Source organism: Grus americana, chromosome 32 (assembly GCF_028858705.1).
Source record: "Grus americana isolate bGruAme1 chromosome 32, bGruAme1.mat, whole genome shotgun sequence".
In the NCBI taxonomy this organism is placed as follows: Eukaryota; Metazoa; Chordata; class Aves; order Gruiformes; family Gruidae; genus Grus; species Grus americana.
Window position 1 is genome coordinate 531,168 of NC_072883.1, and position 129,378 is coordinate 660,545.

The window sequence follows — 129,378 nt, forward strand, 5'->3', positions numbered from 1 at the left end:
TGAGAAAGGGGGGAGGAAGAGGAGAAGGAGAAGAAAGAGAAAGAGGAGGAGGAGGAGAAAGAGAAGAGAAAAAGACAAGAAGGAAAAAGAGGAGGAGGAGGAGAAAGAGAAGAGAAAGAGAAAGAAGAAGGAGGAGGAGAAGAAAGAAGGAGGAGGAGAAAGAAGGAGAAGAGAAAGAAAGGGAAAGAGAAAGAAGGAAGAGGAAGAGGAGGAGAAAGAGAGGAGGAGGAGGAGAAAGAAAGAAAAAGAAGAAGAAGGAAAAGGAGGAGAAGGAGTTATGCCATGGCCATTACTCACCATCTCCCATGGAGACACAGATGCCCAGACAGTTCCTGACCAAAATCCGGCCACCCCCCCACCCCAGCCCCCTCCTCTCCGCGTTACGGCTGAGCAGGACGGGACACGGCCAGGGACATCTCTGCGGCTGGGATGGGTTGGGGCGTCCACCTGGTTGCCTCCCCCCTCCCAATTTCTTGTGCACCCCCAAATCTATTCACTGTCAAATGAACAGGACACGAACCTGAAAGACATTTTGAGTAAAATCCACAATATTTCATAGAAACTTCAAAAAAAAAAAAAAGAGATTTCTTCTATTTACTATGGGGACATATACACATACACTTGGCTGTACGTGCGTGTATATATATGTATGCACGCACATACATAACGAAGGGACCATCCCGCGCGCTTGATTTTTATTGCAGGGTCCTGGCTGGATTTTTGCTTCCTCCAAACCTCCCAAAGTTGGGGGATTTTTGGCCAAAGTTTCTCCTGTTGGCAGCATCTCCTTCCTCACGGTAAAGTAGTCCCCGAGGCGACGGCGAGAGCGGCTCATCCTCCCTCCGCCGTCACGGTGCAGCATCCCACCGGGAAGCACGAGAACTTCAGCCTTGGTGAGCACCATCATTGAAGTTCATCTTCACAGTTTGTAATCAAGTAATAATTAACGGTACATGCTTTTAACGAAGAGAGCGGTGAACAGGGAGAGATAAACACATTAAGAGCAAACCGAATAAAAAACACCACGATGGTCACAGCTTGTAAAACATGACGTGAGATGCCAACCAACATCCCACCAAAATGTCGTACCAAGGCTGTCCAGCAGTTTGTTCAACCTTGGGTCTTGTTAACGACCTCGCTGGCTAACGAGGCTTTACGATCCCTTTGGATTCATGGGAGCACCCTGTTTTTGCCAGGAAGGCAGCATTTCTTGAACATCTCCTTTCCCTGGACCCACAAGTCCCCATGGAGATGCTGGGGCTCTTGGATTTGATGGTCCCATGTGCTGGGGTGAAGGAAGAGCCACGTTGTCCACGTACCCAAGGCACCTGCTGGTAACTCTCCTCCTCCTTTACACCTACGTGCAGGCACTCATGTTTAAAAGTAGAGAGGGGCTCACACGGCCCCTCACCCCCCAAAAAAAAACCCTTGGTGGGGCATTAGCATCCCCCAGACATCTCTGAATTTCCCCCTCCAAGATCACCAGGCTCATGGGATGAAACCAAAGGGGTGGAAGTCCCTACCTAGGGAGGCCACAACCCCCTAATTTCGTGTCACGTCACCCGCTGGAGAAGCTCCTTGGCCCACTGGCACCTCCTCCAGGTGGGTCCTCTGATGGAGAACACACTCGGCACCCACGCTGAATGACTTCCCGCAGATCAGGCACGCGTGGGAGTTCTCCTGCGTGTGGATCTGCTGGTGCGTGGCGAGGTGGGAGCTGGTCCGAAAGGTTTTCTGGCATTGCTGGCAGCTGTACGGCATCTCCCCGGTGTGGATGCGCTGGTGCAAGATGAGTTTTTGCTTCTGAGTAAAGGATTTCCCGCAATCAGAGCAGGAAAAGGGTTTTTCTCCAGTGTGGGTCCTCCGATGCCTGGAAAGGCTCGAGTTTTGGGTGAAGCATTCCCCGCACTCGGGACACTCGTACGGTCTCTCTCCCTTATGGATCCTATGGTGGGAGACGAGGTTGGAGAAGTCATTGAAGGTCTTTCCGCAATCCGGGCACTTGTAGGGTCGTTCTCCCGTGTGATTTCTCTGGTGGCGTCTCAGGCTGTTCCTCCAACAGAAGGTCTTCCCACACTCTGGGCATTTATGGGTCTTCTGCTTGGCACGGGCCATCGGCTTGCTTGTGGCTGTGTGGGTGTCCTTCATGCCACCCCCTTGTCTCATCGGTGTCTGCTCCTTCTTGTTCTCCAACTTCTCCTCCAGCACCTGGGGTGGTTGTCCCGGCTCCAGCTGGGTGCTCTCGGTGCCTGCTCGAGAAAGACAAAGCCATTGCACCAACAGGACCTCCATGACCAAGGATGGGTAATGTAAGTTGGGAAGACCCAGGAGGGGGTTTGGTGGAGGGTGGGTGAAGAGAGGCCTCCATGTCCACTAATGAACTTGGGAAGTGTTCTTGGAGACCATTTGCTATCACCAAGACTGACTCATGAGGAGTTTCTTCCAGTGCAGCTCCGTTAGTTGGAGGTCTCCAGTCCAACCTCCTGCTCAGACCAGGACTATCCATACTGACAGTTCAACCCAACCTGGGGACAGAGCAACTCCATCCCCAGGGACACCTCCCACCCCATCACTGCTGCCACGCTGGGAGCAGGAATCCCAACACGGCCCCACCACGTACTTCTCCAGGCCATCCCCACCCACAGCTCCACCAGGGCATGGGACATCTCACGCTAAGCCCCATCTGAGGACTCACCATCATGGAGGACTTGCTGATGCCTCATGAGGTGAGACCTCTTCCGGAAGGTCTTCTCGCAGTGCGAGCAGGCATACGGTCTCTCTCCCGTGTGGATGCGTTGGTGGGTGATGAGGTCCGAGCGCCAGGAGAAGCGTTTCCCGCATGTGGTACAGAGAAAGGGCTTCTCCTTGGTGTGTGTCCTCCAGTGACGCAGGAGGACCACGCTCTGCGTGAAGCTCTTCCCGCAATCCAGGCACTTGAAGGGCTTCTCTCCCGTGTGGATCCGTCGGTGACGTGTCAGGCTGCTGCCCCAGGTGAAGATCTTCTTGCAGTCCACACACTTGTACACCTTCCCTCTGGAGCTACTCCTTGGTTGGGTTGCATCTTCTTGAAGGTCTTCAGCATACGTCCCTTTGAAAGAGCATTTTCGGGGTTTTCTTGGTACTTGGCTACCTTGCTTATCATCCGGCTGATGTTGAACATCGTGGTCCATATCCACCTTGGGGCTCTGAGGCTCTTCTCTGGGTCCTTCCAGCATCATCCTGTGCTCTTCCATGGGCTGGGGCTCCTTCTTCTCACTGTCTGTCCCATCACCTGTTGGGAGACCAAAGCGGGTCATTTGTTGTGTGTTAAGGGATATTGAGAGCGGCCACCTCCTCCAGCAGCTCCAGTACCAGCCAGTATGGTGCTGCCCAGCTGCTGGAGACCTTCTAGCAAGACCTCCACCCACTCCAGTAGCTGCACTGGGATCCCAGCTCGCTCCAGTAGCTGACACCACAGAGCAGCGGTGCCAACACCCCCAGTCTGACTCCTGTAGATGACCCCAAACCCACTCAGACCCCCCCACAGCTAGCACCAGATCCAGAAATATTTAAGAAAAAGATTGAATAATGAAGACAGGACCAACTGCGATGACCAACGCATAGACCGACCCCCTTCTACTACACCACCAGCCCCTTTTAAACTCCTTTTTTTGTCTGCCCCCCCCTTTTCTCCTCCGCGTCCCCTCTTCCCCTGCTCATCACCTCCTCCGTACGCAGTTTTCCCTCCAGTGTTGCATCTTTATCCGCAAAGCTCTTGGTGGAACTTCAAAGTTCTACTGGTGAGTAGAAGACCACCCGTTAGCGCAACCAGCGAGGTTTGTTTCTGCTTAACCTCTTCGTTAACGCTAATTGGGCAGGTTTTATGTCCCTGCGTGCTCGTCTCCCTCCCTTTCCTTATCCTCCTTCTCACACTCAGCGTGGCCTTGCCCGTTAGCGCCAGTAATGAGGTTTGGTCTTATCGCCACCTCCCTTATCACGGTGTGGGGCGGGTTTGTCCCTGGATGTTCTTGTTGATGGCTTCTTGGTCCAGATACTCTTAAAGGAGACGCGTGTTGGGTGCCTGGGGGAACTGCAGGCAGAGGAGCCGTGGGAAGAGGGGGCAGCTATGGAAATTTGGGGAGCAGAAGGTCCTTACCCGGGGACGACACGCTCTCATGGCTCTTCTCTTGCATGATGTGGTCATGGGAAGAGCATCCGTCCACGCATCACCCCACAGCCAGGCAAGGCTGGTGAAGCTCCATCCCCTTGGGTGATGTTGAAGGTCCACACGGGAAGGCTTCAGAGCCCCCCCATGTTATTGGGGGGGGGGGGGGGATACCCGGCCTCCTCCGTGGTGTTATTTAGGGGACAACTGGAGGACGTGCAGGGAGATCCCAGCTCAAGGCAGCGACCGATGGGCACTGGTGCCCCCCCAAACTTGGGGGGTGCAGCATCGCTCTCAGCCCTGACGGGGACCAGGCACAAAGCAGTAAGGAGCCGTGCTGGGTCTGGGGGGGTCTTTGGTCCTGACCCCCTCCCCAGACCGCCCCATTACCTGTGGGGTGCTGCCCCGGACACCCCCATCCCTGGCCCCATGGACCCCCGTTACCTTCAGGGCTCTGCCCAGGACACCCCCCCCCCCATTACCTACAGGGTAATACCCGGGACCCCCCCCCGGTCCCTCTGGGCTCTGCCCGGGACCCCCCCGGTCCCTGCTGTCCGGGATCCCCGCCCCCCTCCCCCCCCCCCCGTTATCTGCGGTGCTCTGCCCGCGACCCCCCCACTACCCACGGGGCTCTGCCCGGGACCCCCCCGTATCCCGCAGCCGCTGCCCGGGCCCCCTCCCCCCGGTACCTGCGGGCGCTGCCGCCCTCCGCGGATCCACGGCGGGGACCGCTCCGGCCGGTCCCGGGGGTGCACGGTGGGGTATATCCCCCCCCCCACACCTCAGCCCCCCGCCCGCCCCCGGTCCCGCTGTCCCGGCCCCTTCCTGTGCCTCTGCACACCGAGCCGGGCTGCAACAAACCGGTGCTACCGGGGGAACCGGGATGGACCCCCCCGGGATACGGGGGATGCTCGGGGCAGCCGGGATGGACCCCCCCCCGTGATACCGGGGCAGCCAGGATGGAGCCCCCCACGCCTGACCTCTCTCCGTTACCCTCCTCCAAGGAAGAGCAGCCTCAAGGTTTAATGAGACAAAATAAATAATAATTAAAAAGAAAAAAAGAAAAAAAAATAAAAAAAGAGCCAAGCGCAAAGGGAGAAAATATCTTTTTCCATAAATAACCGAATTTGCCGATTCTCACCCACACACTGACCCTGAGAATTAAAATAAAAGGTTAAAAAGAAACAAGAAAAAGCTCCGGAGTTGATAAAAACCCCATGGAAACGCGATATTGCCGTGGTTTGGTTTGTTGTTTTGTTTAACGAAGGAAGGAACCGCGGCCATTTGGCCTCGCTCCTGGGTGGCCTTTGAGAAATGTGGATTTTTGGGTCGTCCCTGGGGGGGGGCTGGGGCTCTTGAGACGCAGCAAACGATGTTAAACGGATAACGAGAAGCTAATTCAGATGTCAGCAAAAAAAAAATCTATCTCGGTCCTAAGTTGGATGTCCCAACAAGGGACATGAGTCTCTGGACTATCCAAGGTTTATTTTGTTGCTGGAGGATGACGGGGTGAAAGAGAGGAAGATGAGGGCAGAACTTGACTGCCCGTTGCAACCTGAGCATGAGGTACGAGGCTGGAGACCCCAAAAGTTGCAGCCCACCATGGATGTCCACCTAAACCGGGTGAGTCGCCACCACCTTCTACTCCACGTGGTGTTTCTGGTGGGATCTCAGCTCCTTGTAGCTCTTCCTGCACACGGAGAACTTGTAGGGAGCCTCCTCCATGTGGGTCTCCTGATATTCGATGAGCATTGAGCTCATGGTGAAGCCCTTCCCGCAGTTGAGGCATCTATAGGGTTTCTCCCCAACGTAGTGCCTGATCACGTTGGAGCTTCTACCAAAGCTTTTCCTGAAGTCCTGGCCCATGGAGGGAGCTCCAAGCCTGACCTACTTTCCTCCTCCATCTCTGGAGGAGAAGACACCCTTTGGGAGCCGCTGCCTCCCTCCACTGGCTCAAGAAGAAGCTCTTGGAGGTCACCACAAAGGGTCCTCAGCTCTCCAATCCCTCAAGAAAAAAAAAAAAAAAACCCTCTCAGGTACAAAGCACCTTGCTGGGTTGGCCAAGGAGCCCACCCAAACCTGGAGGAGATGTTCGCTCCGCGCGGGTGCATCAGGACACCATCCCTCTTGGGTTTCATCCCTCTAAACTCGAGGATGGTGCCCTGATCCCCACCCCACGGTGGATAAAACCCCGATAAACCCCCCCCCCCCCATGGTGCGGTTTTGAGTGGTGACACGCTCGGAGGTTGACCTCATGACATCATCTCCTTGGGCATCGCCTTCTCCCTGGTCCAGCTTTGGACCACCCAACATCTCCTGAGGATGCTCCAGGCCACGGAGCTCTTCCTGCAGGAGGAAGACGTGCGGCGCAGGAGGAAGGATGCGCACCAAATCCCGGCTCCGTGACCTCGTTTAGGTGTTCACCAGCGGATGGAGCAGGGGGGGGGGCTTTCCCCCACCCCGTTCTGCTCATCCGCTTCAAAGGGAGACGGGCCGGATGGGTGCTGAGCACCACGCACGGGGTGCAGACGGATGGGTGCTGAGCACCGTGCATGGGGTGCAGCTGGAAGGGTGTTGGGCATTATGCACAGGGTGTAGATGGATGGGTGCTGAGCACCATGCACAGGGTGCAGACGGATGGGTGCTGAGCACCATGCGCAGGAACGCTGAGCACCATGCACGGCGTGCAGATGGATGGGTGCTGAGCAACCTGCACAGGGTGCAGACAGGTAGGTGCTGAGCACCCTGCGCCGGGTGCATCCAGATGGGTGCTGAGCACCACGCGCAGGAACGCTGAGGACCATGCACGGCGTGCAGTTGGGTAGGCGCTGAGCGCCCTGCAGAGAGATGCTGAGCATCACGCAGAGGGTGCAGCCGGATGGGTGCTGAGCATCATGCACGGAGTGCAGCCAGATGGGTGCTGAGCACCTTGCACCATGCAGAGGGTGCAGCCAGATGGGTGCTGAGCACCCCGCACAGGGATGCTGAACATCATGTACGGGGCGCAGCCGGATGGGTGCTGAGCACCCCGCGCAGGGTACAGCACCATGCGTGGGTGCCGCTGAGCACCGCACCACCAGCGGGGTGCTGGCGGAGGGGGGGGGGGGGGGCCGCATTCGGGGTCCCCCCCCGTGGCGCTGGCGCTGCGGGTGCTGGCGCTGGGATCACAGAGCCCCCCCCCGCGGCCCTGCGGGAGCTGCCTGCACCCTGCCTGCACCCTGCCTGCGCCCTGCCTGCGCCCTGCCTGCAGTACAGGCAGGGGGGGGGCGAGCCCGGAGTGCAGCGGATTATGGGGGGGCTGGCTGGGATCGGGGGGGGGGGGGGGGGATAATCCGGAATCCTGCAGGCAAAGGGGGGGGTGCTGGGCGGGCAGGATGTGCCCCCCCCCCCCGGATTAGCTGGGTGTGCACGGGTGTGTGCACGTGTGCAAGGTACCGGGGGGGTGGGGGGTGGGGGTAATCTGGGGGTGCGTGCAAGGGATTGAGGGGGGGGAGCAGGTAGGGGTGCTGCGTGGGTGGTGGGAGTGGGCGTGCGTGGGTGTGCACAAGCGTGTGAGGAGATGGGGGGGGGGGGTGCAAGTCCACGGGTGTCTGTAGCTCCGTGTGTGCGCAGGTGTGTGTGCGCGTGTAAAGGCGGGGGGGTGGTGTGGGTGGGTGTGTGCACGCACGGGGAGGCCGTGCGTGTGCAAGGAGCGTGGGTGGGTGCGGGTGGGTGTGCTTGGGTGTGCCAGGCCCCCCAGGTGATGGGGTCGGGGGGAGGGGCTGCAGCGGAGCTGGGGGTGTCTGGGGGTGCCCCCCCCAGGGAGCAGGAACCCCATGACACACGCGTGTGACACACACACGTGACCACACTCACACGTGGCCACACACACACACACACGCACACGGGTGACAGCACAACCCCAGCGCCCCCCCCCCCCAGACCCCACTGTCACCCCCCCAACACCCCCCTCCCCCCCAGCCCCCCGCCCCTCCCCCCCCCGCCCCTCCGCTCCCTCCCCGCTCGCGAGGCGGAGCCGGCCCCTCCCCCACCCCCCTCCCCCCCCCCCCCGCGCCCTCCCCCACCCACCTGGGTCCCTCCAGCGCCCATCCCCGTGGCACCGCGCCGCATCCCCCCCCCACCCCACCCCCCACCCGGGTCCCCATCCCCTGGACCATCCGTGGGGGCCCCCTACACCCCCACCCCACCCCCCGCGTCCGTCCGTGGGCCCCCCCCGGGTTTTTTCCCATCCCTCCATCACCGGGAGTTTCCCATCCTCCATCCGGAGCATCTTCATCTCCATCCTCCCCCCCCCCTCCCCAGCTCCGGGACCCCCCCCCGGACTCCGTGACACCCCCCCACGCTCCGTGACACCCCCTCGGACTCGTGTTCCCCCCCCCGCGACTCGCTGCCCCCTCCCCCTATTTCCGTTCCCCCCCCTCCCCCCCCGCGGACAAGCCCAGGCCAAGGTAAGACAACAGCCCCCCCTCCCCCCCAAAAAAAACCCCCAGGGGGTCCCCACTTTCCTGGGTGGGGTGGGCCACGCTGTGGGGTGGGGGTGGGGAAAGCTGGGGGGCAGGGAGGGGCACTGACCCCCCCTTTTTGTAGCCAGCAGAGGGTGGGGTTGACACCCCCCCCCCCGTTTTCACGCAGGGGTTGCACCCCAATAATTCCCCCCCCCCAAACCTGCACCCCCCCAGACCCCTCCCCCCATCCGGGGACCCCTGCCCCCCCCACCCTGGGAACCCCCCCTCACCCTGGGGCCCCCTCCCCCATCCTTGCCCCCCCCCCCCCCAATCCTGGGGTCCCCCTCCCCCATCTTTTGCCCTGGAAATTTGGGGTGCTGGGGGGGGGCACCCATCACCCCCCAGCTGGGCTCCCATGGGTGCCCCCCAGCCAGCAGTGCCGGGGGGGGGGGGTACATCGGGTTTGGGGGGGCCGGGGGGGCCCCACCTGCATCCTGCGAGCTCAGCAGTAACCAAGCAACTGCCTTAGCGCCTCTAATTAGCCCTGATTAGTGCCCGGGTTAATTACCCCGGGGCCTGGCTGTGCTGGAAGGGGGGGGGGACAGGACACGAGCTTGGGGTACACCCCCCCCCCCCAAATCACCCCCCCAGGCCAGGATCGGGCCCACCCCGTGCCGGCTGGGAAATTCTTTTTGATTTATTAATGTTATTAATTTATTAATTTAATTTTAATTTGAAACGAATCGACAATAAAGTTTTGGGGTTCTTTTTTTAATTAGAAATAAATTAAATATAAAATTGATCTGGGCTGCGGCTGAGTACGGCCCCGGGGGGGGGGGGGCAGGGGGGGCTGGTCGGGGTATTTGCACACTCACGTCCCGTCCCCCCCCCAAGATGTGAGTGTGCAAGCGGGGTGTAGGTTGCGCTGTGGGTGTGCAAACGGGGTGTAGTCTGCACCATGCGTGTGCAAGCGGGGCGTAGGTTGCGCTGTGGGTGTGCAAGCTGGGCGTAGTCTGCACCATGCGTGTGCAAGTGGGGCGTAGGTTGTGCCGTGGGTGTGCAAACGGGGCGTAGGTTGCATTTTGTGTGTGTAACTGGGGTGTAGTTTACATTGCACGTGCACGAGCAGGGCGTAGTTTGCACCGTGAGTGCGCGCATAAAAGGGGATAATGCGTGTGCATCTTGCACTGTGCGTGTGTAAGCGGGGTGTGCTTTTGCACTGGGAGCGTGCAAATAGGATGTAGGTTGTGCTGTGGGTGTGTAAGCGGGGTGTAGGTTGTGCTGTAGATGTGCAAACGGGGCGTAGGTTGTGTCTGTAAGGAAGTTGTAGTTTACACTGTGAGTGTGCGAGCGGGCTGTAGTTCACACAGCGCGTGTGCGAACGGCTGTAGCTCGCACCCTGTGCGGGCAAGCGGGCGTAACTAGCACTGTGAGCGTGTAAGTATGGTGTAGTTTGCGCTGTGAGTGTGTAAGCAGGGTGTAGTTTGCACTACGCGTGCATAGAAAGGGACAACGTTGTGCGTATTGTACTGTGTGTGTAAGCAGGGCGTAGGTTGCATTGCGGGTGTGCAAATGGGGTGTAGCTTGCACAGCGCACGTGTGAGCGGCTGTAGCTCGCTCCCTGTGCGTGCAAACCGCTGTAGCTTGCAGCGTAACTAGCCCTGCGAGTGTGTAAGCAGCGCGTCGTTTGCACTGAGTGTGTAAGCAGCGCGTCGTTTGCACTCTGTGCGTGCAAGCGGGGCGTGAGCACGCATAGAAGGGGCCGCCGCACGTGCATCTTTGCGCACGTGTAAGCGGGGCGTACGTCGCGCCACGCGTGCGTGCAAAGGGGCTGTAGTTTGCACCGTGCGCGTGCGAGCGGGGTACGGGTTGCACCGACGCCTATAGGAGAGGACTTGTAAGTACGTATAGGTAACAGCCGGCGTGCAGCGTGAGCCTTGTGGGGACGCCGCGCGTGCGCTCTATAGGGGACGCTGGGTGTGCGCACGTGGGGGTATATTCTATAGGGGATCGGCACGCGCGTGTGTGTGTGTACATCCACCTGGGGGTACTCTATAGGGGACGCCGGGCTTGTGTGCGCGCACGGCGAGGTGCGTTCTATAGGGAATGGCGTGTGCGTGCGCGTGTGCGTACGCGCAGTGTGGCGTGCTCTATAGGGGCTGCAGGGCACGTGGGGGATGAAATCTATAGGGTGTAATCTATAGGGGATGTACTCTATACAGGGGCTGCAGGGCACGTGGGGCGTACTCTATAGGGGAGGTACTCTATAGGGGATGCAGGACGTGGGGCATAACCTATGGAGGATGTAAACTATGGGGGATGACATCTATAGGGTGTAACCTATAGGGGATGTACTCTATAGGGGCTGCAGGGCATTGGGGTGTACTCTGTAGGGGGTGTAGCATATGTGGGGTGAGCTCTATAGGGGGTGAGCTCTATAGGGGATGTGCTCTATAGAGGGTGAGCTGTATAGGGGGTGAGCTGTATAGGGGGTGAGCTGTATAGGGGGTGAGTTCTATAGGGGGTGAGTTCTATAGGGGGTGAGTTCTATAGGGGGTGAGCTCTATAGGGGATGTGCTCTATAGGGGATGAGCTCTATAGGGGGTGAGCTCTATAGGGGATGTGCTCTATAGGGGGTGAGCCGTATAGGGGATGAGCCCTATAGGGGATGTGCTCTATAGGGGGTGAGCTCTATAGGGGATGTGCTCTATAGGGGATGAGCTCTATAGGGGGTGAGCTCTATAGGGGGTGAGCCCTATAGGGGGTGAGCCGTATAGGGGGTGAGCTGTATAGGGGATGTGCTGTATAGGGGATGTGCTGTATAGGGGGTGAGCTCTATAGGGGGTGAGCTCTATAGGGGATGAGCCCTATAGGGGGTGAGCTCTATAGGGGATGAGCTCTATAGGGGGTGAGCTCTATAGGGGGTGAGCTCTATAGGGGGTGAGCTCTATAGGGGGTGAGCTCTATAGGGGATGTGCTCTATAGGGGATGTGCTCTATAGGGGGTGAGCTCTATAGGGGGTGAGCCCTATAGGGGGTGAGCCCTATAGGGGATGTGCTGTATAGGGGGTGAGCTCTATAGGGGGTGAGCCCTATAGGGGGTGAGCTCTATAGGGGATGTGCTCTATAGGGGATGAGCTCTATAGGGGGTGAGCTCTATAGGGGATGAGCTCTATAGGGGGTGAGCTCTATAGGGGATGTGCTCTATAGGGGATGAGCCCTATAGGGGGTGAGCTCTATAGGGGATGTGCTCTATAGGGGATGAGCCCTATAGGGGGTGAGCCCTATAGGGGATGTGCTGTATAGGGGGTGAGCTCTATAGGGGGTGAGCCCTATAGGGGGTGAGCTCTATAGGGGATGTGCTCTATAGGGGATGAGCTCTATAGGGGGTGAGCTCTATAGGGGATGTGCTCTATAGGGGATGAGCCCTATAGGGGGTGAGCTCTATAGGGGATGTGCTCTATAGGGGGTGAGCTCTATAGGGGGTGAGCTCTATAGGGGATGTGCTCTATAGGGGATGAGCCCTATAGGGGGTGAGCCCTATAGGGGGTGAGCCCTATAGGGGATGAGCCCTATAGGGGGTGAGCCCTATAGGGGGTGAGCTCTATAGGGGGTGAGCTCTATAGGGGGTGAGCTCTATAGGGGATGCAGGGTGTGTGCACACCGGGAGCGTATTCCACAGGGCGTCCGCCCACGGATGGACAGATCCTGCCCCCCGGCAAGGCAAGGTTTGGGGCTGCCCATTGCAGGCAGGGAAGTGCAGGCAGGAGGCGGGGGGTCCCCCCCGTGTCCCCCCCATGTCCCCCCATAGGTGTGGGGTCCCCCCGTGTCCCCCCCATAAGTGTGGGGCTGTCACCGTCCCTATAGATGATGCTGCTGCTGCTGCTGCTGTCGGCGCTGAGCGCGGAGCCCAGCCGGGCGGCCGTCCACGTGAACCTCACCGAAGGTACGTGACACGCGCGCGTGCGAGCGCACGAGGACAGGCGTGTGACACGCGCGCCCCCCCCCCCCGCCGTGACCCCCACCCACCCACCCCCAAACCCCCCCCAGGCTGCCAGATCATCCACCCGCCGCGGGACGGGGGGATCCGGTACCGGGGCCTGACCCCCGAGGAGGTGCAGAGCGTTCGCTTCCTCCCCTTCGACTACGAGATCGAGTACGTCTGCCGGCCCGACCGCGAGATCGTGGGGCCCAAGGTGCGCAAGTGCCAACGCGACGGCACCTGGACCGCCATGGGCCACCCCAGCCGCTGCCGTGAGTGTCCCCGTCACCGTCGGCATCGCCGTCACCGTCGGCATTGCCGTCCCCATCCCCAACCATCGTCACCGTCACCGATCACCGTTACTGTCACCAGTCCCCATGACCATCCCCGTCATCAGCATCTCCATCACTATGGCCTTCACCATTACCACCATCATCAGCATCTCCATCACTGTTGCCACGACCTTCACCATCACCATCGCTTTCACCATCCCCATTACTATGACCATCACCAGCAGCAGCAGCATCTCCATCACCGTTGCCATGACCATCCCCATCCCATGCCATGACCATCACCATTGCCATCCCCATCCCATGCCCACGCCATGACCATCACCATTGCCATCCCCATCCCATGCCATGACCATCACCGTTGCCATGACCATCCCCATCCCATGCCCATGCCATGACCATCACCGTTGCCATGACCATCCCCATCCCATGCCATGACCATCACCGTTGCCATGACCATCCCCATCCCATGCCATGACCATCGCCATTGCCATGACCATCCCATGCCCATGCCATGACCATCACCGTTGCCATGACCATCCCCATCCCATGCCATGACCATCGCCATTGCCATGACCATCCCATGCCCACGCCATGACCATCACCGTTGCCATGACCATCCCATGCCCACGCCATGACCATCACCATTGCCATCCCCATCCCATGCCATGACCATCACTGTTGCCATGACCATCCCCATCCCACGCCATGACCATCGCCGTTGCCATGACCATCCCCATCCCATGCCCACGCCATGACCATCACCATTGCCATGACCTTCCCCATCCCATGCCCACGCCATGACCATCACCATTGCCATGACCTTCCCCATCCCATGCCCATGCCATGACCATCACCATTGCCATGACCATCCCCATCCCATGCCATGACCATCACCATTGCCATGACCATCCCCATCCCACGCCATGACCATCACCGTTGCCATGACCATCCCCATCCCATGCCATGACCATCACCGTTGCCATCCCCATCCCCATCATGATGGCCATTACCCTTCCATCACCTTTCCCACCACCACAAGGTCCCATGTTGGTAGGGGCCACCCTGGGAAGGGTGTGGAGTTGACCCCCCCAACCCTTGTGTGTCCCCCCCCACAGTGAGGACCTGCCCCAAAATGCACCTGAGCTTGGAGAACGGGCAGGCGGTGACGCGGGCGATGGAGCGGGTGCCGGTGGAGGGGACGTGGACCGAGTACAGCTGCAACCCCGGATTCCGGCTGGTGGGCAGCGCCCGCAGTAACTGCACCAAGCTGGGGCGCTGGAGCACCCCAAAACCCATCTGCGAGCGTGAGTGGGGTCCCCACGGGGTGGGGTGGGGGCATCTGGGGAGGGGGCGGAGGGGTTTTATGGGGTGTCTCTGGGGTTGGGGGGTTCCTGTTCAGGTCCCCGTGGGGTGGCTGAGGGGTTGAGGGGTCCCTGGGGTGGGGGATCAGATCTACATGGGGGTTCCTGGGCTTGGGGGGGGTCCCTGGGTGGGGGGGTCAGATCTACATGGGGGTTCCTGGGCTTGGGGGGGGTCCTTGGGTGGGGGGGTCAGATCTACATGGGGGTTCCTGGGCTTGGGGGGGGTCCTTGGGTGGGGGGGTCAGATCTACATGGGGGTTCCTGGGGTTGGGGGTCCCTGGGTGGGGGGGTCAGATCTACATGGGGGTTCCTGGGCTTGGGGGGGGTCCTTGGGTGGGGGGGTCAGATCTACATGGGGGTTCCTGGGGTTGGGGGTCCTTGGATGGGGGGCCAGGTTCCCATGGGGGGTTCCTGGGGTTGGGGGGTCCCTGAGTGCCAGCCCCAGCCCCCGTGGGGGGGATGTCTCTGTGTGACTCAGTTTCCCCCCCGCAGTGCGTCGCCCTCTCTCAGGTGAGTACGTCCCCGTGTGCCCCGCCCCCCCCCCGGGCCCGTCCTCAGCACCCCCCGCTGGGTGCGGGGCCGTGGGGGCACCCCGGGTCCCCCCAGCTCTGTCCTGAGGGGTGGGCACCCCCGGGACCCCCATCCACCCCACACGGCTTCACGGCACTGAAGCCTCCTTCCTCCACCCCCCATCGCCCCTCCTCCTCTTCCTCCCAGCCTTCCTCCACCCCCCATAGCCCCTCTTCCTCCTCCTCCTCCTCCCAGCCTTCCTCCACCCCCCATCGCCCCTCTTCCTCCTCCTCCTCCTCCTCCCAGCCTTCCTCCACCCCCCATAACCCCTCTTCCTCCTCCCAGCCTTCCTCCTCCCCCTCCTCCCAGCCTTCCTCCACCCCCCATCGCCCCCCCTGCTCCTCCTCCTCCCAGCCTTCCTCCTCCCACCCCTCCTCCCTCCTCCTCCTCCCTCTTCTCCCCCCCCATCCCTTCCTCTCCCTCCTCCTCCTCCTCCCAGCCTTCCCCCCCTCCCCCCGCCCCCGCTCTCCAGCCCTTCCCATTACCCCCCCACCCCCATCCCTCCCTCCCGCCGTGGGTGTCCCCCCCTCCGTGTCCCCCCCTCTCCGTGTCCCCCCCCCTCCAGCCCCCGCTCTCCAGCCCTTCCTCCCCAGCCCTCCATTTTCTGCTCCCCAGCCCTCCATATTTTCCCGTCTCCATCCCTCCGTATTCTCCGCCCCAAATCCCTCCGTCTTCTCCGCTCTCCAGCCCTCCCTCCTCTCCGCTCTCCATCTTTCCGCTCCCCATCCCTCTCTCTTCCCGTCTCCATCCCTCTGTTTTCCCCTCCCATCCCCTTATTTTCCATCCCTCTTATTTTCCCGTCCCCATCCCTCTATTTCCCATCCCCATCCCCTTATTTCCCATCCCGTTATTTTCCCATCCCCATCCCGTTATTTTCCCATCCCCATCCCTCTATTTCCCCTCCCCACCCCGTTATTATTTATTTCCCACCCCGTTATTTTTTCCCACCCCTCCATCTCCCCGCTCTCCATCCCTCTATTTCCCTCCCCGTCCCTCCTTCCCCTCCCTCGCCACGACTCCCCCTTTCCCCTCCCCACCTCGTCACCATTCCAACCTCACCTCCGGAGAAACCGCCGACATCACCCCCCCCACCCCCACCCCACCCCACCACCCCCCACCCCGCCATCGAACCCCTCTTACGCCATGGCCAACCGAATCCCCGGTATCCATACGTCTTGACCCTGGGAATGGCGCGTCCCCCGGTGTCGCCCAAGCCACCTCGTTGGCTTTTGGTGGTGCTCAGCATCTCGCTGGTGTCGCGCCCGTCGGTGGGTACAGGCAAGAAGGCGGTGCACGTCGGGGCGCTCTTCCCCATGAGCGGGGGGTGGCCGGGGGGCCAGGCCTGCCTGCCCGCCGTCCGTATGGCCCTGGAGGACATCAACAGTCGGAGGGACATCTTGCCCGATTATGAGTTGCGGCTCATCCATCACGATAGTAAAGTGAGAGAAGGATGGGGAGGGGGGGAATGGATGGGGTGGGGGGGGGGTGGGGATGTTGAGGGGTGGTGGGATGGGGTGGGGGGGCACCGAGGGGTGGTGGAATGGGGCAGGAGGTGGCAGGGATGGGGTGGTGGGACAGCGAGGGGTGGTGGAATGGGGCAGGAGGTGGCAGGGATGGGGTGGTGGGACAGCGAGGGGTGGTGGGATGGGGCAGGAGGTGACACGGATGGGGTGGTGGGACAGCGAGGGGTGGTGGGATGGGGCAGGAGGTGACACGGATGGGGTGGTGGGACACCAAGGGGTGGTGGGACGGGGTGGGGGGACACCGAGGGGTGGTGGGATGGGGCAGGGGAGGTGGGGTGACACGGATGGGGTAGCGAGATGGTGAGGGGTGACATGGATGGCGCAGAGGGACACCGAGGGGTGGTGGGATGGGGCGGGGGGACACCAAGAGGTGGTGGGGAAGGGGCAGGAGGAGGGTGATGGCACAGGGGGGTGGCGATGGTGCAGAGGGACAGCGAGGGGTGGCAGGAATGGGGAGGGGGACAGCAAGGGGGGCAGGGGATGGGGCAGAGGATATAGGGCAGGGATATAGGGCAGGGGGCAGGGATATAGGGCAGGGGCAGAGGGGTTGAGGCAAGGGGGGCACAAATATGTGGGGCAGGGGGGCACAGCTGAGGCCAGGCGGCACCGTGGGTATATAGGGCACCGGTGGGGGGCAGGGGATATGGGGGGGGGGGGGGCTGGTGACGCAGAGCGCGGCGCGGCACTGAGGTTTGGGGTTTGTGGGGCAGAGCTGTGGGGCACAGGGGGCATATCTGGGGGGGCACAGGTCCGGGTTGGGGTGTAGCATGTATCTGGGGGGGGGGGGGGAAGTTGGGGGGCAGAGGGAGATGGGGGGGGTTGGGAGGGGTTGTGGGGTGCTGGGAGGAGCACTGCATAGGGGTGAAGGTTATGGGGCCAGGGCAGGGGGTGTGGGGAGGATGAGGATGGCGGAGGCAGCGTGGGCAGCTCAAGGTGAAGGCAGGGGCAGGCAGGGGGTGGGCAGAGGCAGGGGTTCTTGGGGGGCAGGCGGGGGGGGGGACGACCCAGGCGTCCAGCCTTGGCGTGTGGGTGGGGGGACCTTGGCCCTGGCCTTGCCCCCCCTCCCCATGCCCCCCACCCATCCTGCCCCCCACCTCCTGGCCCGGCACCCTCCCACGTCCTTCCTGTGCCTGTTTGTCTGTCCCGTGCCTCCGTCTGGCCGTCCTCATCCTCCTTTCACCCTCTGCCCCCCCCCATCCATCACCCTCCCTCAGATCCCCCCAAAATCCCCCCCCTCACCCCACCCGCCTGTCCCGTACCCCACCGAGTGCCTGTACCCCCGTCTGTCCGTCCCCTACCCCCATGTCCATCTGTCCTGTCTGTCCCATTCCCCCTCTGCCCCCCCAACCCCCCCAAAACCCCTCCTCCACCCCCCCCCCCCACTGCCTGGTTGCCACGGCAACGGATGCTGCTGGGTCTGCCACTGGGTTGCCATGGTGACGGTGCCTGGCTCCATTTCCGGACCATTCGTGCCCTGAATTATTCATAGACCCCCAAGAAAGAGCAGGGCATGGGGGGGGGGGGGGGCACCCTCCTCCTCCTCCTCCTCCTCCCCCTCCCATCCCCCTCACCCTACACCCCCCATCCCGGACGCCTGGGTGCCCCTCGGGGGGGGTCTTTGGGCTGGAACTGGGAGGCAGCTGGTGGGTTACACTGGGAGGAGGTGGGCTTGGCGGGGGGGGGGGGGGGTGGGGGGTGTCCCAGGAGCCACTTCCCTCGTCCCCAACACCCCTGTCATCATCCCGTGTGTGTGTGTGTGTCCCCCCCCGCAGTGTGACCCCGGTCAGGCCACCAAGTACCTCTACGAGCTTCTCTACAACGATCCCATCAAGATCATCCTCATGCCCGGCTGTAGCAGCGTCTCCACGCTGGTGGCCGAGGCCGCCCGAATGTGGAACCTCATCGTGGTGAGGAACCAGCTCCTCGTCCCCAGGGGTGTCCCCAGGGACACGGGGGTCCTGGGGGAGGGTGACAGGGAGGGGGGGACGACACAGGAGCTGGGGGGCCCCCCCCTTTGCCCCTGCCCCCTGCCCCGAGCACGCAGGGGCACGTCGGGTTGAGACCAAGGCGGGGATGGAGGTGGCACGGCTGCGCTTGGAGAGCTGTTGCCTGTTGGGGTGTACCGGGATGGGGTGTTGAGGTTGGGCTGTGTCTCAGTGTCCGTGGGGTGGTGCGTGCCTGGAGGCAGCGGGGCGTGCGGTGAAACGCGTGTGTGTAAACGCATGGCATTGCTGCGCACGCGGCTGTAGCGACGGTTGTTGCTAGGGGTGCGGCTGTTGCTGCTGGTGCAGCTGTGTCCTGCCGTGGCTAGGGGCAAATATGGCTGTCGCTGCGTGGGCAACTGTTGCTACTTGTCCGGCTGTTGCTTTCAGGTTGTTGCTACTTGTGTGGTTGTTGCTCCATGTGCGGCTGTTGCTGCGCGGGTGGCTGTTGCTTTCAGGTAGTTACTATCTCAGCGGCCGTACTACATCCGTGGCTGTTGCTTTCAGGTTGTTGCTACACGTGCGGTCATTGCTGTGTGTGCGGTTGTTGCTTTCAGGTTGTTGCTACATGTGTGGTTGTTGCTACCTGTGCATTTTTACTACGCGTGGGGCTGTTGCTTTCAGGTTGTCGGTATGTGTGCGGTTGTCGCTACGCCTGTAGCTGTGTCTAGACAGTCGTTGACGCTCATGCAGCTGTTGTCAGGCACATGGGTGTCACGGTGTGTCCGGCTGTAGCTACGCGCGGGGCTATTGCTGGCGCGTCTGCGGCTGTACCCGCACCAGCTGTGATTCCTGCCATCAGCACCCGCCCAACCGCCCGCGGTCTTCTCGAGCAGTTGACGATGGGCTACGGGCAGCCGTAGCGCTGTCATGGGGGAAAACGCTGTTGGGTGCTGACACCCCCCCAACCTTACAGCTCTCCTACGGCTCCAGCTCCCCCGCCCTCTCCAACCGTCAGCGCTTCCCCACCTTCTTCCGCACCCACCCCTCGGCCACCCTGCACAACCCCACCCGCGTCCAGCTCTTCAAGAAGTGGGGCTGGACCAAGATCGCCACCATCCAACAGACCACGGAGGTCTTCACCTCGGTACGCACACCGGCAACCTCCCACCCCACCCCCACCCCGCCTGTTGCTTCCTCCCCTCCCCCCCACCCAAAAAACTCTGCCCCACAACCTCTCGCTCGCCCGTCCTGGACCTGATGACATCCAGGTCCAAGCTCGGTCCCCTCCCATGGTGCGTGATGCCAACCCAACCCCTGCTTGGTGCCCCCCCAACCCCGCCATCCTCCCCGGACTCACTCTGCACTCTCTTTCCCCTGCCCTGCCCCCCTTCCTGCCTGTACCTCCTGCCTGCTCCTTGCCCCTCCTGCCCGCCCGCCACCAGACCCTCGATGACCTGGACCAGCGGGTGAAGGAGGCCGGTTTGGAGATCACCTTCCGCCAAAGCTTCTTCTCCGACCCCGCCGCACCCGTGCGCAACCTCAAGGTGAGCCTACCTTGCCCGTGCCCAGGTCCTTGTCCCCACCGAGTCCTTCTCCCCCACGGCACCCACAACCATCGGAGCCATGTCCTGCACCCCAAAGGGAGGAGAGACACCCCAAGATGCCCAAGCATCCAGGTCAACATCTGGCCACCTTCGGCCAGGAGATGGGGAACAATGTCCATGACCTGGCCATGCAATGCCAAAGTTCTGGTCCTCCTCAGAACCCTTATGCAAATTTATGCAAATGAAGATGGGTGGGCTTGACCCTCTAGGAGCGAAGGGGAGCGGAAGTCGCACCCCAAGGTGACCTGTCTCCCTGCAGCGCCAGGACGCCCGTATCATTGTGGGGCTCTTCTACGAGACGGAGGCGCGTAAGGTCTTCTGCGAGGTGAGGGGTGTGGGTGGGCACTGTGGGGGGCATGCAGGAGGATGGGATTATGGGTGGTGTATAGTGGAGATGGGTGAGTGGACATCAGGGGGACGTGGGGCAGTTGGGGTGGGGAGATAGATGGTGGGATGGAGTGAAGGGTGGTGGGACGTGTGGTTGAGTAGGCAGAAAGACGTTGGGATGGATGAGTGGAAGTGTGGGTAGATGTGAGTGTGAGGATGGATGGATGGACGGACGGACGGATGGATGGATGGATGGACAGGCAGGTGGGATGGTGGGAAGGGAAATGGTTGAGTGGAGGCATGGGGTGAAGAGCGGATGGACAGAGGTCTGGGTGGATGGACAGGATGGGGAGAAGGGTGGTAGATGAGGGAAGGGTGACTGGAAGGGATGGGATAAAGATTGATGGACAGAGGGATGGTGGAAAGGATGGGGTGAAGGGTAAGGCCACTGTTCCTTGGCCCGCACAGGTCTACAAGGAGAAGCTGTACGGCAAGAAGTATGTCTGGTTCCTCATCGGCTGGTATGCTGACAACTGGTTCCGCATCAAGGATCCAGCCATCAACTGCACCGAGGCAGAGATGGCCGAGGCCGTGGAAGGACACGTCACCACCGAGATCGTCATGCTCAACCCTGAGAACACCCGCAGCATCTCCAACATGGTATGGGGAGGATGAGGGGACACGTGGCACCCTTGGAGGGTCCACTCCATCCCATGCACCGCCATGTAACCGCCATCTTTTTCCCCATCCCAGACATCCCAGGAGTTCATTGAGAAGCTGCAGAAAAGGCTGGGAAAGAACCCCGAGGAGACAGGCGGCTTTCAGGAGGCGCCGCTGGCCTATGATGCCATCTGGGCGCTGGCCCTGGCCCTCAACAAGACCTCAGCAGAGCTGGTCAAGAAGGGGTTGCGCCTGGAGGACTTTAACTACAACAACAAGAACATCACCGATGAGATCTACCGGGCCCTCAACTCCTCCGCCTTTGAGGGCGTCTCGGTGCGTTGCCCACACCTGAGCCCCTGCCAGCCCCCGGCCCCAGCATGTCCTCTTCTCCCCAACAAGGTCTCCCATGTCCCCAATTCCTTCAAGGCGGTGGTGAAGGTGCCTTGAAGGCATCCGTCCAGGGTGCCCCTGTGAGCTACCCCAAAACTCCCAGAGAAAACGTTCTCCCAACACCCCTCCACCTGACACCCATCTCCATCCCACCCCACAGGGACACGTTGTCTTTGACGCCAGTGGCTCCCGCATGGCCTGGACGCTCATTGAGCAACTGCAAGGTGAGTGAGCGCAGGCAGCAGCCATCTCAGGGTGACGCTGTCACCATGTTGCACACAGGGACCACCACCGAGCATCCCACAAAATACCCCTTCATGGCGTTGCGGCCATGTTGTCTGCACAACAACAGCAGACAACTACCCCAAGACGCACACCGCAACAAGCCCCACCACTGCACGACTTCTCAAGGGGTGGCAACACACATGGGACAACCCCCTTGGCCATGCATCCAAGAGGATGTGTGTCCACACCAACACACAACTGTTCTTGCACGTGACGGAGGGAGGTCCAGAGGCAGAGGAGGTTTAGGGGACAAGCAAGGAGCTTGGGACAAGAAAGTCATCAAGAGCAGTCAGCATGAATTCACCAAAGAGAAGTCATGCTTGACCAACTTGACCTCCTTCTACCGGCTTGGTAGACGAGGAGAGAGCAGTGGACATTGTCTACCTTGGCTTCAGGAAGGCTTTCAACACTCTTGTCTCCGAGAAGATCCTCGTAGAGAAGATGGTGAAATCTGGGCTGGATGAGCAGACAGTGGGGTGGACTGAAAACTGGCTGAATGGCTGGGTCCATGGGGTGGGGATCAGTGGCAGAAGGTGCAGTTGGAGGTTGGTCACCAGCAGTGCACCCCAGGGGTCAATACTGGGTCCAGTCCTGTTCAACATCTTCATCAACGATCTGGATGATGGAGCAGAGTACCTTCAGCCAGGTTGCTGATGGCACCAAACTGGGAGGAGCGGCTGAGATGCCAGAGGGTCGTGCTGCCATCCAGAAGGACCTTGACAGGCTGGAGAAGTGGGCTGAGAGGAACCTCATGAGATTCAACAAGGGGAAATGCCCCAGGAACAACTCCAGGCACTAGGACAGCTCGGGGTCAACCAGCTTTGTGTGTCCTGGGCTGCATCAGGATGAGTGCTGGCGCAAGTCAAGGAGGTGCTCCTTCCCCTCCCCTCGGCACTGGTGAAGTCACCGCTGAAGACTGGGGCCAGGACTGGGCTCCCCAGTACAAGAGGGCTACCGGAGAGTATCCAGAGAAGGTCCATGAAGATGATGAAGGGACTGGAGCACAGGAGGTTCCAGCTGAGCATCAGGAACCACTTTTTCACAGGGCAGGTGACCAAGCACTGGCAGAAGGTGCCCAGAGAGGTGGTGGGGTCTCCAACCTTGGAGACACCCAAACACTGCATGGACGTGGTCATGGCCAATGGGCTCTGGGTGGTCTTGCTTGAGCAGGGGGTTGGACCAGATGACCCCCAGAGGTCCCTTCCAACCCCCCAACTGGTCTGTGATCCTTTGGGGGTGTGCACAAACGCCGGAGGGGTGTCACGCCTCCATCCCTCCCACCTGACCCAACTCCGCTACCCTTTCAGGAGGTGTCTACAAGAAGATCGGCTACTACGATAGCACCAAGGACAACCTGTCATGGTACAACAACGACAAGTGGATTGGTGAGCAGCGCCACATGCAGGGTGTGAGCAGGGATGGGGTCCCTGCCATGGGGAAGGGTTGGGAAGACCACCCCCCACCATGCCCCCTAATTGTGCCACGGGCTCTGCAGGAGGTGCCCCCCCAGCTGACTACACCAAGGTCATCACCACCTTCCGATTCCTGTCCCAGAAGCTCTTCATCTCCGTCTCAGTGTTGGCCTCGTTGGGCATCCTCCTGGCCATCATCTGCCTGGCCTTCAACATCTACAATGGGCACGTCCGGTCAGTGATCCTCCCCGTTTTCCTGGTGTTTGGGGAAATATCACACCTTTAATTTTCCATAACTGCTAAAAAAAAAAAAAAATCTCAGCAGTGTGTGGTTAGCAACACCCAGAGGGAAAAAAAAAAGGGATGATATGCTCCGCTGTCCTCCTACAGAAGATGACGGTGACAAAATGTTGTTTTTAGTAGATGTCCCAGTTCCCTGTCTTGCTGTGTAGGAGCTTTGGGTGATGTCAAGGGTCTGGTTGTAGCTCGTGGTTTCCTCTTATCTCACCCATTTCTTGCATCCCATTGGGTTAGCTGAATGTCGTGCATCATGGTGGCCTGGTGACACCTTGTCTTCTCAACAACCCTCTCCCAGGTACATCCAGAACTCACAGCCGTACCTGAACAACATGACGGCTGTGGGCTGCACGCTGGCGCTTGCTGCTGTCTTCCCCCTGGGACTCGACGGTTACCACATCGGGCCGGGGCTTTTCCCTTTCGTCTGTCAGGTATGGTGGGGTGGGGTGTTGGGGGGGGTTACAGGCGGAGTGAGGACAACCAGGGGATGGGACAGCTGCAGGAGGAACAGTTGGAGATACAGGCAGGGGATGGACAGTTGGAGGAAGAACAGCTGGAGGTACAGTCAAAGATGGGAACAGCTGGAGATACAGGTAGGGCATCCATACAGCTGGAGGAGGAACAGCTGGAGATACAGCCAGGGGATGGGGACAGCCGGAGAAGGAACAGTTGGGGGTACAGCCAGGGGATGGGGACAGCCGGAGGGGATACAGTAGGGCATAGAGCTGGGGACTTCCAAACAGCTTTCCTCAAGGGAGGTCCAGGGGAGCGGGGGTACACTCCACGGGGGTGCAGCAGAGGTGGGTACAGCTGAATTGGGGAGGTACAACCATCTCTTCCCAACCCACGTACCCTCCCCAGGCTCGGCTGTGGCTCCTTGGGCTGGGGTTCAGCCTGGCATACGGCAGCATGTTCACCAAGATCTGGTGGGTCCACACCGTCTTCACAAAGAAGGAGGAGAAGAAGGAGAAGAGGAAGGTGAGCGGTGACCCAGTGGGGTGCAGGGAGGGATCGGGGAAGGGGGCACACAAGGTCTCGGTGACACTTTATTGTCCCCACACCCAGACCTTGGAGCCTTGGAAGCTGTATGCCACCGTGGGGTTGCTTGTGGGGCTGGACGTGGTCACGCTGATCATCTGGCAAATCGTGGACCCCTTGCACCGCACCATCGAGGTGGGGTACCACTTGGGGGGTGCTCCTGGTGTTGGGGGGATGCTGGGGTGGATGCTCTTGACATTTGGGGGGGGGGATGCTGCTGGGGGGATGGTCATGGTGTTGGGGTGCTGTTGAGGGGGTGCTCTCAACATTGGGGAGATGCTCACAGCATTGGGGTGCTTCTGGGGGGGTGCATTTGCAGTGTTGGGGTGCTCCCACCCCTCGTACCCTCACTCCCCCTATCTCCCACCCCGTCACCCCCAGGAGTTCACCAAGGAGGAGCCCAAGACGGACACGGACGTCTCCATCCTGCCCCAGCTGGAGCACTGCAGCTCCACCAAGATGAACACGTGGCTCGGTGGGCATGGGGGGGGTGCAGGGGGGGTGGGAGATGGGCAGGGCTGTGGGCATGGGCAGAACTGGGGGGCTACAGGCAAGGTTGGGGGTACAAGCAGGGTTGGGGGCACAGGAACAGTGTAGAGAACCACGGGGAGACCCAGGCACCCATGGGGGCTAGGTAGGGGTTTGACCACCCATGGTTCCCCCCACCCCAGGCCAGGTGGGGGGGTCCCTGTTTGACCACCCATGGTTCTCCCCCAGGGATATTTTACGGCTTCAAGGGGTTGCTGCTGCTGTTGGGCATCTTCTTGGCATACGAGACCAAGAGCGTGTCCACAGAGAAGATCAACGACCACCGGGCGGTGGGCATGGCCATCTACAATGTGGCGGTAAGCCGGGGTGGCTGTGCACCCCCCCCCCATCTTTACCCCGCATTCTATACAGTGACATCCCCAAAAATGTCCCCTTTGTCACCCCTGCAGGTCCTCTGCCTCATCACGGCACCCGTCACCATGATCCTCAGCAGCCAACAGGACGCGGCCTTCGCCTTCGCATCGTTGGCCGTCGTCTTCTCCTCCTACATCACTTTGGTCGTCCTCTTCGTCCCCAAGGTGCCGATGGGGTCCGGGTGTTTCTTCTGGGGTGGGGAGGAGCAGTTGTCCTACGGCCTCCCTTGTAGGGTCAAGGCGTTGCCTCTGCAGACGTGGAGGCTTCTTCTCCAGTAGGGTCACGGAGTTGGCAATGACAGTCGGCAGGGGACACGGGACAGTCGGGTGTGGGTGTTGCCTTGGGAAGGGACAGCTTTGACAACCAGGGACTGTTGCAGATGCGACGCCTCATCACCCGAGGCGAGTGGCAGTCGGAGCAGCAGGACACCATGAAGACAGGCTCGTCCACCAACAACAACGAGGAGGAGAAATCCCGACTGTTGGAGAAGGAGAACCGGGAGCTGGAGAAAATCATTGCCGAGGTGAGTGGTTTGGGGGTGGACGCTTCCAGGTTGTAGCTTCAGGGTTGTAGCTCCAAGGTGTTGCTACCCGTGCTAAGAGGGGTAGATCACCTTTGGGCACCAACACCCCAACGGGGCGGTGATACGGGGAGGGGGTGCACCACTGAAAAGGGTCAGTGAGCTGGTATCTGACACAGACACCCCAAATTTGTCACCCGGCAGAAGGAGGAACGTGTGTCGGAGCTCCGCCAGCAGCTCCAGGACCGCCAGCAGCTCCGGTCTCGCCGACGGTCGTCCAACCCTTCCCGCGAGGCTGACAACCATTTCTCCCCGGGGCTGAGCGCCGCCCCAGCCCCCCCGGCCCCCTTCTACCAGCCCAACCTCCCCCTGGTCCGCTGCCTGGTCTCGGAACAAGCCGACAAGCTTGGCCGGGGCAACTGCGACGGTAGCCGCGTCCATCTCCTCTACAAGTGACCCCCCCCATGAGGGGCGGGGCTAAAGGCCAAGGGGTGGAGCTAAGCAGGGTGGGGTCGGTGGGTGGGGCTAGGCAGGGAGGGCACCGCCTCTTTGCCTTATTATTGGGGGTTTTGGGGTTTTTTTTGGTTTTTTGGGGGTTTTTTTTTAATGCATCTCTTTGTCTTGCCCTGGGGAACCGGCTCTGGCCGGGTGTCTCCTCCCCTCGCTACCCCAGGGCTCTGGGTGTCACCCGCCCTCGACTGTTGTCAGGCGGAAAACTATGGGGTGGGGGGGAGAAGGGTGGTTCTTAATTTGGGGGGGGGGGGGGGCAGAGTGAGCAAGGGCTGAGTTAACAACATGGAACACACCCCCCCCCCCCCCCAGAGTCCCCTACAGTCGTCCCATCTCCCCTACAGCCGTCCCATCACCCTCTCCGCTCCAGTCGTAGCACACAGTCGGACAGTCCCGCTGACTTGTCCTTCTCCAACTTGTCCCTGCTACACGCACACGATGTCCCCTCCATTGCCCCACGCTGTTGCGCACAACCAGAGCTCGGCTCCCGGTGTAGCAAACCGCCTCCCTGTTAATCCCCTGTAACAGTGTTATTGTAGCCCGTGGTTGATACAGGTGACGTGGGGACGCAGGATCAGGCCCAGGGATGCAGGCGGTTGTATCGCAAGCAGCGATTGCTGTACTTTAATGTCAGGCTGTAGTGTACAACTGAGTCTAGTTAAGGCTAGTCAGACTGTAGTGCACAACTTGTATGTACAATCAAATCGTATTGCACATTGGGATCAGTTACTGTAATGCACGGTCCGGCTGTAGCTGACGGCTGGTTTGGGATCAGTTGTTGGTACAACCGAGTCCGGTTTTTATGCTGTATCGTCCGACTGTAGCTCACAACCGCCTGCGGTGAGGTGTGAGCACAGGCGGAGAGTCTGTGGCTTGGGCTGTATGTTCGAGCGCCACGTTAGGTCGGGTCCTGTACGCGCAGACTGTTGTATCCGGGGTCTGGTTTCTCATATGTACAGTCGCACTTTAGTGGACAACCGGACCCTGCTTCTTCTCACGTGTCTGTTGTGGTGTTTAACCATGAAAGGGGAACTACACCCTACCCCAACCGCCAGGGTTGGGTCCCTCCCCAGACCAGGGGTACACCGGTACAGCCGGCGAGCTGTAGCCAGCTCACAGTCGTCCTCTGGCAGTTGGGGTGTGGGGTGACAGCAAACTTAAGAAAAGGGGCCGGCTGCTTCTGGATCCAACTGTCCCTGGACACAGTCCATCCAGCAGCAGGTACAACCACCCCAGCTGCTTCAGGGCGACGGTGTTCACAGCCGCACAACCACCCCTGTGTCCTTGATTTGACATCACTCCCCCCTTCCCCCCCCCCCCAAAAAATCCATTTGGCTGCAAATGTCCAACCCCCCCCCCCCCCCCAAAAAACACACACTGGCACCAAACACTGTCCCTACCCCGTGCCACCGGTACCGGGGACGGTGCTGATAGGGGTTGGGGAAGGCGGTGGCTGCGCCAGGCACTGTAGGAGGGGAACAACCCACTGGGTGGGGGGAATGAAATTAAACACACCATCACCCCTAATCACCCCCAAACCAGGGATACAGTGATCCCGGCCATGGGGATCCCCCTTCCTCTCCCTCTGCTGAACCAAAACCGGTGATTTACAGCCCAAAAATGCAGCCCACAACCACAGGAGTCCTGGCCTGGGGAGGGAGCGGTGAGGGGGGGGGGTGTCCTTGGGATCAGAGCTGGAAGAGAAACACCAGGACAGGCGGTATCCAGGAAAACAACCGGGTTTAATACGGGGGGGGGGGGGGTGGGGCCGCACAGGGCTGGTCCCGGGGTCCCCCCAAAATCCTGGCCCCAAGGTGGGTGCTGTGCCCCCCCCCCCCCCCCCCCCGCAAGAGCCATGGGTGTGCAAGGGCACTTGTCCATGGGCCACCAAGATGCTTTGGGGGGTCCCTGACATGAGGGGGGGCCCCCCCTTAATATGGGGGCAAGCCTGGCTCTCCCCAGGTGTTGTTCGTCACCGCCCCCCCCTCACTGCACGCCACAGGCTGGAGGAAGAAGAGGAAGACTCCGCAGAGAACCAAGCCCCCTCCCACTGTCAAGGCCACCGTCAAGGCCACCGCTCGGTAAAGAGACCGCCGGCCGGAGGTCCACGACCAACCCCAGCTGGGGGGGTCGGGGGGGTCCGGTCGTCCCAATTCCAGGCTGAGGGTCACGGTGGGGACCTGTTCGGGGGATTTGGGGTGTCCGGGGGAGACGTAGAGCAACCCCTTGGGACGGCTGAAGCGGACGGAACCGGTGGGGCCAGGGGGCAGGAGAGCCAAGAGATCGAGGCAGGTGGGCAAAGCCGGGGGTCCGCGGCGGCGCGGTAACGCCGTGGGACGGCGACAGACAGGACAGGGCAAGGTGGGGGCGTCGGAGGCCACCACGGTGACTTTGGCCAGGCACTCGAGGCAGAAGGTGTGACCGCACCCCAAAAGTTTGGGCACCTTGAAGAGACGGTCGTAAGGGGCGAAGCAAATGACGCAGTCCAGGGGGGGACGCCCCTCGGTGTCCCCCGCCATGGCGGTGCCCGTCGCAGCGTCCCTGGTAGGCAGAAAAGGCGAGACGGTGTTTACCCGGTAGCGATAAGGACAAGCGGCAGCATGGGGTTGGGGGACACCAAATCTATGGGGTACACAAGCCAAATCACCCCCAAACCCATGTCCCCCACCCTGGGGTGCCGAGAACCCCCCTTGGTGATACTGACCCCCCCCCCCCAAAAAAAAAGTATTTTTGGGGGGGTTCAACCTTCAAGGTGGAAATTCCAGCATTCCCAGCTCAGCCAGCGCCCCCCAACTCATCACCCTCTCAACTGGGGGGCGCTGAGTTGAGCCCCCCCCAAACCCTCATCCTCCTCACCTGCACCCCGAGGTGCTGGCAGCGGGAGCTCACCGAGACACCGCTCGGCTCCAGGCGCAGCCGAGATCGAGGAAGACGTTTGTCACCGTCACACCCACCGAGGTTGCCCTGCCCCATGAGCCGGGGAGAGGCGGGGGGACGGTGTGTCCCCCCCCATACACTTGAGGAACACCCCAAAACCCAACACCGGCCTTAAGAGGGGTCCTGGGGACCCCAAACAGCCGGTTCCCAGGGCAGATCCCACTGCCCCCCCCCACCATGGGGAGGTGCCAGATCCGTCCTGGCTTTATCCCAACCTTTTCTTCCGCCTTCTGCCCCTCCCCGGTGCTGGGTGCTGCTCACCCCCCTCAACAGGGGGGGGGGGTGAAAGGGGGGGGCACAATGGCAGGGGGAGAACCCCAACCTTTCCTGAGGGGGGAGGAATGAGGCAGGTCCAGCTTGGGGACACAGGGAGGACGTGGAGCCGCACCCCCACCCCAGGACTCAGCCACCCACACTGGGGACCCCCTCAAAACACCCAACGGCGTGTGTGCGTCCGTCCCCCCCCCCAGCCCCACGGCACAGGGAGGAGCGAGGGGACACAAAGCAAGTGAATTTTATTGGGGGGGTGACAACGGTGGCATTTTAACGGTTGGACTTGGCCACACGCTCCAGCTCGTCCTTCTTCTTGATGGCGTAGGAGTTGGAAGAACCCTGGGAGGGCGAGATGGGTGTCAGTCAGTTTTTGGGGGGTGTGGGGGGGGTCTGTTTTGTCCCCAACTCACGAGAGAAGGTGACAGCGGCGACACCTCCACCCCCCTCCTCACCTTGGCGGCGTTGATGAGCTCATCGGCCAAACACTCGGCGATGGTTTTGATGTTACGGAAAGCGGCTTCGCGAGCTCCGGTGCACAACAGCCAGATGGCCTTGGGGTGACGGGGAGGGGGGGACAACACGGAATAAAAAAGGACATCAGGGACGTGGGGACAAGGCGGGTGGCAGCTCCCCGGGGTTTGGGGATGAACAGAGAGGGTACCTGGTTGACGCGGCGCAAGGGGGACACGTCCACGGCCTGTCTACGGACGGTGCCGGCGCGGCCGATACGCGTCGAATCCTCGCGGGGTCCGGAATTAATGATGGCGTTAACCAGGACTTGCAGGGGGTTCTGCCAGAGCACAGGCCGGGAAGAGAGAATCAGCCCCCCGCCCAGCACCCAAAAAAAAACCTCCTCAGCACCCAAACCCTGCCCCCAGCACCCTCCTCACCTCCCCGGTGAGCAGATGGATGATCTCGAAGGCGTGCTTAACGATGCGCACGGTCATTAATTTCTTGCCGTTGTTCCGGCCGTGCATCATCATGGAATTAGTGAGTCGCTCGACGATGGGACATTGGGCTTTACGAAAACGCTTGGCCGCGTAGCGCCCGGCGCTGTGGGGCAGGTACTTGGCGTATTTTTCCTTCACGGCGATGTAATCCTGGTGGGACGTGACATCAGATACTCCTCCCGTTGATAGGAGGGATGTAGGAACCCCCATTACACCCCCCTCCTTGTCGTCTCCCCCCCAAAAAAATACCTGGAGGGAGATGTCGTTGATCTGCACATCATCGGTGCTCCATTTGCCGAAGAGTTTGATGTCGGGGGTCTCGGTGACGGCGGGGGCCGTCTCCCAGTCGGTCATGCTACAGAGATGATGAAATGAGCGTCAGGAGAGACCTCTGCACCCCCACAAACCTCATGATTAGGGGGGGTCTAAATCAAACCCCTTTAATTAAAAGGAAAAAATAAGTGCCTCCAAGTCCCAGTGAGGTTTAAATGCCCTTCCAGTATAAAATGGGAAGGCTCTGGGGAGACTTCACGGGGCAGTGGGTACCCCAGGACTTTTCATGGGGTATTAAGTACCATGCATGCACACCCAGACACCCCGCACCCTGTGTGGGGTGTCTATGTAGAAAAGGGGGGGTCCTTCAACCTCCCAGAGGTGACAAGGTGGCCCAGGGGTGTCCCCAAGCCCTTGAGGGTGGATGTGACAACAGGGGTATCCCCCCAGGTTGGGTGTTTGTGACTCTGTGAGTGTCATCTCCCCCCAAGACAGGATAGCGTGCATCAGTGTGTAACATACAGGTGTGGAGCGAACCTGGTGTGTCATGGGGCTCTGTGACACCCGCAGAGGGGTGTCCCCGTCAATGAGGGACCCCCAGGGGTTTCATGTTTGTGGGTGTTACGGTGTACTGAGGAACAGGGTCGGTGCTGGGACAGTTGTACGGTCCCAGTGGTACTGGTGAGCACAAGGACCAGCTACAGACGGGGCAGGGGGAAACCCTGACCCCCCAGGGGCACCCCAATCTCCCTCTAGACCTCCCCCACCCCCAACTCCTATCTCAGGGCCCCCCCACTCCCACCTCATGGCTCCCCACACAGGTCTGAGCCCCCACTCCTACCTCAGCCCCCCAAATCCCACCTCAGGACCCCCCCATTCCTACCTCATGGCTCCCCACACAGGTCTGAGTCCCCACTCCTCCCTCATCCCCCCCCTCGGGCCTGAGCCCCTCAATCTCCACCTCAGGGCCCCCCAACTCCTACTTCAGCCCGTCCCCCTTCAGGCCTGAGCCTCCCCTCACCTCCTACCTCAGGGCCCCCCCCACCGCCGGGCCGCAGCCGCCCTTACACACCACACGGACCCCCCAGGACCACCCTCCCCAGCCCCTCCCGAGCCCCAGACCCCGCTCCAGGCCCGGGGAACCCCAGGACCCGCCGCACTCACATGGCGGCGGCGGCGGGTGCAGCGAAGAAAAAGGGCCCCGATGGGGTTTCCCGGCCTCTTATGCAGGGGCTGGAGCGCACTTCCGGTCACGCATGCTCAAAGCCCCAGCGCGACCCCACACTTCCGCCCGTTCTGCCCTCACCGCGCCCGCTGGCGAGCCTCTTTGCGCATGCGCGTATGGAAGGACCCGCCCCCAGCCACAGCGCGGGCGCAGAGGGCGCTGGTGAAGCCGGAGCGGCTATGTCAGTTGAGGGCGCCTTCCCAAACGCTGCCACGGGGGGGGATAGAGACACGCGTGGTGGAGGAAAGCGGGATCAGGGGGCTCTAAGGGGGACACGGGGGAGGGGGAAACAACGGGGAGAGAGAACTCCCGTCCCCCAGGAAACTTTACAGTAACACAAACCCCTAGCAGACCAATGGGGCGGCGAGTAGCTCGTGGCGTCACGGGTCGCTGGGTGGAACGCGGGGAAGGGGCGGGGCGTTCTCTGCCGCGGGGGCTGACGGGATCGTGGCGGTCCGGTGGCGGGTGGGGCCGCGCTGCAGCGGGAGGAACTGAGCGGGGGGGGGGGGGGGAAGCGGTTACCGGGAGGAGCGGGGGGGGCTACCGGGCGTCTGGGGCCTCTCTCCGGTCTCTGCTGGTCCCCGCCGAGATGTTCTTCACGTGTGGCCCCAATGAGGCCATGGTGGTGTCGGGTGAGTCGGGTCCCGTCGTGTCCCCACCCCCCCACCCTTTCCACGGGTCCTTCCGTGGGTCCCCGGGTCCCCACTGACTTCTCTGTCCCCGCAGGTTTCTGCCGCAGCCCCCCCGTGATGGTGGCCGGGGGGCGGGTGCTGGTGGTGCCGTGTCTGCAGCAGATCCAGCGGTGAGGGGACACACCGGAGGGGGGGGGGGGGGGATGACCCACGGGTGGACGTGGTGACACGGGAACTGGGGGGGTGACGGGACGTGGGGGACACGGGGTGGGTGACAGCGGCGTGACCCGTCCTTCCCCAGGATCTCCCTGAACACTCTGACCCTCAATGTGCGGAGTGAGAAGGTCTACACCCGCCACGGCGTCCCCATCTCAGTCACCGGCATTGCCCAGGTACCCCCCAACCCGTGTCACCCCCACCCGTGTCCCTACAGCTGCTGTCACTCCTCTCCAGGAGCGACCAGTGCAGCCCCTTTTAAGGGGTGCCGTGGTGGGGCCCACCCAGTGTCTAGGGAGGGATCCTCTTAAAACGGCCTTGTCATGCTCCAGTGTGGGTGTGGGGGGGTATCCTTAAAAGGGCTCATCGTAGTGGTCCTCACTAGTTCTCTTAAAAGGGGCTTGGTAGTGCTAGCTGTGTGTTGGGGGGGCTGTCACTTTTGGGGGGGGGGGCGGCATTCTCTTAAAAGGGCACACGCTAGTTCCTCTTAAAGGGGTCATGCTGCAGTGGTGGGCCCACAGGGATAGGAGCAGGGCGCGCGTGTGCGAGGCACGCGTGTGCGAGGCCGGGCCTTCCCTGTGGACATGCGCACGCAGGTGAAGATCCAGGGGCAGAACAAGGAGATGCTGGCGGCCGCCTGCCAGATGTTCCTGGGCAAGTCAGAGAGCGAGATCGCCCAGATCGCCCTCGAGACCCTGGAGGGACACCAGCGTGCCATCATGGCCCACATGACCGTGGAGGTGAGGGGGGGGTGGGGCCAGCCACGCCCCTTGGGGCCGGCCACGCCCATGTCACCAGGCCCACAGTCTCTGGGAGCAGCCCTTAACCATTAGCCCCGCCCCCCCAGTGGTGGAAGCCCCGCCCCCACAGTGGAAGCCCCACCCCCTACAGCGGAAGCCACGCCTCTTTGCTAAAGCCCCACCCCCGCAGCAGAAGCCCCGCCCCTTTGCTAAAGCCCCGCCCCTTTGCTAAAGCCCCACCTTCCCCAGGTGGAAGCCCTGCCCCCATGGAAACCCCCACCCCAGAGGCCCCGCCCCTTTCCCAAAGCCCCGCCCCCATAAGCCCCACCCCCAGGTGGAAGCCCCGCCTCCGTGCACGCAGCCCCGCCCCCCACCCTGGGAAGCCACGCCCCTTCCAGAAAGCCCCGCCCACCCGAGACCACGCCCCCTGCCCGACAGCCCTGCCCCTTTGCGAGGCCACGCCCCCGCGCCCCACCCCTCTAAGCCCCGCCCCCATGCCCCACCCACCGCAGGAGATCTACAAGGACCGCCAGAAATTCTCGGAGCAGGTTTTTAACGTGGCCTCGTCCGACCTCGTCAACATGGGCATCAGCGTGGTCAGCTACACCCTGAAGGACATCCACGACGACCAGGTGGCACCCGGGGGAGGGACACAGAGAGGGGGACGCGGTGGGGACGGGGGTGTCAGCGCGGCCAGACGCGCCCCGGGGGACATCGGGTGGCACCAGGGACGCGGAGGTGGGGGGGGGGACGACACGCAGCAGGGGCATCAGCGTGGTCGGTGGCGTTGGGGACACGGGGGGTACAGGGGATCGTGGGGATGGGGATGGTGAGGTGGGAATGGGGACAGTGACCCGGGGATGGGGACGATGAAGGATCTGGGGATGGGGACAATGAACGATCTGGGGATGAGGGTGACAGGAAAAGGGATGTGGGGACGGAGAGAGGGAAGCAGGGTTGGAGAAATTGGGATAAGGACAGAGGAACGGTGTTGTGGGGACAGGGATACGGATATGGGGACATCGGGTGAAGGACAGGGACGCTGGAGCAGGACCAGGGTGGGGACAGAGGTTGGGGACATCCAGGCAGGGATGGGGCTGTCCCCAAGGCCACCAGCTCTTGCTGGGGCAGGGACAGCCAGAGCAAGGGAGAGACGCGGTGGGGTGTGGGGGGGGTGACAGCGTCCCCCTGTCCCCAGGACTACCTGCACTCGCTGGGGAAGGGACGCACGGCCCAGGTCCAGCGCGACGCCCGTGTGGGGGAGGCAGAGGCCAAGCGGGACGCCGGCATCCGTGTGAGTTTGTCACCTCTGTCACCCCTGGGGTCACTCGTGTCCCTCATCTGCCCACGTGTCCCCCTGTTGCCTCACTGAGGTGTCTGGATCCGCCCCCAGTGTGCCCGTGTCCCCCACCACATGCCCCCAATGTCACCAGGTTGTCTCCGAGGTCCCCACACGTCCTTGTGTCCCCTTCCACTATCCCTGGACCCCCCATATCCACGTGTCCCCCCGTGTCACCCCACCCCCCTATGTCCCCTGGTGTCCCCCCATCCCCGGTGTCCCCCTGTGTCCCTAACGTCCCCGTGTCCCCGCAGGAGGCTCGAGCGCGCCAGGAGCAGGTCTCGGCGCAGCTGCTGAGCGAGACGGCGATGGCGCAGGCCCAGCGCGACTTCCAAGTGCAGCAGGCGTTGTGCGACGCCGCCGTCAGCGCACGCAAAGCCCAAGCTGACCTGGCCTACCAGCTGCAGGTACGCCGCATGCCTGGGACCCCCCCCTCAGGTGCCTGGGACCCCTCCCCAGGACACCTGGGTCCCCTCTGCACACCCCCAGGGTGCCCGAGTCCTTCCCCTGGATGCCCGAGTCCTCCCAGGACACTCGCATCCCCCTGATCCTGGGGTCCCCGCTAACATCTGGGGCCCCTGAGATGCTTAGTCCCCCCCCCGCCCCAAGACTCCTGGGTTCCCCCAGACAGCTGGGCACCCTGGATACGTGGGTGTCCCCAGCACATTGCCCCCCCCCAAAAAAACACCTGGGTGCCCCTTAACACCTGGGGTGCCTGGGTTCTCCCATCCACCTGGGCGTCGTGTGTGTGTCCCCCCCCCACCATCCCACCCTCCCGGGTGCCGACGCGGGGCTGAGGGGTGCTGCGGGTGCAGGTGGCGAGGACGAAGCAGCAGATCGAGGAGCAGCGGGCGCAGGTGCTGGTGGTGGAGCGGGCGCAGCAGGCGCAGCTGCAGGAGCACGAGATCGGCCGTCGCGAGAGGGAGCTGGAGGCCACCGTCCGTAAACCTGCCGAGGCCGAGCGCTACCGCCTCGAGCGCCTGGCCGAGGCCCAGCGGTGAGCCCTGTCCCCGGGTGGTGGGCCCCACTACCTTGGGTGAAGCCATGCCCCTTTAAAGGGGAAGCCCCGCCCCACTCTACCAAGCCACACCCCCAACTGGTGGGCCCCACTACCTTGGGTGAAGCCACGCCCCTTTAAGGAACGTCACGCCCCTTTAAGGAACGTCACGCCCCTTTAAGGAATGTCACGCCCCTTTAAGGAATGTCACGCCCCTTTAAGGAATGTCACGCCACTTTAAAGGGGCATTTTGGCCCCATCTGGTGGGCCTCACAGCACTGAAGTTGTGCCCCTTTAAGGGGAGCATTGCCCTTTTAAAGGGGAGCTCTGCACCTTCTACCAAGCCACAGCCCCAGCTGGTGGACCCCACCACGTGGGGGAAGCCATGCCCCCTTTAAGGGAAGCCATGCCCCCTACCTGCTCAAGCCCTTTATAAAGGAGGTGGGGCCTTTTGAAGGGGAGCCCCGCCCCTTCCGCTATGCCACACCCCCCATAGCGGACCCTACCATGCTGAAGTCATTGCCCATTTAAAGCAAGCCCGCTCCTGTGTAGGCCACGCCCCCCGGCCACACCCTCCCAAGCCCCTCCCACTCGAGAAGCTCCACCCCCCCTCCAAGCCCCGCCCCTCCGCAGGTCGCAGCTGATGATGCAAGCGGAGGCCGAAGCTGAGGTCATGAGGGTGAGTCTGGGGGGTACGGACAACACGCGCGTGTCCGGGGGGGGACGGGACACGGACACCCCACACCCCCACCCCACACCCCCACCCCACACCCCACACCCCCACCCCCGCAGGTGACGGGGGCAGCGCGGGCAGCAGCGGTGGCAGCGCGGGCGCGGGCGGATGCGGCGCAGACGGCGGCGAAGGCCGAGGCGTTCGGGCAGTACCAGGAAGCCGCCGTCGTGGACATGGTGCTGCAGCGGCTGCCCCAGGTGTGGTCTGGGGGTTTCTGGGGGAGGGGGGGGGGTTCAGGGGTCCCCTGATGGGTTTGGGGTCCCAATGAGGGTGTTTTTAGGGTCCTAATGGGGTATTTTGGGGTCTTCAGGGGGTGGTTTGGGGTCCCAGTGGGGTATTTTGGGGTCCCCAATGGGTGTAGGGTCCCAGTGGGGTATTTTGGGGTCTTTAGGGGGCGGTTTGGGGTCCCAGTGGGGTTATTTTGGGGTCCCAGTGGGGTATTTTGGGGTCTTCAGGGGGTATTTTGGGGTCCCCTGATGGGTTTGGGGTCCCAATGAGGTATTTTAGGGTCCTAATGGGGTATTTTGGGGTCTCCAGGGGGGTGTTTTGGGGTCCCCAATGGGTTTAGGGTCTCAGTGGGGTATTTTGGGGTCTTCAGGGGGCAGTTTGGGGTCCCAGTGGGGTTATTTTGGGGTCCCAGTGGGGTATTTTGGGGTCTTCAGGGGGTGTTTTGGGGTCCCAATGAGGTATTTTAGGGTCCTAATGGGGTATTTTGGGGTCTCCAGGGGGTGTTTTGGGGTCCCCTGATGGCTTTGGGGCCCCAATGGGTTTAGGGTCTCAGTGGGGTATTTTGGGGTCTTCAGGGGGCGGTTTGGGGTCCCAGTGGGGTATTTTGGGGTCCCCAATGGGTGTAGGGTCCCAGTGGGGTATTTTGGGGTCTTCAGGGGGCGGTTTGGGGTCCCAGTGGGGTTATTTTGGGGTCCCAGTGGGGTATTTTGGGGTCTTCAGGGGGTGTTTTGGGGTCCTAATGAGGTATTTTAGGGTCCTAATGGGGTATTTTGGGGTCTCCAGGGGGGTGTTTTGGGGTCCCCAATGGGTTTAGGGTCTCAGTGGGGTATTTTGGGGTCTTCAGGGGGCAGTTTGGGGTCCCAGTGGGGTATTTTGGGGTCCCAGTGGGGTATTTTGGGGTCTTCAGGGGGCGGTTTGGGGTCCCAGTGGGGTATTTGGGGGTCCCAATGTGGTATTTTGGGGTCTCCAGGGGGTGTTTTGGGGTCCCCTGATGGCTTTGGGGTCCCAATGAGGTATTTTAGGGTCCTAATGGGGTATTTTGGGGTCTCCAGGAGGTGTTCTGGGGTCCCCTGATGGCTTTGGGGTCCCTTTCATGGGGTTGGTGCAGTTTGGGGGGTGGTAGAGGGTATTTTGGGGTGCTTCTATGGAACGGGGGCAGGCTGGGAGGATTGTGGGGGACAAAGGGGCATTTTTGGGGTGAAAGATGGCAATTTTGGGACAGATAAGGAGGCGGGGGAGGGTTGGGGCGCTAGAGGTGGATTTTTGGGGTTAAAACCGCTGGTTTTGGGGGGCAGGTGGCGGAGGCGGTGGCCCAGCCGCTGCTGGGGACGCGACGAGTGACGTTGGTGGCCGGCAGCTCCGGTGACATCGGGGTGTCGCGGCTCCCGGGGGAGATCCTGGATGTTGTCACCCGCCTGCCCGCCGCTGTCGAGGCCCTCACGGGTGTCAGCGTCACCCAGGTCCGCACCCTCACCCCCCCCCCAAGTTTGGGGACACCAGGACATCTGGGTCCCCTGGGTGGGGTGTGACATCCAGGTCCACTCCTCAGTCCCCTCTTTGTCCCCACAGGCCACCCAGAAGAAGTCCGAGTGCCAGGCTTGAGCCAGGGCCACCGTGTCCCCGAAGTGCCACCGCGTCCCCGAAGTGCCACCACCCCCCTGGAACCCCTGTGTCTCCGATGAGCCACCACCTCCCAGTGATACCAGTGTCCCCGTGGTGTCACCACCACCCCCCCCCAGCCTCTGTCCCCCCCATGGTGTCACCACCCCCGCTGGCATGTCCCCAAGGTGGGGGGGGAAATGTGTCCCTTTGTCCCCAAATCATTAAAGCTGCTACGCAGACCTGGGTCCCCTCAGGGGGTCGGGCGGGTTTGGGGAACGCCAGAAGGGACGTGGGTGGCCCAAGAGGTGACAAGGACACAGGAGGGTCGTGTGTGTCCCCCCCTCAAGGACATGGGGACCCCCCCCCCCAGAGGGACCCCGAAGGGGACAGAGGAGACCTGAGGACATTGAAGGGGACACGGGTGGGACCCCAGGAGGGACACGAGGACCCCCAACGTGACGTGGGGACAGGAAGGGGACAACGGACACGGCGGTGGCTTTACATCCCGGGTTTATTCCTCGCCCGGGGGCGGCTTTTCAATATGAAAAAAAAAAAAAAAGGAAAAAAAAAAAGCTTAAAAAGGGGAAAAAACAAACCAAAATAGGATGGAGTTGGGGGCAGGGGACATGGAGGGGACAGGAGAGCCTCCGGTTGGGGACACAGGGGACAGGGCCACCCGGGAGCCCCCTGCACTGGAGTGGTGGTTTTGGGTGGAAAGGGGGCGAATTGGTGCCTGGGGGCTGCAATAATTTAGTGGTGATGTCACCCCCAGCAGTGGGGGACATGGGGACAAGGGGGGGTGACACGGAGGGGACGGTGGCTCTGGAGCAACAGGGACCTTCTGGGGACAGTGACAACGGAGAGGGGATGGTGACGAAGATGGTGGTGAAGGACAGGGATGCTCCAAGGACGAGAACTCTGGTGACGATGATGAAGGACGAGGCCTCTTCAGTGACCATGATGAAGGACAAGGACTCTCTAGTGCTGACGACACTGGTGAAGACCAAGGGCTTTCTGGGGATGAGGAGAAAGGCTGAAGGTTCTCTGAGAATGACAAAGGCCAAGGGCTCTCCAGTGACAACAGCGAAGGCCGAGGGCTCAGAGGACAACCATGATGAAGGCCAAGAGCTTTCTGGCGATGATGGTGAAGGACAACAGCTCTCTGAGGGATGATGACGAAGGCCAAGAGCTCTCCAAGGACCATGGTGGAGGACAAGGGCTCTCTGAAGATGATGATGAAGGCCGAGGACAATGATGAAGACCAAGGGCTCTCCGAGGACGATGATGAAGGACAAGGACTCTCCGAGGATGAAGGCCGAGGGCTCTCCAAGGACAACGGTGAAGGACGAGGGCTCTCTGAAGACAATGACAGCGAAGGACGAAAGGCTCTCTGAGGACAACGCTGAAGGACGAGGGCTCTCCGAGGATGACAACGGCAGTGAAGGACGAGGGCCGTCCCTCAGGCCTCCTCTTCGGCCTCTTCACCAAAATCCTCCTCCTCCTCGGCAGTGGCATCCTGGTACTGCTGGTACTCCGAAACGAGGTCGTTCATGTTGCTCTCGGCCTCGGTGAACTCCATCTCGTCCATCCCTTCGCCCGTGTACCAGTGGAGGAAGGCTTTGCGTCGGAACATGGCCGTGAACTGCTCCGAGATGCGCTTGAAGAGCTCCTGGATGGCCGTGCTGTTGCCGATGAAGGTGACGGCCATCTTGAGGCCACGCGGCGGGATGTCACACACGGCCGTCTTGACGTTGTTGGGGATCCACTCGACGAAGTAAGAGCTGTTCTTGTTTTGCACGTTGAGCATCTGCTCGTCCACCTCCTTCATGGACATGCGACCTCGGAAGACGGCGGCCACTGTGAGGTAACGGCCGTGACGGGGATCGCAGGCTGCCATCATGTTTTTGGCGTCAAAAACTTGTTGGGTGAGCTCGGGGACGGTGAGGGCGCGGTACTGCTGGCTGCCGCGTGACGTCAAAGGCGCGAAACCGGGCATGAAGAAGTGAAGACGCGGGAAGGGCACCATGTTGACGGCCAACTTACGGAGATCGGCGTTGAGCTGACCAGGAAAACGCAGGCAGGTGGTGACGCCACTCATGGTGGCAGAAACAAGGTGGTTGAGGTCACCGTAGGTGGGAGTGGTCAACTTCAGGGTACGGAAGCAGATGTCGTAGAGAGCTTCGTTATCGATGCAGTAGGTCTCGTCCGTGTTCTCCACAAGTTGGTGGACAGACAAGGTGGCGTTGTAGGGTTCCACCACCGTATCTGACACCTTGGGAGACGGGACAACGCTGAAGGTGTTCATGATGCGGTCGGGGTATTCTTCACGAATTTTGGAGATCAGGAGGGTCCCCATGCCCGAACCAGTGCCACCACCCAACGAGTGGGTCAGCTGGAAGCCCTGAAGACAGTCGCAACTCTCCGCCTCCTTCCTCACCACGTCCAGGACCGAATCCACCAGTTCAGCCCCCTCCGTGTAGTGACCCTTGGCCCAGTTGTTGCCCGCGCCGCTCTGGCCTGGGGTGGGGACACGGGGGGGATGTCACAGAGGGAGCTCCCTGGGAGAAACTGAGTTCTTTGGGGACTTTGCTCACTCAGCTTGGGGGCCTCCAGGCCAACCTAGAGGACCTCAGGGATCTCCCATCCCACCTTTGAGGACCGTCACCCTGCTTGGGGACCTTCAAACCAACCTTCTTCACCTTGAGACCTTGATCTCACACTTGGGGACCTCTAGCAACCCTCCACGGTGACTTCCAGCCCACCCTTGGGGAACTTTATGCTCCTTGAGGACCTCCATCGCACGCTCAAGGACCCTGAGCACCTCCATTGCTGTTGTTGGGTACCTCTACCTGACCCTTGGGACCTCTATCCTTCTCCTTCAAGACCCCCCCAGACCATTCTTGAGGACCTTGGAGACCTCCATCACTCTCCTCCTCCATCTCCACACCACCCTTGGGCCATACTGAGCGCCTCAGGGACCTCTGTCCAACCCCAGGGAAACTCCAGACCACATCTGACCTCCTTGGGGACCACCATCCCTCTTCTTGGGGACCTCCAGCTGGTCCCGAGAAACCTTAAGCTCCTTGTGGACCTCCATTACCTTCCTACGGGACCTTTTGTTACCCTTCTTGGGGACCTCTATCCCACCCTTGGGTGTCTTAAGCTCCTTATGGACCTCATCCATTCTCCTTAGGTTATCTCCATGCCACCCATGGGCACCCTGAGCTCCTGAGAGACACCCATCACCTAGGGGAACCTCATCCCCCTGATCTGGGGACCCCAATAACCCTTCCGGAATCAAAGTGGGGGCAGCTCTGGGGACACAGGAGACTCTGGCCACCAAGAAGGGGACCTTCTACCCGACTGTGACAAGCACCTGAGGGCCACCAAGGAGGGATGTGTCACTCTAATGGGAAGGGCACTCATGGGCCACCCCTGCAACCCCATGGGCCACCCCAGTGGGGACAGAGGGGACCCACCACCCCACCCCACAGTGATGGTCACCAAAGGGCCACCACTGAGAACTTCACAGCCACCAAAGAAAAATGCCACCCCGCACCTCCAGGTCACCTAGGATGACATGGGGGACCCCATGAGACAGCAGGTGACACGGGGACTCACCGAAAACAAAGTTGTCTGGCCGGAAGATCTGCCCGAAGGGTCCTGAACGCACAGAGTCCATGGTGCCCGGCTCCAGGTCCACCAAGATGGCCCTTGGCACATACTTACCCCCTGGGGACATCGCCGTGTCACCAGGGGGTTGCAATGGTGACAACATCGCATCACTTCCCCACCCCCAAAAACCTCTAGAAACCACCCCAAAACCCGAGGGGGCAGAAGGAGGGCGCGGGGAGAGGAACAGGTGACCTGAGCGTGTCAGGTCTCAGGCAGACTGGGATGGGGATGTGGAGGGGATGGAGGGGTGACAACGGGGAAGGGGTGACAGGGGAAGAAGGGGTGACGCCATACCGGTGGCCTCGTTGTAGTAGACGCTGATGCGGTCGAGCTGGAGGTCGCTGTCGCCATGGTAAGTGCCGGTGGGGTCGATGCCGTGTTCATCGCTGATCACTTCCCAGAACTGGGGGCAGAGGGTGGGGTCAGAAGGGCTCCACCCCCTCCCAAAAGTGGGCGGGGAAAGGGCTGAGCCCCCCCTTGGGGCTTTAAGAGTGGGTGGGGCCAGTCTTGGGGTGGGAGGGGTCTATACAGGGGTGGAGCTTGGTGTGGGGTCTCTCCAAAGGGGTGGAGCCTGTGGGAGTGAAGCCTCATTGGAGGAACAAACCCTAGGAGGCTGAGCCTTGAAAGGGTGTGGAATCTTATTGGAGGAGGCAGCCCAGGGGGTGGGGCTGCACTGGAGGAGGGAGTCCTAGAGGGAAACCAACCCTGGGGGCGGAGCCAACTCCAGGAGCACCAATCCTGGGGGGGAGGACATGCCCGAGGGGGAGGAGTCAACTCAGGGGGCTGGGTCAGCCTGCAAGGGGTGGGGACCACCCTTAAAAGGGGCAGAGCCTAAAGCCCGCAGGGGCGTGGCCAAACTGGGGCGTGGCCACACCCCCTCCCCCCAAAAAACAGGCGGGCGGGAACCGGAAACAGCATTTGAATCGCGGAGGCGCTCAAGGAAAAAAAAAAAAGTTTAATTTCAGAAACACCCAAAATTTTGCCTTTTTACCCCTCAAAAATACTCATCCTTTCCCTTGGGGGGGGGGGGGGGGAGAAAAAAAAAACCACGAAATTTTAATTTTTCTCGCCCAAAAATCTGCCACAGGGGAGGGGCGGCTGGGAACAAAGGGTGGGGGAGGGGTCCCCCCAAGGTCATGGGGGGAGGGGGACAGGGCCACGCCCTGCGGGTGAAAAGAGGCCAAAACACCCCAATTTGAGGCTGAAAGAGGAGGAATGGGTTAAAAACACCAATTTAGGTTAAAAAGCATCATTCTGGAGACTGGGAACCTGCGTTTACGAGAGGTTAAAAATTGTTGATTTTTTTTGAGTTGGGTAATTATCATTTTTCTTCTGAATAAATCCTGTGTCAGAGCAGAAAAAAAGGGGGGTTTCTGGCTAAAAAAATTAATTTGGAGTTAAAAAGTTCATTTTGGTGGGTGGAAACCAATTTGGGGCTGAAAATGTTTCAGAGCTGAAATGCGCGGTTTTGGAACAAAAAGCCTCTATGGTGGTGCTGCAGAAAAATAGTAATTCTGCAGTAGGATGATCCTGTTCTGCAGCTAAAAATCACTATTATGGGGCTAGAAACACCATTTCAGGGCAGAAAAATGCTTTTTTGGTGTCCAAAAACCTCTTCATAGGCATTTTTGAGAACAAAGATCCTATTCTAGGGCTGAAAAACCTCCATTTTGGGGGCTGAAAACTCCCGTTTGGAGAAACAAAGATCGTATTCTGAGGCTAAAAATGTCCTTTTTGAGACAAAAATTGCCGTTTGGGTGCCGAAAGCCCCATTTTGGTACTAAAAAATCTTTTGGAGGCTGAAAAAAATCTTTAGGGGCAGGAAAATCGTATTGTGCAGAAAAAAAACTATTCCGGCACAGTAAAAGCCTATTCTGGGGCCAAAAATATCCATTTGGGGACGAAAACTGCCATCGTGCAGCAAAAAGTCCCTTTTAGGGGTCAAGAAAATTTATTTTTGAGCAAAACTCCCTTAATTTGCAGCAGAAAAAAGGCATTTGGGAGCACAAAGATCCTATTCTTGAGCTCAGGACCTCCATTTTGGGGCTGGAAACCTCCATTTTGGGCCCAAAACCCCCAGTTTTAGCTGTGAAAAAAATCCACATGAACTAAAAAAAAGTATTTTGGGTTCAAAAGTTCCTCTTGGGCCCTAAGAACACTGTTTTAGGGCTGAAAAGAGGAATCTGGGGGTCCAAAAGTGATAATTCAGGGAACAAAGATCTTACTCTGAAGCTGAAAACCTCCATTTTGGGGCTGGAAAACTCTTCTGGGGGAGAAAACCCCCACATTTTAATGCTGAAAAAATCCCATTTTGGGATAAAAAAAATCCTACTTTAGGTCTAAAAATCTGAAGGTCTGAAATTCTGTGGGGGGACACAAAATCCCCCATTTTGTGTCTGAAAACTCCATTTCAGGGAACAAAGCTCTTATGTTGAGGCCAAAAACCTCCATCTTAGGGCCGGAAATCCCGATTTGAGGCCAAACTCCTTTATTTTGGGGCTTTAAAACCTTTATCTTTAACCCCCAATCCCTATTTTACATCTTGAAAAAGAAAAACCCTATTTTGGGGCAGAAATATCCCATTTTGGGGGCAAAAATCATCCAGTTTGGAGCCCAGAGGTCCTCTTGAGAGGCGACACGCCCCTATTTTGGGGCTGAAAAAAACCCACTTTTGAGGCAGAAAACCCTCATTTTGAAGCCGAACACGCGGTGGGCGGCACGCCCCGATTTGGAGGCAGACATCTTTATTTTGGAGGCATAAACCCCAAATTCCGAGAGCGGGAAGCGCCTGTTTTGTAGCCAAAATATCTTATTGCGGGGTACAAAACCCTTTTTTGGGAGCAAAAATCGCCATTGTGGGGCTGAACACGCCGGGGAGGGGCGGGTCGCTGCGGTTTTGAGATTAAAAAAAAAAAGCATCTTTTTAACTTAAAATTATCGCTTAGAGAAGGGGGGTGTATGAAAGCCCTTATTTTGGGGCGAATCACCCCAATTTAGGGCTAACACCCTCGTTTTCTGACTGAAAAATTCCCAAATGGAGGCAAAAAAATAGCGATTTTGGGGCCGAATTTCGCGAAAGGGGGTTTAGGTGATGGAAAAGGGGTTTTTTTCTGGTAAAAGGGGTTATTTTGGGGCTGAAAATCCGCATTCCCTCAGGCGCGGCGGGAAACCGCCATTTTGGGGCCGCGTGAGAAGAAGGGGGAGGGGCGGGGCTCCCCCATTTTGAGGCCAGAAACCTCCATTTTGGGGCCGAACCGCTTCATTTTGAGACCGAATCCCCGTTATTTCGTTCCGCGCCTTTCCATTTCAAGCCCTCATCGGGCAGGAAAGGGACGATTTTAGGCTGAAATCGCCCCGATTCGGGTCCGCCTTTGTCTGCACGCGAGAGGGAGGAGCTTCTTAAAAGGGGCCGCGCGGCGGTGGGAGGGAAGAATGGAAAGGAGGGGGGGGGCCCACCCCGCCGGCCCGACACTGCCCGCCCGCTGTTCACCTTGGCCCCGATCTGGTTGCCGCATTGGCCCGCCTGGATGTGGACGATCTCCCTCATGGTGGCGGCGAGGGTCGGGCTGGGCGCAGTGACGGTGGCAGAGCGGTGGGCCCCACCCGGTCTTGATGGATAATTGAGTGGCGCGACCCCTTTAAGGCGGTAGCGCTGTTGCGAGCGCGGCGGCGGCGACAATGGCGGCTCTCGCGGCCCCGCGGCGCCTCATATAGACAAAGCGGAGGCGGCCGGCCCCGCGCTCCCATTGGACGGTACCGCCCGCTCGCCGCGTTTCTATTGGACAGCGCGGGCGGGAGGCCGCGCCCCCTCTCTCTGGTTGTACCGCCCCCTCACTGGGCTCGCTCCGTCACCTCTCTATGGCTGGAGGTGGGGGCGCTCTGCGCTTCGCGCTCTATGGTAGCACCGCCCACAGCCGCGCCGCCGCTCTCGAAGGACCGTCCCAGCCCCTCTCTATGCTCCCGGTTGGACGGACGCGTGTGTCTACCAATGGAAGCGGCCGTTGGGCGGTGACTCGGAGCGGTACCGGCCAATAGGAAAGGGAGAGGGGGGCATGAGGGCGGTGCCGCGGGAGGAGTGAGCGTGGGGGCCCCGTGAGGCGGTTTGGGGGGGTTCTGTGGGGCAGTTTGGGGGTCCCTGGGGTAATTTTGGAGTCCCTGGCTCAGTTTGGGGGTCCCTGAGGCACTTGGTGGGGATCGAGGGGCAGTTGCGAGGGGTGTGGGGCAGTTTAGGGGGTTCCTGGGGTAGTTTGGGGCCCTGTGGGGAAGTTTGGGGCCCTGTGGGGAAGTTTGGGGCGGTGCCCGGGTAAATTTGGGGCTCCCTGGGGCAGGATACAGGGCCGAAGGGGACGATTTGGGGGGGGCAAGTAGAAGCCAGGGGGGGTATTAGGAGCCCTGGGGCAGTTTGGGGGTGTGGGGGGGGTGCATTTGGAGCATGGGCGAGGTAGTTGGGGGGGGGTTGGACCCAAGGGGGCTATTGGGGTGTCAGTGGTGACCGAGGGGCACTTGGGGGGCAGTTGTAGCTGAAGGGAGGCAGTTTGTGGGGTACTTAGGGGCTGGGGGAGCAGTTGTACCCCCCCAGACCATGCAACGAAGGTGCCACCAAGGCCTCAGCACTGCGGGGGGTGCAGGTAGGTCTCCCCCCCCCTGGATTTTGGGGTCCCCTCCCGGATACCTGGGTCCCTGTGGAGGGGGGTGTCCTACAGCCCCCCCATCTCCCCGATGCCTGGGTCTTCCACAGGACAGGGACTGGAACCGGCCCCCCGCCTCGCCAGCGACTCGGAGGATGACGAGCTGCCTCGGCGTGAGTGTGCAAGGATGGCGGAGTGGGGGGCGGGAGAACACGCTGTTATCGTGTTATCGTAGGGCCTACAGAAACACAACAAGGTGGCGGTTACAGTAGGACCTACATAAATGCTGGCAGCGTGTTACTGTAGGAAGCGCCAAGATGCGGAGGTGGGGAGTGGAAGGGGGCAAGCTGGGATCTGATAGGACCCTCTGGGGTTAATGTAGGCCCTACAGTAATAATCTCTGCCCCGTTCCCCCAGGCCCTGCTCTCGGAGACACTATCTCACCCCGAATCGTGCCAGAGAGGTAGGTGGGACCCCAGTGTGTGGGTCCCTTGGGGGGTTCAGGGTGTCCGAGTCCCTTAGGAGTGAGCCCGGATGCCTGGGTCCATCAGGTAGACCCCAAATCCCAACATCCCCCTCCCCGCAGTGACCCAGAGGAGCCAGATGTGTGCCCAGATGTTCGGGGCCCCCGAAAACGCCGCCACACCCCCACATCAGGGCAGCACCTGGATGTGGCCATACCCTGCTCAGCTCCAGACGTCAGGCGATCCAAAAAGTGCCGTTACAGCCCCAAAACCACCACAGATCCAGATGTGGGAAGAAAAATGGCTGTTTCAAATGTTCGACACCGAAATCACTCTCTGAACCCCAAAAAGGTCGCGGATCCAGATGTGAAACATCTGGAAGGCAGCAAGCCGACTCTCGACATTGAGAGTGATACAGATGTCAAGGTGCCCCCCAAAACTGCTCTTTTTCACCCAAACTGCCACCCGGCTCCCCTGGAGGTGAGCAGTAACCCAGATGTGGAGGAAGGGGTCCAAAATCCAGATGTTGGAGGTGCTAAAAATGGATTTGGGATGCTTGTGGTGGACAGTGACACAGATGTGGAGGAGGTTGAGGTCCTTCCAAATGTTGTTTGCCCAAAAATACGTAGAATGGACAAAAAAACCCTGAGTGTGGAGATGGAGCCCCCAAATCCAGATGTTGGAGGTCCCAAAAATGGATGCTGGACACTTGTGGAGAGCAATACAGATGTGGAGATGGAGAGCTCAAACTCTGTTGAAGGGCCCAGAAATAGACATCAGATGCTCACGGTCGATAGTGATACAGATGTGGAGGAGAATGGAGCCAATCCAGACATTGGATGCCCCCAAACCCATCAAACAACCCAAAATGTACCAAAAACCAGAAATATTGAGATGGAGACCCACAGTGCAGACATCGAAGGTTCACAGAAGGGGCATCAGATGCTCACGGTGGACAGCGATACAGATGTGGAGGAGAATGGAGCCAACCCAGATGTTGGATACCCTAAAACCCATCAAACAACCCAAAACTTAGCAAAAAACCCAATTATTGAGATGCAAAATGCAGATGTTGAAGGTTCACAGAAGGGTCATGGGATGCTCACGGTGGACAGTGATACAGATGTGGAGGAGGACACTTCCAATAGAGATGTGCACCCAGAAAGCCACCGAACAGCCCCCAGAGACCCAGATGTGAAGACAGAGACCACGAATCGAGATGTTGAAGGACAACAGACTCTCCTGGTGGAAAGTGATACAGATGTTGAAGAGGACACTTCCAATCCAGATATTGGGGCTTCAAAAACCCATCAAGTAACCCAAAATGTGCCAAGAAACCCAGATGTGGAGACGAAGAGTCCAAATCCATGTGCCAAAGGACCCCAAAACCAACACTGGACACTTGCAGTGGACAGTGATACAGATGTGGAGGAAAATGAGGTGAATCCAAGTGTTGGGTGTCCAAAAACCCATAGAATTACTCCCAAAACCTGCAGAGACCCAGATGTGGAGAGGAGGAACCCAAATCCACATGCTGAAGAACTCCCAAATGAGCATTGGAACGTAGAGGTGGACAGTGACACAGATGTGGAAGATGACAACCTAAGTCAAGCTATTTTTCACCCAAAAAGCCACAAAACACCCCAAAACACCCGGAAAGACCCAACTGTGGTGATGGAGACCCCAAATCCAGATGTTGGTGGCCTCAGCCATGGCTCAGCGGCCCCCAATGGTGACAGCGATACAGATGTGGAGGACCTCAGCGCCATTCCCAACATTGGAGCTCCAAAAACGCACGGGACAACCCATGAAGTCATGGATACAGTTGCTAAGATGGCTGCTGCTCCAGATGTTGACCCCAGGGGGCCAACACGGACCAGTGACGATCCAGATGTGAAGATGTCATTCCCAGCTCCAGATGTTGGAGCCCCCAAAGCCGAGTGCCCTGTCCTGAATGTGGACAGTGATACAGATGTTGAGGACAACGGCATCATTCCAGATGTTGGGACAGTGCAAGGGTGTCAAGGGGCATCTGGCGACCCAGATGTGGCAATGACGTCCCCAAATCCAGATGTTTCCTCTCCCATGAGACCTGGGGATGGTAGCGACACCGACATGGAGGAGGTGGCTCCCACTCCAGATGTTCGGAGCCGAATCCAGACCCGAATCCGGACCCAAAATCGGCCCCATCCAGAAATAGAGGACCCCACCACGGGCAGCAATACCGCTGTGGAGGAGACAGACCCAAAACAACAGAAATCATCCCCAAAACAGCAAAGTTTGTCCCCAAAACCACACGGTGCCACAAGCATGGAAGGAGTGGTCTCAAAACACCACACTTCAGCCCCAAATACAGATGAGAACCCCCCGAATCAAGATGTTGGGGTGCAGCAAGACAACGGGGAGACCCTGGTGAGGGGTGAGGATCCAGTTGTGCTGCCAGATGTTTCAACCCCCAAATCTCTGCATCTGTCTGCAAATTTGGATGTCACCGGCGGTGCTGATGGTGGGCCCAGCAGTACTGAGGCCATCTCCGGCGGGGACACAGGTGGGGACACGAGTGCGATGGTGACAGAGAGCGACATCGACGGTAAGCAAGGTGACCCCAGATGCCTGGTGTGTCGTCCCCGTCCCCCGCCCCGATCCTTGGGGACCCCCCCCATGGACACGTGGGTCCCTTCTCAAGGCTCTTCCTTCCCCCCCTACAGAAGACCCTGACCTCTTCTTGGAGCCCACCCAGAGCTTCTTGCCACCAGTGGCCGAGGGTAGGTGGCCTGGATGCTTGGGTGCCCCCCCCCCCCCGACACCTGGGTGCCCCCCGGACACCTGGGTGTCCCGTCCCCCCCCCCCCCCGCACACATGGGTGTCCCCCCAGCGTGCTCCTCCTGCAGGCGCAGCCCCAGACTGGGACCCCGAGGAGCCCACCCAGCCCTTCTTCCTCCCCGAGGAGGAGGAGCATTCACCCCCGGTGCCCCCCCAGGACCCCCCGGGTCCCTGCGTCCCCCCGATGGTGACGGTGACGCCGGGACGGGAGGGACCTCGCCGCAGCCAGCGCCTGGCCAGGACCCAAGGGGGCGGAGCTACAGAGGGCGGAGCCTCTGGCAGGGGCGGAGCCAGCAGGGTTAGAGGTGGAGCACCCCCTGTCCCCGCCCCCGTGCGGCGCAGCCCCCGCCTCCAGACCCGCCCCGCTCCGCCCGAGCCACCAACCGTGAAGGGGCAGGTGGTGCCCCGCCCCCCATGGAAACCACGCCCCCATCGGGCAGGCCACGCCCCCTCCAAGAGGCAAGCTCAGGTGGGTGTGGCTTGGGGGTGGAGTCTAAAGGTGATGGGCGGGGCCAACTGGGGGTGGGGCTTCTGAGTGGGTGGGGTTGATTGCACAAGCAGGGCGGGGCCTAACTGGATGGGCGGGGCTTGTTGGGAAGGGGCGGGGTCTCATGCTGTGACTCCACCCCCCAGCAGGAGGAGGAGGAGCCAGCAGAGGTCATGGGACCCCAGCTCCGCCCCCGGGGGGGCCCCAGCTCCACCCCCCTCAAGGTATGGTGGGAAGGGGGGGGGCAGCACCCCGGGGTGTCCCCCAATGTCCCCGTGTCCCCTCGGGGTGGCCCCAGGCAGAGTCCCCCACGTCCCCCCCCATATCCCCCCCCCCATGTCCTTCCCACGTCCCCCCCACGGTGTCCCCAACGCATCCCCACGGTGTCCCCAGGTGCTGTTCACGGGGGTGGTGGCCTCCCCAGCCATGGAGGTGGCCCTGAAGACGCTGGGGGGGTCCATGGCCACCTCCGTCTTCGACTGTACCCACCTGGTGACCGACCGCATCCGACGCACCGTCAAGTTCCTCTGCGCGGTGGCCCGCGGCGTCCCCATCATCACCCCAGAGTGGCTCCACGAGGTTCTGCGGGGCGGGGGGGGGGCTGGGGACCGGGAGGGGGGGCTTGGGGACAAGGAGAGGGTCCTAGGGGACAGGAAGGGGGATATTGGGGTCACGGGGGTCCTTGGGGACAGGGCATGGGGGTTTTGGGGACAAGGAGAGGTTCTGTGGTGACGAGGAGAGTGTCTTTGGGGACATGAGAGCCCTTGGGGACAGGGATGGTGGTCTTTGGGGACAAGGTTCATCCTAGGGGATGTGGTGGTCCTTGGGGACATGGGAGGGTGGTCTTTGGGGACAGGGAGGTCCTTGGGGAGAAGGGAGCGGGGTCCTTGGGGACATGGGATGGGATCTTTGTGGACATGGACAGCCTTGGGGACAAAGGAGAGCGTCTTTGGGGACAAAGGAGGAGTCTTTAGGGACGGAGGATGGGGTGTTGGGGGACATGGTTGTCTCTGGGGACAAAGAAGGGGCCCTTGGGGACATGGGGGCTTTGGGGGACAAGGGAGGGGGGCGTTTGGGGACCTGGGGGGGTCCCTGGGGTAGGAGGGGTCACCACGTGTCCCCTCTGTCCCCAGAGTGCCCGCAGTGGCCGTGTCCTGGCGCCGGGTCCCTTCCTGGTGCGTGACAGCCAGCAGGAACGTCACTTCGGCTTCAGCCTGGCCCAGGCCCTGCGCCGCGCCCGACGCCACCCCCTGCTCCAGGTGACCGTCCCCAAATGTCCCCAACCCTCCCCGAGGGGCACTGTCCTCCCCAGGGGTGGCTCTGTCCCCCCGCCAAGTGGGGGACTCAACACAGGGCAGACAAGGGATGTCACCCAGTGGATCCGTGGTGGCCCTGTGTCCCAAAGCGTCCTTGTCCCCCGTTGAGTTGGGTCCCCCCCATGTGGCCTCGGTCTGCTTGGGGGGGGTCTGAGGGGTGTCCCCTGATGTCCTTTAGTGTCCCCAGAGTGTCCCGGGGTCTCCTGTCACCCACTGACTCACGTCCCCTCATGTGGCCCCATCTAGGGGTGTCCTCTCCTTTGCTGGTGTCCCCACAGTGTCCCCAAGGTGGTCCTGAGGTATCCCTGTCCCCTAAAGTGGCCCTGGTCCCCCAAGTTGTGTCCCCAAGGTGTCCTTGTCCCCCTGGACCCATCCCAGGAGCTCGGGGCCGGACGTGTCCCCCCGTGTCCCCTCCACATATGTGTGTGTGTCGCGGTGTCCCCAGGGCTACGAGGTCCACGTCACCCCCAACGTCCGTCCTGAGCCCGAGCACATGAGGGACATCGTCACCTGCAGCGGTGGCACCTTCCTGCCCACCATGCCCCACACCTACGGGGTGAGGGGACAGCGGGGGGGACGGGACATGGGGGGCCCAGAGCCACCGAGGCGGGGGGGGGGACACATGGGGGACCCAGAGCCTTTGGGGAGGGGACCCAAGGGATGTTGGGGGGACATTGGGGGGGGGGGGGGGGTGTCCCAAAGCCATTGGGGTGACATGGTGGGGGGGTCCAAGGGGGTCAGGGGAGGCATCTGGGGGGGTCCCGCTGGGGTTGGGGAGGTCTGGGGGGTCAGGGTGCCCTGGGGGGTGTGTCGGGGGGTCCCAGGTTGGGTTGGTGGGGCCCTGGGGGGGGAACTGAGGGCTGGGGGTGTCTTTGGGGTGCTCCTGGGGGTCCGGGGGGGGGGGGGCAGAGCATCCCAGAGCTCCTGGGGGGATCCGGTTGGGATTACTGGGGATACCGGGGACCCCAGAAGCCTCAGACCACCCGGGGAGTGCTCAGGGGGAGTGGGGGCTGCCCCAGTGGTTTGTGGGGACCCCCAGTGACAACCCACCCCCCCCCCCCAAACCCCCCCCCTTGCAGCCGCGGCGGTTGGTGATCTCGTGCCAGGCGGACGCGGGGTGCTGGGCCCCGGCGCTGGGCGCCCGCCTGCCCTTGGCCTCGGCCGAGCTGCTGCTGACGGGGCTCCTGCGGCAGCAGCTCCAGCTCCAGCCCTTCCTCCTCCTCCCCAGCGCCACCCCCCCCGCGACCCCCCCAAACTCCCCTGGGACCCCCCAAGGGACCCCCCCAGGGCTTTCCCTTCGTCGCCCTCGCGAGGATTCCCGGGAAGCCCCGGGAAATCCTGGATCCTGCCGGGGGCTGGCGGAGCTGCCGGGCCGAGGCCGGAGCCGCCGACACCCCCGGGACCCCCCAAGGGACCCCCCAAGGGACCCCCCCGGCACCCGGCGGCGGCCGGCAGCCCCCCCCGCCCGCTAATAAAGAGGTTTTTTGGCAGTGAAAAAGAGGGCGATTCCGGTTTTTGGGGGGACGTGGCGCTGGCGGGGGGGGCGGTATCGCCTTCCCGGTGGGGTGGACACGGGAGGGGACGTGGGGATGGGACACGAGTTGGGGACAAAGTGACACAGAAGCAGGACTGCAGCAGTGACGTGTTAATGCCACCGGTCCCCGGTGAAGCCATTGGTCCCTCAGGAAGCCCCCGTCCCCTACTGCGGTCCCCGCGGCAGCAGCCCCGAGAGTGCGGCGGTGGCATCCCGGCAGCGCTGGGCCACGGTGGCGGCCGTGGTGGCATTGGGGACACCGAGGGTGACCAGCAGTCCCCGGGCCTCCCGCAGCGTCCCCAGGAGGTGGCCTTGGGCCAGGCGGCCGCTGGCTTCCCACAGTGTCTCAGCCACTGCCACTGCCGCCATCAGGTCCTCGGGGACACCAGGACCCTCCTGGGCCACCCCAGGAGCCTCAGGGCCACCACGTCCCCCCTCAGGGCCACCATGTTGAGCAGCGATGGCAGCCACGGTGGCCTCAATGCCCTCGAGACGGTGTCGCAGATGACAATAGAAGCTGGTGGCCCCTTGACAGGCGGCCACCAAACGTCGCAGGGGCTCGTGGGCCACCGCCGCCCGCTGTCCCCGCTCCCTGGCCACCGCCGTCTCCACCATTGCCACCGCTGTCTTCTCGGTGGCCTCGCTGGCCGCCTGCAATCCTGCTCCGGCCTCGGCCACTCTCGTCCTGTGGGCTGCCACCTCCGAGACTGCCGTGGCCAACTCTGAGGCCACCGGCAGTGCCCGGGCGGCCACCAGCAGCTCCTGGTACGCCTTGGCCTCCTCAGCCATTGCCGCTGCCAGGTGGCCCGTGGTGACCCCGGTGGTGGCCCCTGTGGTGGCCGCAGTCCCGCAGGTGTCCCTCAGGCACGCAGCGTCCCCTGCCACTGTGGTCCAAGTGGCCTCCACCAAGGCCACCGCCTCCCGCCACTCGCGGGCGATGGTTGCCACGGTGGCCCAGGCATCCCCTACGGTGGCCTTGGGGACAGCAGGATCCACCGGTGGGACCACAGTGGGCTCAGGGGTGGTCCCAGTGGTGGCCCTGGTGGTGGCCAGGGCATGACGGAGGCGGGTGGCCTCTCTGTGACGGTGGCCCATGGCCCGGCTGATCTTGGCAACGAGGGCCAGTAGCCCAGCCCGCAGCGAGCCTGGTGGCCTGGCCAGCGGGACGTCCCCTGGGGTGGCCCCCAGCTCACCCAGAATAGCCACCACGGCCACCAGTGGCTGCAGCAGCTCTGGGGACACCTGGGGACAGGGACACGGCTGGTGGCAAGGTCCCCCATGGCCCTTGTGCCCTCTGCCATCCCCATGTCACCCTGGGGTCCTCCATGTCCCTTGTCCCCTCCTCGGGGTCCCTCAAAGGCCCTTGTCACCATCAGGGTCCCCAGATGCCATCCTGGGGTCCCCCATGGCACTTGTCCCCCGTCACCCCTTGTCCCCCCCTGCCACCCCCATCCCCTCTGCCACCCCTGTCCTCTGTCCTCACCATCCCCTGTCCCCCCGCCACCCCCTGTCCCCGCGTCACCCTCCTGTCCCCCTGCCCCTACGCCACCTCCCTGTCCCCCCACCCTCCTGTCCCTGTCACCCCCCTGCCACCCCATTCCCCATCATCCCCCTGTCACCTCCCTGCCACCCCCATCCCCTCTGCCACTGCCCTGTCCCCCATCACCTTGTCACCCCCCTGCCACCCTGTCCCCTCAGCCACCCCATCACTCCTGTCCCTGCTGCCACCCCGTCCCCTCTGTCACCCCCCTGTCACTCCTGTCCCCTCTGCCACCCTCTCACTGCCCCTGTCCCCTCTGCCACCCCCCTGTCCCCCCTGTCCCTGCTGCCACCCCGTTCTCTCTGCCACCCCCCATCCTCTCTACCACCCCCCTGTCCCCTCTGCCACCCCCGTCCCCTCTGTCACCCCCATCACTCCTGTCCCCTCTGCCACCCTCTCGCCGCCGCTGTCCTCTTCGCCACCCCCCATCCTCTCTACTACTCCCCTGTCCCCTCTGCCACCCCCCGTCACTCCCGTCCCCTCTGCCACCCCCCATCCCCTCTGCCACCCCCCTGTCCCCTCTGCCACCCCCCTGTCCCCACTGCCAACCCCCCGCCACCCTGTCCCCTCCGCCACCCCCATCACCCCCCTGCCACCCCATTCCTTGTTCCCACGTCCCCTCTGTCACCCCTCTGCCACCCTCCTGTCCCCCCATCCCCTCTGCCACCCCCCTGTCCCCCCGTCCCCGCTGCCACCCCCCCCGCCACCCTGTCCCCTCCACCACCCCCGTCACCCCCCCGCCACCCCATTCCTCATTCCCACGTCCCTTCCGTCACCCCTCTGCCACCCTCCTGTCTCCCCATCCCCTCAGCCACCCCCCATCCCCTCTGCCACCCCCCTGTCCCCTCTGCCACCCCCCTGTCCCCCCATTCCCTCAGCCACCCCCCGTCCCCTCTGCCACCCCCCTGTCCCCTCAGCCACCCCCCTGTCCCCTCTGCCACCCTCCTGTCCCCTCTACCACCCCCCCGTCCCCTCTGCCACCCCCCATCCCCTCTGCCACCCCCCGGCCACCCCATTCCTCGTCCCCACGTCCTCCCCTCCGTCACCCCCCTGCCACCCCCTGTCCTCCCCCCCCCCCCCCCATCACTGAGATTTGTCCCACCTCAGGGGGGGTGGTGGCCCTGGTGGCCCCGGGGGTCTCCATGGGCGGTGGCGGCGCTGGGGCCGTGTTGGGGACACGCGCGGCTGGGGAGCGGCGGCACGGTCGGGTACGGCCCCGGAGCTGGGCCGGGCTTGGCCCACAGGGGCTGGACGAGGGGCCGCCACCAGCGGGGCCATCGCCAGCGGGGCTGTCACCCGCCCGGTCACCCCGGTACAGCCACCCACCCCCCTCGGTGTCCCCTCGCGTCCCCAGTGAGACCCCACACCTCTCGTGTGTGTCCCCCCCGTGTCCTCCCCTGGCCCCCCCGTGGCCCCGGTGGGACCCCATGGACCACGATGTCCCCAACAGGGCCCCGGCGTGACACCCCACAGCCCTTGGTGTCCCCTGATGTCCCCAACGGGGCCCTGGCATGGCCACCCACGGTCCCTGGTGTCCCCCGGTGTCCCCTGTAGGGTCCCACAGCCCCCAGTGTGCCTCGATGTCCCCTGAATGTCCCCAAGAGGGTCCAGTGGCCCGCAGCGTCCCCCAATGTCCCCAGTGCAGCCCTATGGTACCTGATGTCCCCCCTGATGTCCCCAACATGGCCCCAGCACAGCCACCCATGGTCCTCGGTGTCCCCCAAAGTCCCCCCCAGTGTCTCCCGATGTCCCCAGAGCCCCTGATGTCCCCCATTGTCCCCAATGCAGCCCTGTTGCCCTCGATGTCCCCAGTGGGGCTCTAACACGGCCACCCGCAACCTTCAACGCCCCCCCTGTGTCCCCCGATGTCCCCAACATGTCTCCAACACGGCACATCCCCGTTGTGTCCCCAATACTACCCCCGATGGTGGCTTGAGCATGTCCCCAATGTGTCCTCAATGGTGGCCTCGGCGTGTCCCCAGTGCTGGCCCTAGTGATGTCCCCAGTGCTGGGGCCAAGGTGCCCCCAGAGATGTCCCCAACATGGCAATGATGATGTCCCCAGTGCTGGCCCCCAGCATGTCCCCAACGATGATGGCCCCGATCTGTCCCCCTGTGGCTTGGGGACATCCAGCCAGGCACTCTTGGGGACACTGGGGACAGTCCCAAGCCCTTTGATGGGGACGGTTTGGGGACATCCCTCCTCCTGGTGTCCTCTGAGTGGGGCGAGGGCGTCCCCATCTCCTGGCGTCCCCATGTCCCTGACACGTTCCCAACCCCCAGTGACAAATCGTGGCCTCAATGTGTTCCTGAGGTTTATTGGAGGACAGGGCACGGTGTCACCAACTCGTCCCTTGTGTCCTTGGACCACAAAGGGAATGTCCTCAATGTCCCCAGGAGGAGGGACATCCCGGTGTCCTCAGGACGGAGAAGGGACGTCCTGCCGGTGTCCCCGTCCCTACTCATCCCCTGGCAGAGCCTCCAATGCCTGGGCCAACCTCTGTGTCCCCTCCTTGTCCCCCATCACTGTCCCCAAGGCCACCACAGCGTCCCCAAGGGCACGGGCGCTGGCAGAGAAGCCCCGGGCCATCTCCAGGTCCTGGGTGACAGCGTCCACCAGTGACCTCAAGTGACTGGTTACCTCCTCCAACATCCCCAGGGTGACATTGGCAGCGGCGATGGCCTCGCTGGCCTCGGTGGCGGCGGCGGCGGCAGCGGCGGCATCCCGAGCCAGGCGACGGTAGCGGAGGGCTTGGTGACGCTGGTGGCTGGCGGCGGTGGCCAAGTGACGTTTGGATATCCCCGCACCCCACAGGGCCACCTGGCAGAGGAGGGTGATGGTGGCCAGGCAGGGGACGAGGTGGGTCTCCTGTGTCACCCCCAGCACCTCCCGCACCACGTCCAGGGACACTGCGGGGACATCGGGGGGACGGGGACATCACCCAGTGTCCTCGTCCCCTCTTGGGGGACCCAGTCCCATCCCAGTCTCCCCTGTCCCCTCCTGGTGTCCCCTTCCAGTGTCCCCAGTCTTGTCCCAGTGTCCTTGTCCCCCTCCTGCTGTCCCCCATCCCAGTGTCCCTGTCCCCTCCCAGTGTCCCCTGTCCCCTCCTGTTGTCCCCTTCCAGTGTCCCATGTCCCCTCCCAGTGTCCCCCAGTCCATACTGGTTGGGACAAGGGAACCTCTATACTGGTCTACGCTGGTTTGTAGGACATCCCACTGGTCTTTACTGGTCCCTACTGATCTACAGTAGCTGCTACTGGTCCCTACTGGTATATACTGGTCTGAACTGGCCTGTAGAGCTCCTTACTGGCCCATATAGTTCCAGATGGTCTATAGTGGTCAGAGCAGGGGAAAGTTTCTACTGGTGTGTAGGTTTTCTTACTGGTCTCTACTGGTCTGCAGGGTTTCTTACTGATATTACTGATCCAAAGAGATCTGTAGGGCTTCCTACTGGTTCTTACTGGTCTGAACTGGTCCCTACTGGTCTACAGTGGTTCCTAGTGGTTCCTGCTGGGTCATGGTGTTCCACATCGGTTCTGTAAAGGTCCCTACTGGTCTATACTGGTCTCTAGTGGTAAGGGTATGGGAAAGGCTCTACTGGTCTGCAGTGCTCCGTACTGGTCTGTATTGTTCCCTACTGGTCTATGCTGATTCCTAGTGGTCCCAACTGGTCTGAACTGGTTCCTTCTGGTCTATACTGCTCAGGGCAAGAGAAAGTCTCTACTGGTCTGTAGAGCTTCTTACTGGTCTGTACTGGTGAGTAGGGCTCTCTACCAGCATTACTGGCCCAAGTGGGTCTGTAGAGCTCCCGACTGGTCTGAATTGGTCCATACTGGTCTATACTGGTCCATACTCACACAGGGGGGCAAAGAGAAGCATCAGCACCAGGGCGAAGATCTGGACCACCCACAGACGTCTACGGCGCTGGTGATTCCTTCTCAGCTCCTGTTCCAGTTCGCTGGCACCAGCCTTGGCGGCCGCCCCCAGCGCCTGGTAGAGACTTTCGACATTGAGCCCCGGCGGTGTCGGCATCATTGGCGCCGCCTCCGCCAGCGCCGTCTCCAACGCCTTCTCCAGTCCTACCAATGCCTCCTCCACCTCTGCCAACACTGCCTTTGCCTCTGCCAACGCCAACGCCACCGTCTCCGGCGTCGCCAGCGCCTCCGCCAGCACCGACAGTGCCCACAGCGCCCGCCCCGAGGCCACCGTGGACGAGGCCACCGCCGAGGACAGCAACTGAGAGGACATCCTGTGGGGGACCCAGGCATCTGAGTGGGGACCCCCGGGTGCGGGTGGGGACCCAGGGGTCCAGAGGGGCCCCCATCACCACTATAAGGGACCCAGGGGTCCGGGGGGGCCCCTATCACCACTATAAGGGACCCAGCGGTCCAGGGGGGCCCCTGTCACCACTATAAGGGACCTGGGGGTCTGGGTGGGGACCCAGGGGTGCGAGTGGGGCCCCTGTCACCACTATAAAGGACCCAGGGGTGCAGGCAGGGATCCCCGTCACCACCGTAAGGCGTCTGGGCATGTCCGCCATTGCCACCCCGACGGAACTCCTTCACTTCCCTTTCCGCAACCACCGAGGGATCCAGGTGTCCGGAGGCAGCTCCCCCTCACCCACCTCCCCTCTTCCACCTCTGGGGTCCCCCCCACAAGGGACCCAAGCACCCAGGTAGGACCTTCCCCCCCACCCGCCCCACAGCACCTACCTCCTTGTGCCCCTTGGCTCCTTGCGTTTCCTCGGCTGGCTCCACTTACGTCACTGTCCCTCCCACAGCTACATGGCACCCAGGCGGCTGGGGTGTTGGGTGGGACCCAGGCGTCCCGGTCCTGACACCCCTTGGACCCACGTTTACCCCCCCACCCAGGCCCCACATTTACATCCTTGGAACCCTGATTTATACCCCAAGACCCCAGATTTACACCCCAAAGGCCAGATTTACACCTTCAGGGACCTGATTTACACCTCAAGCCCCAGATTTACCCCTTCGGGGCTCAGATTTGCCCCCTCAGAACCCCATTTACATGCTCAGGACCCAAATTTACCCCTCTAGACCCCAGATTTCTCCCCCCCCAGACCCCAAATTTACCCCCCTCAGGGCCCAGATTTACACCTCCAGGGATCTGATTTAAACCCCAAGGCCCCAGATTTTCCCCCCCAGCCCCTGTTTTACCCCCTCAGGGCACCGTTTTACCCCCTCAGGGACCTGATTTACCCCCTCAGGGACTTGATTTACCCACTAAGGCTCTGATTTACCCCCTCGGGGCCCTGATTTACCCCCTCAGAGTCCTGATTTACAATCCAGGATGCAGATTTACCCACTGAGGCCCTGATCTACACCTCCAGGCTTCTGATTTACCCCCAGGCCCCAGATTTACCTCCTCAGGGCTCATATTTGCCCCTTCAGGTCCCTGATTTACCCATCCCCACCCCACCCCCTCCCCCCAGGGCCCCAGATTTATCCCCTCATGTTGAGAAACTCTTTTACCAAACAATGATTAACTTTGAATTTAACAAGGCCTATGAGTAATTAATGTGTACGGAGAAGATATCCTAACCCTGAGAACAGAAACCTCCTGGCAGGATTGCCCAGACAGGGTTGATCAGGAAGAACAGCTTGGCCGGACAACAGAGTTGGGAAACATCGAAGGAGAAAAAAAACTCTCCTCAAAGAATTGTGATCATAAAAGGGAAAAAGGAGTGGGGGGCTAACTCCCCAAACGACCACGCGAGACCCCCGCGCATGCGTAGTGTAGTTTTGCAAGGCCAGCGTTATGTAAATGCAGTAGCTAGGCGGAGAGGCGGAGATTTCCCGGAAAATGTATGAATATTCATGTCTTAAGGTACATAAAAGATGAACTTTTGTTTTAGGGTATGCACGACAGGCGGAGCTATCCCCCGTGCATCCAGCGCCGTAATAAAGAACGCCTGCTTTCTAATACTAGAAATGGAGTATTGGAGAGTTTATTATCCCATATTTGTTGACAGTTTCTGGTGACCCAGGTGGGACACTGCTTCTGAACCTGGATGGATCCGCGGGATCATAGGACCTCCAACCGGCACCGAGGGATTTTCGGGGACAACCTCTGATCCCCGGACTGAAGAGCTCTGAGCAAGACCCCTGGGAAGGTAAAGGCATTCTTTTCTCTAAGGGACATTAAAGTAAGGGACATTAAAGGTTCCTTGCCCGTAAGGTGCGGCGAAAGCTTCGCAGGGTTGGGCTATAAAGGAAGGATTCGATCCTAACGGACAAAAGTCTGTAGGACACCCGGGTTTGGAAGAGGTGGGTTAGAGTCCCACTGGTATGAGGGGTTCGAGTCCCTGACGTCTTGTTATTTTGTGTTAAGTCACTGCTTTTCTGTTTTCATCTTGTTATTTTGTGTTCGCCTTGTTACTTTGGGTTAAGTCCTTGCTTTTGTGGTTTTGTGTTGCTTTTCGTACTGTTTTATAACGGGTAATAAACCCTCGGCAGAAGGGGAGGATTCTGAAAAATCTCCTCTAGGATGTATATTGAAACATTGGAGAAAGGTGGGGGGAGATCCTCTCACTCAGAGGCAGCTTGTCAAATATTGTCAGCACTGGTGGCCGATGTATAAAGTAGAAAGTGGAGAAAAATGACCTAGAGACAGCAGTCTAATGTATAATACTATGCTTCAATTAATGTTATTTTGCAGAAGGGAGGGGAAATGGGATGAAGTTCCCTATGTTGATTTATTCTTTGCTTTACAAGATCATCCTGAACGGAGCAGGGAATGTAAATTAATACCGAGAGATCCTTTGGTTCTGGCCTTGGAAAAAGACAATCAGAAACTCTCTAAGCGTTGTTGTTCAGCGTGTAGTATCAGTAAATGGTGTGTCAGATACGGAGGATGGGATGAGGAGGTGGAAATGTTGGTTGCGCCCCAGGGAAAGGATAGAAGGACTCAAAGGCGAGGAGGAGGCTGTTTCTGATGAAGGGGAATCTTTGGCTGGAAGTGAGGAATTCAGTGCTATTGCAGGGAGAACAAGGGGAGGATTGGGAGGTCAAGTTGTGCAAGCTCCGCTGTGACAGGCAGTAGGGGCAGAGGGACCAGTGACCGTTAAAGTACCTTTCTCAGTGACTGATTTATGCTCGTGGAAAAAGCTGGCGGGTACTTATAGGGAAGATCCTGAAAAGGAGGGAGATGCCTTGCAGTCAGCATTTCTCTTTTGTGGAACAGGCATCTCCAGATATTCGAAGAAAGTTACAAAAGCTAGAGGGAGAGGATTCGAGGAATTTGAGCGAGTTGTTGGAAAGGGCCAGAAAAGTGTATAAAAACTGAGAAGTGGTTAAAGAGAATCGGGAAAGAAAACAGTTGTTGCACTGACGAATCCTGGGAGAGGAGCTCCCAGAGGAAGAGGAGAAAGGGGAAGAGGTAGAGGGGGAATGGGAAGAGGAGTATCTGCTCAGTTGGGTCCAAATCAGTGTGCAATTTGCAGACAGGAGGGGCACTGGAAAAGGCAATGCCCCCCCCAAGGGAGAGGTGGAGAGTCTGGACTAAGGCCAGAACAGGCTCAAATAGCCACCAGGCTTCTTACCCTAGACGGAGATACTGATCAATGATGGGGACCGGGGGAAGTTTTGAAAGAAGCCCTAACAGAATCCCTGGTCACAATAACATTGTGGAATGAGGAAATAGATTTTCTGGTAAATACTGGAGCGGCTTACTCAGTAAAGAGAAACTAAGCCAAGAGAATGTGGTCATTGTTGGTGCTACAGGGAAAAAGGAAAGGAAACCATTCTTTCAACCACTAGATTTTAATATTGGGAAGCAGCGAGTAACCCAGCAGTTTTTATATCTGCCAGAGTGCCCCGTTCCCTTGCTGGGAAGAGACCTCCTCACCAAAGTCAGAACACAAATAACTTTGGAAAGAGGAAGGATCTGTGTAAAATACCTGAATCTAAATCTTTAGATGCTCGAGTTTATACGTTACAGGACCCAGTTCAAACGGAACTGGAAATCCTGCAGGAAACAGAGAATGCAGTAATCCCGCTGGTTTGGGCCAGTGGAATTCCAGGAAGGTTGCGAGCCATGGAACCGGTAAAGATTTGGTTAAAGCTGGGAGCTAAACCGGTAAGGCAGAAACAATACCCTTTGCGGTTAGATGCTAGAGTAGGATTAGAGATGTTGATAAATAATTTTAAATCATTCGGGCTATTGGTTGAGTGCCAGTCAGTGTTTAACACTCCGATCCTGCCGGTAAAGAAACCTCATTCAAATGAGTACTGTTTGGTACAAGACCTGAGAGGTGTCAATCAAATTGTAGACAATTAAAGAAAGGGACACATGGTTTACAGTTCTGGACTTAAAGGATGCTTTCTTTCACATACCCTTGGACAAGGGGAGTCAGGAACTGTTTGCCTTCGAATGTGACAGCCCCACGACAGGGCAAAAAATTCAATTGACTTGGACAGTTCTTCCCCAGGGGTTTAAAAATAGCCCCACTCTGTTTGGGAATCAATTAGCCAAAGAGTTAGAAGAATGGAAGCAACATAACGAAGACTCTACTTTACTGCAATATGTGGATGATGTGTTAATTGCGGCCGAGTCACCTGATAAGTGTAAGTGTACGGAAATCACTATAAGCCTTTAAATTTCTTGGGACAAGCGGGATAGCGAGTGTCTAAAAAGAAGGCTCAACTAGTAAAACAACAAGTATCACCAAACCTTTTGAACCGTTCATTCACGAAAGGTTTCACCTGGCTCCGGGAGTCCTCGACCAACATTTGGGATCCTGGAAGAGACCGGCGGGATACTTTTCCAAACAGCTGGATGACGTGAGTAAAGGCTGGCCGTCCTGCCTCCGGGCTGTAGCGGCGACGGTATTGGTGATTCAAGAGGCCCGGAAGTTCGCTATGGGGTAACGGATGACCATGTCCATGCCCTGTATGCTGACAGCAGTACTGGAGCAAAAGGAAATCACTGGTTATCACCGAGCAGAAGGATGAAATATCAAGCCATCTTATTGGAGATGGATGATGGGAACCTAAAGGTAACATCTATGCTTAATCTTGCATTATTTCTATCCACCTTTTTGGACGATAGTGGGGAAATAGAACGTGACTGTTTGCAAACAATCGAACAGGTCTACTCTAGCCGAGAGGACCTGAAGGATACCCCACTTGAACGCCCTGACTGGGGATTATATACAGATGGAAGCAGTTACATGGAAAAAGGAAAATGGTTGGCAGGTTATGCAGTGGGGGGTTTTTTCAGGAAAAGGTGATTGAAGCAAAGGCTCTTCCACCTAACACCTCAGCACAGAAAGTGGAATTAGTGGCACTAGAAAGGGCATTAACACTCTCTCAAGGAAAGGGAGTAAATATTTGGACAAACCCCAAGTATGCCTTTGCAGTGGTGCACGCTCATGGAGCTCTCTGGAAAGAGAGAGGTTTATTGTCAGCTCAAGGGTCCCCATTAAATACGGAGAAACTATTGCAAAGCTCTTGGAGAGTGTCCAGTTACCGGCAGAGTTCGCAGTGATGCACTGTAAGGCTCATCAATTCGGAAATACCAAAATCAATGTGGGAAACAGGTTGGCGGATCAGGCAGGAGATTACTGGCAAATAGATTTTTTCTGAATTGCCCCGTCAAAGTGGTTACTGATATTTATCAGCGCTAGTGGACACCTTTTCTGGATGGCCAGAGGCTTTTCCCCGTTGTACTAACAAGGCTAGAGAAGTAGTAACGGTATTAATGAAAGAAATAATTCCCAGATTTGGAGTACCAATAGGAATGTCCTCGGATAGGGGTCCCCACTTTGTGGATACGTGGTTCTGGAACGTGGAACCCCTTCAGCAAAGATGGAAAGGACCTTATCAAGTGACATTAACTACTTTTACTGCTGTTAAGGTTGCAGGGAATCCATTATACTCGAGTAAAACCAGCATCAGACCCAAAAGAACCTCAGTGGAAGGTCACCTCGTCAGATCAAGATCCTCTCCGAATAAAATTCAAAAATCAACATGAAAATCAGCCAGTAAGCTGTGTTTTGGTTGGAACAGCCACGACGTTAACTAACTGTTCAGCTAAACAGGGGACGGATCACGACGACAAAAATATGATTGACTGAAGACCTTAACATGAATTATAGGACATACATAGATGACGAGTTTGAGACCCAACGGAAAGGAATCAATTCGATCGAGAGGGCAGCGGACGAGTGGGAAAAACGAAAGGAGTCTTCCCACTCGTGGTGGAATTGGTTAATCTCACGGCTCCCAAACCTAACGTGGCTGAAGAAATTATTTGTATGTATATTGTGTTGTAGCATGATTTAATATTTACCCTTAATTGCATCCTGCTGTACCCAATTGTGCATACCTGAGAGTCGAAAATTATATTATCAAAATTATGCAATCTAGGTGAGACTCCCAAAGAGATCTTACTCTGGAAGTCTCAAAGGGGGGGGGGGGGGGTGGAAGGGGAACGTTGAGAAATTCTTTTGCCAAACAACGATTAGTTTTGAATTTAACAAGGCCTACGAGCGGTTAACGCACACGGGGAAGACATCCTAACCTTGACAACACAAACATGAGTATTGGAGAGTTCATTATCTCATATTTAGTGACACTCGGGGCCCTGATTTACACCTCCAGGGCCCTGATTTACGCCCCAAGGCCCCACAGTTACCCCTCAGGGGTCGCATTTACACCCCAGGCCTCACATTTGCCCCCTCAGGCCCCAGAGTTACCCTCAGAGGCCTTAGTTACCCCAGGCCCCGCCCCTCGAGCCCTGATTGGTGGGACCCGCCTCCCGCGGGGAGAGGGGGCGGGACGAGCTGCAGCGCTCTCCTCAGCGGCTCCACGACTAGATGCGGTCTCCCATTGGCCAGAGGAGAGGAGGGACTTGTGAGCGTTACCGCTTTTTATTGGCTTTCCCGCACGGAAGTGAGCGCTGATTGGGTGCGCCGCGCAGAGCGGGAGAGCAGCGGTGTGTTGGCGGCGCGCAGGCCGCGGGTGTGAGGGGGGGCCAGGGGGGTACTGGGAGGTACTGGGAGTACTGGGAGCGCCAGCGTGGGGGTAGTGGGGCTGGGGGAGGAACTGGGGGTTACTGGGAGCCCCTGGGGCCGTGGGGAGGGGGAAATGGGGAGTCCCTGGGGGCGCGTGGGGGGAACCGGGAGTCACTGGGAATATGAGGGGGTGGTTACTGGGAGACACTGGGGGTACTGGGACCCCACCCCCCCGGGACCTTGAGGGGGCAATGGGAGCCACTGGGAGGTACTGGGAGCGTGTAGAGGGGAACTGGGAATACGAGGGGGCGGTTGCTGGGAGTCACTGGGACTGTGAGGGGTAAACTGGGAGTCACTGGGGTCTACTGGGGGCGTGAACTGGGAATCGCTGGGAGCTGTGGTGGGAGGTACTGGGAGTCACTGGGGCTGGTGAAGGAGTAAACTGGGAGTGTGGGGGAGTGGGACTGGGAGTCACTGGGGCCATAGCAGGAGGAACTGGGGGTTACTGGGAGTCACTGAGGCTTAGAGGGGGGGTACTGGGAGTGTGCATAGGGGAAGCTGGCCCTTACTGGAAGTTACTGGGAGGCACTGGGACTGGGGATTGGGGGGGTACTGGGACTTACTGGGGGTCGTGTCCCCTCCCAAGGTGCCACCAATGGCCGAGAGTCACCCAGAGGCACCGGGCACTGGTGAGCCCAGGACCCCTGGGTGCCCCCCCCCCCATGGGTGCCCCCCCATGGGTGCTCCCCTGACACCTGGGTGCCTCCTGCCCCCCCCAGGTCTGCGGGGCCTTGTCCCCCCATCGCACTTCGTGCTCCGTCCCCCCGGCCCCAGCACCAGGTAAGGGCCCCCAGTGCTCCCAGTAACCTCCCAGTTACCCCCTGCAGTGCTCCTTGTAATCCTCCCAGAGCCCACCCAGTGCTCCCAGTAGCCCTCCCAGTAACCCCTCGGTGCACCCAGTTGCTCCCCAGATACTCCCTAGTTACTCCTTCCGTGCTCTTATGTTCCCAGAAGCTCCCCAATAACCCCCAGTGCTCCCAGTAACCTCCTCATTGCTCCAGTGATCCCAGTAACCCCCCAGTGTTCCTAGTAACCCCCCCCAGTAACCCCCAATAATCCCCCAGTTTCCCTCTCCAGTGTTCCCAGTCATCCCCAAAAACCCTCCCAGGGCACCCAGTAATCCCTAATGCTCTCTGTAATCCCCCAGTGTTCCCAGTAATCGCCCAGTAACCCTCCCAGTAACCCCTAGAGCCTGGACACTTAGGTCCCCATTGACAGGACCCTGGAGGCGGAGCTTGAGGCTGAGAAGAGGCGGGGCCAGGCCTTGGAGGCGGAGCTTGAGGCTGAGAAGAGGCGGGGCCAGGCCTTGGAGGCGGAGCTTGAGGCTGAGAGGAGGCGGGGCCAGGCCTTGGAGGCGGAGCTTGAGGCTGAGAGGAGGCGGGGCCAGGCCTTGGAGGCGGAGCTTGAGGCTGAGAGGAGGCGGGGCCAGGCCTTGGAGGCAGAGCTTGAGGCTGAGAAGAGGCGGGGCCAGGCCTTGGAGGCGGAGCTTGAGGCTGAGAGGAGGCGGGGCCAAGCCCAGGGGGCGGAGCCTGATGGGGAGCAGCCCCTGGAGGAGGTGAGGCTGGGTCTGGGGGGGCCGTGTCCCCTCCCCTTGGGGACGTGGTGGCCCTGTCCCCACAGTGTCCCCAGGACGTCCCCGTGTCCCCTGTCCTGATGTCCCCAGGATGTCCCCCTGTCCCCGGGGTGTCTCTGTGGTGGGGTGACATGGTGGTTGTGTCCCCTGTCCCCACAGTGTCCCCAGGATGTCCCCGTGTCCCCTGTCCTTCTGGTGTTCCTGGGGTGTTCCCATGTCTGCTGTCCCCACGGTATCCCGATGTCCGGCATCCCCAGGATGTTCCCATGCCCCTTTGGTGTCCCCGTGGTGTCCCCCCACCCCCAGGTTGTTACCCTTGTCCCCAGGATGTCCCCATACCCCCTGTGCCCCACAGTGTCCCTGGGGTGTCCCCCTGTCCCCATACTGTCCCTGTTCCCCCTGCAGTGCCAGGCTCAGGTGCTGCTCCAGGCCCGGCTCAGCGCTCTTGGCCACATCCTGACCCTGCAGGAGCATGAGCTGAGCCGTGAGGTGGGGCTGGGGGGGGGCACAGGGTGCCTCTGGGGGGGCTTTTAGGGGGCAGAGGAGGGCATAGGGTACCCCTAGGGGGCCTTTTGGGGTGCTGGGGGGGCACTGGGATGCTGGGAGGGTCTTGGGGTGCTCCAGCTGGGGGTTAGGGGGGTGCTGGGGTGAGCCTGGGGTGCTTTGGAGGGGTTTGGGGCTCCCATAGGGTGCCACTGTGGGGGCTCTTGGGGTGCTGGGAGAGCCCTAGGGTGTTGTGAGGTGCCCCTGGGGTGCCACAGCAGGTCCCGGGGGGGGCAACGGGAAGAGATGGGGGGAGTCCTAGGATGCTCTGGGGGGGTCCAGGGGTTCTCTGCAGTGCTGAGATGGGCAGGGGTGCTTGGGAGTTGGTCTAGTGGGCCCTGGGGTGCCATAGGTTGCCCCCAGGGGGGGCTTTTGAGTTGCTGGTGGGGGCCTGGGGTGCCACAGGGGGTTCTGGAGGCACAATGGGGTGACACAAGGTGCTGAGAGGGCTGGGGTGCTCTGAGGGGGTGTTGGGACACACCTGGGGTGCCATAAGGTGCCACTGGGGGGACTTTTGGGGTGCTGGGGGGGTACTGATGTGCACCGAGGAGGTTCTGGGGTGCTGAGGGGGTCTTGGGTGCCCTTGGGATGGACATGGGTGGATGTGGAGGGGGACACTAGGGTGGCTTTGGGCTGTCTCTGGGTGCTTTGTGGGGGATCAGAAGGTCTGAGGGACACCCACGCCTCCCCTCTCACCCCCCAGCTTCCTCCCACTGGAGTGCCCATGGCGGTGACCCCCCCCCGGCTGCAGGCACTCCTGGGGCGCTGGCGGCAGAAGGTCTTCGCCCTCCTGGTGCAGCTGCGGGTGCAGGAGGAAGCGCAGCGGGTGCTGCGGGCACAGGTGGGTGCCTGGACACCTGGGTCCCATCTGATGGGGTGATTCCCAAGTCCCATCTAGGGGGGGTTGGGGGCATCCGGACTCCTGGGTTCCTCCTGAGGGGGCACCTGGGTCCCTCCCAGAGGTGGGTGGGTGCCTGGGTCCCCTCTGGGTAGGTTGGGGGGCACCCAGAGTCCTAGGTCCCTCCCGAGGGATGCCTGGGTCCCATCTGGGGAGCTTGGGGGGCACTCAGATGCCTGGGTCCCATCAGGGGGTGGGGTTAGGGGGTGCCTGGACACCTGGGTCCCTCCCAAGGGGGGGTTCCCAAATCCCTTCCGGGGGGGTTGGGTGGCTTCCTGGATGCCTGGGTCCCTTCCAGGGGTGACCTGTTTCCCTCTGGGGGGGGCTCCCGGATGCCTGGGTCCCTCCTGGGACCCTCCCAGACACCTGGGTTCCTCAGGTGGGGGCACTGGGGGCGGCAGTGGCAGCGGGGACACGCCGGGTGACGCGGCTGGAGCTGAGCCTGCGCGAGAGAGCGGCCACCGCCGAGCTGCAGCGTCGGGACACCAAGGTCGGCAGGGACACTTGAGGTGTATGGGGACCTCCTGGGGACACGCGTGGGACACACGGGGATGTTCTGGGGAAATGGGGACGCGCACTGAGGATACAGAGCCACGCTGGGGACGTGTGGGGACGTGCTGGGGACACACAGGGCCATACTGGGGACATGGGGACACAGAGAGACATGTACCGGCCATGCTGGCAATGTGTTGGGGACACACTGGGGACACGGGGATGGGTCAGGGATGGTTTGGGGACGTGGTGACACATTGGGGACATCATGGGGGGGCCACTTGGGGAGGGGTTGGGGACATGATGGGGACACACTGGGGACATTGATGACCAGCGGGCCATGTCCCAGTACCTGGGTGGGGAGAGGACCCAGAGTGGGGCCGTGGTGGGGACACGGGAGGACTTGGGGACAGGTCGGGGACGTGGTGGCACTTGTCCCAGCGCCTGGCGCAGGAGGTGACACGGCAGCGGGGACGGGCAGAGGCGGCTGAGGAGGCACTGGGGGGATTGGCCCGGGCGGCCGCAAGGTACTGGGAGGGGACACTGGGACGGTCTGGAGGGACAGGGGACACTGGAGAGGCTGGGGGACACTGGAGGGGCACTAAGAAAGACTAAGGGGGAGGGGGAAGAAACTGGAGGGGGGACTGGGAGGATACTGGGGGGGTACTGGAAGAAGCTGGAGGGCACTGGGATGGGGCCAAGGGGTTACTGGGAGGCACTGGGGACACTGGGAGGGGACTGGGAAGGAACTGAGAGGCCTCTGGGGGATACTGGGAGGGGACCGGGATGGAGATGCCGAGAGGTCACCAGTGTCCTCGTCCCCACATGTCACCGCTCTCCTGTCCCCGCTGCCCCCGTCCTGTGTCCCACCCTGTCCTCGTGTCCTCCCGCCGTCCCTGTGTCCCCCAGGCTGGCCGGGGTGGTGACAACACGCGAGGCCGAGGTGACAGCAGCCACCAGGACCATGGTCACCCTCAGCGCCCGTCTGCGCCGGGCAGGACGGCAGCTCCGCGTCCTCCAGGGTATGGGGACATGGGGGGAACAAGGATGGGACAGGACAGGCACGAGGATGGGAACATGGTGGTCCCTGATGCCACTGTCACCCCTCCTCTGCAGCGGGTGGCCCTGGACTCACCCTGTCCCCAGGGCTGGTGACCCTGGTGTCACCCTGTTCCCTGTCCCCAGGGCTGGTAGCCCCCCCGGCGGTGGCCTCGGACTGTCCACGGTGGCAGCAGGACCTGGCGGGGGATGAGTGAGTGATGAGGAAGGGGCCCGGATCCACTTTGGGGGTGTTGGGGGACACCAGGAGACCCTGAAGGTGGGAGGGGACCCCATGGGCGACATTGGGACCCTAAGAGTGGCATGGGGACCCTGCCGGGGAGACATTGGAACCCTGGGGGTGGCAGGAGACCCTGTCCCCACTCTTGGGGACCCCGGGAGTGTCCCTACCCCACTGACCCTGACCCACGTGTGGGGCTGGGGGTGACACGGTGATGCTGTCCCCAGCTCGGTGGCCAAGGTGACAGGCAGCACCCATCTGCTCACAGGGACGGTGGCCAGGGTCCGGCACAGCGGTGAGTGGGGACTCATTGGGGACACTCTTGGGAGGGGGTCACTGGGCAGGGGACATCGCCGGTGGGACATGAGGGGACACCAGGCAGGTGCCAGGGGACACGCTGGGGACCAGTGCCACCCTGTGCCCCTGTGGGTAAGTGGTGGCTGCCGTGTCCCCAATGCGGCCTGTCCCCACAGCGGTGGCCCCGGGGGTGGCTGAGGAGGTGACACACGGCCAGGTGATAAAGGACAAGGTGGTGCGGGACAAGATGGCACGGGACGAGGTGAGGTGGCTTGGGGACACGGGTGGGAATGTGGAAGACACAGAGAGGGGACGCGAGGGAGCTGGAGACGTGGGGAGGGGTCAGGGGACATGGAGTGGGGTGACAAGGGAGGGACACCAGTCTGGGAGGGCACTAGGGGACAGGGGTGGCTGCTGGCCCTGTGTTACCCCTCATGTCACCCCCAGGCCACCCCCCGTGGAGACAGGACGGGTCCCCCCCTGGGCAGAGGTAGGTCCGGTCCGTGTGGCACCTGCAGGTATCCCCATGTCCCAACCCTCTGTCCTGTGACACCCCTGGGTGCCCCCAATGTCCCTTCCCCATGTCTCTGATGTCCCCAAATGTCCCCCCGACCCTCCAATGTCTCCTCAATGTCCCCCCCAGTTTCCCCTCCGAGCCCCCAATGTCCCCCCCCGTGTCCCTCCAGCAGCTCTGGGCTCCCTCGTGACGCAACTGCAGGCGCTGGGCGCCGCCATCCTCGGGGACGATGGTGACATCGGTGACCCCCCTTGACCCCCCCCCCAACCCTGCTGCGGACCCAGGCATTGGGGTGAGTCCCTCCCATCACCCCACCCAGTGCGGAGAGGACCAGTTTGGCCCAGTCTGGCACTGGTGTGACCCACGTGTCACCAAATGTCACTTCCCAGATGTCACTCAGCTCCCGCGCAGGTTTGTGGCTAACGCAGTTTGTGCCGTGGGACGCGGGGGGACACGGGCTCTGCGCCGGAGGAAGGATGAACGCTTGCATCATCACCTGGGCGGCTCCTTTTGCTCACAGATGCACAAATTAACAAATTAGCGACTTTTAAGTGATACAACTTGATGATTTGAGCGGTGAATAAGCAGATTTGGGTCATAAACTGCTCCGTGCAAAGGGGATCGAGCCCTTGTTAGTTCATTATATTTCTTAACGAGCACATAAAATTGAATTTTGAGAGATGCAAATGGACCGTGATGTTTTATCGGTGGCAGAAGCGGGATCTCTTCCCCGTGTTCCTAAAAAGGACTCGCTTCCGTTCTCTTCTCTTCTAGTTCCTGCGCGGGTAGCGGAAAGAAGGCAGCAGAAGCAGACGTGAGCTAAAATCCCTTTTATTGTCAGAAATAAGGTGCCTCTCGGCCGGGAGCCCGCGAAGGATCCTGTGTTACACTCTTGATTCCTTTTATACAATTTTAAGACCACTCACGTGCTCATTTTTTCACGCCATCGCTTGTTACTGTTCACTTCGGAGTATTTGTTCACGCAAACGCTCTGCGCAAGCGAGCTTAATGCATATTTCTTAGCTGAATTTGCACTATTTTTGTGGCAACTTTGCTGCTTTCAGCCCGTTTTGGTCTGGTCTCTTCCAACAAGATCCTCTTGTAGAGGCGAGGTTGGTCAAGCTCATCCTTGGAGCTTCATGAAAGACAGGTCCTGCTTGACCAACCTGATCTTCTACGACAAGGTGGATGAGGGAAAGGCTATGGATGTTCTCCCTGGACTTCAGTAAAGCCTTTGGTGCCGTTTCCCACAGCGTTCTACTGGAGAAACTGGCTGCTCGTGGCTTGGGTGGGTAAAAAAAACTGGTTGAATGGCTGGGCGCAAAGAGTTGTGGTGATTGGAGTTACACCCAGTTGGCGGTCGGTCACAAGCGGTGTTCTCCGTGGCTCAGTCCTGGGGCCGGTTCTCTTTAATATCTTAATGATCTGGATGAGGCGATCGAGTGCACCCTCAGTAAGTTTGACGACAACACCAAGTTGAGTGGAAGTGTTGATCTGCTGGAGGGTAGGAAGGCTCTACAGAGGGATCTGGACCGATGGGCCGAGGCCAACTGGATGAGGTTCAACAAGGCTCAGTGCCGGGTCCTGTCCTTGGGCCACACCAACCCCAGGCAACGCTACAGGCGTGGGGAAGAGCGGCTGGAGAGCTGCCCGGTGGAAAAGGACCTGGAGGTGTTTGTCAACAGCCGGCTGAACGTGAGCCAGCAGCGTGCCAAGGTGGCCAACGTTGAGGTGCTGGAGCGTGTCCCAAGACCGGCAACCGAGTGGTGAAGGGTTCAGAGCACGAGTCTGATGAGGAGCAGCTGAGGGAACTGGGGTGGTTGAGTCTGGAGAAGAGGAGGCTGAGGGGAGACCTGATCGCTCTACAACTCCCTGAAAGGAGGGTGTAGCCAGGTGGGGGGTCGGTCTCTTCTCCCAAGGAACAAGCGATAGGAAGAGAAGAAAAGTCCTCCAGTTGTGCCGGGGGAGGTTTAGATTGGATATTAGGAAAAAATTCTTCACTGAAAGGGTTGTCAGTCCCTGGGCCAGGCTGCCCAGGGCAGCGGTGGAGTCCCCATCCCTGGAGGGATTTAAAAGACGTGGAGATGTGGTGCTTGGGGACGTGGGTGAGTGGTTGGGCTTGGGAGTGTTGGGTTAACGGTTGGACTTGGTGATCTGAAAGGCCTTTTCCAACCTAAATGATTCTATGAATTCCCCCCTTTTTGTGCAAACTTTAAATTGGAGCAGAATAGTATTTATATCCATCAATTTGAGCAAGACAGGCTGAGTATATTTGAGTGAACCAGCAGAATGCGATCCCTAAACCAAATAAAAATCTTAATATCAAACCCACAAATTGTTTTGAAGTTGGGGTAATACAAGGAAATAGGTTTGAAAAACCACTTCTGCCATTCTCTTCCTTTTGGATCGTGTCTAATGTTTTGTACTTGTCTTATGTTTTGGCCGGACGTTTTCAATTTGGAGGCTGGATGCTGTTTGAGGGTGAGAGTGACGGTAAGGCGATGCCCGGACCCTTTCGGGGTGTCGGTGACCCCGCAGCCCCAATGTGAGTGGGGCTGCGCGAGGGCTGCTGAGGGAGGTTTGAGGGCAGGCATGCGTTTTGGGGGTGACCCCTGTCCCCAGGAGACTCTGGGTCTGTCTGGACTGCACGCAGGGGCTGGTGACTTTCATCGATGCTGAGAGTGGGGTCGAGATCTTCACTTTCCCACCAGCCTCCTTCAATGGAGGGATCATCCGACCCTGGTTTTGGGTGGGGACATGGAATACTGAACTGTGCCTGAGGGACAGCACCTCCTAGACCCTCTGCCCCCCTTCCATCCCCACCACAGCCCCGGACAGCCCCTGCCCTGCTGCAGACACTGCCCGCTCTCCTCTCCTCCATCCCGCAGCAGCACATGTCCCTCTCTGCCCTGCCCAAGCCCACCCTGCCCAGGCACAGCACCATGGCCTTCAATAAAGCTTTGTGGGTGACCATGGAGTGTGGCCGTGCTGGTTCCTGGGGGCTTTTTGTCCTGATTCCTGCCTGCCCGCGAAGGGCATTTGCAGCCAGCGCACTTGGAGCAGTGGTTGGAGCAGGAGCCTGGGGGCAGCTCCCTGCAGGATGAGCACGGGGAGTGGGGGGGCGGAGGCGGGGGGCACTCACAACTCAGGCACCCCCTTCTCTTCCTTCTGGGGAGACCCAAACTTTGCCAGCACCCCCTGTCCCCAGGATGCCCCTGCTCTCTCAGCATCCTTCTACACCACACAGTCCTGTTGGGACCAAGAGTGATTGGTCTTTCCCTAATCCCCTTCCTCGCTGGGCACTCAGGACAGGCGGCTGCGGCTCGTTGCTGCTTTGTGGGATGGGGCTGAGTGTGGGAAAGCATCTTGGTAACCGAGGGGCTTTAGGTGCAGCAGCAGAGGAACCTTCTGAGTGGAGAAAGAATTTCCCCACCTGGGGCTCTTTTAGGGTGATATTTAGCAATGTTGATTGCTGTGGCTGCTGCTGCTGCTCTGGGGTTTGGTGCTGCAGTGGAGCCGGGGGCGGTGGAATGGGATGGGATGGATGGGACGGGATGGATGGGGTGAGATTGTGCTGGGAGTGGGTGCTAGGGGTGGCCGAGCCTGGTAGGGCACAAGAAGGGGCGGGGGACGCTCAGGAAGGGGCCGGGGCTGCGGGAACCGAGAACAAAGCAGAGCCCGGGCAGCCCAGCTGCTCGGAGCCGGTACCGATGCTCAGAGCCTCTCCCGGTGATGCCACCACCGCCGCGCAGGTAACGGGGGGAGGATGGCTGGGGCTGGGGACGGGACCCCCCGCTGTACCAACACAGGGGGGTTGGGTTGCGAGCCCTCTTTCTGCCCCCCCCCCCCTTTTCTGCTGCTCCCTGGGGGTAGATGGGGCTCACCCTGCTCCCCCTTCCCAGCTCTGGGAATGGCCCCCGGGCACCCCGTACCCTGCTCTCGGTACAGCCCCTGGGACCTCCCTGCACCCCTTCAACGAAGCTCCAAGTTTTGCACCATCACCCCCAACAAACAGCCTTCTTGTGCCTTTCTTTTTCTCCTTTGTTCTTTCTGAGGACTGAGGGGCTCCTGCCTTTCACTCCAGAACAGACCAATGTCCTGAAACACCAAAGAACCCCAAGAGATGGACCCAGTGCAACTGGCTCAGGTGGACAATTCACTGGGGTCTGGTTGGGGGTTTGCTCCTTGCTTCAGTGACAGTGGTCATGCACAAGACAATCAGCCCTTTTTGGGAAAGGGAACGCATATTTCTGGGTGCCAAACCTGTCCTGGTGTTGTTCCCCAGCACAGGCTGCCGGGAGAGGTGCAGCTCTGGGAAAAGCCACCTTCAGCAGCTCCCATCCAGGTGGGAATGGGGAGGCTGTTGGTTTCCTTTTGCTGTTTTGTGCTTGGGATATTGTTGGACATTTATTTTATGACTCTGGACGTTGGTACATGGTTGTGAAACCTCAGGTCATTGTGCGGGGGATGGAGCCTGAAATCAGCCCACAGGCAGGAATTCTGCACCTGAAACTGGACAAAGGTTGGATTTATTGGGCAGCCTGGTGCCTCCCACAGATCATGCCTGTCCGGTGAGTGACTTTTCTTTCTGCAGGGGATTTAGAATATTTCCTTTCCTTTCGAGTCTTGTCAGGGATTTGGAACAAATGCTGGTGAGGGGGAGTGGGGCAGAGCAGGGGGCTGCACCGGGGACCCATGTGTTGCCCTGGAGCAACGGTTTGTTCTGCCATGGGGGTGCTGGTGCAGGTGGTTTGGTGGGATTTCCGGAGCCTCTTTTGGGGCAGGTGCAGCCCTTCTCCCCCATCCCCTCTCCACCAGCTGTAACCCCCCATCGCCCTCCCTCTCCCTCCCTTCCCATCCCTCTTCTCCAGCTCCAGATGCAGATGTGGCTCCTCCTGAGTTATTTGGTGACTCTGCACGTCCTGCGGCTGGGATCAGGTAGGGATCCTGCAGGGCTGGGGGGAGCTTTTGCCCACTCTGGGGGGCAGCTGTGGGGCAGGGGAGCTGCCGTGGGGTGGGGGGAGCCCAGCCCAGAGCTGGGCCCCGCATGGGTTTGGCTTTGCCTTGGGCTCTTTCTGCAATACGTCCCTTGCCCTGGGGGCACCTTCGGTCCCGTCCTGCACCGCTCCCCTCAAACGTTTCTGGCTTGCAGCAGGGCTGGCTGGGGTGGAGGTCGTTTTCTGGAGCACGTTCCCACTCCCAGGAAACCTCCTTCTCCTTCCAGTCCTCCCACTCCCTCGCCACTTTCTCCAGTGTCTTTGGACCATGGGGAGGGCAAAGCAACGCCCGTGGGATGGAGCGTGCACCAAGGTCACGCCAAGCTCACCCCTTGCCATGCAACGCCCCTAAATTAACGTAGGCGCAATCTCTGTGTCTCTGTGTCCTTCTCCATCACCAAGCTGACTTCAGAGTGGTGGGACCAGATGAATATATTCGTGTCACCGTGGGGCAGGACGTCGTGCTGCCATGTCACTTGTCCCCCAGCATGGATGCTCGGAGCTTGGACATCAGGTGGATCCGGCATCCATTCTCTGAAACGGTGCACCACTACCGAAATGGAGAGGACCTGTATGGGGATCAGATGGAGGAATATGTTGGGAGGACAGAGTTGGTCAGAGATGGTCTCTCCAGTGGACGCCTGGACTTGCGAATCTCTGGGTTGAGACCCTCGGATGACGGTTCTTACGTCTGCACGGTGAGAGATGGTGCCTCTTATGGAGAAGCTACGGTGGATCTGGAGGTGGCAGGTTTGTGGTGGGTGCGGTGTTTGCAGGGGCTGGTGCGGGTGTCCCTGGGTTTGTGTGTCCCTCCCAGAGCTCTGTCCCATCCTCAGGTGTGTGGATGAGGTGCCGAAGGACAGGAGCCGTTGAAAGAGGTGGGGTGCGAGGGGGCTGTTGCCTGCAGTGCCTGCCCAGGAGGGAGCACGCAGGTGGTGCTGGAGGTGGTTTTGGGGCAGAGCCACATGGATGTGGTGGCTTTGCTGGGTGTGCGTGGTGTCTGCGAAGGGTGTCCTGGTGATGTTGTGAAGGCCGTGGGGACAAGGTGCTGAGCAGCTCCTTGGGCTGAGAGCTGGGACTGCCAGCCAAGCCAAGGCTGGGACCTGACGCTGTTAGGTGTGGAGTTGGGAAGAGATCTCTTCCTGGCTCTGAGCAGCTCGATCTTTGCTTTGGCTTTGCCCTTTGTGCCGTACGAGACCTGGCACGTTGTCTGGAAGTGTTGGGGCTTCTTCAACAAAGACGGGTCCATGCAGATGCTGCCTTGAGGTGCTGAAGCTCGGCAGCTGGGTCTTGCTCTGCCGAGCTGTTTTGTGGGAGATCTGGGGTCATTTGGCATCAATGCTCTGCAGTTCCTGCACAGGTTGGGGTGGTTTTGGTGGACGGTCCTGTAGTCCTGGTGGGACCTGTGATGTGTCTGGTATTGGATTCGGTCGTCACCTTTGAGTTGAGTCCATCCCACACTGACCCCAACCACGGGCTCTTCCCCAGCCACAGGCTCTGTCCCTCAGCTCTCCCTGGAAGCTTACGAGGACGGAGGCATCCGGGTGGTGTGTCAATCGGCCGGCTGGTACCCACGACCTGAGGTGCTGTGGAAAGATCCCGGTGGGCAGCATCTCCCCTCGGTCTCCCAGAGATATTCCTTTGATGAGAGGAGCCTGTTTGACACCGAAGATGTCATCATTGTGACCGATGGGAACAGAGATGGGAAATGGTCCTGCATGGTCAGGAACAGCCGCCTCAACCAGGAGCAGGAGACGTCCCTGCACATCTCAGGTGCAACGATGGCAGCCAGACCCTGCGGTGCCGGCAGCAGGGCTGGGGTTTGCTGTGTTGCTTTGAGCAGCTTTGATCTGGGGTTCCCAGTGCAAGGTGTGGGGTGTGGGGGCACGGGAGGGCTGTGCACCTTCACAGCAGTTCTAGTGCACGAGAGAACTGGAGCCTCGTGCGCTTCAGGTGAGCATTGGTATGTGCAGGGGAGAGAGAGGACTATGTCCCCTTGAGGCCAGGGCTCCCAGGACAAGGGGCTTGTGAGCTCGAGCTTTGGGGCGTTTGTCTTTTTGTTCTGCTGCTGCTCAAACACGGGACTGTAAAACCATCCCTTTTCCTGCTGATGTTCCTGTTTCTCAGCTCCCTTTTTCCACAATGCCCGTCCCTGGATGGTTGGTGTGGGGGTGCTCCTCGCGCTTTCAGCTGTGTTCCTTGGCCTCGGTGCTTATCTGTGGAGAAGGAAAGGTAAGTGGTGTCAGAAGAATGTTTTGCCTTCACCAAAAAGCTCTTTGGGCAAAGGAAGAAAGGGGACAAGGACCCATGGTGGGGTGTGGGCAGGAGGACAGGGAGCATGGCCAGACCGTCTCTGGCTGGTGGGAAGGTGCAAGAGACCCTCTTGAGATGTTCCCAGGGATGAAGCCAGCTGCTGTCCTGACCCCCTCTTCCTCTGCCTTTGCTTTTCAGTGCTGCAGTCCCGAGAGCTGGGTGAGTCCTTGTGGCCCATTCCCCCAGCAAAACCTCCTGGCAAAGGAGCCCCCCTGGGAGGGACGTGGGTTTGGATGGCTCCTGAAGTTACGGCTGAACTCCAGAGTGCCTGGGTGGGCTGATGGGGGGATAGGCTGGAGGTAGCCATTCCTTGGGTTTGAGGGTCTTTTTCAACTCTAGAAAAAAAGGAGTTGGTGGTCTGCCATAGCTTTGCCTCCTCCTATGGGAGCAGCCGTGGGATGAGAAGCTGTCCCCTCTGATGACAAATTGCTTTTGTTTCTCCTTACAGAGAAAAGAGATGTAAAAGTTGGTGAGTCTTCATGAGGTCCGGCACAGTGTGGCGTCCTGTCCCGGGCGCTCTGTGCTCGGCCCTTTCCCTCCTTGCCCGTCCTCTCCATCCCTGCATCCCCTGGCTCTGGGAAAGCCCAAGGCGATGTGCCTGGCAGGGTGGGCATCTCAGGGACACCAGCCCAAGGCTGGACCCTCTCCCCTGCCCAGAGCCCTGGGCACCAGCCATGGGACGTGACCAGGCTGGCACGGAGCCATTCCCATGTTTGGGGGTCTTTTCCCCTTTCCCAGACAAAAGGAAGTCGGGATTTGCCCGAGCTCCGCTTACTCCTTCATAAATGCTTATGAGATGACTTGCTGTCTCCTCTGATCACATATTGCTTTTGCTTTCCAGGGGAACAAGCTGCACTGCTGGGTGAGTCTCTGGGAGCAATTGCACACCCTGGGGTCCTGTCCCGGGCACTCTGTGCTCAGCCCTTTCCCCCCTTGCCCGTCCTCTCCATCCCTACATCCCTTGGCTCTGGGAAAGCCCAAGGCGATGTGCCTGGCAGGGTGGGCAGCTCGGGGACATCAGACCAGGTTTCGTCCCATGTATTCTACTCAAAGCCCTGGGCACCAGCCATGGGATGTGACCAGGCTGGCAGGGAGCCATTCCCGGGGTTTGGGGCTCTTTTTGCACTTCCCAAAAAGGTAGTTTGGGGTCTACCCCATCTCTGCCTGTTCCTTCATGAGCAGTTATGAGAGCATAGGCTGTTCTGTCTGATGAAATATTGGTTTTCATTTTTCTTTCCAGAGGAACGAGATGCAGCACTGAGTGAGTCTCCGTGAGCTCTGTCACGGCATGGGGTCCTGTCCCGGGTACTCTGTGCTTGGCCCTTTCCCTCCTTGCCCGTCCTCTCCATCCCTGCATCCCCTGGCTCTGGGAAAGCCCAAGGCGATGTGCCTGCCAGGGTGGGCAGCTCGGGGACATCAGACCAGGGCTGGACCCTCTCCCCTGCCCAGAGCCCTGGGCACCAGCCATGGGATGTGACCAGGCTGGCAGGGAGCCATTCCTGGGGATTGGGGGTTTGTTCCCGCTCTGGCAAAAAATCATTTTTGGGTCTGCACGAGTTCTGCGTTCTCCCTCATGAGCTCATATGAGATGAGAAGCTGTCCTCACTGATGAAATAACGTTGCTGTTATTGCTTTCCAGAGGAACGTGATGCAGAACTGGGTGAGTCTCCATGAGCTCTAGCACGGCGTAGGGTCCTGTCCCAGGCACTCTGTGCTCGGCCCTTTCCCTCCTTGCCCGTCCTCTCCATCCCTGCATCCCCTGGCTCTGGGAAAGCCCAAGGCGATGTGCCTGCCAGGGTGGGCATCTCAGGGACACCAGCCCACGCCTGGACCCTCTCCCCTGCCCAGAGCCCTGGGCACCAGCCATGGGACGTGACCAGGCTGGCATGGAGCCATTCCCATGTTTGGGGGTCTTTTCCCCTTTCCCAGACAAAAGGAAGTCGGGATTTGCCCGAGCTCCGCTTACTCCTTCATAAATGCTTATGAGATGACTTGTTGTCTCCTCTGATCACATATTGCTTTTGCTTTCCAGGGGAACAAGCTGCACTGCTGGGTGAGTCTCTGGGAGCAATTGCACACCCTGGGGTCCTGTCCCGGGCACTCTGTGCTCAGCCCTTTCCCCCCTCGCCCATCCTCTCCATCCCTACATCCCTTGGCTCTGGGAAAGCCCAAGGCGATATGCCTGGCAGGGTGGGCAGCTCGGGGACATCAGACCAGGTTTCGTCCCATGTATTCTACTCAAAGCCCTGGGCACCAGCCATGGGATGTGACCAGGCTGGCAGGGAGCCATTCCCGGGGTTTGGGGCTCTTTTTGCACTTCCCAAAAAGGTAGTTTGGGGTCTACCCCATCTCTGCCTGTTCCTTCATGAGCAGTTATGAGAGCATAGGCTGTTCTGTCTGATGAAATATTGGTTTTCATTTTTCTTTCCAGAGGAACGAGATGCAGCACTGAGTGAGTCTCCGTGAGCTCTGTCACGGCATGGGGTCCTGTCCCGGGTACTCTGTGCTTGGCCCTTTCCCTCCTTGCCCGTCCTCTCCATCCCTGCATCCCCTGGCTCTGGGAAAGCCCAAGGCGATGTGCCTGCCAGGGTGGGCAGCTCGGGGACATCAGACCAGGGCTGGACCCTCTCCCCTGCCCAGAGCCCTGGGCACCAGCCATGGGACGTGACCAGGCTGGCAGGGAGCCATTCCTGGGGATTGGGGGTTTGTTCCCGCTCTGGCAAAAAATCATTTTTGGGTCTGCATGAGTTCTGCGTTCTCCCTCATGAGCTCATATGAGATGAGAAGCTGTCCTCACTGATGAAATAACGTTGCTGTTATTGCTTTCCAGAGGAACGTGATGCAGAACTGGGTGAGTCTCCATGAGCTCTAGCACGGTGTAGGGTCCTGTCCCAGGCACTCTGTGCTCAGCCCTTTCCTTCCTCGCCCATCCTCTCCATCCCTGCATCCCCTGGCTCTGGGAAAGCCCAAGGCGATGTGCCTGGCAGGGTGGGCAGCTCGGGGAAACCAGCCCACGCCTGGACCCTCGCCCCTGCCCAGAGGTGCTGGGGACCGGCTGGGGGATGTGACCAGGCTGGCAGGGAGCCATTCCTGGATTTTGTGGATTTTTTTCTGGTTTCCCAAAAATAGTGCTTTTGAGGTCTGCCACAGCTCTGCCTGGTCCTCCATGAGCAGGCATGTGAGTCAGAAGCTGTCCCTGCTGATCAAAAACTCTATTTGTTTTTACTTTCCAGACAATAGATCTGCAGCACTGGGTGAGTATCTATGAGCTCTGGCATGGCATGGGGCCTCGTCCCAGCTGCCCTGTGCTCAGCCCTTTCCCCCCTTGCCCGTCCTCTCCATCCCTGCATCCCCTGGCTCTGGGAAAGCCCAAGGCGATGTGCCTGGGACGGTGGGCAGCTCGGGGACACCAGCCCACGCCTGGACCCTCGCCCCTGCCCAGAGGTGCTGGGGACCGGCTGGGGGATGTGACCAGCTCTTGTCTCTCCTTCTAGCCTGGAGAAAGTTTCTGCTTCCCCACAATCCAGGTAATCCCGTATTTTAGTGCCATTCTGGGTGGGTCTCCTCCCTGTGCTTGTGTGCAAGGGGCATCTGGGCTGGGCAGTGCCTGGGACTGGCCGTGCCTGGGTGTGTTTGGTGACTCAGACACCCCCGAGCAGGGCACTAGCCTGTTCTCCAGCCCCTTTTCTTGCCTTTCCAAGGCATTGTGAGTGGCATCCCTGGGGCCAAGAGGAGCCCTCTGCCACCCCCCTGAGAGCCCGTGCACTGCCCAGACCCAGCCACTGCCTCCCCATGCTGCTCCTCCCTGCTGGGGCTGCAGCCCCACCGTTGCCTGTTCCCAGGGGACCCAGCTGGGCCGTGGCCGTGCTGGGGCCGGCCCCGTCATGGGCATCTCTAGGAGGAAGGAGATGCCCCGTGTGCTGCCCCGCGGGGCAGAGCCTGGCCCCAGGGTGCTCAAACCCTGCCCAGGACGCAGCTCTGCCCCTGATGCTCTGGCTCCTCCTGTCCCCTGCAGACGTGGTGACCCTCGATCCAAACTCGGCTCATCCTGAACTTGTCCTGTCAGCGGATGGGAGAAGTGTGAGAAGGGCAAGAGCACGGCAGGACCTGCCCGACACCCCTGAGAGATTTAACGATTGGTGCTGTGTGCTGGGCCAGGAGGGGTTCAGGGAGGGGAGGCACTGCTGGGGGGTGGAGGTGAAGGGGGAGGTGGGAGGTGATTCAGTGTGGGCTGTGGGGGTGGCCAGGGACTCTGTGAAGAGGAAGGGGTATCCGGACCTGAACCCTGAAGGAGGGATCTGGGGGGTACGGCACAGGTTAGGGCAGTTTGTGTCTCTCTCCTCTCCTCGCACCTCCCTGTCCCGGGTCCCCAGGAGACTCTGGGTCTGTCTGGACTGCATGCAGGGGCTGGTGACTTTCATCGATGCTGAGAGTGGGGTCGAGATCTTCACTTTCCCACCAGCCTCGTTCAATGCAGAGACCATCCGACCCTGGTTTTTGCTGTGGACATATGAAACCCAGCTGTGCCTGAGGGACAGCACCTCCTAGACCCTCTGCCCCCCTTCCATCCCCACCGCAGCCCCGGACAGCCCCTGCCCTGCTGCAGACACTGCCCGCTCTCCTCTCCTCCATCCCGCAGCAGCACATGTCCCTCTCTGCCCTGCCCAAGCCCACCCTGCCCAGGCACAGCACCATGGCCTTCAATAAAGCTTTGTGGGTGACCATGGAGTGTGGCCGTGCTGGTTCCTGGGGGCTTTTTGTCCTGATTCCTGCCTGCCCGCGAAGGGCATTTGCAGCCAGCGCAGTTGGAGCAGTGGTTGGAGCAGGAGCCTGGGGGCAGCTCCCTGCAGGATGAGCACGGGGAGTGGGGGGCGGAGGCGGGGGGCACTCACAACTCAGGCACCCCCTTCTCTTCCTTCTGGGCACCCCCAAACTTTGCCAGCACCCCCTGTCCCCAGGATGCCCCTGCTCTCTCAGCATCCTCCTACACCACACAGTCCTGCTGGGAGCAAGACTGATTTGTCTTTCCCTAATCCCCTTCCTCGCTGGGCACTCGGGACAGGCGGCTGCGGCTCGTTGCTGCTTTGTGGGATGGGGCTGAGTGTGGGAAAGCATCTTGGTAACCGAGGGGCTTTAGGTGCAGCAGCAGAGGAACCTTCTGAGTGGAGAAAGAATTTCCCCACCTGGGGCTCTTTTAGGGTGATATTTAGCAATGTTGATTGCTGTGGCTGCTGCTGCTGCTCTGGGGTTTGATGCTGCAGTGGAGCCGGGGGCGGTGGAATGGGGTGGGATGGATGGGACGGGATGGATGGGGTGAGATTGTGCTGGGAGTGGGTGTAGGGGTGGCCGAGCCTGGTAGGGCACAAGAAGGGGCGGGGGACGCTCAGGAAGGGGCCGGGGCTGCGGGAACCGAGAACAAAGCAGAGCCCGGGCAGCCCAGCTGCTCGGAGCCGGTACCGATGCTCAGAGCCTCTCCCGGTGATGCCACCACCGCCGCGCAGGTAACGGGGGGAGGATGGCTGGGGCTGGGGACGGGACCCCCCGCTGTACCAACACAGGGGGGTTGGGTTGCGAGCCCTCTTTCTGCCCCCCCCCCCCCTTTTTTGCTGCTCCCTGGGGGTAGATGGGGCTCACCCTGCTCCCCCTTCCCAGCTCTGGGAATGGCCCCCGGGCACCCCGTACCCTGCTCTCGGTACAGCCCCTGGGACCTCCCTGCACCCCTTCAACGAAGCTCCAAGTTTTGCACCATCACCCCCAACAAACAGCCTTCTTTTGCCTTTCTTTTTCTCCTTTTTCCTTTCCGAGGACTGAGGGGCTCCTGCCTTTCACTCCAGAACACACCAATGTCCTGAAACACCAAAGAACCCCAAGAGATGGACCCAGTGCAACTGGCTCGGGTGGACAATTCCCTGGGGTCTGGTTGGGGGTTTGCTCCTTGCTTCAGCAACACTGGTCATGCACAAGCAAATCAGCCCTTTTTGGGAAAGGGAACAGGTATTTCTGGGTGCCAAACCTGGCCTGGTGCTGTTCCCCAGCACAGGCTGCCGGGAGAGGTGCAGCTCTGGGAAAAGCCACCTTCAGCAGCTCCCATCCAGGTGGGAGTGGGGAGGCTGTTGGTTTCCTTTTGCTGTTTTGTGACTGGGACATTGTTGGACATTTATTTTACGACCCTGGACTTTGATATGTGGTTGGGAAACCTCAGGTCATTGCGCAGGGGATGGAGCCTGAAGTCACTCCCACAGGCAGGAATTCTGCACCTGAAACTGGACAAGGTTTGGATTTATTGGGCAGCCTGGTGCCTCCCACAGATCGTGCCCGTACGGTGAGTGACTTTTCTTTCCGCAGGGGATTTAGAATATTTCCTTTCCTTTTGAGTCTTGTCAGGGATTTGGAATAAACGCTGGTGAGGGGGAGTGGGGCAGAGCAGGGGGCTGCACCGGGGACCCATGTGTGGTCCCGTCCTGCCCTGCAGCAACGGTTTGTTCTGCCGTTGGGGTGCTGGTGCAGGTGGTTTGGTGGGATTTCTGGAGCCTCTTTGGGGGCAGGTGCAGCCCTTCTTCCCCATCCCCTCTCCGCCAGCTGTAACCCCCCATCGCCCTCCCTCTCCCTCCCTTCCCCTCCCTCTTCTCCAGCTCCGGATGCAGATGTGGCTCCCCGCGAGCCCCGGGGGCCTCCTGAGTTATTTGGTGACTCTGCACGTCCTGCGGCTGGGATCAGGTAGGGATCCTGCAGGGCTGGGGGGGCTTTTGCCCACTCTGGGGGGCAGCTGTGGGGCAGGGGAGGTGCCGTGGGGTGGGGGGAGCCCAGAGCTGGGCCCCACATGGGTTTGGCTTTCCCTTGGGCTCTTTCTGCAATACGTCCCTTGCCCTGGGGGCACCTTTGGTCCCGTCCTGCAGCGCTCCCCTCAAACGTTTCTGGCTTGCAGCAGGGCTGGCTGGGGTGGAGGTCGTTTTCTGGAGCACGTTCCCGCTCCCAGGAAACCTCCTTCTCCTTCCAGTCCTCCCACTCCCTCGCCACTTTCTCCAGTGTCTCTGGACCATGGGGAGGGCAAAGCAACGCCCGTGGGATGGAGCGTGCACCAAGGTCATGCCAAGCTCACCCCTTGCCATGCAATGCCCCTAAATTAACGTAGGCGCAATCTCTGTGTCTCTGTGTCCTTCTCCATCACCAAGCAAACTTCAGTGTGGTGGGACCAGGCCACCCTCTCCGTGGCACCGTGGGGCAGGACGTCGTGCTGCCATGTCACTTGTCCCCCAGCATGGATGCTCGGAGCTTGGACATCAGGTGGATCCGCCACCAGCTCTCTGAAACGGTGCACCACTACCAAAACGGAGAGGATCTGTCTGGGGAGCAGCTGAGGCAATATTTTGGGAGGACAGAGTTGGTCAGAGATCGTCTCTCCAGCGGAATTCTGGACTTGCGAATCTCTGGGTTGAGACCCTCTGATGATGGTTATTACGTCTGCGCTGTGACAGATGGTGCCTCTTATGGAGAAGCTACGGTGGATCTGGAGGTGTCAGGTTTGTGTCTGGTGCGGTGTTTGCAGGGGCTGGTGCGGGTGTCCGTGGGTTTTGTGTGTCCCTCCCAGAGCTCTGTCCCATCCTCAGGTGTGTGGATGAGGTGCCGAAGGACAGGAGCCGTTGAAAGAGGTGGGGTGCGAGGGGGCTGTTGCCTGCAGTGCCTGCCCAGGAGGGAGCACGCAGGTGGTGCTGGAGGTGGTTTTGGGGCAGAGCCACATGGATGTGGTGGCTTTGCTGGGTGTGTGTGGTGTCTGCGAAGGGTGTCCTGGTGATGTTGTGAAGGCCGTGGGGACAAGGTGCTGAGCAGCTCCTTGGGCTGAGAGCTGGGACTGCCAGCCAAGCCAAGGCTGGGACCTGACGCTGTTGGTCTTGCTCTGCCGGGCTGTTTTGTGGGAGATCTGGGGTCGTTTGGCATCAATGCTCTGCAGTTCCTGCACAAGTCGGGGTGGTTTTGGTGGCTGGTCCCCCAGGCCCGGTGAGACCTGTGATGTGTCTGGTATTGGATTCGGTCATCACCTTTGAGTTGAGTCCATCCCACACTGACCCCAACCACGGGCTCTTCCCCAGCCACAGGCTCTGTCTCTCAGCTCTCCCTGGAGGCTTACGAGGATGGAGGCATCCGGGTGGTGTGTCGATCGGCCGGCTGGTATCCACAACCGGAGGTGCTGTGGAAAGATCCCGGTGGGCAGCATCTCCCCTCGGTCTCCCAGAGACATTCCTCAGATGTGAGGGGCCTGTTTGACATCGAAGATGTCATCGTTGTGACCGATGGGAACAGACATGGGAAATGGTCCTGCGTGGTCAGGAACAGCCGCCTCAACCAGGAGCAGGAGACGTCCCTGCACATCTCAGGTGCTTTGAGCAGCTTTGATCTGGGGTTCCCATTGCAAGGTGTGGGGTGTGGGGGCACGGGAGGGCTGTGCACCTTCACAGCAGTTCTAGTGCAGGAGAGAACTGGAGCCTCGTGCGCTTCAGGTGAGCATTGGTATGTGCAGGGGAGAGAGAGGACTATGTCCCCTTGAGGCCAGGGCTCCCAGGACAAGAGGCTTGTGAGCTGGAGCTTTGGGGCGTTTGTCTTTTAGTTCTTCTTCTGCTCAAACACGGGACTGTAAAACCATCCCTTTTCCTGCTGATGGTTTTGTTTCTCAGCTCCCTTTTTCCACAATGCCCGTCCCTGGATGGTTGGTGTGGGGGTGCTCCTCGTGCTTTCAGTGGTGTTCCTTGGCCTCGGTGCTTATCTGTGGAGAAGGAAAGGTAAGTGGTGTCAGAAGAATGTTTTGCCTTCACTAGAAATCTCTCTGGGCAAAGGAAGGAAGGGGACAAGGGCACGGTGGGGTGTGGGCGGGAGGACAGGGAGCACGGCCAGACCATCTCTGGCTGGTGGGAAGGTGCAAGAGACCCTCTTGAGATGTTCCCAGGGATGAAGCCAGCTGCTGTCCTGACCCCCTCTTCCTCTGCCTTTGCTTTTCAGTGGTGCAGTCCCGAGAGCTGGGTGAGTCCTTGTGGCCCCTTCCCCCAGCAAAACCTCCTGTCCAAGGAGCCCCCCTGGGAGGGACGTGGGTTTGGATGGCTCCTGAAGTTACGGCTGAACTCCAGAGTGCCTGGGTGGGCTGACAGGGGGATAGGCTGGAGGGAGCCATTCCTTGGGTTTGGGGGTCTTTTTCAACTCTTGAAAAAAAAAAGGAGTTGGAGGTCTGCCATAGCTTTGCCTCCTGCTGTGGGAGCAGCCATGGGAATAGAAGCTGTCCCCACTGATCACTTACTGCTTTTGTTTCTCCTTGCAGAGAAAAGAGATGCAGCACTGGGTGAGTGTCTGTGAGCTCCAACATGGCATGGGGTCCTGTCCCGGGCGCTCTGTGCTCAGCCCTTTCCCTCCTTGCCCGTCCTCTCCATCCCTGCATCCCCTGGCTCTGGGAAAGCCCAAGGCGATGTGCCTGCCAGGGTGGGCAGCTCAGGGACACCAGCCCAGCACTGGACCCTCTCCCCTGCCCAGAGCCCTGGGCACCAGCCATGGGATGTGACCAGGCTGGCAGGGAGCCATTCCAAGTTTTTGGGGGGCTTTTTGCTCCCCACAAAGGATGAGTATTGGGTCTGCCACAGCCCTACTTGCTCATTCCTGAGTCCTTTTGAAATGAAAATCTCTCCTCTCTAAACACAAATCACTTTTTTTTTTTTTTACTTTCCAGACGAACGAACTGCAGAACTGAGTGAGTCTCCGTGAGCTCTGTCACAGCGTGGGGTCCTGTCCCAGCTGCTCTGCCCTCGGCCATTTCCCTCCTTGCCCGTCCTCTCCATCCCTGCATCCCCTGGCTCTGGGAAAGCCCAAGGCGATGTGCCTGCCAGGGTGGGCAGCTCGGGGACACCAGCCCAGCACTGGACCCTCTCCCCTGCCCAGAGCCCTGGGCACCAGCCGTGGGACATGACCAGGCTGGCAGGGAGTCATTCCCCAAATTTGGGCATCTTTCCCCATTTCTGAAACGGAAGGAAGTCGGGATTTGCCCGAGCTCCGCTTACTCCTTCATAAATGCTTATGAGATGACTTGCTGTCTCCTCTGATCACATATTGCTTTTGCTTTCCAGAGGAACAAGCTGCACTGCTGGGTGAGTCTGTGTGAGCAATTGCACAGCGTGGGGTGTTGTTCTCAGCACTCCGTGCTCAGCCCTTTCCCTCCTTGCCCGTCCTCTCCATCCCTGCATGCCCTGGCTCTGGGAAAGACCAAGGCGATGTGCCTGGCAGGGTGGGCAGCTGGGGGACACCAGCCCAGGGCTGGACCCTCTCCCCTGCCCAGAGTTGCTGGGCACCAGCCATGGGATGTGACCAGGCTGGCAAGGAGCCATTCCTGGGGTTTGGGGGTGTTTTCCTGCTCCCCACAAACAAGGAGTTTGGAGTTTGCACGAACACTGCCAGCTCCTGCACGAGCAGCCTAGGGTTGAGAATCTGTCCCTTCTGATCTCATACCTTATTTTTTCTTGTCTTCCAGGCAGAAGAGATGCAGAATTTGGTGAGTCTCTGTGAGCTCCAACATGGCGTGGGGTTCTGTCCCGGGCGCTCTGTGCTCGGCCCTTTCCCTCCTTGCCCGTCCTCTCCATCCCTGCATGCCCTGGCTCTGGGAAAGCCCAAGGCGATATGCCTGGCAGGGTGGGCAGCTCGGGGACACCAGCTCAGGTTTGGTCCCATGTCTTCTACTCAAAGCCCTGGGCACCAGCCATGGGATGTGACCAGGCTGGCAGGCAGTAATTCCCCGGGTTTTGGAGTTTTTTTGCACTTCCCAAACAGGTAGTTTGGGCTCTGCCCCACCTCTACCTGTTCCTTCATGAGCAGTTATGAGAGCATAGGCTGTTCTGTCTAATCAAATATTGGTTTTCACTTTTCTTTCCAGAGGAACAAGCAGCAGCACTGAGTGAGTCTTTGTGAGCTCCATCACGGCGTGGGGTCCTGTCCCAGGCACTGTCTGCTCGGCCCTTTCCCTCCTTGCCCGTCCTCTCCATCCCTGCATCCCCTGGCTCTGGGAAAGCCCAAGGCGATGTGCCTGCCAGGGTGGGCAGCTCAGGGACAGCAGCCCAGGGCTGGGCCCTCTCCCCTGCCCATAGCCCTGGGCACCAGCCATGGGATGTGACCAGGCTGGCAGGGAGCCATTCCCGGGTTTGGGGGTTTATTCCCACACCACAAAAAATCATTTTCGGGTCTGCATGAGTTCTGCGTTCTCCCTCATGAGCACGTATGAGATGAGAAGCTGTCCACACTGATCAAATAATGCTGCTGTTTTTACTTTCCAGAGGAACGCGATGCAGAACTGGGTGAGTCTCCGTGAGTTCCGGCACAGCGTGGGGTCCTCTCCCAGATGCTCTGTGCTCGGCCCTTTCCCTCCTCGCCCGTCCTCTCCATCCCTGCATCCCCTGGCTCTGGGAAAGCCCAAGGCGATGTGCCTGGCAGGGTGGGCAGCTCGGGGACACCAGCCATGGGTTCTCCCCTCTCCCCTGCCCAGAGCCCTGGGCACCAGCCATGGGATGTGACCAGGCTGGCAGAGAGCCATTCCCAGGTTTTGGGGATTTTTTTTTTCCAACTTCCCAAAAATAAGGATTTTGAGGAATGCCCCTGCTCTGCCTGGTCCTCCAAGAGCAGGCATATGAATCAGAAGCTGTCCCAGCTGATCAAATACTGTATGTGTTTTTACTTTCCAGATAAAAGAGCTGCAGGACTGGGTGAGTCTCCAGGAGCTCTGGTACGGCGTGGGGTCCTGTCCTGGGCACTCTGTGCTCAGCCCTTTCCCTCCTTGCCCGTCCTCTCCATCCCTGCATCCCCTGGCTCTGGGAAAGCCCAAGGCGATGTGCCTGGCAGGGTGGGCAGCTGGGGGACAGCAGCCCAGCACTGGACCCTCTCCCCTGCCCAGAGCCCTGGGCACCAGCCATGGGATGTGACCAGGCTGGCAAGGAGGCATTTTCCAGTTTGAGGGGTCTCCTGAAAAAAAGGAATTGGGGGCTCTCTCTGGACTGCACGAGCAGCCATGGACAGAGAACATTTTCCCTCTGATCACAAATAACATTTCATTTTTCTTTCCAGAAAAAAGAGATGCAGCACTGGGTGAGTCTCCAGGAGCTCCAGCATGGTGGGGGGGTCCTGTTCCAGCTGCCCTGTGCTCAGCCCTTTCCCTTCTTCACCCGTCCTCTCCATCCCTGCATCCCCTGGCTCTGGGAAAGCCCAAGGCGATGTGCCTGGCAGGGTGGGCAGCTCGGGGACACCAGCCCACGCCTGGACCCTCGCCCCTGCCCAGAGGTGCTGGGGACCAGCTGGGGGATGTGACCAGCTCTTGTCTCTCCTTCTAGCCTGGAGAATGTTTCTGCTTCCCCACAATCCAGGTAATCCCGTATTTTATTGCCCTTCTGGGTGGTTCTCCTCCCTGTGCTTGTGTGCAAGGGGCATCTGGGCTGGGCAGTGCCCGGGACTGGCCGTGCCTGGGTGTGTTTGGTGCCTCAGACACCCCCGAGCAGGGCACTAGCCTGTTCTCCAGCCCCTTTTCTTGCCTTTCCAAGGCATTGTGAGTGGCATCCCTGGGGCCAAGAGGAGCCCTCTGCCACCCCCCTGAGAGCCCGTGCACTGCCCAGACCCAGCCACTGCCTCCCCATGCTGCTCCTCCCTGCTGGGGCTGCAGCCCCACCGTTGCCTGTTCCCAGGGGACCCAGCTGGGCCGTGGCCGTGCTGGGGCCGGCCCCGTCATGGGCATCTCTAGGAGGAAGGAGATGCCCCGTGTGCTGCCCCGCGGGGCAGAGCCTGGCCCCAGGGTGCTCAAACCCTGCCCAGGACGCAGCTCTGCCCCTGATGCTCTGGCTCCTCCTGTCCCCTGCAGACGTGGTGACCCTCGATCCAAACTCGGCTCATCCTGAACTTGTCCTGTCAGCGGATGGGAGAAGTGTGAGAAGGGGAAGAGCACGGCAGGACCTGCCCGACACCCCTGAGAGATTTGACACTCGGTGCTGTGTGCTGGGCCAGGAGGGGTTCAGGGAGGGGAGGCACTGCTGGGAGGTGGAGGTGAAGGGGGAGGTGGGAGGTGATTCCTGGTGGGCTGTGGGGGTGGCCAGGGACTCTGTGAAGAGGAAGGGGTATCCGGACCTGAACCCTGAACGAGGGATTTGGGGGGTGCGGCTGCGGAAAGAGCAGTTTGTGTCTCTCACCTCTTCTCCCACCTCCCTGTCCCCCATCCCCAGGAGACTCTGGGTCTGTCTGGACTGCACGCAGGGGCTGGTGACTTTCATCGATGCCGAGAGTGGGGTTGAGATCTTCACTTTCCCACCAGCCTCGTTCAATGGAGAGACCATCCGACCCTGGTTTTGGGTGGGGACATGGAATACTGAACTGTGCCTGAGGGACAGCACCTCCTAGATCCTCTGCCCCCCTTCCATCCCCACCGCAGCCCCGGACAGCCCCTGCCCTGCTGCAGACACTGCCCGCTCTCCTCTCCTCCATCCCGCAGCAGCACATGTCCCTCTCTGCCCTGCCCAAGCCCACCCTGCCCAGGCACAGCACCATGGCCTTCAATAAAGCTTTGTGGGTGACCATGGAGTGTGGTCGTGCTGGTTCCTGGGGGCTTTTTGTCCTGATTCCTGCCTGCCCACGAAGGGGATTTGCAGCCAGCGCACTTGGAGCAGTGGTTGGAGCAGGAGCCTGGGGGCAGCTCCCTGCAGGATGAGCACGGGGAGTGGGGGGCGGAGGCAGGGGGCACTCACAACTCAGGCACCCCCTTCTCTTCCTTCTGGGCACCCCCAAACTTTGCCAGCACCCCCTGTCCCCAGGATGCCCCTGCTCTCTCACCATCCTTCTACACCACACAGTCCTGTTGGGACCAAGACTGGTTGGTCTTTCCCTAATCCCCTTCCTTGCTGGGCACTCGGGACAGGCGGCTGCGGCTCGTTGCTGCTTTTGGGGATGGGGCTGAGTGTGGGAAAGCATCTTGGTAACCGAGGGGCTTTAGGTGCAGCAGCAGAGGAACCTTCTGAGTGGAGAAAGAATTTCCCCACCTGGGGCTCTTTTAGGGTGATATTTAGCAAGATTGATTGCTGTGGCTGCTGCTGCTGCTCTGGGGTTTGGTGCTGCAGCGGAGCCGGGGGCGGTGGGGTGGGATGGGATGGATGGGATGGGATGGGGTGGGGTGGGGTGGGGTGGGATTGTGCTGGGAGTGGGGGCTGGGGGTCGCCAAGCCTGGTAGGGCACAAGAAGGGGCGGGGGACACTCAGGAAGGGGCCGGGGCTGCGGGAACCGAGAACAAAGCAGAGCCCGGGCAGCCCAGCTGCTCGGAGCCGGTACCGATGCTCAGAGCCTCTCCCGGTGATGCCACCGCCGCCGTGCAGGTAACGGGGGGAGGATGGCTGGGGCTGGGGACGGGACCCCCCGCTGTACCAACACAGGGGGGTTGGGTTGCGAGCCCTCTTTCTGCCCCCCCCCCCCCTTTTCTGCTGCTCCCTGACCTCCCCCGGGGCTGGGGCTGGGCTCCCCAACAGCCCTGGGGTAGATGGGGCTCACCCTGCTCCCCCTTCCCAGCTCTGGGAATGGCCCCCGGGCACCCCGTACCCTGCTCTCGGTACAGCCCCTGGGACCTCCCTGCACCCCTTCAACGAAGCTCCAAGTTTTGCACCATCACCCCCAACAAACAGCCTTCTTTTGCCTTTCTTTTTCTCCTTTGTTCTTTCTGAGGACTGAGGGGCTCCTGCCTTTCACTCCAGAACAGACCAATGTCCTGAAACACCAAAGAACCCCAAGAGATGGACCCAGTGCAACTGGCTCAGGTGGACAATTCACTGGGGTCTGGTTGGGGGTTTGCTCCTTGCTTCAGCAACAGTGGTCATGCACAAGACAATCAGCCCTTTTTGGGAAAGGGAACAGGTATTTCTGGGTGCCAAACCTGGCCTGGTGCTGTTCCCCAGCACAGGCTGCCGGGAGAGGTGCAGCTCTGGGAAAAGCCACCTTCAGCAGCTCCCATCCAGGTGGGAATGGGGAGGCTGTTGGTTTTCTTTTGCTGTTTTGTGCTTGGGATATTGTTGGACATTTATTTTATGACTCTGGACGTTGGTACATGGTTGTGAAACCTCAGCTCATGGTGTGGGGGAAGGAGCCTGAAGTCACCCCACAGGCAGGAATTCTGCACCTGAAAGTGGACAAAGGTTGGATTTATTGGGCAGCCTGGTGCCTCCCACAGATCGTGCCCGTCCGGTGAGCGACTTTTCTTTCCGCAGGGGATTTAGAATATTTCCTTTCCTTTCGAGTCTTGTCAGGGATTTGGAATAAATGCTGGTGAGGGGGAGTGGGGCAGAGCAGGGGGCTGCACCGGGGACCCATGTGTTGCCCTGGAGCAACGGTTTGTTCTGCCATGGGGGTGCTGGTGCAGGTGGTTTGGTGGGATTTCTGGAGCCTCTTTGGGGGCAGGTGCAGCCCTTCTCCCCCATCCCCTCTCCGCCAGCTGTAACCCCCCATCGCCCTCCCTCTCCCTCCCTTCCCATCCCTCTTCTCCAGCTCCAGATGCAGATGTGGCTCCTCCTGAGTTATTTGGTGACTCTGCACGTCCTGCGGCTGGGATCAGGTAGGGATCCTGCAGGGCTGGGGGGGCTTTTGCCCACTCTGGGGGGCAGCTGTGGGGCAGGGGAGGTGCCGTGGGGTGGGGGGAGCCCAGAGCTGGGCCCCGCATGGGTTTGGCTTTCCCTTGGGCTCTTTCTGCAATACGTCCCTTGCCCTGGGGGCACCTTCGGTCCCGTCCTGCAGCGCTCCCCTCAAACGTTTCTGGCTTGCAGCAGGGCTGGCTGGGGTGGAGGTCGTTTTCTGGAGCACGTTCCCACTCCCAGGAAACCTCCTTCTCCTTCCAGTCCTCCCACTCCCTCGCCACTTTCTCCAGTGTCTCTGGACCATGGGGAGGGCAAAGCAACGCCCGTGGGATGGAGCGTGCACCAAGGTCACGCCAAACTCACCCCTTGCCATGCAACGCCCCTAAATTAACGTAGGCACAATCTCTGTGTCTCTGTGTCCTTCTCCATCACCAAGCTGACTTCAGTGTGGTGGGACCAGGCCACCCTCTCCGTGTCGCCGTGGGGCGGTACATTGTGCTGCCATGTCACTTGTCCCCCGGCATGGATGCTCGGAGCTTGGACATCAGGTGGATCCGGCATCATGTCTCTGAAACGGTGCACCACTACCGAAATGGAGAGGACCTGTACGGGGACCAGATGGAGGAATATGTTGGGAGGACAGAGTTGGTCAGGGATGGTCTCCCCAGTGGACGCCTGGACTTGCGAATCTCTGGGTTGAGACCCTCTGACGATGGTTATTACGTCTGCACTGCGACAGATGGTGCCTCTTATAGACAAGCTATGGTGGATCTGGAGGTGTCAGGTTTGTGTCCGGTGTTTGCAGGGGCTGGTGCGGGTGTCCGTGGGTTTTGTGTGTCCCTCCCAGAGCTCTGTCCCATCCTCAGGTGTGTGGATGAGGTGCCGAAGGACAGGAGCCGTTGAAAGAGGTGGGGTGCGAGGGGGCTGTTGCCTGCAGTGCCTGCCCAGGAGGGAGCACGCAGGTGGTGCTGGAGGTGGTTTTGGGGCAGAGCCACATGGCTGGGACCTGACGCTGTTAGGGATGGAGTTGGGAAGAGATCTCTTCCTGGCTCTGAGCAGCTGGATCTTTGCTTTGGCTTTGCCCTTTGTGCCGTACGAGACCTGGCACGTTGTCTGGAAGCGTTGGGGCTTCTTCAACAAAGACGGGTCCGTGCAGATGCTGCCTTGAGGCGCTGAAGCTCGGCAGCTGGGTCTTGCTCTGCCGAGCTGTTTTGTGGGAGATCTGGGGTCATTTGGCATCAATGCTCTGCAGTTCCTGCACAAGTTGGGGTGGTTTTGGTGGACGGTCCTGTAGTCCTGGTGGGACCTGTGATGTGTCTGCTATCGGATTCGGTCATCACCTTTGAGTTGAGTCCATCCCACACTGACCCCAACCACGGGCTCTTCCCCAGCCACAGGCTCTGTCCCTCAGCTCTCCCTGGAAGCTTACGAGGACGGAGGCATCCGGGTGGTGTGTCAATCGGCCGGCTGGTACCCACAACCGGAGGTGCTGTGGAAAGATCCTGATGGGCAGCGTCTCCCCTCGGTCTCCCAGAGACATTCCTCGGATGAGAGGGGCCTGTTTGACATCGAAGGCGTCATCGTTGTGACCGCTGGGAACAGAGATGGGAAATGGTCCTGCGTGGTCAGGAACAGCCGCCTCAACCAGGAGCAGGAGACGTCCCTGCACATCTCAGGTGCAACGATGGCAGCCAGACCCTGCGGTGCCGGCAGCAGGGCTGGGGTTTGCTGCGTTGCTTTGAGCAGCTTTGATCTGGGGTTCGCGGTGCAAGGTGTGGGGTGTGGGGGCACGGGAGGGCTGTGCACCTTCACAGCAGTTCTAGTGCAGGAGAGAACTGGAGCCTCGTGCGCTTCAGGTGAGCATTGGTATGTGCAGGGGAGAGAGAGGACTATGTCCCCTTGAGGCCAGGGCTCCCAGGACAAGGGGCTTGTGAGCTCGAGCTTTGGGGCGTTTGTCTTTTTGTTCTTCTTCTGCTCAAACACGGGACTGTAAAACCATCCCTTTTCCTGCTGATGGTTTTGTTTCTCAGCTCCCTTTTTCCACAATGCCCATCCCTGGATGGTTGGTGTGGGGGTGCTCCTCGTGCTTTCAGCTGTGTTCCTTGGCCTCGGTGCTTATCTGTGGAGAAGGAAAGGTAAGTGGTGTCAGAAGAATGTTTTGCCTTCACCAAAAAGCTCTTTGGGCAAAGGAAGGAAGGGCACAAGGGCACGGTGGGGTGTGGGCAGGAGGACAGGGAGCATGGCCAGACCGTCTCTGTCTGGTGGGAAGGTGCAAGAGACCCTCTTGAGATGTTCCCAGGGATGAAGCCAGCTGCTGTCCTGACCCCCCTCTTCCTCTGCCTTTGCTTTTCAGTGCTGCAGTCCCGAGAGCTGGGTGAGTCCTTGTGGCCCCTTCCCCCAGCAAAACCTCCTGTCCAAGGAGCCCCCCTGGGAGGGACGTGGGTTTGGATGGCTCCTGAAGTTATGGCTGAACTCCAGAGTGCCTGGCTGGGCTGATGGGGGGATAGGCTGGAGGGAGCCATTCCTTGGGTTTGAGGGTCTTTTTCAACTCTAGAAAAAAAGGAGTTGGTGGTCTGCCATAGCTTTGCCTCCTCCTATGGGAGCAGCCGTGGGATGAGAAGCTGTCCCCTCTGATGACAAATTGCTTTTGTTTCTCCTTACAGAGAAAAGAGATGTAAAAGTTGGTGAGTCTTCATGAGGTCCGGCACAGTGTGGCGTCCTGTCCCGGGCGCTCTGTGCTCGGCCCTTTCCCTCCTTGCCCATCCTCTCCATCCCTGCATCCCCTGGCTCTGGGAAAGCCCAAGGCGATGTGCCTGGCAGGGTGGGCATCTCAGGGACACCAGCCCAAGGCTGGACCCTCTCCCCTGCCCAGAGCCCTGGGCACCAGCCATGGGACGTGACCAGGCTGGCACGGAGCCATTCCCATGTTTGGGGGTCTTTTCCCCTTTCCCAGACAAAAGGAAGTCGGGATTTGCCCGAGCTCCGCTTACTCCTTCATAAATGCTTATGAGATGACTTGCTGTCTCCTCTGATCACATATTGCTTTTGCTTTCCAGGGGAACAAGCTGCACTGCTGGGTGAGTCTCTGGGAGCAATTGCACACCCTGGGGTCCTGTCCCGGGCACTCTGTGCTCAGCCCTTTCCCCCCTTGCCCGTCCTCTCCATCCCTACATCCCCTGGCTCTGGGAAAGCCCAAGGCGATATGCCTGGCAGGGTGGGCAGCTCGGGGACATCAGACCAGGTTTCGTCCCATGTATTCTACTCAAAGCCCTGGGCACCAGCCATGGGATGTGACCAGGCTGGCAGGGAGCCATTCCCGGGGTTTGGGGCTCTTTTTGCACTTCCCAAAAAGGTAGTTTGGGGTCTACCCCATCTCTGCCTGTTCCTTCATGAGCAGTTATGAGAGCATAGGCTGTTCTGTCTGATGAAATATTGGTTTTCATTTTTCTTTCCAGAGGAACGAGATGCAGCACTGAGTGAGTCTCCGTGAGCTCTGTCACGGCATGGGGTCCTGTCCCGGGTACTCTGTGCTTGGCCCTTTCCCTCCTTGCCCGTCCTCTCCATCCCTGCATCCCCTGGCTCTGGGAAAGCCCAAGGCGATGTGCCTGCCAGGGTGGGCAGCTCGGGGACATCAGACCAGGGCTGGACCCTCTCCCCTGCCCAGAGCCCTGGGCACCAGCCATGGGACGTGACCAGGCTGGCAGGGAGCCATTCCTGGGGATTGGGGGTTTGTTCCCGCTCTGGCAAAAAATCATTTTTGGGTCTGCATGAGTTCTGCGTTCTCCCTCATGAGCTCATATGAGATGAGAAGCTGTCCTCACTGATGAAATAACGTTGCTGTTATTGCTTTCCAGAGGAACGTGATGCAGAACTGGGTGAGTCTCCATGAGCTCTAGCACGGCGTAGGGTCCTGTCCCAGGCACTCTGTGCTCGGCCCTTTCCCTCCTTGCCCGTCCTCTCCATCCCTGCATCCCCTGGCTCTGGGAAAGCCCAAGGCGATGTGCCTGGCAGGGTGGGCAGCTCGGGGACAGCAGCCCACGCCTGGACCCTCTTCCGTGCCCAGAGCCCTGGGCACCAGCCATGGGACGTGACCAGGCTGGCACGGAGCCATTCCCATGTTTGGGGGTCTTTTCCCCTTTCCCAGACAAAAGGAAGTCGGGATTTGCCCGAGCTCCGCTTACTCCTTCATAAATGCTTATGAGATGACTTGTTGTCTCCTCTGATCACATATTGCTTTTGCTTTCCAGGGGAACAAGCTGCACTGCTGGGTGAGTCTCTGGGAGCAATTGCACACCCTGGGGTCCTGTCCCGGGTGCTATGTGCTCAGCCCTTTCCCCCCTCGCCCATCCTCTCCATCCCTACATCCCCTGGCTCTGGGAAAGCCCAAGGCGATATGCCTGGCAGGGTGGGCAGCTCGGGGACATCAGACCAGGTTTCGTCCCATGTATTCTACTCAAAGCCCTGGGCACCAGCCGTGGGATGTGACCAGGCTGGCAGGGAGCCATTCCCGGGGTTTGGGGCTCTTTTTGCACTTCCCAAAAAGGTAGTTTGGGGTCTACCCCATCTCTGCCTGTTCCTTCATGAGCAGTTATGAGAGCATAGGCTGTTCTGTCTGATGAAATATTGGTTTTCATTTTTCTTTCCAGAGGAACGAGATGCAGCACTGAGTGAGTCTCCGTGAGCTCTGTCACGGCATGGGGTCCTGTCCCGGGTACTCTGTGCTTGGCCCTTTCCCTCCTTGCCCGTCCTCTCCATCCCTGCATCCCCTGGCTCTGGGAAAGCCCAAGGCGATGTGCCTGCCAGGGCGGGCAGCTCGGGGACATCAGACCAGGGCTGGACCCTCTCCCCTGCCCAGAGCCCTGGGCACCAGCCATGGGACGTGACCAGGCTGGCAGGGAGCCATTCCTGGGGATTGGGGGTTTGTTCCCGCTCTGGCAAAAAATCATTTTTGGGTCTGCATGAGTTCTGCGTTCTCCCTCATGAGCTCATATGAGATGAGAAGCTGTCCTCACTGATGAAATAACGTTGCTGTTATTGCTTTCCAGAGGAACGTGATGCAGAACTGGGTGAGTCTCCATGAGCTCTAGCACGGTGTAGGGTCCTGTCCTGGGCGCTCTGTGCTCAGCCCTTTCCCTCCTTGCCCATCCTCTCCATCCCTGCATCCCCTGGCTCTGGGAAAGCCCAAGGCGATGTGCCTGCCAGGGTGGGCAGCTCGGGGGCATTAGTCTCGGACTGGACCCTCTTCCGTGCCCAGAGCCCTGGGCACCAGCCATGGGATGTGACCAGGCTGGCAGGGAGCCATTCCTGGGATTTGGAGGTCTTTTCCCAATCCTGACAAAAAAGGAGTTGGGGGTCTGCCTGGACTCCGCCTGCTCCTGCATGAGCAGCCATGGACTGAGAACCTTTTCCCTCTGATCACAAATCAGTTTTCATTTTTCTTTCCAGAAAAAAGAGATGCAGCACTGGGTGAGTCTCCATGAGTTCCGTCACAGTGTGGGGTGCTGTCCTGGCGCTCTATGCTTGGCCATTTCCCCCCTTGCCCGTCCTGTCCATCCCTGCATCCCCTGGCTCTGGGAAAGCCCAAGGCGATGTGCCTGGCAGGGTGGGCAGCTCAGGGACACCAGCCCACGCCTGGACACTCGCCCCTGCCCAGAGGTGCTGGGGACCGGCTGGGGGATGTGACCAGCTCTTGTCTCTCCTTCTAGCCTGGAGAAAGTTTCTGCTTCCCCACAATCCAGGTAATCCCATATTTTATTGCCATTCTGGGTGGTTCTCCTCCCTGTGCTTGTGTGCAAGGGGCATCTGGGCTGGGCAGTGCCCGGGACTGGCCGTGCCTGGGTGTGTTTGGTGCCTCAGACACCCCCGAGCAGGGCACTAGCCTGTTCTCCAGCCCCTTTTCTTGCCTTTCCAAGGCATTGTGAGTGGCATCCCTGGGGCCAAGAGGAGCCCTCTGCCACCCCCCTGAGAGCCCGTGCACTGCCCAGACCCAGCCACTGCCTCCCCAGGCTGCTCCTCCCTGCTGGGGCTGCAGCCCCACCGTTGCCTGTTCCCAGGGGACCCAGCTGGGCCGTGGCCGTGCTGGGGCCGGCCCCGTCATGGGCATCTCTAGGAGGAAGGAGATGCCCCGTGTGCTGCCCCGCGGGGCAGAGCCTGGCCCCAGGGTGCTCAAACCCTGCCCACGACGCAGCTCTGCCCCTGATGCTCTGGCTCCTCCTGTCCCCTGCAGACGTGGTGACCCTCGATCCAAACTCGGCTCATCCTGAACTTGTCCTGTCAGCAGATGGGAGAAGTGTGAGAAGGGGAAGAGCGCGGCAGGACCTGCCCGACACCCCTGAGAGATTTAACGATTGGTGCTGTGTGCTGGGCCGGCAGAGGTTCAGGGAGGGGAGGCACTGCTGGGAGGTGGAGGTGAAGGGGGAGGTGGGAGGTGATTCAGTGTGGGCTGTGGGGGTGGCCAGGGACTCTGTGGACAGGAAGGGGTATCCGGACCTGAACCCTGAAGGAGGGATCTGGGGGGTACGGCACACGTCAGGGCAGTTTGTGTCTCTCTCCTCTCCTCGCACCTCCCTGTCCCGGGTCCCCAGGAGATTCTGGGTCTGTCTGGACTGCACGCAGGGGCTGGTGACTTTCATCGATGCCGAGAGTGGGGTCGAGATCTTCACTTTCCCACCAGCCTCGTTCAATGGAGAGACCATCCGACCCTGGTTTTTGCTGTGGACATATGAAACCCAGCTGTGCCTGAGGGACAGCACCTCCTAGACCCTCTGCCCCCCTTCCATCCCCACCGCAGCCCCGGACAGCCCCTGCCCTTCTGCAGACACTGCCCGCTCTCCTCTCCTCCATCCCGCAGCAGCACATGTCCCTCTCTGCCCTGCCCAAGCCCACCCTGCCCAGGCACAGCACCATGGCCTTCAATAAAGCTTTGTGGGTGACCATGGAGTGTGGCCGTGCTGGTTCCTGGGGGCTTTTGGTCCTGATTCCTGCCTGCCCGCGAAGGGGATTTGCAGCCAGTGCACTTGGAGCAGTGGTTGGAGCAGGAGCCTGGGGGCAGCTCCCTGCAGGATGAGCACGGGGAGTGGGGGGCAGAGGCAGGGGGCACTCACAACTCAGGCACCCCCTTCTCTTCCTTCTGGGCACCCCCAAACTTTGCCAGCACCCTGTGTGCCAGAGATGCCTGCGTCCCCGGGATGCGGGAAAGGCTGGTGGGTCGATGTAAGGGCAGGGAGAGATCACTCACCATGATGGTAACATCATGGGCAAAACAGACTCAACTTAGAAAAAAATCATCTAATTTATTACCAAGGAAAAGAGAGTAGAGCAATGACAAATAAAACCAAATCTTAAAACACTTCCGCCTATCCCTGTCTCCTCCCCAGGCTCAACTTCACCCCCCATTTCTCTCCCTCCTCCCTCCTCAGCGGCACAGGGGGACGGGGAATGGGGGCTGTGGTCAGTTCATCACCCCTTGTCTCTGCTGCTCCTTCCTCCTCAGGGCAGGACTCCTCACACTCCTCCCTGCTCCAGCGTGGGGTCCCTCCCACGGGAGACAGTCCTCCACCAACTTCTCCAGCATGAGTCCTTCCCACGGGCTGCAGTTCATCACAAACTGCTCCAGCATGGGTCCCTTCCGTGGGGTGCAGACCTTCAGGAGCAGACTGCTCCAGCGTGGGGTCCCCCACGGGGTCACAAGTCCTGCCAGCAAACCTGCTCTGGCGTGGGCTCCTCTCTCCACGGCTCCACAGGTCCTGCCAGGAGCTTGCTCCAGCGTGGGCTTCCCACGGTCCACAGCCTCCTTCAGGTGCCTCCCCCTGCTCTGGTGTGGAGTCCTCCACGGGCTGCAGGTGGAATCTTTACACCCCCTCATCCTTCCTCCATGGGCTGCAGGGGGACAGCCTGCTTCACCATGGCCTTCACCACGGGCTGCAGGGGGATCTCTGCTCCGGTGCCTGGAGCACCTCCTCCCCCTCCATCTGCACTGACCTGCGTGTCTGCAGAGTTTCTTACATCTTCTCACTCCTCTCTCCGGCTGCAAAAGCTGCCGCTGGTTTTTTGAGGGTTTTTTTTCCCCCTTCTTAAATACGTTATCCCAGAGGCACTACCACCATCACTGATGGGCTCGGCCTTGGCCAGCGGCGGGTCCATCTTGGAGCCGGCTGGCATTGGCTCTATCAGACACAGGGGAAGCTTCTAGGACCTTCTTGCAGAAGCCACCCCTGTAGACCCCCCCCCTGCTACCAAGCCCTTGCCACGCAAACCCAAAACAGCCACACAGTCCTGTTGGGAGCAAGACTGATTTGTCTTTCCCTAATCCCCTTCCTCGGTGGGCACTCGGTACAGGCGGTTGCGGCTCGTTGCTTCTTTTCAGGATCAGGCTTGGTGCGTGAAAGCATCTTGGTAACTGAGTGGCTTTAGGTACAGCAGCAGAGGAACCTTCTGAGTGGAGAAAGAGTTTCTCCACTCCAGGGACAACTGGGATGTTCCAACTCTTGAAGCCCACCCACCTTCAGACCTCCCATCCCGTTCCAGGCGGGATCAGGAAGGAAGTTGGTTTCCGTTTGCTGTTTTGTCCTAGGTTCCTATTTGGACATTTATTTTATACATCCGGACTTGGTGACGTACATGCAGAAAATCAGTTCATTATGTGGGGGATGGAGCCTGAAGTTACACCAACATGAAGCAATTCTGCGCTCTGAAACTGGACAAGGTTTGGATTTATTGGGCAGCCTGGTGCCTCCCACAGATCGTGCCTGTCCGGCGAGTGACTTTTCTTTCTGCAGGGGATTTAGAATATTTCCTTTCCTTTCGAGTCTTGTCAGGGATTTGGAATAAACGCTGGTGAGGGGGAGAGGGGCAGAGCAGGGGGCTGCACCGGGCAGCCGTGTGTGGTCCCGTCCGGCCCTGCAGCAACGGTTTGTTCTGCCGTTGGGGTGCTGGTGCAGGTGGTTTTGGGGGGATTTCTGGAACCTCTTTGAGGAGACGTGCAGCCCTTCTACCCCATCCCCTCTCCGCCAGCTGTAACGCCCCATCGCCCTCCTTCTCCCTCCCTTCCCCTCCCTCTTCTCCAGCTCCGGATGCAGATGTGGCTCCCTGCGAGCCCCGGGGGCCTCCTGAGTTATTTGGTGACTCTGCACGTCCTGCGGCTGGGATCAGGTAGGGATCCTGCAGGGCTGGGGGGGCTTTTGCCCACTCTGGGGGGCAGCTGTGGGGCAGGGGAGGTGCCGTGGGGTGGGGAGAGCCCAGCCCAGAGCTGGGCCCCGCATGGGTTTCGCTTTCGCTTGGGCTCTTTCTGCAATACGTCCCTTGCGCTGGGGGCACCTTCGGTCCCGTCCTGCAGCGCTCCCCTCAGACGTTTCTGGCTTGCAGCAGGGCTGGCTGGGGTGGAGGTCGTTTTCTGGAGCACGTTCCCACTCCCAGGAAACCTCCTTCTCCTTCCAGTCCTCCCACTCCCTCGCCACTTTCTCCAGTGTCTCTGGACCATGGGGAGGGCAAAGTAACGCCCGTGGGATGGAGCGTGCACCAAGGTCACGCCAAGCTCACCCCTTGCCATGCAATGCCCCTAAATTAACGTAGGCGCAATCTCTGTGTCTCTGTGTCCTTCTCCATCACCAAGCTGACTTCAGTGTGGTGGGACCAGGCCACCCTCTCCGTGTCGCCGTGGGGCGGTACATCGTGCTGCCATGTCACTTGTCCCCCAGCATGGATGCTCGGAGCTTTGAAGTACGGTGGATCCGGCACAGGGTCTCTGAAATAGTGCACCACTACCGAAACGGAAAGGACCTGTACGGGGACCAGATGGAGGAATATGTTGGGAGGACAGAGTTGGTCAGACATGGTCTCTCCAGTGGACGCCTGGACTTGCGAATCTCCTGGTTGAGACCCTCTGATGATGGTCAGTACATCTGCACTGTGAGAGATGGTTCCTCTTATGGAGAAGCTACGGTGGATCTGGAGGTGTCAGGTTTGTGTCCGGTGTGGGTGTCCCTGGGTTTGTGTGTCCCTCCCAGAGCTCTGTCCCATCCTCAGGTGTGTGGATGAGGTGCCGAAGGACAGGAGCCGTTGAAAGAGGTGGGGTGCGAGGGGGCTGTTGCCTGCAGTGCCTGCCCAGGAGGGAGCACGCAGGTGGTGCTGGAGGTGGTTTTGGGGCAGAGCCACATGGATGTGGTGGCTTTGCTGGGTGTGCGTGGTGTCTGCGAAGGGTGTCCTGGTGATGTTGTGAAGGCCGTGGGGATAAGGTGCTGAGCAGCTCCTTGGGCTGAGAGCTGGGGCTGCCAGCCAAGCCAAGGCTGGGACCTGACGCTGTTGGTCTTGCTCTGCCGGGCTGTTTTGTGGGAGATCTGGGGTCGTTTGGCATCAATGCTCTGCAGTTCCTGCACAAGTTGGGGTGGTTTTGGTGGACGGTCCTGTAGTCCCAGTGGGACCCGTGATGTGTCTGGTATTGGATTCGGTCATCACCTTTGAGTTGAGTCCATCCCACACTGACCCCAACCACGGGCTCTTCCCCAGCCACAGGCTCTGTCCCTCAACTCTCCCTGGAGGCTTACGAGAATGGAAGCATCCGGGTGGTGTGTCGATCGGCCGGCTGGTACCCACGACCTGAGGTGCAATGGAAAGATCCTGATGGGCAGCATCTCCCCTCGGTCTCCCAGAGACATTCCTCGGATGCAAGGGGCCTCTTTGACATCGAAGATGTCATCATTGTGACCAGGAATGGAGATGGGAACTGGTCCTGCGTGGTCAGGAACAGCCGCCTCAACCAGGAGCAGGAGACGTCCCTGCACATCTCAGGTGCTTTGAGCAGCTTTGATCTGGGGTTCCCATTGCAAGGTGTGGGGTGTGGGGGCACGGGAGGGCTGTGCACCTTCACAGCAGTTTTAGGGCACGAGAGAACCGGAGCCTCGTGCGCTTCAGGTGAGCATTGGTATGTGCAGGGGAGAGAGAGGACTATGTCCCCTTGAGGCCAGGGCTCCCAGGACAAGGGGCTTGTGAGCTGGAGCTTTGGGGCGTTTGTCTTTTTCTTCTTCTTCTGCTCAAACACGGGACTGTAAAACCATCCCTTTTCCTGCTGATGGTTTTGTTTCTCAGCTCCCTTTTTCCACAATGCCCATCCCTGGATGGTTGGTGTGGGTGTGCTCCTCACGCTTTCAGTGGTGTTCCTTGGCCTCGGTGCTTATCTGTGGAGAAGGAAAGGTAAGTGGTGTCAGAAGAATGTTTTGCCTTCACCAAAAAGCTCCCTGGGCAAAGGAAGAAAGGGGACAGGGACCCATGGTGGGGTGTGGGCGGGAGGACAGGGAGCATGGCCAGACCATCTCTGGCTGGTGGGAAGGTGCAAGAGACCCTCTTGAGATGTTCCCAGGGATGAAGCCAGCTGCTGTCCTGACCCCCCTCTTCCTCTGCCTTTGCTTTTCAGTGCTGCAGTCCCGAGAGCTGGGTGAGTCCTTGTGGCCCCTTCCCCCAGCAAAACCTCCTGGCAAAGGAGCCCCCCTGGGAGGGACGTGGGTTTGGATGGCTCCTGAAGTTACGGCTGAACTCCAGAGTGCCTGGGTGGGCTGATGGGCGCAATACGCTGGAGGGAGCCATTCCTTGGGTTTGGGGGTCTTTTTCAACTCCTGTAAAAAAAGGAGTTGGTGGTCTGCCAGAGCTTTACCTCCTCCTGTGGGAGCATCCATGGGATGAGAAGCTGTCCCCTCAGACCACTTAGTGCTTTTATTTTCCTTCCAGAAAAAAGCAATACAGCACTGGGTTAGGCACATGTAGGGTCCTGTCTCAGGCGCTCTGTGCTCGGCTCTTTCCCTCTTTGCCCGTCCTTTCCATCCCTGCATCCCCTGGCTCTAGGAAAACCCAAGGCGATGTGCCTGCCAGGGTAGGCAGCTGGGGGACACCAGCCCAAGGCTGGTCCCATGTCCCGTAACCAAAGCCCTGGACACCAGCCATGAGACCTGACGAGGCTAGCAGGGACCCTTTCCTGGGGTTTGGGGGTCTTTTCCCATTTCCTAAACAGAAGGTATTTGGGATTTGCCCAAGCTCTGCTTACTCCTTCATAAATGCTTATGAGATGACTTGCTCTCTCCTCTGATCACATATTGCTTTTGCATTCCAGGGGAACAAGCAGCACTGCTGGGTGAGTCTCTGGGAGCAATTGCACACCCTGGGGTCCTGTCCCGGGTGCTCTGTGCTCAGCCCTTTCCCCCCTTGCCCGTCCTCTCCATCCCTGCATCCCCTGGCTCTGGGAAAGCCCAAGGCGATGTGCCTGGCAGGGTGGGCAGCTGGGGGACACCAGCCCAGCACTGGACCCTCTCCCCTGCCCAGAGCCCTGGGCACCAGCCATGGGATGTGACCAGGCTGGCAAGGAGACATTCCTGGGGTTTGGGGGGCTTTTCCCACTACCCAAAAAAGCAGCTTGGGGTCTGAACAAGCTCAGCCTGCTCCATCATGATCACATTTGAGATGAGATCTCAATCTGATCTCAATCTGAAGCTCTCTGATCACTTCATGCTTTTGTTTATGCTTTCCAGAGGAACGAGCTGCAGAACTGGGTGAGTCTCCATGAGCTCCGTCACAGCGTGGGGTCCTCTCCCAGGACCTCTGTGCTCGGCCCTTTCCCTCCTTGCTTGTCCTCACCATCCCTGCATCCCCTGGCTCTGAGAAAGCCCAAGGCGATGTGCCTGGCAGGGTGGGCAGCTCGGGGACACCAGCCCAGCATTGGACCCTCTCCCCTGCCCAGAGTTGCTGGGCACCAGCCATGGGATGTGACCAGGCTGGCAAGGAGCCATTCCTGGGGTTTGGGGGGCTTTTCCCACTACCCAAAAAAGCAGCTTGGGGTCTGAACAAGCTCAGCCTGCTCCATCATGATCACATTTGAGATGAGAAGCTGTTCCCTCTGATCACTTCATGCTTTTGTTTATGCTTTCCAGAGGAACGAGCTGCAGAACTGGGTGAGTCTCCATGAGCTCCGTCACAGCGTGGGGTCCTCTCCCAGGACCTCTGTGCTCGGTCCTATCCCCCCTTGCCCATCCTCTCCATCCCTGCATCCCCTGGCTCTGGGAAAGCCCAAGGCGATGTGCCTGGCAGGGTGGGCAGCTGGGGGACACCAGCCCAGCATTGGACCCTCTCCCCTGCCCACGTTGCTGGGCACCAGCCATGGGATGTGACCAGGCTGGCAAGAAGCCATTCCCTGAGTTTGAGGGTCTTTTCCTGCTCCCCACAAAAAAGGAGTTTGGAGTCTGTCCGAACTCTGCCTGCTCCTGCGAGAGCAGCCTAGGGTTGTGTATCTGTCCCCTCTGATCACATACCTTTTTCTTTCTTGGTTTACAGGGAAAAGAGATTCAGCACTGGGTAAGTTCTCATGAGCTCCAGCACGGCTTGGGGTCCTGTCCCAGGTGCTCTGTGCTCGTTCCTTTACCCCCTTGCTCGTCCTCTCCATCCCTGCATGCCCTGGCTCTGGGAAAGACCAAGGCAATGTGCCTGGCAGGGTGGGCAGCTCGGGGACACCAGCCCAAGGCTGGACCCTCACCCCTGCCCAGAGTTGCTGGGGACCAGCCATGGGACGTGACCAGGCTGGCAGGGAGCCATGCCGGGTGTGGGGGACTTTTCCTACTCCCCAAAAACAAGGAGCTGGGGGGGTCTGTCCAAACTCTGACTGCTACTGCGAGAGCAGCCTAGGGTTGAGAACCTGTCCCCTCTGATCACATATCTTTTTCTTTCTTGTTTTAAAGGCAGAAGAGATGAAGAACTGGGTGAGTTTCCATTAGCTCCAGCATGGCGTGGGGTTCTGTCCCCGGCGCTCTGTGCTCGGCCCTTTGCCTCCTTGCCCGTCCTCTCCATCCCTGCATCCCCTGGCTCTAGGAAAGCCCAAGGCGATGTGCCTGGCAGGGTGGGCAGCTGGGGGACACCAGTATGGGGTTGTACCCCCTCCGCTGCCCAGACCCCTAGGCACCAGCCATGGGATGTGACCAGGCTGGCAGGGAGTCATTCCAAGGATTTGGAAGGATTAATTTGGGGTCTGCCACAGCTCTGCCTGCTCCTTCATGAATGTTTATGGAATGAAAAGCTCTCCCCCCCGTAATTACCAATCATTTCTTTTTTATTTTCCAGAGGAACGAGCTGCAGCACTGGGTGAGTCTCCGCGATCTCTGGCACGGCATGGTGTCCTGTCCCGGGTACTCTGTGCTTGGCCCTTTCCCTCCTTGCCTGTCCTCTCCATCCCTGCATCCCCTGGCTCTGGGAAAGCCCAAGGCGATGTGCCTGGCAGGGTGGGCAGCTTGGGGAGACCAGCCCAGCACTGGACCCTCTCCCCTGCCCAGAGCCCTGGGCACCAGCCGTGGGACATGACCAGGCTGGCACGGAGCCGTTCCCATGTTTGGGGGTCTTTTCCCATTTCTGAAACGGAAGGAAGTCGGGATTTGCCCGAGCTCTGCTTACTCCTTCATAAATGCTTATGAGATGACTTGCTGTCTCTTCTGATCACATATTGCTTTTGCTTTCCAGGGGAACAAGCTGCACTGCTGGGTGAGTCTCTGGGAGCAATTGCACACCCTGGGGTCCTGTCCCGGGTGCTCTGTGCTCAGCCCTTTCCCCCCTTGCCCGTCCTCTCCATCCCTGCATCCCCTGGCTCTGGGAAAGCCCAAGGCGATGTGCCTGGCAGGGTGGGCAGCTCGGGGACACCAGCCCAGCATTGGACCCTCTCCCCTGCCCAGAGCCCTGGGCACCAGCCATGGGATGTGACCAGGCTGGCAAGGAGACATTCCTGGGGTTTGGGGGGCTTTTCCCACTACCCAAAAAAGCAGCTTGGGGTCTGAACAAGCTCAGCCTGCTCCATCATGATCACATTTGAGATGAGAAGCTGTTCCCTCTGATCACTTCATGCTTTTGTTTATGCTTTCCAGAGGAACGAGCTGCAGAACTGGGTGAGTCTCCATGAGTTCCGTCACAGCGTGGGGTGCTGTCCCAGGACCTCTGTGCTCGGTCCTATCCCCCCTTGCCCATCCTCTCCATCCCTGCATCCCCTGGCTCTGGGAAAGCCCAAGGCGATGTGCCTGGCAGGGTGGGCAGCTGGGGGACACCAGCCCAAGGCTGGACCCTCTCCCCTGCCCAGAGCCCTGGGCACCAGCCATGGGATGTGACCAGGCTGGCAAGAAGCCATTCCCTGAGTTTGAGGGTCTTTTCCTGCTCCCCACAAAAAGGAGTTTGGAGTCTGTCCGAACTCTGCCTGCTCCTGCGAGAGCAGCCTAGGGTTGTGTATCTGTCCCCTCTGATCACATACCTTTTTCTTTCTTGGTTTACAGGGAAAAGAGATTCAGCACTGGGTAAGTTCTCATGAGCTCCAGCATGGCTTGGGGTCCTGTCCCGGGTGCTCTGTGCTTGTTCCTTTACCCCCTTGCCCGTCCTCTCCATCCCTGCATGCCCTGGCTCTGGGAAAGACCAAGGCGATGTGCCTGGCAGGGTGGGCAGCTGGGGGACACCAGCCCAAGGCTGGACCCTCACCCCTGCCCAGAGGTGCTGGGGACCAGACATGGGACGTGACCAGGCTGGCAGGGAGCCATGCCGGGTGTGGGGGACTTTTCCTACTCCCCAAAAACAAGGAGCTGGGGGGGGTCTGTCCAAACTCTGACTGCTACTGCGAGAGCAGCCTAGGGTTGAGAACCTGTCCCCTCTGATCACATATCTTTTTCTTTCTTGTTTTAAAGGCAAAAGAGATGAAGAACTGGGTGAGTTTCCATTAGCTCCAGCATGGCGTGGGGTTCTGTCCCCGGCGCTCTGTGCTCGGCCCTTTGCCTCCGTGCCCGTCCTCTCCATCCCTGCATCCCCTGGCTCTGGGAAAGCCCAAGGCGATGTGCCTGGCAGGGTGGGCAGCTGGGGGACACCAGTATGGGGTTGTACCCCCTCCGCTGCCCAGACCCCTAGGCACCAGCCATGGGATGTGACCATGCTGGCAGGGAGTCATTCCAAGGATTTGGAAGGATTTTGCACTCTAAAAAGAAGGAATTTGGGGTCTGCCACAGCTCTGCCTGCTTCTTCATGAGTGCTTATAAAATGAAAAGCTCTCCCCCTGTAATTAGCAATTACTTTGTTTTTATTTTCCAGAGGAACGAGCTGCAGCACTGGGTGAGTCTCCATGAGCTCTATCACGGCATGGGGTCCTGTCCCGGGCGCTCTGTGCTCAGCCCTTTCCCCCCTTGCCCGTCCTCTCCATCCCTGCATCCCCTGGCTCTGGGAAAGCCCAAGGCGATGTGCCTGGCAGGGTGGGCAGCTGGGGGACACCAGCCCAGCATTGGACCCTCTCCCTTGCCCAGAGCCCTGGGCACCAGCCATGGGATGTGACCAGGCTGGCAAGGAGACATTCCTGGGGTTTGGGGGGCTTTTCCCACTACCCAAAAAAGCAGCTTGGGGTCTGAACAAGCTCAGCCTGCTCCATCATGATCACATTTGAGATGAGATCTCAATCTGATCTCAATCTGAAGCTCTCTGATCACTTCATGCTTTTGTTTATGCTTTCCAGAGGAACGAGCTGCAGAACTGGGTGAGTCTCCATGAGCTCCGTCACAGCGTGGGGTCCTCTCCCAGGACCTCTGTGCTCGGCCCTTTCCCTCCTTGCTTGTCCTCACCATCCCTGCATCCCCTGGCTCTGGGAAAGCCCAAGGCGATGTGCCTGGCAGGGTGGGCAGCTGGGGGACACCAGCCCAAGGCTGGACCCTCACCCCTGCCCAGAGTTGCTGGGGACCAGCCATGGGACGTGACCAGGCTGGCAGGGAGCCATGCCGGGTGTGGGGGACTTTTCCTACTCCCCAAAAACAAGGAGCTGGGGGGTCTGTCCAAACTCTGACTGCTACTGCGAGAGCAGCCTAGGGTTGAGAACCTGTCCCCTCTGATCACATATCTTTTTCTTTCTTGTTTTAAAGGCAGAAGAGATGAAGAACTGGGTGAGTTTCCATTAGCTCCAGCATGGCGTGGGGTTCTGTCCCCGGCGCTCTGTGCTCGGCCCTTTGCCTCCTTGCTCGTCCTCTCCATCCCTGCATCCCCTGGCTCTGGGAAAGGCCAAGGCAATGTGCCTGGGACGGTGGGCAGCTTGGGGACACCAGTATGGGGTTGTACCCCCTCCGCTGCCCAGACCCCTAGGCACCAGCCATGGGATGTGACCAGGCTGGCAGGGAGCCATTCCAGGGGTTTGGGGGGCTTTTCCTACTCCCCAAAAAAAGGAGTTTGGAATCTGCCTCAAACTCTGCCTAATCCTGTGGGAGCAGCCATGGGATGAGAAGCTGTCCCTTCTGATCACACATCTTTTCTTTCCCCCATTTTACAGGCAAAAGAGATGCAGAAATGGGTGAGTCTCCATGAGCTCCAGCACGGTGGGGGGTCCTGTCCCAGGTGCTCTGTGCTCGGCCCTTTCCCTCCTCGCCCATCCTGTCCATCCTTGCATCCCCTGGCTCTGGTAAAGCCCAGGGCGATGTGCCTGGCAGGGTGGGCAGCTCGGGGACACCAGCCCACGCCTGGACCCTCGCCCCTGCCCAGAGGTGCTGGGGACCAGCTGGGGGATGTGACCAGCTCTTGTCTCTCCTTCTAGCCTGGAGAAAGTTTCTGCTTCCCCACAATCCAGGTAATCCCGTATTTTAGTGCCATTCTGGGTGGGTCTCCTCCCTGTGCTTGTGTGCAAGGGGCATCTGGGCTGGGCAGTGCCCGGGACTGGCCGTGCCTGGGTGTGTTTGGTGACTCAGACACCCCCGAGCAGGGCACTAGCCTGTTCTCCAGCGCGTTTTCTTGCCTTTCCAAGGCATTGTGAGTGGCATCCCTGGGGCCAAGAGGAGCCCTCTGCCACCCCCCTGAGAGCCCGTGCACTGCCCAGACCCAGCCACTGCCTCCCCATGCTGCTCCTCCCTGCTGGGGCTGCAGCCCCACCGTTGCCTGTTCCCAGGGGACCCAGCTGGGCCGTGGCCGTGCTGGGGCCGCCCCGTGATGGGCATCTCTAGGAGGAAGGAGATGCCCCGTGTGCTGCCCCGCGGGGCAGAGCCTGGCCCCAGGGTGCTCAAACCCTGCCCACGACGCAGCTCTGCCCCTGATGCTCTGGCTCCTCCTGTCCCCTGCAGACGTGGTGACCCTGGATCCAGACTCGGCTCATTCCCGACTTGTCCTGTCAGCGGATGGGAGAAGTGTGAGAAGGGGAAGAGCACGGCAGGACCTGCACGACACCCCTGAGAGATTTGACACTCGGTGCTGTGTGCTGGGCCAGGAGGGGTTCAGGGAGGGGAGGCACTGCTGGGAGGTGGAGGTGAAGGGGGAGGTGGGAGGTGATTCCTGGTGGGCTGTGGGGGTGGCCAGGGAGTCTGCCTACAGAAAGGGGTATCCGGACCTGAGCCCTGAAGGAGGGATCTGGGCAGTGTGTCACTGGAAAGGGCAGTTTGTGTCTCTCACCTCTTCTCCCACCTCCCTGTCCCCCATCCCCAGGAGACTCTGGGTCTGTCTGGACTGCACGCAGGGGCTGGTGACTTTCATCGATGCCGAGAGTGGGGTTGAGATCTTCACTTTCCCACCAGCCTCGTTCAATGCAGAGATCATACGACCCTGGTTTTGGGTGGGGACAGAGGAAACCGAGCTGTGCCTGAGGGACAGCATCTCTGGCACTCTCTGCCCCCCTTCCATCCCCACCTCAGCCCCGGACAGCCCCTGCCCTGCTGCAGACACTGCCCGCTCTCCTCTCCTCCATCCCGCAGGAGCACACGTCCCTCTCTGCCCTGCCCAAGCCCAGGGAGCAGGGGGGCAGTGAAGGGGCTGCACTGGTTTTACCTGGGCCAGGGTTAATTTCCTTGATAGTAACTGGTAAGGGGCTCAGGTTTGGATTTCTGCTGGAAACAGTGTTGATAGCACAAGGATGTTTAAGTTGTTGCAAGGACAGGTTTGCTTGCAACGTGCTAGATTGTATTTATCGCTGTTACTGCTGCTTAGCTGTTGCTTGGCTGGCTCCTGTGCTTGCCATGGGGCTTGCTCGCCTTCCTGGATATCAGAGTCTGGTGCTTGTTTGCGGCTGCTTGGTGCTTTCACTGCTCGATGTGCTGCTGATCATGGCACTGTGCTGTGCTGGGAACACTTTGGTAAGAGCCATGGCCATACGCCTGGGCTGCGCGATGGTATGGGCATCGCTGCTGTTCCTGTGCTGCTGTACCGGACAGGCTGGAACTGCACTGTGAGCTCCGGTCGAAGGGACGGTGACCTGTGGATGAGTCTACGTGGGAACAGGACACCCCAAAGCGCCTGTGGTCATGAAGAATTCCAGAGGAGAGCCCCTGCCCTTCTGCAGACACTGCCCGCTCTCCTCTCCTCCATCCCGCAGCAGCACATGTCCCTCTCTGCCCTGCCCAAGCCCACCCTGCCCAGGCACAGCACCATGGCCTTCAATAAAGCTTTGTGGGTGACCATGGAGTGTGGCCGTGCTGGTTCCTGAGGGCTTTTTGTCCTGATTCCTGCCTGCCCGCGAAGGGCATTTGCAGCCAGCGCAGTTGGAGCAGTGGTTGGAGCAGGAGCCTGGGGGCAGCTCCCTGCAGGATGAGCATGGGGAGTGGGGGGCGGAGGCGGGGGGCACTCACAACTCAGGCACCCCCTTCTCTTCCTTCTGGGCACCCCCAAACTTTGCCAGCACCCCCTGTCCCCAGGATGCCCCTGCTCTCTCACCATCCTTCTACACCACACAGTCCTGTTGGGACCAAGACTGATTGGTCTTTCCCTAATCCCCTTCCTCGCTGGGCACTCAGGACAGGCGGCTGCGGCTCGTTGCTGCTTTTGGGGATGGGGCTGAGTGTGGGAAAGCATCTTGGTAACTGAGGGGCTTTAGGGGCAGCAGCAGAGGAACCTTCTGAGTGGAGAAAGAATTTCCCCACCTGGGGCTCTTTTAGGGTGATATTTAGCAAGATTGATTGCTGTGGCTGCTGCTGCTGCTCTGGGGTTTGGTGCTGCAGTGGAGCCGGCTGGGGTGGGGTGGTGCTGGGACTCGGGGCCGGGGTTGGCCAAGCGGGAAGGGGCGGGGGACGCTCAGGAAGGGGCTGGGGCTGCGGGAACCGAGGACAAAGCGGAGCCCGGGCAGCCCGGCTGCTCGGAACCTCTCTCGGTGATGCTGCCACCGCCGCCGCGCAGGTAACGGGGGGAGGATGGCTGGGGCTGGAGACGGGACTCCCCGCTTCGTCGTCCGTGGAGAGGTTGTGGGCCTTTCTTCTGCCCCCTCGGTCCCCTTCTGCCTCTCCCTGACCTCCCCGGAGCTGGGTCCGGGCTCCCCGACAGCTCTGGGGTAGATGGGGCTCGCCCTGCTCCCCCTCCCCAGCTCCCAGAATGGCTCCTGGGACCTCCATCCCCATACCCTGCTCTGGGTCCAGCCCCTCGCACCCCCCTGCACCCCTTCTCTTGGGGATGGGCTGCCCCTGCATGGGGATGGGAGGGTGGGGACAGTGGGGGACACGTCCTCCCCTGGGATCTGAGGTCCCTGAGGGGACAGGGCAAAGGGACAGGGCACAGCTGGCATGTCCCAACACTTCAAACCGCCCACACACCCCATCTTGTCCCCTTCTCCCCCACTCCCCACGAGCTCCCAGCTCTTATCGGGCTGCAGGGACGCTGCTGGGCTCCTCCTGGATGGCCCAACATCACAACGAAGCTCCAAGTTTTGCACCATCACCCCCAACAAACAGCCTTCTTGTGCCTTTCTTTTTCTCCTTTTTCCTTTCCGAGGACTGAGGGGCTCCTGCCTTTCACTCCAGAACACACCAATGTCCTGAAACACCAAAGAACCCCAAGAGATGGACCCAGTGCAACTGGCTCAGGTGGACAATTCCCCGGGGTCTGGTTGGGGTTTTGCTCCTTGCTTCAGTGACAGTGGTCATGCACAAGACAATCAGCCCTTTTTGGGAAAGGAAACGCATATTTCTGGGTGCCAAACCTGTCCTGGTGTTGTTCCCCAGCACAGGCTGCCGGGAGAGGTGCAGCTCTGGGAAAAGCCACCTTCAGCAGCTCCCATCCAGGTGGGAATGGGGAGGCTGTTGGTTTCCCTTTGCTGTTTTCTTCTTGGCTCCTCCTTGGAGGTTCATTTTCATATCCATGAATCTCAGTGTCCTCCTGGGATGTCCTTGTTTTTCTACTCCAATGTCTCACACTCTCCTCAGTTGCTTGGGATGGGCTTGAGCATCTCTGCTTCTTCATCCCAGGACCTCAGGGGTTTTTATTCTTCTTCTTCTTGAACTTTTGGGGCTGTGGCTCTGGCCCCAGGTACTGAACATCTCTTGCTGCTGCTGCAGGAGCCTGTGACGTTTGAGGAGGTGGCTGTGTATTTCACCAAGGAGCAATGGGCCCTGCTGAACCCGGTGCAGAGGACGCTCTCTGCGGACATCATGCTGGAGAACTACGAGGCTGTGATGTCTCTGGGTAAGGAGTCCTGTCCCTTCCAGTGCTGGAGCTCCTGAAGGTTTGACCTGTGGCCTTTGTGTTGCAGATGCTCTCAATTTTCAGACACCTTGAGCTCTGCAGTGCTCAGGAATGAGACAGACCATCTCCTTGATGCTCCTGGGAGACAGAAGGAAGAGGAACATTGAGGGAAAGCCCTTTTTTTTTTTTTTTCTTCTCTTCTGTGTAATTTTCCAGTGAATGGAAACATCCCTGCAGGGATATTTTTCCTTTTCCTGGACTAGCTCCATATCAATGATTGGTTTTGGGACAACGTTTGATGTTTGCCCTCTGTGGGGCTTGAGTGGAGGATGCACGTTCACCCAGGCACCTGGTGTTCTGGATGACCGTACCATCATTCTTCCCACTCTGTGTCCCTCAAGAAGTTTGAATTTCTTTAACTTTGCAAATACTCTGCAATTCTCAAGTCCCTCATGCTGTTATCTCCTGATTTCACCCTCTGGAACAGGTTTTCTTACGGCCAAGCCAGACTTGCTCACCCAGATGCCAGAGCGAGGAGAGCGCTGGGGCCCTGATCTTCAAGAAATGGAGAAAAAAGAAGCCCTGAGCTGCAGGCACGCAGGTGAGGATGGGGTGCCTGTGCTCATGATCACCTACACCAGCACATGCTACTATATCCTATCAAAACCACACCAGGATTTTAGCCAAAGCATGGGGGATCCTACTAGGAGATACAGCTCCACTGACCCTGGCTGGAAATCAGAATAATTTTTTTTTTTTCTGTGGATTTCTCCTTCTTCCGTCCCTGGGGAAGCACAGAAGTAGAGCTGCTGCACCCTCAGCCAATTTTGCTGCCTGGTTAATTAGCTTTTTCTACCCCTTCCCCTTGATGTTATTTTTTTTTTTTTTTACTTGGCCTGAGAAATAACCCATCTGGCTTCTCTCTGTGTCACAACAGGGGTAAGACACAAAATAAGCAGCAGGACGGTTTGCAGAGGAGCTGATGCCAATCTCGGAGAAATCCCGACCCAGGAGGACCCTGCAGAAAGGCAGCGTGCCTTCATCGAGTCTGGACACGAGGGCAGTCGGAGCAGGGACTTAATTACACCCCAGAGAGGCGATGCAGGAGAAAAACCTTTCAAGTGCCTCGAGTGCAGGAGAAGCTTCACGCGGAGCTCGGACCTCATCGTCCACCAGCGAACGCACACGGAGGAAAAGCCCTATCGGTGCCCCAAGTGCGGGAGATGCTTCAACAGGAGCTCGAGCCTCGTGACGCACCAGAGGATGCACACCGGTGAGAAAATGTACGAGTGCCCCGAGTGTGGGAAAAGCTTCACCCGGAGCTCGACGTTGACCACCCACCAGAGAACCCACACGGGAGAAAAACCCTACCAGTGCTGCGAGTGCGGGAAGCGCTTCAGCAAAAGGTCGAACCTCATTAAACACCAGCGGCAACACACCGGAGAGAGACCGTATCCATGTCCCGACTGCGGGAAAAGCTTCATACAAAGCTCAGATCTCATCGTCCATCAACGAACCCATACGGGAGAAAAGCCCTACCAGTGCTCGGAGTGTGGGAAACGCTTCAGCGTGCGATCCAAGCTGATTCAGCACTTGCGCGTGCACACGGGGGAGAAGCCATACACGTGCGGCGAGTGTGGGAAGAGCTTTGGGCAGAGCTCGCACCTTTCTGTGCACCAGAAAACTCACAGAGGAGAGAAATCGGTGCTCCAGGTGTGGAAAGTCATTCAGTGTGAGATCCTGCCTTGTTAAAGATCAGAAGCCGCGCGTATATAGAACATCTGAGAGCACGCACTTTCTTTGAAGAACATTTTGTAGGTGTGTTTGCATCTATGAAAGCTTGGAAAATCATTCAGTGAAAAAGAAACTCCATTAAAAATGAGCTGGTCTGCATGCAAGCAGGACTATTGAATAAGAGCGTAGGTCAAGGAGGAAAAGAAGTTAATTGCTGCGCGTAGGGTCGGTGGGTTCACAAAGAGCGGTGGGCTTTGTACGACCTGTGCGGGTGTCATATTTAAATAGGTCAGTTTGTCCCTAGGAAAAGTAGCTGTCTGGTGGTCCTCATCATGTTCCTCATGATGTTCAGCTGGTTGGTTGTGTCTGAACCCCTCCAAGTGATGCCGGTAGGGAGCTGGGTCTTGGGTGAAGGAACCAAATACTGGGAAACAAAACAAGAAACCACAACCCACGTGCGACTCGGGGGCTGCAGAGGTGGAACAAGCCATATGTTTCCTGTTGTTTTGCTGCAGAAAGCCTCGGGCAGGCAGCACCCTCGCTGTGATCTGAGATCCTGTGTGATGCAGGAGCAAATGACGTGGGCAGGCTCATGCCCGAACCCCTTAGGGTTGACCAGCCCTCCTTACATCAGAAACAGCTTGGAAAGACTTTTCTGGAGCCATCCAAACCAGGACAACAAATGATGGGGACCTCCCTAGCAGATGTAGCCCCAGTCTGGGGAGGCAAAGAGCCATCCCAGTGTGTCCAGATGCTTGGAGCTGCGCTGTGAGGGTTAGAGGAGGAGGCACTTGCTATGGGCTGGGCGGGAGGATGGACATGCTGTCCAAGGGCAAGAACAAAGTCTGTTGGAAATGTTTGGGTTTTCACCATGTGGCTGTCTGTTATTTTCCTCTATATTGCCCCAAAAAATAATTCCCAGAAAGCACAAAAGAAGGTTGTTTCTGCCGATAAAGATCCCTGCCTTCCTACGGGTGTCTGTTGTCTCTTGCATCCCTGAACATCTCATGATGTTTAACTCTACTGTGCAGCGAGGTGGAAGGATTTTCACAGCACTGGTGAGATCACATCTGGACGCTGGGTCCAGTTTGGGGCTCTGCAGTGCAGCGAGCCCCGTGGATGCTCAGAGCAGGGCTACAGCCCTCCAAGCAGGATTACAGACACCACGAAGTCCCACCCAGCCTAAATTATTCCCTGATTATGTTCATAGTGACTTCAGGATGATTTCTAATGCTTTTAATCCCATGGGGTCCCCACCTCTCATGGTGGTGGTATGTGTGGTGCTGGCGTGCATCCAGCAGCTATCCACGTGAAGATGAGCTAAGGCTTTGCATAGGTGACCTCGGTGAGTCCAAGTTATATGGGACCGAACCACCCCATCATGTCAAGCCACCATAGCGTGGACGCCAGAAGCTGAGTGAGCTTCAGCAGTTAATTTCTGTCCTCGCCTGAGGAGCGCGTGGGAAGAAACAGCAAAGGGCACAAATTCTGCCACCCCCAGCACCCCCCTCCCATGAGCCCGGCCGCTGCTCAGCCACCAAATCCCTTCCAGAGAATATTAATGAGAAGGGAAAAGAAAAAAAAAAAAATAAAAAGGAAAAAAAGCCCCGAATCCCATCCGGGGCTGTTGGTGGCCTCCGGAGCCTCCTTCCCCAGCTGCACCCCCCAGCTTCGGCTACCCCCACCCCACGCCACGGGATTTTCCTCCGCGGATCCACCGCGGCCGGGGATGCGCTGGGAGCGGGCGGCCGGGCCGGGACCGGTGCGCAGGAAGGGGCGGGAGCAGCGCGGAGCGACCGCGGCTGCTGCGGGCAGAGCCGGGCAGGACGAGGCGGGGGGGGTGGGGGGGTGGGGGGACCGCTACAGGTAGGAGACCGGCAGCACCGGGGGGAGCACGGGGGGATGCGGAGGGGCAGCCTGGGGAGCACCGGGAACGGTCGGGGAGGCAGTACCGGGACCGCGGAGAAGTGACCGGGGGCAGAACGGGGCGGGGGGGGCCGCATCGGGACCGTGGAAGGGCGAACGGGAGCAACACCGGGGGCAGCACCGGAGACGGCCGGGAGTAGGAATGGGGGTAGTACGGGGGGGATGCGGAGGGGCGGCCGGGGCGGTACCGGGAGCAGCCGCGGGGGGCGGGGGGAACACCGGAGGCAGCCGGGAGTAGTACCGGGGGGCAGCAGGGGGGATGCGGAGGGACGACCCGGGGCGACGGGGACGGCCCCGGGATCAGCAGCGGGGACAGCACGGGGAGATGCGGAGGGGCGACCCGGGGAGCACCGGGGACGGCCGAGGGGCAGCACCGGAGGACGGTGGGGGCATCGCGGGGGTCTCTGCCTGCCGTGCCTGGGTGCAAGGCCAAGGCTTGCTGGGTGCTTGCTGCCAGTGCAGCCCCCGTGGGTGATACTGTGGGGAGGGGGGCAGGGGGGGGGATCTCTGCTGATTCCAGCCCTTGGAGCAGGGGTGCCCTTTCCCAAAGCCACCTTGGATGGAGCGAGCTGAAGAGCTGCCGGACCCCGATCCCCAGGGGGGGAAAGAAGGGGAGACCCTGGGAGACCCCCTTGCAGGTGAGGAGCTCATTCCCTATGCCCCCCAGCTTTCACCCTCCCTCAAGGGATCGGGGTTGAGGTGGCAGAGCTCTGCTCTTGCCCTGCCTGTGCTTTTATTCACCATCCCCCACCGTGACGTGGTTTCCCTTCAAGAAATAAGACATTGCTCTTGTTTTCAACCCGCAGCAGGACGTGCCGCCAGAAGAACGAAGGAAGAACCAAACCTGAAGCGAGAAAGTGCTGAGCGAGGGGGAGGGCACGGGGTCGCGGCAGCGAAACGGGAAGGAAATGTTTTGGAGAGCCCTCGGCGGGAGGCAGCTCTTGAGAGTGAGACAGGGCCAGAAGGGGATAAACTCGTCCCTCATGGAAGAAACCAAAAGGTCCTCAAAGAATCCAAAGCCCAGTACAGAACTGCAACCAGGGAGAAAAAGTACACGTGCAACGAGTGTGGAAGAAGTTTTGGACAGAGCTCCAACCTTATCGTGCATCAGCGGATCCACACCGGAGAGAAACCTTATAAATGCCATGAATGTGGGAAGTGCTTCAGGCAGAGCTCAAACCTCATCGTCCACCAGAAGACTCACACGGGAGAAAAGCTCTACGAGTGCCCCAAGTGCCAGAAGTGCTTCCCAGACAGGTCGCTGCTCATCCGGCACAAGAGGGTCCATGTAGGAGAAAAACCTTTTAAATGCCAACAGTGTGGGAAAAGCTTCATTCACCAATCAAGACTTCTTGTCCATGAGAAGGTGCACGTAGGAGAACAACTCTACCAGTGTCCCAAGTGCGGGAAATGCTTCAGGGACAAATCAAAGTTCCTCCAGCATCAGCGGCGGCACGTGGGAGAACGTCGCTACAAGTGCTACGAGTGCGGGGAGGAGTTCGGGCAGAGCTCGGACCTCAACCTCCATCAGAGGATCCACGTGGAGGAGAAGCTCTACCAGTGCTCCACGTGTGAGAAATGCTTCAAGGACAGGTCCACCCTCATCAGGCACGAGACGGTGCACACAGGAGAGAAACCCTATAAATGCCACGAGTGCGGGAAGAGGTTCACCCGCAGCTCGGACATCATCGTCCATCAGCGGACACACACGGGGGAGAAACCCTTCGAGTGCTCCGAGTGCGGGAAGAGCTTCAGCCACCGGTCAAACCTTTTCCGACACCAGAGGATGCACACGGGGGAGAAGCCGTATAAGTGTGAAGAGTGCGGGAAGCGATTCGGGCAAAGCTCGGAGCTTATCGTCCACCAGCGGACCCACACCGGGGAGAAGCCCTACCACTGCTCCGAGTGCGAGAAGTTCTTCAGGGGGAGGTCAACCCTCTTCAGGCACGAGAGGCTGCACACGGGGATCAAGCCCTACGAATGCAGCGAGTGCGGGAAAAGCTTCGGGCAGAGCGGGGACCTCATCGCACATCAGCGTTTCCATACGGGTGAGAAGCCCTACCAGTGCTCCCAGTGCAGAAAGTTCTTCAGCAACAGATCCAGCCTCGTGCGGCATCAGCGGTTGCACGCGGGCGAGAAGCCCTACAAGTGTCACGAGTGCGAGAAGAGCTTCGGGCAGAGCTCGGACCTCATCGCTCACCAGCGAACCCACACCGGGGAGAAGCCCTACCCCTGCCCAGTATGTGGGAAGAGCTTCAGCAGGAGGTCCAACCTCATCGTGCATCAGAGGGTGCACAGAGGGCTTTGCAAGTGCCAGAAATGCGGGAGAAGCTTCCAGCCCAACTCACGTTTTGGCGTGGCGGTGGGGAAGGACTCTCTCCAGTGCCCCCAGTGTGCAGAGGGTTTCAAGGAGGGGTCAAACCCCATCGAACACCAGAGATAACGCTGGGGAGAAACGGCTTTGTAAGTGCTCGGAGCAGAGAAGGAGTTTTGGGAAGGGTTGAGACGTTGTATATGAAAGAGGAAAAAAAAAATTCAGCGCTTCTCCTAGGTAAAATTCTTCATTTTTAAAAACTGCAAAAGTGGAAAAAAAAAACCCACACACAAATGATCTAAAGTAGGCTGATCAGTAAATAATACACTTTTTTTTTTTTTCCTAATTATTTCCTCTTAGTATTGAGTTTACTCAAAGGGCTTGATGTGTTGGTCCGTGATCCACTCACTCCCATCACTCCCCAGTCAAACTGTCTGCTGTTTCAGGCTGTCCGTCATCCCATCATCATCTTTAAAGCTCTTCCTTAAATCCTTTGATGTTTTCCAGGCTGGGTACCCATCAGCACCCCAAAGATACTGTAGAACTCTGTCTTCCTCTAGACATCCCTCCCTCTCCCATGTATGTATACACCCTCAATAAAAAAAGGCCCTCTGTTTCTAAGGAATATCATGTTTTCCTTGGTATTTTTCTGCTAGCTAAATAGCTATATATTGAATTTTTATTTGCTCCTGTGTGGCAGGGAGAAGTTACTGCTGTTAAAAAGGAAAGAGAGGAAAATTGCAAAGAGCTTCATAAAGACGTTGGTGACCAGGGGATGGGAGCTGACTGTTGATAATCTAAGCGAAAACAGTGAGATCTTGGTGAAACCATGATTGCAGTGTCCGGGAACCAGCCCAGGGCCGGTCCTTGGCCCTTCCAGCTCTGCATCCTGGAGGAAAGCAAATTTGGGGGAAATTACACTTTCCCAACAGGCTTTTGGAGAGTTGGGTTTGGGGTTTTTTCTGAGGGAACGGGGTGGGGTTTTCTTGTTCCTGAGCTGGGGTTGAGCTTGGAAGCTACTCAGATTTGGTTAGTGGAGCCAAAACAAGCTTTGGTGCAGGAAACTCCAACTAAAGCCTGACCACAACTGGTGAAACTGGTCTCTTTGGCCAGACAGTTTCTGCCTCGGTTTCCAGAAGCGCCAGAACAATGTAACATACCCCAGACGACCACTGCGCTGTTTTACAGAGCATCACGGGATCTTAACCCACAGGAGGAGAATTATTTCTGCTGGATGCGTGGGTCATCTGGACAATGCATGCGACCCCCATTTCCCCGAGGACCCTGGTGAGATAAAGATGGGGCAATCGCCGGCGGGTGGTGACGAGAGCAGAGGCTCAGCTCAGAGCTGACCCAAGGATGAGGAAAGAAGGCAAAGGAGGTACCTGGGGACCACATTTCTGTTATGGAAAGGACTGTCAGAAGAGCGATGCACGCGAGCCACGCAGCGAATGCCAAGTCCATTCCGTGTGCTCACAAAAACACACATTATTTCATAAATAGGTTTATGTTTCACTCTAAAGCATAGATACAAGTATTTTCTCCCCCCCCATCCTTGCTGATTCCAATGTGGAACACACAGATCCCACACTTTCCATACGGCAGTGGCTGTTTCTTCTGTGCTTTTCCTTATGGATCCAGGAAGCTCTTGAGCTTTTTCTCCATCCTGTCTCTTTTTTTCCCCAGGGGCACTCTCTGGGTTGAATTATTCCAGGATTTCCTGCCGCTTAGTTGTCCCAAATGCTATTTCTTCGGTGGGTACAGTGACGTGGAGAGTTACAACACGGCAGCATCTCATGCGTGAGAAGGATTTAGCGTGTATTTAATTTTTTTCTCTCCTTTCAGACATCTCCAAGGACAGAAACAACCCCCTCCCACCACCACCCCCAATAATCTAGGGGGTGGCTCACCACCCACATGATGAGTTGTGGGTGTTTTTTTTTCCCATTGGCATACTTTTCCCTTGGTGAAGCGTGGGAGCTCCATCACCCCTGCAACCCCCCCACAACTCCCCAGAGTATTTTCAGTGATCCGCCCTGCGTTTGCCTTCTCTCTAGGTTCCAAAACCCCCATAAGAAGCCAGAGACACCCCCCCCAAAAAAAAAAAAAAAAAAAAAACCAAACAAACAACTGGGAAAGAGTTTAATTTTTTTTTTTGCAAGGGGAACTTTTCCCAACTCTGTGCTGGGCTGGTGCTGAGCATCCCAGGGCCGGTGCCAGATCCAGAACCCTCCGCCCCTGCACCCCCCCGCTACCCGCGGCCACCCCGGATGCCTGGGTGACCCCCCACCTGCAGACACCTGGGTCCCCATCCCAGCTCATTGTACCCCCCACTGCTCTCAGCGTGGACCCCTGGGGTTGTTGGGGAGTGGTTTTTAGAGGGATTGGTGACCCCCTTCCCACCCAGGACCACCCTTTACCTGCTGCCACATGGCTTGGGACCGTGTGTGGCCTTAGCGGGACCCTGGCATCCCTCCTTGGTGACCCCCCCCCCTGCCATCACGGATCATCTGCAGGGGGATCTGCCCCATCCTCTCACTGTGACCCACTGCCAGGTGGGGACATCACCAGGACATCAGACACACACACCCCCAAATCCTCCAACCCCACTGTGGGGTTACCAGCCTGGTTCTGCCGGAGGAGCGCCAGGCTCCATCTCAAGCCCAGATGTTCCCCCACCCCATGGGCTGCCCTCCTGGCTTGTCCTCCACCACGTGGTCCTTTGATTCCAGCAGGATTGGTGGTGCTGGAGATGCTGGATGCCCACCATGGTCCAGGGGAACCATCCCGCACTGTGGGTATGGAGATGTAGGCGACAGTCCCCTAATTTTGGGCACAGGCATGAAAGTTTTGGACCGGTACCATCAGCGTAGCCTCTGGGCTATGCCACAGAGCAGCTTCAGTTGCACACTGCAGCCATAGCACCAGTACTGAGGAAGTACTGGGACCAGTTTAACCCCAGCGCAATGAGAAGAGAAGCAGGCACACGGGCATGGAGGGTGCCTGAGATGTGGAGCTGCCAGCATCTTCATCCCCAGACTGCCGTGTCCTCCCAGTAAAACCCAACAGCCCCAGCATGGACCTCCCACTGGTGTTTCTCATGGTGGCACATTTATCCCACCCAAGACGCCAGCACAGACGACTGTCCTCCTGCAAGCAACAATGATGACCCAGAGCACACCAGCAAAGGAAAGAAATGGGTTATTTATTGAACATTGGATATAAATCGCCTCCGACGGTTTCCTTTTGGGACACTGATCCTTTCATGTTGTTTTTCTTTCACTGAAATCTCCTGTTTTTCCCTTGGATTGGGTGGAGCTGACACTCTCTCCACTCCCCAGCATCCACAGTGGAGATCTTTTGATTTTCTCCACCATTAAAAACATCTACACCTTCTGGAGAGAAAATGCTAATTCCGCTAACATTCCCCTAGTAATATAAAACTTCCTTAGATCTTTTTATCATCTGCACAAATATCTAATATGAAAATAAAAATCTCCCTAGGAACAACCAACCCATTTTTTAAGTCGAGGTTTAATGCATCGAGGCTGGACCTGTGATGGACACTTGGACAGGAGCTCAGCTAACCTTAAAAAAATATAACAGCAAGATGTTGGAAAAAAGAGGGGATAGGGTAATAGAAGGGGTCTTACCAGGGAGCAAACAGTTTGGACGAAGCTGCTGGAGGAGCAAAGTGAAGACTATTAAACGATCTACGCGACAATGTGAGGAATTAGGAGCAATTAGCCTTTCTCCATCACTGATGAACCCACGCTGTAGAGTTTAACTCTTTTCTTCCCCTGAGTAATCTCTGATATACAAAAAAAGAGGTTAAATCTCACATGGGAGGATGTCCCACACTGCTCTTGTTTCTTCTGGTCTTGCGTGATCTTGGTGCCAAGTCAAGCCAAGCTGTTTCTCCTCTTCCAGGCACTTGGGAGGTTTTTTCTCCTCTGCTTCATCTCTGCTGGTCAAGGAGGTCTGATGCCTCCTCAAGGGGCTTTGCACACTCAGAGCACGGGGACGAGCCATCTCCCACGCCCACGTTGCTGGGAGCATCGGTGCTGGAGTCTTCCTCTGAGCTCTTCCCACATTTTGAGCGTTCTCCAGTTCTCCGTCCTCTGTGTCCCCGCTGATGGACGATGAGGCTGGATTTTCTGGTGAACCTCTTCCCACACTCGGCGCAGGGGTAGGGCTTCTCCCCGGTATGGGTTCGCTGGTGAGCGATGAGGTCCGAGCTCTGCCCGAAGCTCTTCCCGCACTCGTGGCACTTGTAGGGCTTCTCCCCAGAATGCCATTTCTGGTGTTTAACCAGGCTGGATTTATTGCAGAAGAACTTCCCACACTTGGAGCAGTGGTAGGGCTTCTCCCCTGTGTGAAAGCGTTGGTGGGTGATAAGGTCCCCGCTCTGGCCGAAGCTCTTCCCACACTCGGAGCACTCATAGGGTTTCTCCCCCGTGTGCAACCGCTCATGCCTGAAGAGTCCGTACCTCCCCCGGAAGGATTTTTCACACTGGGAGCACTGGTAGGGCTTCTCCTCGGTGTGCGTTCGCTGATGGATGGTGAGCTCCGACCTCCGGGCAAAGGTTTTCCCACACTCGTGGCAGGTGAAGGGCTTCTCCCCTGTGTGTACGATCTGATGGGTGAAGAGATTGGACCGTTGGCTGAACCTCTTCCCGCACTCGGAGCATTCGAAGGGTTTCTCCCCCGTGTGAATCCGCTGATGGACAATGATGTCCGAGCTGCGGGTGAACCTCTTCCCGCACTCCAGACACTTGTAGGGCTTCTCTCCCGTGTGCACTCTCTCGTGCCTGATGAGGGTGGATCTGTCTTTGAAGAACTTCTCGCATGTCGAGCACTGGTAGGGTTTTTCCGCCATGTGGCTTTTCTGATGGGAACTGAGGTCCGAGCTCTTCCCAAACTCTTTTCCGCACTCTTGGCATTTAAAAGTCTTTCCTCCTCTGTGCAACCTCTGATGGCAAATGAGGTCTGACCTGTCCTGGAAGCATTTCTTGCAGTGGGAACATTCGTAAAGACTTTCTTCTGCAAAGAGATGCCGATCCCCCTCGCCCCAGGTGAATTCATCCTTCTGCTCCATCCCCGGGCATCCCTCCATCCCCCGGTTGCTCTCACAAGCTCTCCCATGGTTATTCCCTTCGGATTTTACCACCATTTCACCCACTTCAGCTCCATCAGGACATCCCTGCTCCATGCAGCATCCTTCATCCTCCCTCCGCATCCCGTCTCCTGCAGGGTTAAATGGAGGTTGAGTTATGTTTTGCCCCAGGATGGGATGGTACGCGATACATCAGAGACTGTTTCCAGGGACCGGTGAGGAGTCATGGGATGGAGGATGACTGCGGAGGGATGATTTCCAAAGGACCACCCCACCGGTACGATCCTCGCCCGTTGGTGGGGTGAAACGAAGGCAATGCCTGGTGGCGCCTCTCCCACACCCCAATTTCTCACCTGTTCGGATGCACCCAGGGACGCCCATCTCCTCTCTCGCTGTGGGACCAGGTGCCACTGTCTCTGCCTCTTCTTCCATCCAGAGGGTGATCTGGGGCTGGAAAGCCCTGTTTCAGGGGTGGGGAGGCAGACACGCTGCAGGCAGCGCTCCCTCCCCCAGGAATGCTATGGCCAAATCGCGGGTGGGACGCCCACTCTCCCCCAGGATTGGGGAATTATTTTCCACAACCCTGTCGATTGTGATGAGATCTACCCCCCGTCACCCAAAATCCCGCACCCCCCTCAGCGAATCTTTATCCTCTCCTTGGGGCAAACAATGCTGAAGGTCGCCGGACCCGGGGGTTGGGGGATGCGGTCCTGTCCCCCCCCCCGACTGTACCGGCTGGTCCCCGGGATGCTCAGCCTGGCTCGGCCCCACTCTGCCCACAGCAGATGCGGCCGTTCCGTGTTGCTGGCCGGGTTGCTGTGCTGAGGCACAGGAAAAAGCCAGGGGGGAGGTGGGGCGGGACAGTTCCGGCTGTGCTGAGGCTGTTTGGGAAATGTCTGTGCTTATTTAGCAGATCCCTTCATCGCTGGGCACTCTCCCTCCCTTGGCTGCAGATGGGAGAGGAGATGGGGACCGGCAAGATGCACCCCTGCAAAAAAAAATATCTGGGAGGATGAAAACACGATAAAGACTCTTCCGCTGCCTCGCTGCGGCAAAGAGAGAGGGCTGCAACAGGGCTTTGGGATTTTGTTCCCAACTAAACCGCATGGCATTCCCCATAACCCTTGATTTTCTGGAAGCGATGGGAATTGATGGTGTTTTCCCTGTCCCAAATGTCTTGAGGTTTGGACCTCAAGACGGAGGCAGTTTGCTTGATTGCCAGCCTGCAGGATGGCCTTACCTGCGCCAGTTGGGCTGGAAATGAGCTGATTTCTGTAACTCCTCTCCTGGGGGCATGCCGTCGAGCATAGGCTGGAACAAAAGCATCGCTGTGCCCCTCAGCAATGCACCAAGGGGGTCGGAGCGCTGCCCGTCTCCGTTGTACCCTTTGCTGCTTGCACACAACTTTAATAACCGGCTTATTTCCCACCCCACCACCTTCGCGGTGCCCATTCCACCCAGCACCTTGCACCCTCTCCCCAGTCCCTGCAGCACCTGGGCTGGGGCTGCCCGTGGGACCCGGAGCAGAGTTTTGCAAGGCAGTGGGGTGCTGAGCAGTGCAATGCAGTGGGGTGCTGGTCAAAGCACGCTGAACAGGTTGGAAAAGACCTTTAAGATCATTGCGTCCAACCATAAACCTGACACTTCCAAGTTTACCACTGAACCGTGGGGGCTTCATTCTGCTCCCTATCCCTCGTCTTCCAGCTCAGGGGGCTGGGTACCCCGAGAACAACTGGTCTTACTACTAAAAACTGAGGCAAAGAAGGCATTAACTACCTCAGCCTTTACATCATCCTTTGTCACTATGTTTCCCCCCGCATCCAATAAAGGATGGAGATTCTCCTTAGCCCTCCTTTTGTTGTTAATGTATTTATAGAAACATTTTTAATTGCCTTTAATGATAGCAGCCAGATTAATCTCTGGCTTAATCTAGTTGGGTTTTGGTCCTACTCATTTTGTCCCTGCATAACCTACATCTTGTGGACCCCTTCAGTTGCCTGCCCAGTCTTCTGGGGGCTTCACGGGGGTCTGTGGGGATGCACCCATAGCAGGGCATGGGTATGGGGGTAGTGGAGGGGCCATTCCGAGCTGTGGGGGGGTCCGAGAGGAGGAGGGAGGTACCGTGCCCAGCCCCAGGACGACTTAACGCCCAGTCCTTGGTCCCACAAGCTTCTCACCCCACAGTGCCCATCTCGAGTTCAACACCAAACTGCGGAGCAGCAGCAGCAGCCACAGCAATCAATCTTGCTAAATATCACCCTAAAAGAGCCCCAGGTGGGGAAATTCTTTCTCCACTCAGAAGGTTCCTCTGCTGCTGCACCTAAAGCCCCTCGGTTACCAAGATGCTTTCCCACACTCAGCCCAATCCCAAAAAGAAGCAACGAGCCGCAGCCGCCTGTCCTGAGTGCCCAGCAAGGAAGGGGATTAGGGAAAGACCAATCAGTCTTGGTCCCAACAGGACTGTGTGGTGTAGAAGGATGCTGAGAGAGCAGGGGCATCCTGGGGACAGGGGGTGCTGGCAAAGCTTGGGTCTCCCCAGA

General features: G+C 59.3%; 14 protein-coding genes across 26 annotated transcripts; 7 read left to right on the plus strand and 7 right to left on the minus strand.

The window, feature by feature from the left end:
• Window positions 1-538: 538 nt before the first annotated feature.
• LOC129198329 (zinc finger protein 135-like) lies at window positions 539-4,919 on the minus strand. 2 transcript variants are annotated; one of them, XM_054807537.1, is made up of 4 exons: window positions 4,834-4,919; window positions 4,136-4,444; window positions 2,696-3,271; window positions 539-2,249 (listed from the first exon to the last, which is right to left on the minus strand). In XM_054807537.1, exons 2-4 carry the CDS (start codon window positions 4,170-4,172, stop codon window positions 1,543-1,545), a joined length of 1,320 nt encoding a protein of 439 aa, XP_054663512.1. In that variant the 5' UTR covers window positions 4,173-4,444; window positions 4,834-4,919; the 3' UTR covers window positions 539-1,542. The 2 variants fall into 2 exon arrangements, with proteins under 2 accessions (XP_054663512.1, XP_054663513.1); XM_054807538.1 differs by lacking the exons at window positions 4,136-4,444; window positions 4,834-4,919 and adding an exon at window positions 3,703-4,079.
• A 3,641-nt stretch (window positions 4,920-8,560) lies between these two features.
• Window positions 8,561-27,185, plus strand: GABBR1 (gamma-aminobutyric acid type B receptor subunit 1). Its single transcript, XM_054807443.1, has 23 exons — window positions 8,561-8,592; window positions 12,456-12,534; window positions 12,639-12,842; window positions 13,979-14,167; window positions 14,717-14,734; window positions 16,073-16,233; window positions 18,090-18,224; window positions 19,216-19,386; window positions 19,685-19,786; window positions 20,106-20,171; window positions 20,642-20,833; window positions 20,927-21,169; window positions 21,387-21,450; window positions 22,819-22,896; window positions 23,007-23,157; window positions 23,519-23,651; window positions 24,082-24,198; window positions 24,286-24,393; window positions 24,640-24,733; window positions 24,976-25,103; window positions 25,197-25,325; window positions 25,541-25,684; window positions 25,886-27,185. Exons 2-23 carry the CDS (start codon window positions 12,456-12,458, stop codon window positions 26,135-26,137), a joined length of 2,958 nt encoding a protein of 985 aa, XP_054663418.1. The 5' UTR covers window positions 8,561-8,592; the 3' UTR covers window positions 26,138-27,185.
• Window positions 27,186-28,043: 858 nt separating this feature from the next.
• LOC129198370 (RING finger protein 225-like) lies at window positions 28,044-29,527 on the minus strand. The gene is made up of 2 exons (XM_054807639.1): window positions 29,048-29,527; window positions 28,044-28,732 (listed from the first exon to the last, which is right to left on the minus strand). The coding sequence occupies exon 2, from the start codon at window positions 28,708-28,710 to the stop codon at window positions 28,123-28,125; it is 588 nt and encodes a 195-aa protein (XP_054663614.1). The 5' UTR covers window positions 28,711-28,732; window positions 29,048-29,527; the 3' UTR covers window positions 28,044-28,122.
• Window positions 29,528-29,624: 97 nt separating this feature from the next.
• RPS5 (ribosomal protein S5) lies at window positions 29,625-31,915 on the minus strand. Its single transcript, XM_054807638.1, has 6 exons — window positions 31,789-31,915; window positions 30,601-30,706; window positions 30,292-30,501; window positions 30,063-30,191; window positions 29,854-29,952; window positions 29,625-29,740 (listed from the first exon to the last, which is right to left on the minus strand). The coding sequence occupies exons 2-6, from the start codon at window positions 30,703-30,705 to the stop codon at window positions 29,672-29,674; spliced, it is 612 nt and encodes a 203-aa protein (XP_054663613.1). The 5' UTR covers window position 30,706; window positions 31,789-31,915; the 3' UTR covers window positions 29,625-29,671.
• A 369-nt stretch (window positions 31,916-32,284) lies between these two features.
• FLOT1 (flotillin 1) lies at window positions 32,285-38,575 on the plus strand. Of its 2 annotated transcripts, XM_054807539.1 has the most exons (12): window positions 32,285-32,481; window positions 32,576-32,651; window positions 32,783-32,873; window positions 33,294-33,437; window positions 33,950-34,069; window positions 34,636-34,731; window positions 35,031-35,183; window positions 35,592-35,773; window positions 36,407-36,452; window positions 36,566-36,703; window positions 38,030-38,194; window positions 38,304-38,575. In XM_054807539.1, the coding sequence occupies exons 1-12, from the start codon at window positions 32,439-32,441 to the stop codon at window positions 38,334-38,336; spliced, it is 1,287 nt and encodes a 428-aa protein (XP_054663514.1). In that variant the 5' UTR covers window positions 32,285-32,438; the 3' UTR covers window positions 38,337-38,575. The 2 variants fall into 2 exon arrangements, with proteins under 2 accessions (XP_054663514.1, XP_054663515.1); XM_054807540.1 differs by lacking the exons at window positions 38,030-38,194; window positions 38,304-38,575 and having other exon boundaries at window positions 32,339-32,481; window positions 36,407-36,507; window positions 36,541-36,584.
• Window positions 38,576-38,829: 254 nt separating this feature from the next.
• TUBB (tubulin beta class I) lies at window positions 38,830-45,715 on the minus strand. Its single transcript, XM_054807530.1, has 4 exons — window positions 45,502-45,715; window positions 42,306-42,414; window positions 41,958-42,068; window positions 38,830-40,853 (listed from the first exon to the last, which is right to left on the minus strand). Exons 1-4 carry the CDS (start codon window positions 45,556-45,558, stop codon window positions 39,796-39,798), a joined length of 1,335 nt encoding a protein of 444 aa, XP_054663505.1. The 5' UTR covers window positions 45,559-45,715; the 3' UTR covers window positions 38,830-39,795.
• A 767-nt stretch (window positions 45,716-46,482) lies between these two features.
• On the plus strand, window positions 46,483-53,216 carry MDC1 (mediator of DNA damage checkpoint 1). 3 transcript variants are annotated; one of them, XM_054807435.1, is made up of 11 exons: window positions 46,483-46,639; window positions 46,750-46,812; window positions 47,057-47,102; window positions 47,226-49,693; window positions 49,812-49,868; window positions 49,995-50,395; window positions 50,560-50,637; window positions 50,807-50,992; window positions 51,547-51,672; window positions 52,175-52,285; window positions 52,809-53,216. In XM_054807435.1, the coding sequence occupies exons 1-11, from the start codon at window positions 46,594-46,596 to the stop codon at window positions 53,199-53,201; spliced, it is 3,975 nt and encodes a 1,324-aa protein (XP_054663410.1). In that variant the 5' UTR covers window positions 46,483-46,593; the 3' UTR covers window positions 53,202-53,216. The 3 variants fall into 3 exon arrangements, with proteins under 3 accessions (XP_054663410.1, XP_054663411.1, XP_054663412.1); XM_054807436.1 differs by having other exon boundaries at window positions 50,563-50,637; XM_054807437.1 differs by lacking the exon at window positions 47,057-47,102 and having other exon boundaries at window positions 46,563-46,639.
• A 143-nt stretch (window positions 53,217-53,359) lies between these two features.
• On the minus strand, window positions 53,360-56,065 carry LOC129198336 (uncharacterized). Its single transcript, XM_054807556.1, has 2 exons — window positions 55,906-56,065; window positions 53,360-54,505 (listed from the first exon to the last, which is right to left on the minus strand). Exons 1-2 carry the CDS (start codon window positions 55,945-55,947, stop codon window positions 53,429-53,431), a joined length of 1,119 nt encoding a protein of 372 aa, XP_054663531.1. The 5' UTR covers window positions 55,948-56,065; the 3' UTR covers window positions 53,360-53,428.
• Window positions 56,066-57,104: 1,039 nt separating this feature from the next.
• Window positions 57,105-58,835, minus strand: LOC129198232 (uncharacterized). Its single transcript, XM_054807386.1, has 2 exons — window positions 58,661-58,835; window positions 57,105-57,712 (listed from the first exon to the last, which is right to left on the minus strand). Exons 1-2 carry the CDS (start codon window positions 58,833-58,835, stop codon window positions 57,261-57,263), a joined length of 627 nt encoding a protein of 208 aa, XP_054663361.1. The 3' UTR covers window positions 57,105-57,260.
• A 1,700-nt stretch (window positions 58,836-60,535) lies between these two features.
• LOC129198314 (coiled-coil alpha-helical rod protein 1-like) lies at window positions 60,536-73,738 on the plus strand. 6 transcript variants are annotated; one of them, XR_008574455.1, is made up of 19 exons: window positions 60,538-60,936; window positions 63,520-63,604; window positions 63,729-63,819; window positions 64,680-64,806; window positions 64,921-65,077; window positions 66,425-66,467; window positions 66,558-66,618; window positions 67,057-67,393; window positions 67,817-67,900; window positions 68,658-68,795; window positions 69,232-69,342; window positions 69,786-69,871; window positions 70,254-70,366; window positions 70,461-70,596; window positions 70,851-70,918; window positions 71,097-71,182; window positions 71,368-71,410; window positions 71,564-71,729; window positions 72,212-73,738. XR_008574455.1 is itself a non-coding variant. In XM_054807509.1 (18 exons), exons 3-17 carry the CDS (start codon window positions 64,793-64,795, stop codon window positions 71,690-71,692), a joined length of 1,560 nt encoding a protein of 519 aa, XP_054663484.1. In that variant the 5' UTR covers window positions 60,541-60,936; window positions 63,520-63,819; window positions 64,680-64,792; the 3' UTR covers window positions 71,693-71,729; window positions 72,212-73,738. The 6 variants fall into 6 exon arrangements, 2 of the variants coding, with proteins under 2 accessions (XP_054663484.1, XP_054663483.1); XR_008574454.1 differs by having other exon boundaries at window positions 60,541-60,936; window positions 63,520-63,819; XM_054807509.1 differs by having other exon boundaries at window positions 60,541-60,936; window positions 63,520-63,819; window positions 71,610-71,729.
• A 2,330-nt stretch (window positions 73,739-76,068) lies between these two features.
• On the plus strand, window positions 76,069-113,758 carry LOC129198305 (butyrophilin subfamily 1 member A1-like). Of its 3 annotated transcripts, XM_054807486.1 has the most exons (22): window positions 76,069-76,089; window positions 76,309-76,375; window positions 76,837-77,184; window positions 86,835-87,119; window positions 87,417-87,521; window positions 96,709-96,729; window positions 98,603-98,623; window positions 106,868-106,888; window positions 107,267-107,287; window positions 107,667-107,687; window positions 108,068-108,088; window positions 108,447-108,467; window positions 108,840-108,860; window positions 109,238-109,258; window positions 109,637-109,657; window positions 110,039-110,059; window positions 110,436-110,456; window positions 110,851-110,871; window positions 111,251-111,271; window positions 111,652-111,672; window positions 111,913-111,945; window positions 112,433-113,758. In XM_054807486.1, the coding sequence occupies exons 1-22, from the start codon at window positions 76,084-76,086 to the stop codon at window positions 113,107-113,109; spliced, it is 1,836 nt and encodes a 611-aa protein (XP_054663461.1). In that variant the 5' UTR covers window positions 76,069-76,083; the 3' UTR covers window positions 113,110-113,758. The 3 variants fall into 3 exon arrangements, with proteins under 3 accessions (XP_054663461.1, XP_054663462.1, XP_054663463.1); XM_054807487.1 differs by lacking the exons at window positions 76,069-76,089; window positions 76,309-76,375; window positions 76,837-77,184; ... (3 more) ...; window positions 108,840-108,860; window positions 109,637-109,657 and adding exons at window positions 85,135-85,150; window positions 85,380-85,464; window positions 94,792-95,139; window positions 95,747-96,031; window positions 96,386-96,490; XM_054807488.1 differs by lacking the exons at window positions 76,069-76,089; window positions 76,309-76,375; window positions 76,837-77,184; ... (6 more) ...; window positions 110,851-110,871; window positions 111,251-111,271 and adding exons at window positions 85,380-85,464; window positions 94,792-95,139; window positions 95,747-96,031; window positions 96,386-96,490.
• A 626-nt stretch (window positions 113,759-114,384) lies between these two features.
• LOC129198345 (zinc finger protein 239-like) lies at window positions 114,385-118,453 on the plus strand. Of its 2 annotated transcripts, XM_054807576.1 has the most exons (4): window positions 114,385-114,470; window positions 115,622-115,748; window positions 116,236-116,349; window positions 116,686-118,453. In XM_054807576.1, the coding sequence occupies exons 2-4, from the start codon at window positions 115,715-115,717 to the stop codon at window positions 117,498-117,500; spliced, it is 963 nt and encodes a 320-aa protein (XP_054663551.1). In that variant the 5' UTR covers window positions 114,385-114,470; window positions 115,622-115,714; the 3' UTR covers window positions 117,501-118,453. The 2 variants fall into 2 exon arrangements, with proteins under 2 accessions (XP_054663551.1, XP_054663552.1); XM_054807577.1 differs by having other exon boundaries at window positions 114,394-116,349.
• Window positions 118,454-119,860: 1,407 nt separating this feature from the next.
• On the plus strand, window positions 119,861-121,981 carry LOC129198308 (zinc finger protein OZF-like). Its single transcript, XM_054807492.1, has 2 exons — window positions 119,861-120,046; window positions 120,215-121,981. The coding sequence occupies exons 1-2, from the start codon at window positions 119,968-119,970 to the stop codon at window positions 121,849-121,851; spliced, it is 1,716 nt and encodes a 571-aa protein (XP_054663467.1). The 5' UTR covers window positions 119,861-119,967; the 3' UTR covers window positions 121,852-121,981.
• Window positions 121,982-124,544: 2,563 nt separating this feature from the next.
• Window positions 124,545-127,670, minus strand: LOC129198326 (zinc finger protein OZF-like). The gene is made up of 3 exons (XM_054807529.1): window positions 127,571-127,670; window positions 127,192-127,288; window positions 124,545-126,969 (listed from the first exon to the last, which is right to left on the minus strand). The coding sequence occupies exons 2-3, from the start codon at window positions 127,268-127,270 to the stop codon at window positions 125,681-125,683; spliced, it is 1,368 nt and encodes a 455-aa protein (XP_054663504.1). The 5' UTR covers window positions 127,271-127,288; window positions 127,571-127,670; the 3' UTR covers window positions 124,545-125,680.
• Between the last annotated feature and the right edge of the window lie 1,708 nt (window positions 127,671-129,378).

What these genes read in the sequence shown, in the direction of transcription:
- GABBR1 (XM_054807443.1), top strand. Translation starts at nt 12,456, where the DNA reads ATGATGCTGCTGCTGCTGCTGCTGTCGGCGCTGAGCGCGGAGCCCAGC. An exon ending in CGCGTAAGGTCTTCTGCGAG is followed by an intron (nt 20,172 to 20,641) that starts GTGAGGGGTGTG and finishes TGGCCCGCACAG; the next exon opens with GTCTACAAGGAGAAGCTGTA. An exon ending in CAACAACGACAAGTGGATTG is followed by an intron (nt 22,897 to 23,006) that starts GTGAGCAGCGCC and finishes CGGGCTCTGCAG; the next exon opens with GAGGTGCCCCCCCAGCTGAC.
- RPS5 (XM_054807638.1), bottom strand. Translation starts at nt 30,705, where the DNA reads ATGACCGACTGGGAGACGGCCCCCGCCGTCACCGAGACCCCCGACATC. An exon ending in CCTTGCGCCGCGTCAACCAG is followed by an intron (nt 29,953 to 30,062) that starts GTACCCTCTCTG and finishes CGTCACCCCAAG; the next exon opens with GCCATCTGGCTGTTGTGCAC. An exon ending in AGCTCATCAACGCCGCCAAG is followed by an intron (nt 29,741 to 29,853) that starts GTGAGGAGGGGG and finishes TCGCCCTCCCAG; the next exon opens with GGTTCTTCCAACTCCTACGC.
- LOC129198305 (XM_054807486.1), top strand. An exon ending in GAAAAGAGATTCAGCACTGG is followed by an intron (nt 107,688 to 108,067) that starts GTAAGTTCTCAT and finishes CTTGTTTTAAAG; the next exon opens with GCAGAAGAGATGAAGAACTG. An exon ending in CAAAAGAGATGCAGAAATGG is followed by an intron (nt 111,673 to 111,912) that starts GTGAGTCTCCAT and finishes CTCTCCTTCTAG; the next exon opens with CCTGGAGAAAGTTTCTGCTT.
- LOC129198329 (XM_054807537.1), bottom strand. Translation starts at nt 4,172, where the DNA reads ATGCAAGAGAAGAGCCATGAGAGCGTGTCGTCCCCGG. An exon ending in TGAGAGCGTGTCGTCCCCGG is followed by an intron (nt 3,272 to 4,135) that starts GTAAGGACCTTC and finishes GTCTCCCAACAG; the next exon opens with GTGATGGGACAGACAGTGAG. An exon ending in TCAGCAAGTCCTCCATGATG is followed by an intron (nt 2,250 to 2,695) that starts GTGAGTCCTCAG and finishes TTTCTCGAGCAG; the next exon opens with GCACCGAGAGCACCCAGCTG.
- LOC129198314 (XM_054807508.1), top strand. An exon ending in GGGAGCAGCCCCTGGAGGAG is followed by an intron (nt 67,394 to 67,816) that starts GTGAGGCTGGGT and finishes TTCCCCCTGCAG; the next exon opens with TGCCAGGCTCAGGTGCTGCT. An exon ending in ACAAGATGGCACGGGACGAG is followed by an intron (nt 71,183 to 71,367) that starts GTGAGGTGGCTT and finishes TGTCACCCCCAG; the next exon opens with GCCACCCCCCGTGGAGACAG.
- LOC129198326 (XM_054807529.1), bottom strand. Translation starts at nt 127,270, where the DNA reads ATGGAAGAAGAGGCAGAGACAGTGGCACCTGGTCCCACAGCGAGAGAG. An exon ending in CCCTGGGTGCATCCGAACAG is followed by an intron (nt 126,970 to 127,191) that starts GTGAGAAATTGG and finishes TTAACCCTGCAG; the next exon opens with GAGACGGGATGCGGAGGGAG.
- LOC129198232 (XM_054807386.1), bottom strand. Translation starts at nt 58,835, where the DNA reads ATGCCGACACCGCCGGGGCTCAATGTCGAAAGTCTCTACCAGGCGCTG. An exon ending in GCTTCTCTTTGCCCCCCTGT is followed by an intron (nt 57,713 to 58,660) that starts GTGAGTATGGAC and finishes ATGTCCCCGCAG; the next exon opens with TGTCCCTGGACGTGGTGCGG.
- MDC1 (XM_054807435.1), top strand. Translation starts at nt 46,594, where the DNA reads ATGCAACGAAGGTGCCACCAAGGCCTCAGCACTGCGGGGGGTGCAG. An exon ending in CAGCACTGCGGGGGGTGCAG is followed by an intron (nt 46,640 to 46,749) that starts GTAGGTCTCCCC and finishes GGTCTTCCACAG; the next exon opens with GACAGGGACTGGAACCGGCC. An exon ending in GGATGACGAGCTGCCTCGGC is followed by an intron (nt 46,813 to 47,056) that starts GTGAGTGTGCAA and finishes CCGTTCCCCCAG; the next exon opens with GCCCTGCTCTCGGAGACACT.
- LOC129198308 (XM_054807492.1), top strand. Translation starts at nt 119,968, where the DNA reads ATGGAGCGAGCTGAAGAGCTGCCGGACCCCGATCCCCAGGGGGGGAAA. An exon ending in CCTGGGAGACCCCCTTGCAG is followed by an intron (nt 120,047 to 120,214) that starts GTGAGGAGCTCA and finishes TTCAACCCGCAG; the next exon opens with CAGGACGTGCCGCCAGAAGA.
- FLOT1 (XM_054807539.1), top strand. Translation starts at nt 32,439, where the DNA reads ATGTTCTTCACGTGTGGCCCCAATGAGGCCATGGTGGTGTCGG. An exon ending in AGGACATCCACGACGACCAG is followed by an intron (nt 34,070 to 34,635) that starts GTGGCACCCGGG and finishes CCCTGTCCCCAG; the next exon opens with GACTACCTGCACTCGCTGGG. An exon ending in ACCTGGCCTACCAGCTGCAG is followed by an intron (nt 35,184 to 35,591) that starts GTACGCCGCATG and finishes CTGCGGGTGCAG; the next exon opens with GTGGCGAGGACGAAGCAGCA.
- LOC129198336 (XM_054807556.1), bottom strand. Translation starts at nt 55,947, where the DNA reads ATGGAGACCCCCGGGGCCACCAGGGCCACCACCCCCCCTGAG. An exon ending in GGGCCACCACCCCCCCTGAG is followed by an intron (nt 54,506 to 55,905) that starts GTGGGACAAATC and finishes CCCTGTCCCCAG; the next exon opens with GTGTCCCCAGAGCTGCTGCA.
- LOC129198345 (XM_054807577.1), top strand. Translation starts at nt 115,968, where the DNA reads ATGGAAACATCCCTGCAGGGATATTTTTCCTTTTCCTGGACTAGCTCC. An exon ending in CCTGAGCTGCAGGCACGCAG is followed by an intron (nt 116,350 to 116,685) that starts GTGAGGATGGGG and finishes GTGTCACAACAG; the next exon opens with GGGTAAGACACAAAATAAGC.
- TUBB (XM_054807530.1), bottom strand. Translation starts at nt 45,558, where the DNA reads ATGAGGGAGATCGTCCACATCCAGGCGGGCCAATGCGGCAACCAGATC. An exon ending in CTACTACAACGAGGCCACCG is followed by an intron (nt 42,069 to 42,305) that starts GTATGGCGTCAC and finishes CGATGTCCCCAG; the next exon opens with GGGGTAAGTATGTGCCAAGG. An exon ending in GCCAGACAACTTTGTTTTCG is followed by an intron (nt 40,854 to 41,957) that starts GTGAGTCCCCGT and finishes TCCCCACCCCAG; the next exon opens with GCCAGAGCGGCGCGGGCAAC.
- LOC129198370 (XM_054807639.1), bottom strand. Translation starts at nt 28,710, where the DNA reads ATGGCGGGGGACACCGAGGGGCGTCCCCCCCTGGACTGCGTCATTTGC.